This window comes from Pyrus communis, chromosome 11, assembly GCF_963583255.1.
Source record: "Pyrus communis chromosome 11, drPyrComm1.1, whole genome shotgun sequence".
NCBI lineage: Eukaryota > Viridiplantae > Streptophyta > Magnoliopsida > Rosales > Rosaceae > Pyrus > Pyrus communis.
Genome location: NC_084813.1, coordinates 13295699 through 13439877, shown reverse-complemented (window position 1 = coordinate 13439877; position 144179 = coordinate 13295699). Strand labels below are relative to the sequence as shown.

The following is a 144179-nucleotide window of genomic DNA, read 5'->3' as shown; positions in this document are numbered from 1 at the left end:
CACAAAGGGGAGATTCGTACAACTGTAGGGTTAGATTCACATTTTTGGACCCTTCTTCAGCAACCAACACTAATGAACTCATTCTTACTTTTTTTCAACCTCTTTTTTTTTTTTTTCCTTTTCTCAACTTTTTTTTTCAACGTTTTTTCTGCTTCTTTTTTTTTTTCTTTTTTTTTTTCTGTTACTTTTTCTTTTCTTCAAAACATACGCACTACTTCATTGGATTCAAAAGAACAAATTCTTCTCCCACAATTGTTTTTTCTGCAAATCATAGATAAAAAAGAATTCCCAACAAGCTATGCTTCACTATTGTTTAAGAACAAGGGTATGGATATTCCTATACTAGGCTAGGTAGGGATAATGCAAGCTAACAAAGAAAATAGGCTAAATAAGGTTCAAAGGGGTTAAACCTACAATACATATGCAAGGGATAAGGCTTCTTGGCTCAGGTGGTAACTAAACAACATCATCTTGTTATTTGTTATGCAATCAATTTTATGCTTTGAATGAAATAGGCATGAGTTCTAGTATTTGGAACTAAAATGATGAAAAAGCATTCTAAGTAGCAACCAAGAAAAGAATTAATGAGATCATGCAACGACTTTAGAAAACAAGAATATCACAAATTAATGACTCTCCAAACAAAGAATAGGCTCAAGTCTCACAGGATTTAGCGTTAGTTTGAGTTACTTCCTTCAAGCATGTTACAAAAACTGATTTTTTTTCCTTTGTGATTACATGTAAATTCGTAAATGACAACTACAACTAAGTATTAACCAAAGAGCATATCAAACTTCCACACATATTTGTAACTTTCTTTAACAGTCATGCAATTAAAAACCAAATCTTCATCACTGTGTTGGAAGGTACCCTAAGACACAAACAAACAATAAAAACGACTCTTTTTTGGTATTTCTCAAGCTTTTTCGATTTTTTTTTTTCAAATTTTTTTATATGACACAAAATGAAACACTTTAAAATAGTGAATAACAACATTAGCAGTGATAGGTCGTGAAATTCAAAAATAAGTCATAAAAAGCAATCTGTTTACCCCCCCCCAACACTTAAACCTCACATTGTCCTCAATGTTTTACAAATAAACTTAAACAAGAAAGCAATAAAAGATAACTAGCAAACAAGATGATCATGGCAAAGTAAAAACAATAAAAAAAAAGGGTAAAAGAGAGCAAATCTGGTTGTAGGAGCCGGAGGTTCCATCGTCTCTTGATTCGAACACATGGGTCGCCTCCCACGAAGCACTCGCTTTAACGTCTTCCAGTCGGACGATACCTCTATTTAAGCTGCACTAAGACCAACGGCATGGAGTCCTCCACGACATGCTCCTTAAAACTTCCATGTATTGGATCTATGAACGGAAGGGGATAGTGATCCTTCTTGATTGTGGCGTTGAGCTTCCTAAAGTCAATGTAAACTCTCCCACCAGCTTGGATTCGATTGGGCACCTAAACCAAAGAAGGTAATAATCTATTAGTTGAAATGCGAATTGAAATTGAAATAGGTGGCTCACCGATGTACTACGATGAAGACTCAAAAGTAGTAGCACTGTCAACAATTTCAGAGGTGGTACCCTCGGCCTTGGGTGCTTTGAGGACAGTGACTTGTCCCCGTATGATCCACTCTAATTCCCTTTTCAATGATGGTTCTAAATACATCCTTCTTGATAGCTGTTGAACGTTCCTGCCCTATATTTTCAATCACATTAGTGGCAAAGCAAGAATGAACATCATTAGGATACTTAACAAATTCAACATTAAAATTAATCATATCGCCATCAAACTTCATAGTCAATGCTCCCTTGGACACATCAATCTTGGTTTGGGCTGTTTTCATGCATGGTCTTCCAAGTAAGATTAGCAATGGTGTAGAGTAGGCTGAATCCTCCATCTCAAGCACATAAAAATCTGCTGAAAAAATCAAATGGTCTACCTGCACCAAAACATCTTCCAAAACTTCTTTCGGATATGCATTAGATCGATCAGCCAATTGAATAATGACACCACCATTTTTAAGCTCTCCTAGATTCATAGATTTATAAACAGAATATGGCATGACATTAATGAAAGCACCTAAATCTTGCATAGCATGTTTAAACCTTGTATTACCAATAACACAAGGGATAGTGAAACTACCTCGATCTTTGCATTTGGGAGGCAGCTTTCTTTGCAAAATTGCAGAGACATTTTCACTTACATGTACCACCTCCTTCTCTAGAATCCCTTTTTTGTTGTACAAAGCTTCTTCGAAAACTTACCATACTTCGAAACTTGCTTTATTGCATCAAGAAGCGAGATATTGACTTGTACCTTCCTAAAGGTTTCTAAGATGTCTTTTTCATTCTCTTCTTTCTTAGATTGCATAAACCTACAAGGGAAAGGCACATGTGGTGGAATAGGGTTAGAAGGAATTGAATTTGAACCAACCTTACCTAATTTGGGAGGTATAAGAGCCTTAGAAGGATGCGGCAAGGATTGTTCTTCCCTTGCCGTGGCCTTGTCCAAATCTTCTTCTTCATGTAGTAGTTGTTCGTCTTCTTTTGGCTTTGTTTAGACGTTTTTGGATTGGTTCCAATCTCTTTGCCACTTCTCAAGGTAATAGCCTTAGCAGTTTCGAAACCTCCCTTTGGATTTACAATGGTTGAACTAGGAAGCTTGCCTTGTTCTCTAAATTGTCCCATGAATTTTTCCATTTGCCCTATTTGATTCTTCACTTCGCCCATCTCTTTGGCTTGATTTTGTAAACCCTGAGTCAAAAAAGTTAGTGCTTAAAGAATTTTATCATTATCCATTGACGAACCTGAATTTGGTTCGGATTGTTGTGGGGAAGGCTGTTGGCTGCATAGGTCTTAAATAGAACTCCTCATATGGCTACCAATATCCTTCTTGTTGAACTTGTTGAGGTTCCCTCTAGATAAAATTTAAATGATCTCCCCCACCTGGATTGTAAGTGTTGGAAAACAAGTCGTTCCTTGATTGATTATGGCCCTGATAACCCCAAGAATTGACACTCTCCCCACCTCCATTCTCAATTAATTGAGGATGTTGATTAGTTTGATATCCTTGCCTATAGGACACACCAAATGAAGGGACACTTTGCATTCTGGGCCTTTCGATATACTGCGACATAAGAGAAGTAAGATTTGCCATTTGAATTTGAAGATTAGCAATTGCCATGTCTTGCTTCTCTAGTACCTAAAATCAAAGAAATAAAACTAAATCAAATATCAAAAGTAAAATAAACAAAAAAAGAAAAAAACAGAATGATTAGCAATTTTACAATTCCCCAGCAACGGCACCAAAATTTGATGTGTTAGAAACTAACACACAAATTAAACCCTATAAATTATGTAATCGTAGTACGAGTAAGTAGGGATCGTTCTATTTTGGGGATTAGAAGGGATGCTAATCAACACAAACAAAACTTATAAACTGAAAACTAAGTTAAACTAACATTAAAACAATGAGGGGGGAGATTTTGGATGAATTTAATTAAAACAAAAGTAAAGGGCAGCAAGTAAATTAAGTTGTGAATGAAATATAGGTGAAAAGATAGCTAGAGGATTCGTCCTCACACATGAATCATATGCGTACAAATCAATTTCTAGTTATTCTTCCTATAAACCATGAATAACAATGCCCCAAATTAATAGTCAACAACACTAATTAACTCTCAGATTTTCCTAAGTTCATTGCATTGGACTCAGCAATGCAACCAAAATTTTCTTCTCAAGTTCCCTAACTATGAAAAGCATGATAGAGATACATCTCGAAGATCATTAAGTTCTGTGAAAATCATAAGCATTGATAAAGCATTCGTAACTATGAAAAGCATGATACTCCTGCCAAGAATTTACCTAACTCAATCATGACTAGTGACTTTTACTACTTACAAATATAAGTTCATAACGATTAGGTGAAATTCCCTTATATTCTAGCATCAAATCCCTGCATGCAAACTAAGTGTGCACCCTTAATAAACATACAAGAATAAGTTATCTATAAAGCAGATAAGTAAATCGCATTCATGTTTTATGAAACAATAACTGGATGTAATCAACTTATATAAAACATATGATCATGGCTTCGAATTCACCTCTAGCTAAAAAGAAATTTTGTTACACACGTTCATCATAATTGAAAGCAAACTAAAATAAACATTAAAACTAAACAAGGATAGAAAAAACTCTGAAAATCCCAGCAACTTCAATGGATGAATGGTAGGCATGGCACACTCTAAATCTCTGTAGGAATTTCATATATATAGGGGGAATGGTTAAATCCAAGGAGGACAGGGTTTTGGCATTTTTGAGTTATTTTAGGACTCTAAAAATCAGGTAGAAAGTGTTGGAATGTGATTAGGATTCCACCTTGTAGTTGGACATAAGATAAGATAATGTTGGATACAATAGGATAAGATAAGATAAGATAAGATAGGATAGGATAAGATAATGTTCCTTTCCTATTAGGATTCCTCTTTCTTGTGTAATTCCTTGCCTTCCAAGCCTCAACTTTAATTTCTCTAGATTTTAGCACATGTCTAGCACCATTTAAACACTTAAAACGTTCAGCCCATATGCTATCCATGCATGCTATCCAATCCAAGTCCAAAACTGCTCCAAATTGCTCCATTTGACTATTTATTGTCATCTTTACCAACTGGACCTACAATAATACGCAAAATAACATAAACTACCAAAATAAATGGAAATTAATGAAGTAAATGCAAAGAAATAAGATAACAAGGTCGCATAAATATGCTCCTATCACTAACACCTTTTTTGAAACAAAACAACAAACCTTATGGTTCTTGGTATGAACAACAAGAACAAAGCAAGAACATTGAAGAACATCCATGAAAACCCATAAGAGCTCCATGAATGTTTTCACTCAATAAAACTCAAATTTTCACTACACAATAGAGGGTTAACATTAGACCTGGCATTCGTGTCGTGTTTCTCGTGTTCGTGTCGTTTTCGTGTCATACCCGATAGCTTAACGGGTCGTGTCGTGTAATACCTGTTAAAGTAAACGGGTAATATGACCCGACCCGAAATCAACCCGTTAATATTATCAGGTAATATGACCCGACCCGTTACCCGTTAAGAAAATTATATTTTAAAACAATAAAACTGAAAAGAAAAACATAATTTGACCCAAAAAAATGTAAAACATAATATTAAATTAGTATATACATACTAAATTTCGGAGTTGACCCCTTAATGAAAGTTTTTCATTACGTGTGATTACATTTTTCACACTTATTATTATTAATTTTCACTCAAACAAATAACATTGTTCATGAGATTTTTAAAAAATCTACCCTTATTTATACTTTCATCAAGTATAACAAAAGATTTTATGGTATCCACTAGTGTAAATATTTTAAATTGAAGATCGAATTCATTCATTGTATTCATATAGGGTCAATGAGTGTAGCTGTAAAAAATCATCAAAATCAGAGTTAAAATAACCGTTAAATCGTAAATTTTCGTTTATAACCGTCGAAAAGTTTTGTCTCATTACTTGATCTCTGAATGTTTTTTTTTTTTGCAATTTTTGGCATATGCGATCTCGAAGCATATATAAACAAGTTTGACGGTTGGATCGTTGAAATTAGTTTTGTAGGATGCGTATCACATCAAAACGATAGATTCACTAACACTTAAGAGTTTATTTATACTTTCATCAAGTATAACATAAGATTTTGTGGTATCCACTAGTGTAAATATTTTAAATTGAAGATCGAATTCATTCATTGTATTCATTTAGGGTCAAGGAGTGTAACTGTAAAAAATCATCAAAATCAGAGTTACAAAAACCGTTAAATCATGATTTTTCGTTTATAACCATCGAAAAGTTTTGTCTCATTACTTTATCTCTGAATGTTTGTTTTTTGCAATTTTTGGCGTATGCGATCCCGAAACATATATAAACAAGTTTGACGGTTGGATCGTTGAAATTAGTTTCGTAGGATGCGTATCACATCAAAACGATAGATTCACTAACAATTAAAGAGTTTATTTATACATTCATCAAGTATAACATAAGATTTTGTGGTATCCACTAGTGTAAATATTTTAAATTGAAGATCGAATTCATTCATTGTATTTGTTTAGGGTCAAGGAGTGTAGCTGTAAAAAATCATCAAAATCGGAGTTAAAATAACCGTTAAATCGTAATTTTTCGTTTATAACCGTCGAAAAATTTTGTCTCATTATTTGATCTCTGAATGTTTGTTTTTTGCAATTTTTGGCGTATGCGATCTCGAAGCATATATAAACAAGTTTGACGGTTGGATCGTTGAAATTAGTTTCGTAGGATGTGTATCACATCAAAACGATAGATTCACTAACACTTAAGAGTTTATTTATACTTTCATCAAGTATAACATAAGATTTTGTGGTATCCACTTGTGTAAATATTTTAAATTGAAGATCGAATTCATTCATTGTATTCATTTAGGGTCAAGGAGTGTAGCTGTAAAAAATCATCAAAATCGGAGTTACAATAATCGTTAAATCGTGATTTTTCGTTTATAACCATCGAAAAGTTTTGTCTCATTACTTTATCTCTGAATGTTTGTTTTTTGCAATTTTTGGCGTATGCGATCTCGAAGCATATATAAACAAGTTTGACGGTTGGATCGTTGAAATTAGTTTCATAGGATGCGTATCACATCAAAACGATAGATTCACTAACACTTAAGAGTTTATTTATACTTTCATCAAGTATAACATAAGATTTTGTGGTATCCACTAGTGTAAATATTTTAAATTGAAGATCGAATTCATTCATTGTATTCATTTAGGGTCAAGGAGTGTAGCTGTAAAAAATCATCAAAATCGGAGTTACAATAACCGTTAAATCGTGATTTTTCGTTTATAACCGTCGAAAAGTTTTGTCTCATTACTTTATCTCTGAATGTTTGTTTTTTACAATTTTTGGCGTATGCGATCTCGAAGCATATATAAACAAGTTTGACGGTTGGATCGTTGAAATTAGTTTCGTAGGATGCGTATCACATCAAAACAATAGATTCACTAACACTTAAGAGTTTAATTATACTTTCATCAAGTATAACATAAGATTTTGTGGTATCCACTAGTGTAAATATTTTAAATTGAAGATCGAATTCATTCATTGTATTTATATAAGGTCAATGAGTGTAGCTGTAAAAAATCATCAAAATCGGAGTTAAAATAACCGTTAAATCGTGATTTTTTGTTTATAACCGTCGAAAAGTTTTGTCTTATTACTTGATCTCTGAATGTTTGTTTTTTGCAATTTTTGGCGTATGCGATCTTGAAGCATATATAAACAAGTTTGACGGTTGGATCGTTGAAATTAGTTTCTAAGATGCGTATCCCATCAAAACAATAGATTCACTAACACTTAAGAGTTTATTTATACTTTCATCAAGTATAACATAAGATTTTGTGGTATCCACTAGTGTAAATATTTTAAATTAAAGATCGAATTCATTCATTGTATTTATATAAGGTCAAGGAGTGTAGCTGTAAAAAAATCATCAAAATCAAAGTTAAAATAACCGTTAAATCGTGATTTTTCGTTTATAACCGTCGAAAAGTTTTGTCTCGTTACTTGATCTCTGAATGTTTGTTTTTTGCAATTTTTGGTGTATGCGATCTCGAAGCATGTATAAACAAATTTGACGGTTGGATTATTGAAATTAGTTTTGATAGGATGCATATCCCATCAAAACGATACATTTACTAACACTAAGAGTTTATTTATACTTTCATTAAGGATAACATAAGATTTGTGGTATCCACTAGTGTAAATATTTTAAATTAAAGATCGAATTCATTCATTGTATTCATATAAGGTCAAGGAGTGTAGCTGTAAAAAGTCATCAAAATCGGAGCTAAAATAACCGTTAAATAATGATTTTTCGTTTATAACCGTTGAAAAGTTTTGTCTCATTACTTCATCTCTGAATGTTTGTTTTTTGCAATTTTTGGAGTATGCGATCTCGAAGCATGTATAAACAAATTTGACGGTTGGATTGTTGAAATTAGTTTTGTAGGATACGTATCCTGTGAAAACGATAAATTCACTAATACGTAAGAGTTTATTCATACTTTCATCATTTTGATGGGATACGCATTAATGTTATACTTAATTAAAGTATAAATAAACTTTAAGCGTTAGTGAATCTTATCGTTTTGATGGCTTGGAATAAATATATTAATTATTTATATATTTTAAGTGTTAATTAGACTATGTTTCAATTAGTATGTGATGATATTTAATAATAAAATTACATTTATGTTTTTTATTACGTATTTTATTTTTATTCAAGTTAAAATGTTATAAGAGATAAAAAAAAAAAAAAAGCTGGTTATTTTTTTTCTTTGGGTTAAACATTAGGCGGGAAATGGATGGATATAGGTTGCAAAATTTCCCAAACATTAGGTGGGAAATGGATGAAACTCTTGATATATTAGGCGGGAAATTAATTATTATAATTTTTTTATGTTTTTGGTATTTTTAAATTACTTGATATTTTTATTTTTAATGTGTTTTATGATTTTTAATCTCAATCTTTGCCTATAATATACTATAAAAATAAATAAATAAATAAAACTTAAATTTTAAAATTTATATAGAATAATAATAGAATAATAATTAATAAACAATATATACATATTCATTATATCTATTTCATTTTATAGTAAGTTTTTTTTAGTAGTTTAAAAAATTAAAATCATCAAAATAGCATTTTTCTTATCGTGTCGAAATAGGTTACCCGCGTGTCACTCTCGTGTAAACCTGTTAAGGACCCGTTATTAACGGGTTATTATCGTGTGACCCGATAATGACCCGATTAGTTATCGTGTTGACCCGAAACCCGTTATTTTCGTGTCGTTTACGTGTCGTGTTAACGTGTCGTGTAATAAATTGCCAGGTCTAGTTAACATCCTAGGATACTTAGGGGTTCCAAAAGTCACTTTAAAACACTTTAACAATACAAACATGAACCCAAAAATCCACCTTTTGGATTTGGCCGAATTTCCCCATAAACATGGCACCAAAATTTAGCTCCAAAATTCATGCTCATATGAACTACATTAAGCAAAATTTACATTCAAAAAAGCAAGAATAAAGCTTGTAACAATTACAACATCCAAATCAAAGACTATGAACTACAAAACCCAAAAGGATTCACCAATTACTAGACCTAGGCTCGAATACCACTTGAAGGAAAAATTTGTGAAAACTAGTTCATTTGAGCAACATCTATGCATGCAATTAACAATTAAAGGTGGAATTATGCTTGCATGCACTCAAAAATAGAACTTTACCCATGAAATTCAAGGCCTAGTAGTTGTGGTGAACCAAGACTCAACTCAAATCTTAAAGAAAAGAGTTGAGAAACTTTTATACCTTTGCAGCACCTCTTTGCTTAGAAAAGGATATTCACCCATGTGAAGGCCTTCTTTCCTTAGTCTCTTTGCTCCTTGGCTCCATGGATGTGGATGGAGGAACTTTGCTTCTTGGCTCCATGACTTCTTGGATATGGATGAAGGAACGGATTCTCCAAGTTCCCAAGAAAGGGAACCTCTAAGTTTCCACACCAAGGAGAACATTGAGGAAGAGATGAGTGACCTAGGAAGAAATGGATGCTAGTCCATTCTTCTTAGGGTGGCTGGCCTCCTAAGAGAAGAGAGAGCCTTTTTGTGTTTTTCTCTTTTCTCTCTAGAAAACCCCTATGAGGGAACGGGCTATAATTTCCTTTCTATAGCCACTTACATTGAGTGGATAATTGAAATTAAAACCAATTCTCCCTCACACTCTCTATGGCTAGCCATGTAGGTTCATTGGGCTTTCATGCCCTTTGTGTTTTCAAGTTGTCATACAACTTGAGTTATTGGACTTGACATTTGAAGCTCATTGCGCCTTGAGGCCTAAAATTAACCCGAGGTCTAAAACGAACTTATTCATTTGATTAATTAACATATTAATTCATCTTAACCATAAATAATTAAACCATTTAATTATCCTTACTCATCTCCATTGTTTCTGCAATCTCTACCTTACACGGTGTACGATCCATTAGGTTCCTTTTAGCAAGGCAGTGGGCGATTAGAACTCTTCAAACCGATTGTGAATTGAAACTTACTTTTCAATTCTCCCTTTAGTGATTATACACCTTTAGAGCTTCCACAAACCATGAGTTGTAGCAGTCTATCATGGTTACCCAAGCTAATCAGAAGAGGTGAAGAACCTGTTCAGTTTGGGATTACAATGCAATACGATCTTTCTCTAATACAATACTCTTGACCACATTGTTTGATTCGATAGTTTATTCATGTCTACTATCCAATGCGGTTCTCTTATATGATTACCTTGAATGTGATTTGGAACGAATTCCTAAATCTCATTCATACTCTGGCCAGAGATTCTTAATCATATCATAGAGTATTCCCCCTCAAACGGTTTGAAGGTTAGAGATCCCTTGTTGTGCATTCACTTGCCTCCATAGCTAAGTGGCTTAACCTTAACTATGTTGTGGACACCCTTTGACGGAGTGACTTTGACATAGTCAAAGATCAAGGACCTAACCATAAGACAACTATGATGCCTCAGGTCAAATGACTACTTTGCATTATCCCAACCATGAGTTTTCTTATGACATGAGTATGAGAACTCCTTGTTAATCGCGTTCAGTGGACTCATTCTCTATTGAGCACCTACATGCTTATCTTGGTGTCAGTCACACCAGTGACTTAAGACCAGTCACTTTCTCTAAGAGAAGACATAACACATACTAATCTTAACGGACTGTCAATGCCCAATTGGCAATTCTATGATCAGGAACGTTTAGGATATGTATACAAAAGAGAATGGTCTCATGAATCTAACTTCTTTAGATCACATTTTCCCAACTATATATTCCTTGCACTTAAGCATATAACATTTATATGAGACGGCTTTAAAAAATAATCTTTGCCCTTTATATTAAACTAGATTAGTTTAACATGTGAAATTTCCGTAAAGTATCATCATATGATTGGCTTTAGGGCACATTTCCAACATGGTCAACGAAGGTCAACAATCTCACCACTAAGGGAATTTTCATCAATTCGCTCTTTTAAAATTAATAAAATCATAAAATTAGGGATGGGTTGTTACAATCTACCCACCTTAAAAAAAACTTTGTCCCCAAAATTTGAAATAAGCTTCTATATAAAAATAGTGAAAAGATAGCAGAAAAATATAATATGTAAAGAAGATATCAAGTTAGAGCGGTTGCATAAAAGAGAATGTCATTCCGTGTCGATCGAAGTGTAATGATTCCTCTTTCATGCCTCCAAACTCATACTTTCCTTCTCCTTCAATACAAAACTATAATATAAAACCATTGTAAAAACATAAATTCAAAAATAGATATATAATAACATAATGTTTAAAATACCTATATAAAAATGTAAATTTAAAATAATTGTACTGAAATTAAAACTGAAAATAGAAAGTTTTTCACCTACGCATTCGTAGCGTCATGTACTCCGAGAATAAGCATGTAGTATCTTTGGGTCAAGCCCAAATAATAAAATAATAAATAATATACTAACGTAGACAGGCCTAATTGTCCACTTGGTTAACGAATCTAACGAATAAGTTATCGATATTACAGTCTACAGCCCGCAATACCGACAACTCACTGTTTGTCACAATAAGCAAGCAAATAATTCCCGAGGATGCAATATTACCATCTTGCCCCCATTGGGAAATACGCATAAATCAACTGAATAACGCATCGATCGTGCTCACGTACTACCTTCTCGGGTGACAATGTCAATAGTATGCAATTTTCTAAATTGTAATCTTGATCCTTTGAACACCTGTTCACAATTCTCTTCTACCAATCATGTATTATGCATAGAATCTCTATACAACGCCTCAAATGGTGCCATACCCAAAACCAAAATTGTAACCGTAGTTACATGCAACTCAAATAAAGATAAATGTCTATCATAACCATACTAAGTCTGCATAACGAACAAAACGCAACATGTACACTAAGATTTGGATAGTTCATTTAGACTGGTCGTTAGTCTGAGGATGAAATGTGGTACTGAACAAAAACTTAGTACTCATGGCCATCAAGTAGGCTTCCCAAGACTTGGAAGTGAAACGTGCATTACAATGAGATACAGTAGTGACACCCACACCCTGTAACCAAACAATGTAGTTCACAACGCCTAAACGAGCATATTCATATGAATTTCTCTCGAATTTAGCGAAAAACTATGTTGAGAAGTCTAAAAGAGCACTTAAAAATTTGGGGGTCGAAACAAGTCCATCAAATCTAAAATACAAGGTAACTGAAATTAATGCATGATATCTCGCTACAACGGTAGCTTCTGAGAGATTCAATCACCAACAATAAAGATTTATTCAGCAAAGTATTTGTTGGGTGATTGAGGAATTAGTGGTTACAACTAAAATTTCAAGGTCCAAGCGATTCTCCTAAACGGTATGTCTACTTCAAAAAAAATAATACGAAGTGCAATAGGGGAGGCACGTACCCAAGGTTGACTGAAATACTTTCTAGCACTAGGAGGTGAATAGGGAATCACAGTCAAAGTAGATGTTAATTGAAACGTCATGAAATCTAATAAGTTCAAGGATGAGAAATTTTTATAAGTGGTCTAAAATTTAGTCCCTCTGGACCAACAACAAGTGAGCTGACTTGTCAAGTCAGTTGATAATCACCAAAACATCATCACAATCTCTACATCTACAAGATACCTCATATCGGGAGCTTATGGTGATATTTCCCATCTCTATTTAGATACAGGGAGTGATTATAACGACTCAAATGATTTCTTAATGATTCATCAGTAACATCAAATCAATGCTCGTGAATTCTAACTAAAATATGATAGGACATGCAGAAATTGTTCAAGGGTAGATATGTCTTTTGATGCGGTAAACAATAATTACATTTGCACAACCGGGTAAATACACGATAGTGCAATCATAGACGTTGATTTGGTTCCTTTATCGTCATTGTCAGAAATTTATTTCCTTTCAAATGAAGATGTATTTGAGAGATCTAAGATTAGTAAAGATTTTGGACACGTTTCTCCAGAGAAGTGTCACCCAGTTTTTAAGTGAAAATGGTAGAAGTTGAATCTAAGTCAGGAGTAAGGTAATTCACTTCAGGCGGTCCCAATTGCCAGTAGACATATTCAAGACTCCATCGTGCTACATCGGTACGTAGCCAAATCATTCAAAGGAAACATCATCGTGGATTTTGTAATTATCGATGTCATCGAAAGGTGTAAGAATAATGCTTAGAAAGAGACAACAATTCGGTTGTCAGAAATTTTATTCATATACAACATCACAAACTAAACTAACTTTCCTCGATCAACAAATGAGGAAAAAAAACACTATTGCAGAAAAAAATCGCTAACAAACTATCGATTCAATCAACAAGGTGAAGGATATCTCGAATTTCACAACACTTTGTGAATATTCCAACTTTCTTCTGTAATACCTTTTAGGGAAAAGAAAAGAATATCGTCTACTGAGATCATGTCTCCCAAGAAAAGTACCAATCTAAACAAAATTTACATTTGAAGACTTTGGTATAAAGCTGACTGTCGGTATTTAGAGAAATTGATTTCATTGTTGGAGTAGGTAAGGAAGTCGTCGGCAAGACTACTATGAATTCGTTCGGCTACAAAAGAAAACTCAGGCTCCAAAAATTGATCGGAGAAACCATCAACAAGTAGGGGTTAACGGTATCATTACCCGATTAGGTTGCTAAAATCTAAGGACAATCCTAAGGTTCAGTTTTTCGCCTTCGCGGATAGGTTTGGGGTTCCCAAGATAAAGTGTTTGGTTGGGTAAATTCCTAATTGGTAAGTTTTTGTAACTAAGTTTTCTCAATGACATTGGAGTTGTTTAAGAAGATGCAAGGAAAATTGGTGTAATACTAGAAAGTGGATCGATGGTGTATTTCACTTCACAATTTAGTGATATCCCAGGTAAAATTTTGGGAAATGACGCCAAAGATATTCGTCCTTGAAACGTACCATAATACTTCCGTTCCATATGACACATACTAATAGGTCTTCATGGCTTTCTCGATACTCAAATTGCTCTTACAGTGGGAAATTAACTCATGCTTTGGATTCTAATGTTTACCTATGAAAGTGGTCAGAAATGTGGCTAGTCAAAGAGGTTTTGATTACCTAGATGGGCGATAAAGTTCAAACAACTACAAGTTTATTGTTCTCCTACAAGGCTTGCTCCTAAGTTTCCACAATTATAATTTCTTCGGCTAAGATAGTCATTGTTAATCATTCTATCAGTCTCCCCGCTAATTAATGCATTTAAGATATATTGATATTGTTTGTTATCCTAAAATTGTGAACCGACATTCTAGCACAAAGGTATCATTTTCAGATACTAGCATGCGTTCGGTATCAGAAATCATACTGATTACAGGTTAAAGCCCACTCAGGTGGATGGTTCCAAATGATTGGTAAGGAATTGATCCTATAAGTTGGTTTCGTTGATTCTAGGGAAAAATATTTGCTACTCTGTGGATTTCTACTAACCGTAGGCATTAAAACTCGTACTCCCAAGCCTATATTCGTCAAAATGACGAATACAGCATCGAAAGAAATTCTGGGAATTAATGTTGGTTGAAATGTCCAAAGGCCTGAAAAAGGAATTTGCTAATAACCTACCTTAGAATGAACTTAAAGGGATTTAATCTTCCTCCTAAAGATTCGGAAGTATAATTAGTATGCATGAGAAGATTAGTGCTATCGGGGACCAAAAGTGATTGTCCCCCATGTTGGGTTTTACAACTCAAAATTAGGATGATGCAAAGAATTAGGTTTGTGTTACCTATTTGGTTTTGGTGTCCTATTTGGGTTTGGATTTTGACTTCATAGTTGGTTTCTTGGTGGAAAGATTTTGTTAATTACCTATTTGATTAGGATATGTATTTACTTCCTATTAGGATTCTTATTGTAACCTAAGTCCTATGCACTATAAATAGGACCTTACGGTTAGTGTATTTTGTGTGCCTCACCAAGGCTTAGAGAGTTTTCTCTAATTGGGTTTTGGGGTGGAGGTCACCATTTGGAATCGTGAGTGCGTGGAAAACGCGTGGCTCATTCGTGTGGCAATTTAGTGAGAGTCAATTTGTGAGTTTGTGAGTTAGAGAGAAATTTGGGAGAATCTTCTCCGTTTGTTTGGGTTCTCTACTCGTTTGGTTTAAGGTTTGTAATTTGTGGGATTTGGGTTGTGAGAGTTTAAACACTCTGTTTGTTTAGTGAAATTCCTCGCCGTGCTTCACTCGTGGATGTAAGCTTTACGCCGATCCACGTAAATCTCTTGTGTTAGTTTGAGATTGTTTGTTTTAGTTTTCACCTACGACATTGATATTGGTACTTTGTTAAAATTCATTTTCGTTTGCGCATAAAAGTACAACACCCCAGATGTTCGTCCACCGAGTACTACCACTTTAGCACCACATTGTCACTCGAGACATTTGTGGAAATTTCGACGAAAAGAAAAACTTCATAGGAATTCCAAGTGGTGGTATACTAACAAGTGTTGCCAAGAAATCAAAACTATTTCTGATTTCCTATCACGGAAGAGAAGGTAGAAATGACTAGTGGTAGTGGAATTGATTAGTAAAACTCTGGTGGCACATAATTACAGATACATTAGCCCTGCTACAGGGCCAACAACCTATTCCAAGTCAGGATTTTCCTTGGCATGGAGGTTCTTCATTTAAGTCTAGAGGTGATCGCCAAAATGTTCTTCTAGAAGGTCGATAAGTCATCTAAGTAACCCAAAACTTAGGAAAACCTCACATGTTTTTCATATTCAACGAGGTGGCAAGATTCAACAATTAGGCTCAAGAACCGAGAATGCTTACATCACGTGTGTGATGACCGCAATGATGCCCAAACTTATGCTCTGATACCAAGCAGATAATATAAATATAGTCATGCTATAGTAATTCGATAATCCTAGTCAACATAATATTATTCATAACCGTAAATCTAATTAAGGCATCCCATAGGATTTATAATGATTTCCTAATTCTCATCATTATGACATTTCGTATAAATGTTAATTTAATTACAGCATCACCTAGAAAATTCGTTATTAGATGTATATATGGAAACTAATCCAATATAAAAATAAATAAATATATATATATATAAGAAAAGACCCACTCACAAATACTTGCGAAGTCGTAACCGTTCGAACAAGAGAAGTCAAAGTCTCCGATAGTAATCGCACCTAAGCATAATAATGAGACCCATTAGTAAAACTCAACTAAAATGATTAAATTTGGGAAAACGGAATGAGGATTTGAAATTAGGGCGTCGAAATACACTAAGAGGGGTCCCGGACAAATTTTGTAAAAAGTTAATGAAAAAGTCAACCGAGTCGCCTCGGCGGTCAACTAGGTTAAAACTTTACAATTTCGCTAAATGGACTTGGGGAGTCAAAATTAGCCTAAGAGAGTTTCCGAAAAAATTTTGAAAAAGTCGATAGAAGGAATATTCTGAGCCCATTTAAAAAATGGGCGGGGCAGGGTTAACGGGCCAAAGGCTTAGGCTGGCCTATGGATCAGGTTTTTGAGCCTTTCTCTTATTTTTTTATGTATCGGGTTGGGTTTACCCATTGGGCTTGCGGGTTGTACCCGCCGGACCTAAGAGGAAGAAGAAGGCCGAATTCGTAGGATTTGGCCCAGAGACCTCCTAAGCTACAATTTGGGTTTGTTGAAACTTACCCAAAACTAGCATATAATATATGGAACTGAAGCTTGCAACATGAGGGAGATGAATATACCATCAAGAGGTCAAGCCATGATCGGAGAAGACCGGAAAAAAGTCTGCAAAGCTCGGGTTTCTCTCCGAAAAAATTAGGGAGAGGCATCCCCTCGCCGTTCTGCATTCAAACATTGTCATTCATCTCAAAACTACTCCAAAGGTACACCAAAACACAATCTGCTAGATTTTAAAGGGTTTTTGGACATTACCAACACTAAAATCGACAAAATCTTCATTGGGAAACCATAGCTCTATGCCAAAGTTCCTTGGCTCGACGGTAGCAGCTGGGTTCCCAGGGTGGCTACTCAAACAAGGTATTTGCAGTGGTTTTGCGCTCATGGTGGGTTGAAGACGAGAAGGGATGGTGTTCTGGGTAGTTCACTGAAGGAAGGATGCGATGGTGGCAGCCGTTGTTGTTGTTGTTGTTGTCGGGGAGAGATTACAGGAGAGATAAGGGAGACAGAGCTGAGAAAGAAAAAGGAATGAAAGGTAGAGGGGAAGAACAAGTGGCAAGAGAGGAGTGCAGAGCTTGGGTGAGTGTGGGCCCTATGGGTTAGAAATATTAATAAAATATTAAAAATATCTCTTAAAAAATTATTAAAATAATGATATTTTTTATTTTTGGTCAAACAAAAGATTTTGTTGAAGGACATATTTGTGAAAACAAGTTTATTTGAGCAACACCTATGCATGCTATTAACAATTAAAAGGTGGAATCACGCTTGTATGCACTCAAAAACAAAACTTTACCCATGAAATTCAAAGCCTAGTAGTTGGGTGAACCAAGACTCAACTCAAGAACAAAGTGAGTTGAGAAATCTTATACCTTATTGATTCCTCTTTGCATAAGAAAAGGCTAATCACCCAAGGAGAGGGCCTTCATTCCTTGCTTCTTAGCTCCATGGATTTCTTGGAGGAGGATGGTTGAAAGGATTCTCCAAGTTCCCAAAATAGAGAACCTTTAATTTTTCCACACCAAGGAGAGCATTGATGAAGAGATGAGTGACCCAGGAAGAGATAGATGCTAGTAATCTCTTCCAAGGTGGCCGGCCTCCTAAAGAGTCAAGAGAGCTTTTGTTCTCATCTTTTCTCCAAAGAAAACCCCTAAGGATGAAATGGCTATAAAGTTTCCTTTATACCACCTCACAATGTAGTGGCAAACTTGCAATTAAAGCAAGTTTACTACCCTTTCTCTAGACGGCCGGCCTTAAGGGTTTATAGGGCTTTCAAGCCCTTTGTGTTTTCAAGTTGTCATACAACTTGAGTTATTGGACTTGACATTCAAGTCTAATTGGGCCTTGCAGCCCAAAACTAACTTGAGGTCTAAAACGAACTAATTCGTTTGATTAATCATCATATTAATTAAACCTTGCCATAAATAATTAAACCATTTAATTATCCTTCCTCATCTTCCTTCCTCATCTTCATTATTTCTTCAATCTCTAGCTTACACGATGTACGATCCATTAGGTTCCTTTTAGCGAGGCAGTGGGCGATTATAACTCTTCATATCGATTGTGAATTGAAACTTACTTTCAATTCTCCCTTTAGTGATTATACATGTTTAGGGCTTCCATAAACCATGAGTGACACCTAGCAGTATGTCATGGTTACCCAAGCTAATCAGAAGAGGTGGAGAACCTATTCAGTTTAGGATTACAATGCAATACGGTCTTTCTTTAATACAATACTCTTGACCACATTGTTTGGTTTGATAGTTTATTCATGTCTACTATCCAATGTGATTCTTTTACTTATATGATTACCTTGAATGTGATTTGGAACAACTTCCTAAATCTCATTCATACTCTACCCAGAGATTCTTAATCATATCATAGAGTATTCTCCCTTAAACACTTTGAAGGTTAGAGATCCCTTGTTGCACATTCACTTGCCTCCATGGCTAAGTGGCTTAACCCCAACTATGTCGTGGACACCCTCTAATGGAGTGACTTTGACATAGTTAAAGATCAAGGACCTAACCACAAGACAACTATGATGCCTCAGGTCAAATGACTACTTTGCATTATCCCAACCATGAGTTCTCATGTGACATGAGTATGAGAACTCCTCGTTGATCGTGTTCAATGGACTCATTCTTTATTGAGCACCTACATGTTTGTGTTGGTGTCAGTCGCACCAATGACTCAAGACCAGTCATTCTCCCTAAGAGAAGACATAGCACGTACTGATCTTAACGGACTGTCATGCCCAATTGGCAATCCTATGATCAAGAATGTTTAGGATATGTATACGAAAGAGAATGGTCTCATGTATCTAACTTCTTTAGATCACATTCTCCCAATTGCAAATTCCTTGGACTTATTGTTTAAGCATATAACATTTATATGAGACAGCTTAAAACAATAATCTTTTTCCTTTATATTAAAGTAGATTACTTTAGCATGTGAAATGTCCGTAAAGTGTCATCATATGATTGGTTTTAGGGCACATTTCCAACATTTGTTAGATTAGATGTTAGATTAGCCATCGACAGGGTTTGAACCCACACCATTATATAAAGGCTTAACACCCTTCCACCACTGTGGTAAAGGGCCACTTGCAAAATAATGATATATTAATATAAAAATTTTGAATAAATATACAAAATATAAAATAGTAGTTTTCACAAAAGTATTTTCAGATTCGTAGTTCCATAAAATCTTCATCGTAACTCCCATTTTGATTCCGCTGACGTCTACGCGTTCGTAGAGTCGAGTACTTCGAGAATTTAATGAAATAATGTTTCGTACCTCTCACCGTACGCTGGTTAACGAAGGTCAAATAATCTTTTTTTTTAATACTGAGTATTACAATTTTCCTTTTCTTCTGGCTATCATATTATTCGTTGAACACATATGGATTGTGCTTGGGCTAAAGTTATTTGGCAACATTTTATTTCACCTCAACTATCTATTTTGGCTTGGCGGCTTTTTCATGATAAACTTCCTACTAAAGGTGCACTACAACGACATGGAATTTCTTTGGCGTCCATTTGTTGTTTATGTCATAATTCTAAAGAATCTATTATTCATCTTTTCTTCGGTTGTCGGATATCTAAGTAACTTTGGAGGTGGTTAGCATGTCCATTTGGTACCTCTTTGCCTTTTTTAGATTCTTTGGTTGTTTTTTGAGATACTTACGTACTTAAGCCCTTCTCCAAACAATTGCATAAGCTCTGGATTTTTGCAGTCTGTCTACTATTTCGAATATTTGGAAAGCTCAAAATAAGTTAATTTTTTAGGGTCACCCAATATATTTTCATCGCTTTTGCATGTCTATCTACTCTAGGATCGTGCATGGTGGGAAGTTTATTCCTCATTACTCTCAGGGTTTTGACACATGTATCATTTCTTCTTTGGGAATCCAACATATTCCTCGTAAGGCACCGACTGTTCTTCCTATGCTTTGGTCTTCTACTTGGTTTTCTTGGATTAAACTTAATACAGATGGTTTGTGTAAAGGAAATCCTGGTCCTGCTACTAGTAGAAGAGTTTTCAAGGATCATCATGGTCAATTTCTTGGCAGTTTTTGCTAATAGATCAATCATCACAACTCTTTCTTTGCGGAATTATCAGCAATTATTGTTGGTATAGAGTTTCCATATCAGTTGGGTTGGCATTGTATTTAGTTGGAAAGTGACTCTTCTAGTGTTATTTTTGATCTCCAATCAACTGATTTTGTTCCTCCTTGGGCCCTTTGTACACAATGGTCTATTTGTTTGGACCGCATTCAGAAAGATGCTTTCTACACCTCTGACATATATCGTATCACATACTGGCCTGGGCCCCCACCACATCCCGGGCCCGACTCCATCACGATATTGTCCGCTTTGGGCCCCGACCACGCCCTCACAGTTTTGTTTTTGGGAACTCACACGAGAACTTCCCAGTGGGTCACCCATCATGGGATTGCTCTCACGCGCTACTCGCTTAACTTCGAAGTTCTAATGGAACCCGAAACCAGTGAGCTCCCAAAAAGCCTCGCGCTAGGTAGAGATGGGAATATACATACAAGGCATACATTCCCCTGGGCGATGTAGGATGTTACAATCCACCCCACTCAGGGGCCCGACATCCTCGTCGACACACTTCCGGCCAGGGATTGGCTCTGATACCAAATTGTCACATCCTGACCGAGCCCCTACTACATCCCGAGCCCAACTCCACCGTCGCACGATATTATCCGTTTTGGGCCCCAACCACGCCCTCACAGTTTTGTTTTTGGGAACTCACACAAGAACTTCCCAGTGGGTCACCCATCATGGGATTGCTCTCGCTCGCTACTTGCTTAACTTCGAAGTTCCAATGGAACACGAAGCTAGTGAGCTCCCAAAAAGTCTCGTGCTAGGTAGAGATGGGAATATACATATAAGGCTTACACTCTCCTATTCGATGTGGGATGTTACATATCGTGAGGGAAACGTTGTTGTGGACAATTTTGCTAGCATGGGCTTGTCTTCTCCAACTTTGGTATGGCATAATTCCTTTTCGGTGGCGGCTCGTGCTACTTTGTTTTCAGACTATACTGGCTCTCTTGGCTTCCACTTCTCAAATTAATGTGCACCATGGCATACAAGTTTGTGTGACTTTCTAATTTTCTTTTCTTAACCTGTGATGTTGCTTGATCTGTTTTGCAGGTTTAGACCTTTTAGGTTTGGCTTTAGAAGGGTTAGGCTTCATGTCTCCCCTCTTTTCCATGTATCATTATTGTTTTCGTTTCTAGAAAGGTAAGGTTTATGTCCCCCCCCCCTTCTTTTTCATGTATTTTTTACCTTTTTTTCTTTTACTATAAGGGATTAGGTTTATGTCCCCCCAATTAGGTGTAACTTTTTTTTTCATTATTAATAAAATTCTCTCGTACCATCAAGGTTTACCAAAAAAAAAAAAAAAAAAAAATACAGGGCTATAATTCTAAACGGTTTATGTTTAACCGTTTCGGTTGGAGATGACTTGATAGACCTTTTTCAAGCATATATTTTTCCTTTCTCTACTGTACTCTACTTGGAGAATCTCCTCCATTCCTGTCACCCCTTTAAAATGTTATGATTGAGATAGAACAGATCAAAATGGAAAAAATTCTAATATCCCCTTATAGAGTTTTTTGTCATTAGATTTTCTATTAAACATTCAATGATTAAAATTTAAACGGCTAAAATACCTGTGTATGCATAGAATACAACTGGGCATATTAGAAAATCTCTCAAAACTATACCACAAGTAGCATTGTCGAGCTTGGGATTCTCGAGTCCGAAAGCTTAAATTGATATTCTTACATTACATGGTTTCACATGAACATGCTAAAAACAGTACCAGTAGTCGATGTCATAAACAAATTTTTTTTGCTAGACTTGAATCGATTTCATAAAACCAACTATTTTGTGGTCGAAAGCTAAAAAACTAGAATAAGCACAAAATAATTGAATTTTGAAAGTTCTGTGCGAAATTTGAAGATCATTATATCAAAACATATCACAATGAGAATAAAAGTAACTCCAAATTATTATAGTTTTCCCAAACAAAATCCAAAACTAAAACAACCACAACTCCACAAATAAAATATAAAAACATTGATCAAAACAAACCCGAAAGTATGGAATTGGATCCATTCTTAAACATACTATCTAGAGCCTAGGGATAAAAAAATTCTAGACCACACAAATTAAATTTGACAATTCTGATTAACTCATTTCACTGACCTACGTTATACAAACCAACAACTTTAATTTCTTTTCCACACAAATTAAAAGCCCAAATTTTTTTTATTCGTAAACTCAAAACACTAGGTCCGAAATGGACCCAAATTCCAAAGTATGATTCCAAAACTAAAATGAGCCCACATCCAATTAAACCCTCCACAAATAAATAAATAAAAGATTTGATCAAAATATCTGAACCAAACAAATCAAAAGTAACCAATGCTCATCACACGATTCACAAGCCACATACAGTACGTGGGCCTATTCTATGCTCTGTCCAAGAGCCCAGACGACGGTTCTCCTTCAATTCCTTTTGTAAGGATCTAAGAAATCTTGACATTCTAATCGTTCATCGTATATTACGTGGATAATTTTTGTTAGTTATTATTTATATTTAATTTTAAATAGTAAAATTCAAATGATTATTAACCGTACGATGTACGATAAATGATTAAAATGTGAGAATCTTAACCATTTGGATTGCGATCCAAATCCCCTAAATACGACATGTCGTTACATGAAAGAGGGACCGAGCCCAGTGAGTGAGTGGAGCACCAACGAGACTAAACCACACAATCCGGGATGCGATGCGATCAAGCATTGGGAGTACGCCGTTAAGTCTAACAGCCACGTTTCTCCGGCGTCACCGTTTCTCAAATCCGCTGTCGTGTACTCTCTTTCCATCTTCGCCCTTCTCGTCGTCTTCTTCAGCTCCGAGAAGCTCCGCCGACGACTCGGCCAAGGACTCGGCGGGCAGTGAGTTGACTCGGTTGGCGACGGTGGTGGAGGGCTGCGACTACGAGCACTGGCTCGTTGTCACGGAGCCTCCTAAGGGTTACCCACTTCGCGACGAGATCATCAGTGGCTACATCCAAACCCTAGCCACCGCCCTCGGAAGGTAAAACCTGAATACACTTTCCGGGTTCGCGGATTTAGGTTGTAAGGTTCAAACTTGAAGTACATTTTAAACACTTTATACTTTCAGAAATTGGCCGAAATATTTATTTTCCAAATTTTAATTGATTAGTTTTCAGTAGATATTATATCGTCAATATTTGATCGCTATGTGGTTGATATTTGATCGCTGTATTGTCGAAATTTGATTTTAATCAGCTCAACAGCAGTTTTGATGTTTCTGGGACCGATCGTTATTACTATTATATATACACATATATAGAGGCATATCTCATGGATTTGTTTGATAAACTTAGTGTTGGTGATAATTGTAGTGAAGAGGAGGCAAAGAAGTCAATTTACTCTGTTTCGACAAAGTACTACTTTGCATTTGGCTGCAAAGTCCCGGAGGATTTGACTTTAAAGATAAAATGTAACTTCCTGCACAACTATTTCAATTTTCTTTTTGTTTAAGTTTTGAATTTGGTATAAACATGATTGAATTGTTTGCAGCTCTGCCTAATGTGAGATGGGTTCTCCCAGATTCTTACTTATGTCATGGTGAAAATGACTATGGAGGTATTCTTTCTTGCTTTTTTTCTTCACTTCTTCAACTTCTGAGCCTAGGACGTGCTTAGTGTGTGAATACGAAGATTCACTTTAATGCCGTGTTTAGTTACAACTTACAAGCCGACCCTTAAATGAATAGAGAGGATGTTCGAGAACGTTGATTTGAAATATTATGATATTTATACGAGTCATTCCAAATAAATGCAAGGTTACTCATCAAGAAGAACTAGAATGTAAGCTGCCAACTTATAGCATACTGTGTAGACTCATCTAAGTGATGTGAAGCCACAATGCATGATTTATTTCTGTAGGAAAACATCGAAACCCGATTTATCTTTGATTCTTGTTCCCCAAGGAAATTTTTATTCCATGTTTCCGTAGGTAATCAATCTGCATTTCTGAACATGTTCTTGGTTCTGGACAGGAGAACCTTTAGTTGAAGGGGTTGCTGTTCCATATGATGAAAAGTATCACGCAGACTGGGTGCGTGACGAAAAATTCAAGGCTTAATCACACCTATGGCCCCTGGATTAGCACTCTCGGCTACTTAATCCCGATCAGGCTGCTAAAGTTTCACCTCCTGGTGGTGAAAGCGGAATTTTTTTATGAGAATCAACTTGCATCAACCCGAATGTGTGACTTTCGTTTGAAATGGACCGTCTGAGGTCATCTCTGGGGTCATAAGTCTTCAAGCTAAACCTAGTTCTAGCTTAAGCATTCCCACTCAAATCTAGCTAGAAGTTGCAGTGCATTTTTGTAACCCCAACCCAAATCTAACCCTACTTGGTTCAAATTGGGGATGGGATGGATGTACACAATTATTAATATATATAGAACTTTTCTCATTTTTTTAATCATTAGTATGAGTTATCGTATTATTATATTATTAACTTTGTATCGCTTTGCTTGTTCATCAACCTGGTCGCACGACATTAATACAAATGAGTAGACCCGAACACGAGCCGGGACCCTTGCGGGTTGCTTACTGTGGTCATAAGCAATAGCAAATTCAAGTCTTTCCAAGGACCTTCATGGTTGCATCAGCAAAACTCAGCCTCTAAATTAGGCCAACTTGGGATTTCTTGGCCTTAAATCCTCGCTCCAAATAGTTTTGGTGGATTATTCAAACCCTTTACTTGTTGCACTACATTTGAGCTAATTTTGAACACAAGGGATGAATAAATGGTAAATTGACTCGGAATATCGAATACAATATTTTCCACTCCAGAAGCAAATGGAAGGTTACAAAAGTGAGTCCATAAATAATTTAATCAACGTCATCCTTTCAATGACCTCATGCACAAGTCATAATTTCATATTATTATATGAATTCTGAAATAGTTTTTTTTTTTAAATATGTGAAAGCATAGAAATTTAAAGCTGAAAACTGAGTATATGGATTATCTGTATTCCACAAATAAAACAACTATAATGTATTCCAGTATATATATTATTTGTTTAGCGTATTTCTGGTTCTATTTTCGATTAAACGTTTGTAATCAGTTCCATTTGTGTATTATATCACCCTTTTTTCTCTTTTTCTAAGCATGTGCATCCTTCTCCCAACCAGTTTCAAGAACTCTATATAGTGCAGTATCAGAATAAACGGTACTAGACCTAAATGGCTTAATCCGGTTTCTATACCGATGACCTTTTCGGCTCCTGTGGCGGCCCTTCGCTTTATTTTCCACCAATTTTTCTTCACCTGTGCTCTCATTTTTCACCACATCACAGTCAGCTCGCCCCTCTCGTTCATCCCTGTGCACACCGACTATGTTTTCTCCCACAGTCGGAACAATGTACACAAAGGGTCCGATTGGGATGTCATTAGTCAAGTCCATAAGAGGTTCCAAGGACTAGACAACGCTGGTCATTGTTGGTCTACACTTGGGGTTGTGGCTCAGGCATTGGTGAGCCAATGCAGCAGCTTTTCTTGCCCCTATGGTCGAGTACTGACCCTCGAGCCTAGGGTCCATCACGCGGTCAAGTTTATGTGAGTCCTTCAGAAAAGGTTTGAACCGCCCCACTAGGTTCTGTTCTCTACCATGACGGCTATCATCCACGGACCTTCTACCAGTTAGTAGCTCCAAAAGAACTAAGCCGAAGCCATATACATCACTCATCGTTGTTAAATGGCCTGAAAACAAAGAGTGTATATTTAGGTGTGTGATATCCACACACCTCATTTTACTTTTCACACACTTTTTTAATTTTCAGCTATCGGATCAGATGAATTGAAGAAAATCAACGGACAGAAATTATCAGAGGGTGTGTGAAAAGTAAAATAGAGTGTGTGAATGGTAGAGCCGGCTATGAGGGTGTGCAAGAGGTGCCACCGCACAGGACCCAAGATTCGGAAGGGCCCCCAAATTTTCTTTACATGTAAATAGATACCTATTATATACTTAAATGTGCAAGATAATAATAATTATTGTTCCAGCACTAGTGGTGTAGGCTTTCAATCTTCTTGTACATTGCCTGGGTTTGAGTCCTTGTCGAACTATTTTGCTATTTTTAAGTTTTGCAAATTTATTAACTTAAAAAGTTGATTAGTTTTACACAAAACACCATGCAACATATTTCAAACTAAAGACCTTTCAAGACAGGAAACATTCTTGTCCACCCAAATACTACTTATAATTTGGTGCTCTAATTTGTAGTGTTTAAATTTTATAGATACAAATTGAAAAAAAAAAATAACAAAGAAAATACAGTATTAAAAAGATGAAGGACCTCCATCTAAATCTTGCACAGGGCCCCTAAATTCTCAAGGCCAACCTTGGTAGGTAGCACACCCCTATATTTAGTGAAATTCTTAAATTTCATGCTATTATTTGTACCATCTTAACCGAACGCGTATTTTAGGGTTTGTGTGGGTAAATTGGTTCAAAAGATGGTCGGTTGAGATAGTACTAAGAGCACACTACTCAAAATATCAAGTTGCATTACCTGTCATGACATATTCTGGAGCTGCATAGCCATGAGTTCCCATGACACGCGTTGCAATGTGTGTTTCATCTCCTTCTGGGCCATCTATGGCTAGACCAAAATCAGACAGCTTAGCCGTGTAATCCTGCAAGAAAAAGGAATACATCATTCTGTCAGACGATCAATATTTACACTTGTACGAAGAACAAAGGAGAGCTAAGGATAAAAAATTAATTACCAAGTCCAGTAAGATGTTCGAAGTCTTAAAATCGCGGTATATGACTGGCTTTTCTTCCTCATGGAGGCAACTGAGGCCTTTCGCAGCTCCAACTGCTATCTTGATTCTTGTTAGCCAGGGTTCCACCATAACCTGCATTAATGAACGACCAAACAAATTCATAAATTTTCTGATATCCAAAAGTTTTGTGCTCGTTTCAAAAACAGAAAAAGCAAAAAATAAAACTCATGCATGCATGGTCAGAATTGTACGTTTGAATAGCTGGTGATCTAAGTTGCCTCTCTCCATGTACTCATACACCAGAAGCCTGTATTCGTCTTCGCAGCAGTGCCCGATCAAGTTAACAAGATTCGGGTGCTTCAGTTGCCCAAGAAAAATCACTTCAGCCTACAAAATACAGAAGTGTTTGACAATTAGCATTTTTTTACAACTTGGGAAGCATATGAAATGATTAGGAGCAAAGCTCTAAAATGGGGACAAAGAAATATTACCAGCCACTCCCCTAAGTCCTTGTCTTTTTCTTTTTTTTTTTTTTTTTTTTTTTTTTTCGAAATTGGGATTCATTACCAAGGCACAAAGGCCAGCCAAGAACAAAGAAAGCTAGATAAGGCTAACAAACAAGGAAAATAAACAGCATACATCATGAGACCAGGGAGTACAAACGGACGCTGCCACAATTGGCTATCAAGTCGTCCCCAATAGCAAAAAAGAAGAACTAAGTACTCGGGGGGGCAAGGCAGGCCATCTTCATCAATATTCTGACAAGAGAAGATAGGGGCCTGTCAACCCAACCAAAGTTGCACATCTCCAAAGTATGATTCGACGCAACAAAGTCCGCCGCAACATTTGCTGATCTTGGAACCCAAGACCAAGAGCAAGCTTGGAAAGTCTTCCCCACCACGTGAATGCGACTGAGGATAGGGAAGATTTCCCAAGCGCAGCTCAAAGAAACATTGTTCAAACATGATACTACTTGTTTCGAGTCCAATTCAACCACACTCGAGGCAGATTCAGCCTCCGAGCCAAGTAACACCCCTCCAAAACCGCCAATGACTCAGCCAAGACCGCGCAAGAGGCAGGAACCTCAACCCTTTTTACTGCAATGCACCTAGATCCAGAGTCACGAGCCACCATACCCACTCATGCTGAGCAGGCACCATGCTTCCAACTCCCGTCTACAATCTTCACTGAGAGGCTAGATAGAGGAGACCACGGGAGCACCCTACCAGCTATGGGTAGAAGCAGAGGAGTAGTCCCAATACCCGTTGAGTTAGCATCGTCAAAGGCTTTCCACACACTGGTCAGAGTATGGATGGTTTGAGATGGGGAAGGGTCCCGATTATTAAATATCACGTTGCATCTGGCTTTCCATATAAACCAGCAAGAGAAAGCCACTGATGAGAGAAACCGAGATTTTGATTCCTTGGAGCCCAGATCCAACGCAAAAAACATGGAGAGCCACTCATCAACTGAGGTGATTAATGTCCGCTGATTCGAATGTAAAGTGGACCACTGAACGACATTGGTTGAACCCATGAGCACAAAAGGAGGAAGCGTTCAACTGATTCGGTCTGATAATGACAAACAAGGCAGCAAGGATTGATAGCACATCGCCTCCTAAAAAGGTTTTCCTTAGTAGTGATGGCCCCCCTAGTACAACGCCAAACAAAATTTTTAAGTTTTGGAAGGACCTTAAGACTCCAGAATCCTCACCAGAGAGCACTATCAGTGGAGTGGGAGAATGAAGGCGGTCAGGCTGCCTTCTATAATTAGAATTATGCACCTACCTATAACCTGATTTCACCGAATATGCACCCACCTATAACCTGATTTAACCGAATATGCACCATTCTTAACGGCAAGCCAAATGAGACTATCCAAGCGAGTCTCCCACATAGATCTGAGATATCGCATTCTCGTCGGCCTCGGAAAAAGGGCATCAACTGCCTCCGATCTCCACGTCCTTAACTCAGGGTCAGTAATCGTAGCCACCATCTGCAACCGGTCAATAGCAACCCCCACACTAAGGGTTAGGTGCCCATTTGTGATGTCTGGGACCCAATTGTCAAACCACAAATTGATCTAATTCCCACTCAAAGTCTGCTAGCGAGCCCCATGGGTGATAAGATCCCTCCCAACCAATAGGCTTGACCAAACCCACGACGCCCTCTCCCCACGCTTGGCACTCAAAAACGATTCGTGAGGAAAATACCGATCTTTCAACACCCTGACCTAAAAGGACTCAGGTTCATAGATAATACGCCAACATTGTTTGGCGAGGAGTGCAGAGTTGAAGTCTTTTAGGTTACGGAAGCCCATACCACCATCTCCCTTTGCACAGCCCATCTTCTCCCAATTCAGCCAATGTATGCTCTCTTTATTTTTATTCCCTCACCAGAACTTAGCAATTTTTGCATCTATCTCCCTACACAATATGTCTGGAAGTCAGAATACATTCATGGGATACTTTGGCGTAGCCAGAGCGACAGCCTTAATGAAAACTTCACAACCAGCTTGGGATAGGAAGTGCTGCTTCTATCCCATCAATTTAGCCAGCACCCGATCCTTAATGAACGCAAGTGCGTCCCCCTTCGTCCGACCCCACATCGTAGGAAAGCCCAGGTACACCCCCGAGTCCTCCACAGTCAGTATCTCAAGGATAGAACTGAGCTTATGGGCTAAAGTCATTAGGGTATTGGCACCAAAATACACATTGGACTTTTGCAGGCTCACTTGTTGCCCAGACGCCCGACAGTAGGCACTTACTAAATGCGAAAAATTCTAGCAGTTATCCGCAGAGGCCTTGAGGAACACAAGTGAGTCATCAGCAAATAAGAGATGGGTTAGTTTTGGACCGCTCGCACTAAGCTGAATGTCGTCTAAGAACCCAAGGTCAGTAGCTTGCTTGATAAGCCAGGAGAACACTTTGCTAACAATCAAAAACAAGTAGGGAGACAGGGGGTCACCTTGCCGCAACCCCTTAGTCGGCTTAAACTTCTTACCGGGCTAACCATTAAGAAGAACGGAGAACTAAACAGATTACACACATCGCATTACTACGTTCACCCACTCATTACAGAACCCCATCTTCCTCATGAATGCCTCCAAAAAATCCCATTCTACCCGATCATATGCTTTATTCCTAGCAAGCTTGACGCCCAACTCGAACATGTGCTTAGCCTTCCGAAGTTTCAAGAAATGGAAGACTTCATGGGCCAAAATAATGTTGTCGTCGATTTTCCGGCCTTGGATGAAGGCGTTTTGACTAGGGGGAATTAACTCTGGCAAAAATGTTTTCAATCGGTAGGCATGAATTTTAGATAGGACCTTAAAAGAGTAGTTACATAGGCTTATTGGTCTGAATGGATTCATTGACTCTAGGTGTGGGACCTCTGGGATAAGGATAATATTCATTGAATTAATCAGGTTCGGGCTAACTTCACCATTCAAACATTCAGCAGCCATCCCAAAGACCTTCAGAGATATAATCTCCCAAAAGTTTTGGTAGAACACCCCTTGGAACTCGTTAGGACCGGGCGCTTTCAAATTGCCTAATTGGGAAACTGCCACCTTGATCTCAGATTCCTCAACAGCCCTCCGAAGAGCATCATTCATCTCTAAAGTGACAATCGCATCCACACAGTCCAGTAAATCACTCCACTGCTGACTGCATCAAGAACAACTGTATAAAGTGCTAATCCATCATCCGCTTAATACTAGAGAGGTCATCCGTCCAATTCCCACCAAAATTTTGAAGTTTTCCAATTTGATTCGAACACTAGCGTTGTACAGTAGACTGGTGGAAGAATGCGATATTAGCGTCTTACGCTTAAAGCCAATGAACGTAAGACCTTTGCTGCCATAATTGCTCATCCTGTTCTTCGAGCCTATTAATCTTGTTCGATGTTTCCTTAATTTCCTCAACGTAGGCCCCCCCAATTCGTCTGCAACTTTCCCAGGTGGTCATTAAAGGCAGCAATCTCGTTCCTTCAACTTCTGAACGTCTCCCTACTCCATCGACATAAGTTTCTCTTGGTTTCATGGATTTTACTCTACCATTTGTTCAGCCACATTCCTTCAATTTCCAAGTTCCAGTTTCTCTCAATAATCTCATTGACGATAAGGAGTGAGTGATCAGAGGCACAAACCGTTCCATGTGTGACAGATGTGAAGGGTCACCGATCTTACCAGGCACCATTAACTAACCCTCTATCCAACCGCTCCTAAACCAGAGAGTTGTTACAAGTTCACCGCCAAGTGAACTTGGTCCCCGTGAACCCCGAGTCAATGAGCTCCGTTACATCCATGAAATCTCGCAAGAACCGAGGCCATGAGTATGAGCCCTGAGACCTCCCTCCTTTTCCAAGTCCTACAAGATTTCATTGAGATCCCCGCTGCATAACCACGGTCATACCTTGGGCTCCAGAACACTTGTGATCCACATTTAGAACTCCCCCTTCTCAAACCTGTATGGATTATCGTACACCCATGACGACGTGAACCAATCCGTCTCGCCCCTCAGCTTCATCTCAAAGTGGATTAAGTTCTTAGAAAAATAAAGAACATTAACCTCTATCTTGTCATTCCACCAAAGGCTCAGGCCACCCGTCACTCCCAAAAGGGAAACATCAAAACCCTCTAAATAACCCATCCGTCTTCACCTTCAATTCTGTAATTCTTCATTTTAGTCTCCAATAGAAAAACCACAGAGGGTCTATACTTCCTAATCAACCTATGAAGGGCTTGAAACACTGTGTCTGACCCAAGACCACAACAGTTCCACATCAAGAAGATCATGGTGATTTTGCGGCTATTATGGGCCAGCCGCCACCGCTACTACCAGAAGCACCTTCATCATTCATTTGAGACATCCCTCTTTTCCCCTAGTAATATCCTTAATGCAGTTCCAATCACCCTCCTCCTGGATTGGAACATCCAGGAGGTCATCATCCCCGAATAAATTGCTCTGTATCTGGGGACCTCCCTCCTTGATAGTAAGGCCAACAGTCTAGCTTCTTCTACCATACTTCCTTCCAATACCCGGGATGCCTCTCCCTTTTTTAGCCCTCTTTTTAGAGTCCATGGAGTTACCCCTCGATCCCACTATTGCACACTTCATCCCCAGACTTTCGAAGAATTCCCCTAACTATGGTTTATCTATGTTCCCCATGGTACTCCTGGAGAAAATTGCTGGGAAGAGGGTAAACCTGACACCTCTGGGCCAATAACCGGGCTCCAAGTAGCTGAAACCAGGCTTGAATGGGCTGCCCTACTAATCATCAAGTTTGGCCCATCGATTGATACCCATGCGTGACCCATATTACCTACCTCCTCTATTCTCACACCCCTATTTTGGGTGCTATTGTTGAGCCTAAGAAGTTGCCAAGTCTATCTCTGAGCAGCACCCTCAATGAACAAACGATGAGGCCCAGCTGGTTGGGGTCTTGTGATGGTAACTTGGCACGGCCACATATTAGTTCTCTCGTTTCCCGAGGGGGGTTGTATCTTCGAATTGCTTTTCGCGGCCCAAGTTTGGTCTCCGTGATACATTACCATCTTCGCCTTTCTCTCAGCCCCGCATTGAAGAGTTGTCTTCTATAGGAGCGGTTTTCCTTCTCTCCCTACTTTTTCTGATACACCTTCTCTGACCTTAAGGGACCACCTCTGATCTGGTATTTTCATGCATATCACAGACCATCTTTGTTCTTGTCCATTCTCCATACTCGGCGCAACTACTGTTGTTTGATTGAATAGAGCACTCAGAGCTTTCATGGCCAATTCTCTCGCACTTATAACAGAAGTTCTGCAGTCTCTCATAGCAAAACTCAACCCATGAGTCCCAATCTCCTTGTCTAGCCAGCCAACAACTAGCTAGAAGGGGGTTGGAAGTATTAATCATCACCCTTACCCTTAAAAACCCTCGTGCATAGGCCAAGTCTTCCACCTCCAGAACTCCCTATATTTCCCCCGCAAGACGACGCACATTCTCATCAGAACTGAGGTACAATGGGACCATCTGCATCTCAACTTCTTCTAAGGCAAGGTCATTCTGCCATCTCTTAACGAAGAAATTCTACTTCATTACTGCCCAGGGGACTTGGTCAAGAATCTTGGAAGCTATATCCTCATCCCTAGCAGTTATAATAAAAGTATTATCTTTCACCCGGTTGATTTGGACCTCTCCAAACTCCTTCCATGCGCTTCATAAAATGTTTCTTACCCCCCCCCCCCCCCCACCAACTTGTTCAGTTGGTGGTTAACCAATGCGCTTCCCTATGTCCTTGTTTGCCATCTAAATCCAATACCATAACATCAACAGGCTAAGCTTCCAATCCAGGCCTAAGCTTGTCATCAATGAACCCTTTGTAGACCTACCCGAACCCACCCTCACCTAGATAGTTGCTCTTGGAGAAACTTTGTGTAATCTTTTTAAGGTCATTAGGTGAAAAAATATGAAGGTTTGATCCAATAAGTGATTGGACAAATCACTGAGGACTATACACACCGATGAGTTACTCAAATCCGAGACTGATAATCTCCGAGATGAGATTTCTTTCGACGTTTGGGATTTTTTATCTGTGATTGGTTTGTTGGTGTTGAAACAACTAGGAGTGAAGAACTTGAATGCTAGTTTTTTTAGACTAATATTTTACTGAGGCTACAAGTTAATTTAAAAAATAAACATATGGTTGGATTGGATCAAAACTGAGAAACATATGGGGTTAGATATAGGGTTGTAGGGTAATATATTTTACACAACTATAAAAAGAAGTCAAGGACCCAATTATAATATTTTCCCTTTTTGTTGATATTTATGTTTGGTTCAAGAAAATTCTAAATATAATTTTAATTTCAATCATGAGTCTAAAGTGAAAGGACCAAGTCTCGAGGTTAATTTGTCCTGATCATGTTCTAAAACTAATTAATGGAATTTTTTAGTAGGTTCAAGTGTTTGTCTTTGTGAGACCTCAGAGAATTGGAATCTGCTTTTTACGGCAAAGACTTGTTCAAACGGGAAAACCCATGTTCTAACTTCTCATTTCCTAGTATTCTAAAATTCATGCGTGTATCTAATATAAGAAGCAGGATTCGAACGCAGAACCTTGAGTGAACGGGTTTCAAACACAGGATCTCGAGTGTAGAAGTTTTGAGCATTATAAGATCTCAAGTATAGGGGTGAATAGACGTAGCCCTTTGAAGAACTCCTTGCAGGCATGGTTAATTTTGAGAGATATTTAATTATGGACATATGCAGTCCGACTTTAGTGTTAACATTTGTGCTTTGGAAATCCAAATCTCTTCATACCATGGTTGGTTCTGTTGGTTCTAAATGTTTGCTTTTTGGCTGTAAACACAACAATTAGATGACAGATTGGCAGGTTTTTGTAAAACTTTGGAAGACAAACACTAAAACAAATCCCTGTAGTCGTTAAGTGAAAATGTTTCATTTGTTCATAAATTAGACCACTAAAATTGCTTGTGGCGTGACACGTTAATTTGATGACTAACATCCGTATCTGTATGAAACCATGGGCTACTTTTTTAGCCTATCATGTAACATGAGATGATAGACTTGTGTTGGTTACAGTAAACATGATGAGCAAATGTAAACTTCAAATCTGTCACTCGGCACGACCAAAAAGAACGAGATAGAAAAGGGGAGAAAAGGAAGAAAAGATTCATCATTTCATTGCTTTATTGCTTTCCTTAAAGTTGTGTGGGACTGCACTGCAGGCAGGACCTGCTGTAACAACTCAGATAGGCTAACAAAGTTACAGTTATCTGGGGAAGAGGTCAACACATTTTGTTTGTTTAGACAGCCAATGTTCTTGCTTCAAGCTTATAACTAACAAAGTGAAGTAACTATTTACTTCGACCTTCCATGTAATTTCCATTCAAGCATGTGTCTTGTCTTTTTAAGAAAAAGTAAGGATAATATATGTCGATCGATAATTATTTCAGTTTTAAACTTTACTTTTTGCTTTTTCAGTTATTTATGGAGAAAAAACTAAATAATGTATGAAATGGTATACAAAATAAAGGATGGAGGAGGTAGAGAAAGTATGGTAGGAGGGATGTAAAATAACTAAATAATTTATGAAATGGTATACAAAATTAAAATTAAAAATAAAAATTTGGAAACAGCCTATTTTATAACCATTTTGTTTGTAATTTTTAGTTTTTATTTTGTGTTAGAGATGGAGGGAAAAGACATTGAGAGAAATTAGGATATATAGAGTGGATGAAAGATGGTGATAGAGTTGTATGAGAAATGAATAAGGAACAAAATAAAAGCAAAACCAAAAACTATTTTAAGTTGCTTTCAGTTTCAATATTTTATTTTCATTCATCACAGCTCTCCGTCACTCATCTCCTTTATATACTTTCATTGCATCTCAAGCACAAAAAATGTAAACAAAAGGCTAAAATTGAACAGCACGTTTGACTTTTGACTTTTACTTTAGCAATGGAAGGGAAATATATTGGGAAGTGAGGGATGAAGAGGAATAGATGAAGGATGGTGGCGATTTTATGCTGACGAATTTTGATTAGCTCAATCCCACAAGTGACGCACAGATAAGCATTGATCATGTGTGTAATATATTCAATCATTTCGATCAGAGAGCTTGGAATAAGTAGAACAAGAAACTGCTTGGAAGTTCGGATAATACTTTTGCAAATCTGAAAGGACAACAACATATAGTGATGAAAACAAAACACAATCGGTTGTGATATGTGTTGAAATCTTCTTTTAAATCATTCTATCCAACCATAAAGAAATGAAACCATTCTATCCATCGGATGATGGCTCCTAGTTTTTATTTAATTAAAAAAGACGTGCTTCAGATAGTCATCCACACTTCTGTTATTCATGTAGTGAATCCTACAATTGCTTCCACATGCGTGATTGACTTCCAACCATTATGCAGTGTAGTCCACAATTGCGTCAATAGCTGAGAGTTTGCTGTCATATTTTATCGGTGGTGCTATCTACACATCATTTCTCACTTCTCACATACCTTAATTTTACGGCGATTAGATTGAATGAATTAAAAAAGATCAAATGCAAAAATTAGCAAATGGTGTATGAAAAGTAAAAATGGACGTTTGAATAGCACCACCTATTTCATCTAATTCGATATCATAGTATAATAGCAAGCCAATTGTCTAATTCTGAACAATCTGCCAAGAAAAAAATCAATTGTGACAAAAAGCATGAAAACAAAACATAATGCCACGAATTAAGGTTGCTACTTTAAACAAAGTAAAGAAAACATCGCTGCAATCGCCAAAAAGTCAACATTCAACAGCAAAGAATGTTAAACATTAATGCCTTCCATTAAGGTTGACAGAAAACTTGGTATAATCCTCCCACAAACCAACAACAATGTCAATAAACCCTCGATTTAGTCGACAGACAACAAATTATAGTACTAACTAAACAGATCACTTTATGTGTTAGTGTCTTTCGAGTTCTATTTTCGATTAAAAATTTGTAATCAATTCTATTTGTGCATTATATCGCCTTTTTTCTTTTCTTTTCCTAAGCATGTGCATCCTTCTCCCAATTGCATCAATTGCTTATTTAGGAGAGTAAAAATCAGTTCCAAGAACTCCATATACAGCAGTATCACAATAAACGGTACTAGAACTCAATGACTTATTCCGGTTTCTAAACCGATGACCTTCTCGGCTCCTGTGGTGGCCCTTCGCTTTCTTTTCCACCAATTTTTCTTCACCTGTGCTCTCATTTTTCACCACATCAGAGTCAGCTCGCCCCTCTCGTTCAACCCTGTGCTCACCGACTTTGTTTTTTCCCTCATTCGGAACAATGTACACAAAGGGTCCGATTGGGATGTCATTAGTCAAGTCCATAAGAGGTTCCAAGGTCTTGACAACGCTGGTCATTGTTGGTCTACACTTGGGGTTGTGGCTCAGGCATTGGTGAGCCAATGCAGCAGCTTTTCTTGCCCCTATGGTCGAGTACTGACCCTCGAGCCTAGGGTCCATCATGCGGTCAAGTTTATGTGAGTCCTTCAGAAAAGGTTTGAACCGCTCCACTAGGTTCTGTTCTCTACCATGACGGCAATCATCCACGGACCTTCTACCAGTTAGTAGCTCCAAAAGAACTACGCCAAAGCCATATACATCACTCATCGTTGTTAAATGACCTGAAAACAAAGAGTGTTGATTAGTGAAAATTTTAAATTTCGTGCTATTATTTGTACCATCTTAACTGAGGCGTATTTTAGGGTTTGTGGTGGGTAAAAACGGTACAAAAGATGGTCGGTTGAGATAGTGCAAAGAGCACACTACTCAAATTATTGAGTTGCATTACCTGTCTTGACATATTCAGGAGCTGCGTAGCCATGAGTTCCCATGACACGCGTTGTAATGTGTGTTTCATCTCCTTCTGGGCCATCTATGGCTAGACCAAAATCAGACAGCTTAGCCGTGTAATCCTGCAGAAAAAAGGAAGACATAATTTTATCATACGAGCAATATTTACGCTTGTATGAAGAGCAAACGAGAGCTAAGGACAGAAAATTAATTACCGAGTCCAGTAAGATGTTTGAAGTCTTAAAATCGCGGTATATGACTGACTTTTCTTCCTCATGGAGGCAACTGAGGCCTTTTGCAGCTCCAATTGCTATCTTGATTCTTGTTAGCCAAGGTAGGGTTCCACCATAACCTGCATTCATGAACAAACAAACAAATTCATAAACTTTCTGATCCAAAAATTTTTGTGCTCGTTTCAAAAACCAAAAAAAGCAAAAAATAAAATTCATGCATGCATGATCAGAATTGTACGTTTGAATAGCTGGTGATCTAAGTTGCCTCTCTCCATGTACTCATACACCAGAAGCCTGTATTCGTCTTCGCAGCAGTACCCGATCAATTTAACAAGATTCGGGTGCTTCAGTTGCCCAAGAAAAATCACTTCAGCCTACAAAATACATAAGTGTTTGATAATTAGCATGTTTTTTTACAGCTTGGGAAGCATATGAAATGATTAGGAGCAAAGCTTTGAAATAGGGAAAAAGAAATATTACCAGCCACTCCCTATGTCCTTGTTTGCCATCTAAATCCAAGACCTTAACAGCAACAGGCTGAGCTTCCAGTCCAGGCCTAAGCTTGTCATCAATGAACCCCTTGTAGACCTGCCCGAACCCACCCTCACCGAGATAGTTGCTCTTGGAGAAACTTTGTGTAATCTTTTTAAGCTCATTGTGTGAAAAAATATGAAGGTTTGATCCAATAAGTGAATTTGACAGATCACTGAGGACTGTACACACCGATGAGTTACTCAAATCCGACAGTGACAATCTCCGCGATGAGATTTCTTTCGACGTTTGGGATTTTTTGTCTATGATTGGTTTGTTGGCGTTGAAACAACTAGGGGTGAAGAACTTGAATGCTAGTTTTTTGAGACTCATATTTTACTGAAGCTACAAATTAATTTAAAAAGTAAATATAAGGTTGGATTGGATCAAAACTGAGAAACATTTGGGGGGGTAGATATAGGGTTATAGGGTAATTATTTACACAACTGCAAGAAGAAGTCAAGGACCCAATGATAATAATCTTTTCCTTTTATTTTTAATATTCATGTTTGGTACAAGAAAAATATATAATTCTTAATATTCTAAACATTATTTTAAATTCAGTCATGAGTCTAAAGTAGTGTGTGTGTGTATTTTGGTACCTCTAAGACTTGGAAGGTTTACTGCAAAAAAAATAAAAATAAAAATAAAAAACACTTTTGGATGTTTCATATTATGAAGGACCAAGTCCAAGTCTAGAGGTTAATTTGTCCTAATCATGTGCTAAAACTAATTAGTGGAGTTTCTCAGTAGGTTCAAGTGTTTGTCTTTGTGAGACCTCAGAGAAGTGGTGTCACATCCTGGCCCGGGGTGGATCACTTCCCAGGCCCGCTCCACCACCGTAGCATGATATTGTCCGTTTTGAGCTTACCATTCCCTCACGGTTATGTTTTTGGGAACTCACGAGCAACTTCCCAGTGGGTCACCCATCATGGGATTGCTCTAACCCCCTTCTCGCTTAACTTCGGAGTTCCTACGGAACCCGAAGCCAGTGAGCTCCCAAAAGTCCTCGTGCTAGGTAGGGATGGGAATATACATATAAGGATCACTCCCCTGGGCGATGTGGGATGTCACAAGTGGAATCTTCTTTTTGCAGCAAAAAAACTGGTTCAAATGTTCTCACTTCTCATTTCCTAGTACTCTGAAATTCACGTGTGTATCGGTTATAGGAAGCAGGATCTCGAGTGAAGGGATTTCGAGCACAGAATCTCTTGAGTGTAGAGGTTTTGAGCATAATAAGATCTCAAGTGTAGGGGTGAATAGACGTAACCACTGAGCTATAAGAATCCCTTGCAAGCATGTTCAATTTTAATAGTTATATTTAATTATGGAAGTAGGGAGTCTGACTTTAGTGTTAACATTTGTGCTTTGGAATTCCGAATCTCTTCATATCATGGTTGGTTCTGTTGGTTCTAAATGTTTGCTCTTTGGCTTTAAACACTACAATTAGATGATAGATTGGAAGGTTGTTGTAAAACTTTGGAAGACAAACACTAAAACAAATCCATGTAGTCTGTTAAGTGACAATGTTTCATTTGTTCATAAATTCGACTGCCACAATATTGCTTGTGTTGTGTTGTGACACATTATGATGACTAAAATTTAAAACTCGGATACATAGTGGGAAGTACATTCGTTCTAACTCACGCGGCTACACCGGTGTCTATATGAAACCATAACCTACTTTTTTTAGTTATGAAACCACAAGCTTTAAGAAACTCCAACCCCTTTCATGTAACATGAGATGATAGAACTTGTATTGGATACAGCAAACATGATGCCTGATTCACCAGTCTTTCCTCCGGACTCATCAATAGGGTGATGCAAAATAAATGTATCTTTTTATTTTATACTAAGTTAGGTTAGCTACTTCCCTCCCGCCCAAGGAATAGAAATAGATTTGTTTTCGTCAGCTCGTTAGCAAGATCGTGCCGAGAAAGTCGAAAATCCACAGCCACGGGCTCTCGTCCACCATCCTCTCTTTCTATAGAGGAGAGATAAAGAAAAAGAAAAGGTTGGTTAATCCGTCACTCGGCACGACCAAAAAGGAGATAGGAAAGGGGAGAAAGGGAAGAAAAGATTCATCATTTCATTGCTTTATTGCTTTCCTTAAAGTTGTGTGGGACTGCACTGCAGGCAGGACCTAGCAACCGAGATAGACTAACAAAGTTACGGTCATTTGGAAGGAGGTCAACACATTTTGTTTAGACAGTCAATGTTCTTGCTTCAAGCTTATAATTAACAAAGTCAAGAAAGTCAAGTAACTATTTATTTACTCTTACCTTCCATGTAATTTCCTTTCAAACATGTGTCTTTTGTCTTTTTAGGAAAAAGAAGGGATTTGTCCTGTTTTATAACAATTTCGTTTTTAATTTTCAGTTTTTATTTTGTGTTAGTGACATAGAGAAAAGATATGAAAGAAATGGAGAAATATAGACCAGAGGAAGGATGGTGGAAGAGTTGTAAAAGAAATGTACACGAAAAGACACAAAATAAAAGTAGAAAACCAAAAACTACTTTAAGTTTTTTCACTTTCAATATTCTGTTTTAAATCCTCACATTTCTCCATCGCTCACCTTCCTCACATCTCAATCACAAAAGTAAAAAATAAAAAATAAAAAAAACTGAACGGCACGTTTAATAACTGTTTCGGTTGAAGGATGCCAATCCGACAAATAACGCACAGATAAGATAAGCATGATCATTTCGATCAGAAAGTTCCTCGGTACTAAGAGGAATGGGATTATTTAACCTTTGGGATTATTTAACCTTTGAGTTCGATATAATATTATAATAGCATGCCAATTGTCTAACTCTACAAGCTGTCAGGAAAAAAAATATATCAATTGTGTTAAAACAAAGAATGTTTACATTAATGCTTCCAAAAGGTTGAGAGCGAACTTGGTACAATCCTCCCTCCCCCGCCCCCCACACACAAACCAACGACAATGTCAAAAAACCCTCGATTTAGTCGACAGACAACGGATTATACAACTAAATCAACACAAGAGATGTCACTTTGACACCATTCAATACAGTCATGCATTTAACTTTGTGCGATTTAACTTTTTCACATTGTCGATGCCTGATTGACTTAAAATATCACCATAATAACATGCTCAAACGATGGACCAAAAAGTAAAAATACTTCGTACTCTTTATTGTTTTATTAAAAAATACAGTATATTTTCGGAAGTTATGTGACTAAACATAAGAGCAGATTTTCGGAATTAAAAGTACAAGAAACGAATTTCAACATGGACTTGACAATGAAACCATCAGAGGGATTCATCCTTTCTTTTTCCTTCTCTTCTTTTTTTGTGTTAACCGACTTTAAAAGGGTATACAAACAAATCTAAACTTCTTGAGCTTCAAACAGTAAAGTATGACTAAAGAAGCATAAAAACTTGGATGAATCAAAGATTGGAAAAACCATAAAAAGAATACCGAAACACAAGGCACTTGATCTCAGACTAAGCAGCTCCATGAAGTAACTGAACTTCTTATACAATGAGCAGAACTCCCTCCGTAAATATACAACTGCAGCACAACAATCGGACAGGAAAAAAAAAAAAAAAAAAAAAAAAAGGAAGAGAGAACAAATGAGCAGCTTCACAAGTCATTCAGATACATTTAGTTATCATAATCCGTTTAAACTAATACGAAGAATCTATACCTTCTCATAACATAGCCGCACAAAAGCTATATACAGAAAGAACCTGAAATGTTTACCAGAGTAAGTGTGTTATAGAAGACATACATGAAGATACAATATTTCAAACCAAAATATATACAACTAGTCAGCTATACTACCTTGGGTGAACAAAAATGCATTGCCAGAATTGTGACACAACAAAAACAGGGAACATTCTGACACGAGATAATGTCATTCGGTGACTGACGATGCTATCTGACAACAAGGCTCCCATTCTGCTGATGTCTCAAACTTTCAATAAGTGACTGGTAGAATGACTTCAATGCCTTTATATCACTACCCTGAAGAACAAAATGTGCAATGAATTATCAGCACTGCTCTACTAAATATTCAGTTCTGCTTTCTTCTTCAAGCAAATCTAGTTTAAGGAACATTCCGTAAACTATTCCTAAATCCACCAGAATTAACTCCAGCCATTTGGTGATCAAGAGACAAGTCAATTCACCAATTCTTTAGAAGCCTAGACTAATCCTAAGCTAGGAGATTACAACAGTATATAAAGTAGCTCAACCATTGGCAATTCCATACTTATTTGAGGATTGGTATATGCCTTAATTAACTAATTTTGGTTTTCAAGTACACGTAATTTCCATCCATTCATCACCAACGTTGGCTATAGCCCAGTTTTCCTGATCAGAAGAGAGGGAGGGGGGTCTCTTTTCGTTCTCAGATATCTTTTGCACGTCTAGACCTCTTACCCGGTGTTAAAAGTGGGAATACCCAGCCATGCAAAAACAAAATAATAAAAAGAGAACCAAAACTCATGATTCAAAATAATGTACGATGACTTTTTGATACCTGCAGCTGCTGGCAATATTTCTCAGCCAAATCTTGGGGGCAATGTGCTGCTGGAAAACCCTTTGAGACAAAATGAGCTAGAAAATCATTGCCAAACTTTTCAAACATAACCTTCTGAGCCAATACAATTTCTCCAAACAAAACGAGCTGCCACAGATAAAAATAGGAACTTTCAAGGTAAAGTATGAAGACCCATTACAAACATCAATAGAAAATTCCAACACAATTTCTCAAAACAATATAATGCTGCTAGATAGGTAAAATAAGTAAAACAAAACAAAACAAATTCAACATCCGCAACAAACAATAATAGGAAATACAAATTATACGGACCCAAAACACAACACTCCTCCATACAGGAAATTCATTGCGCACTTCAATTGTACTTTATTGAGCAATGTTTATGAGCAATTTCCCTTAACATAGAATGGAAACAAACAAAAAAATTATTTTTTTTCTTGCATGCAAAACTTCCAACTTCTTAGGATACCTAATTGCTTAAATGGCACTTGTTTTAAGAGTTGTAAATAAGGAAGTCATAGACTGATATATATCGGCCAAATACAGATTTCAGCTTCTTCTTATTTCTAAGAATCCTAATACAGTTGCTAAATGGCACTTGTTTTAAAAGATATTAAACCTATGTAAATAAGAAAAGTTAGAGACGGACATTAGAGATCAGCCAAATACAGATTTAACGCAACAGTTATGTAACGGATTTCAGCTTCTTCCTATTTATAAGAACACACACCACAAACCAAGTGCCAACGTACTATCCAGACCTTGGCCCTTGCAGAAGAAAGTGTAAAATAATCCTTTCAATTGTAGCTTAACTCTAGTTAATGGCTCTTATTACCTATTCTACCACACTTTTAACTCAACCTCTCAACAACCACGTAAATGGATTCCAGAACTTTTCCAAAATCAAATCTCCTTTTACCATACATGATGTATGCAATAATCAATCGAATGATAATTTCATTAAGCTATAATTTTTCATTTCAAATAAAGAACTTCTCAGACAAGTAAACACTATTTAAGTAGAAAATCCCTGTCTTCAGATCTGTTTTCTAGTCAGCAACCAAGTCTACTATTTGTTTTATGGTGTATATACTCTATGGTATGAGAAGGTAAACTATCAATAAAAATATCAAAAAGATTAGAAATTCAAATCTTACAGTATTTGCATCACGAAATTCGAAAGAGGTGTCGAGCAGGCTGTACAAACAACAGTTCGTAGCAAAGCTCTCTATTATAAAACTCTGGAAACCAGGTACCTGAAAGCAAGGACACCATTTTAAGATGAGAAGAAATATGTTTCAACATTATCAAATAGAAGGCAAGAATAAAGGCTAGCTCTTACCTTTTCTTCACCATTAGGCATCGCGCACCAATCCTTAATCAGCCTAATAAATATCTGTACGCATGCCTGAGTTAAAAAAATATTATACTAGACATTAATCCTTATGCAGAGTAATTAGAATGAATAAAAACCAAACTTACAAAGGTAAACCAAGTACACATACCTTTCTTACAAGAATATCCTTGTGCTTACAAGATGTGAACAACAGCAACTGCATAATTGGTTGTAAGTAGCTCCTACTCTTGGGGGATAGGAATACAGAAGATAGATCATGTGTAGTTATCACATGAAGAAACGTATATAATGTTCGCTGAAGTTCTTGCAATTCCCGATTTTCCTGCAAGGACAATGAAGAGTATTAAAGTTCCAGACTTGAGATTCAAACTCAAATAAACTTTCAATATTGTTCAAGTAATATTCAAAATGACGCACTAAAGTAGAATTAGATCCACAGAAGCTTTCACAGCAATAAAAATGAAGCACACATAATCAAACCCATTGCTACCAAGATAGGAAAAGAATTAAGAGGAATTGGAGAATATTATAAATATGATCATTTTAAATCAACATTGACATTTAATTCAATGCTAGAGAATTTAAAGTGCCTACGTTGGTGTCTTCTTTTCCCTATTTTTCTCTTCTATCCCCCGTCAAAAAATGAAAACCAAATATTAAGGAAACAAAAACACATAAACACCCACTTGGCTTATAAAAGAGGGAAAGGGGAGGGAAAGACACAAAATACTCATTTGAGTAATAAATTTTTTGTATAATTCATTCATGAAATAAACGGATAAGACTTGCAAAAACATGCATATTCACTGTTATCATAAAACTCAATTTATGAGAGATATACTTGGTACAAGAACAGCTAATTTAATGCTGAAAAAGAATTAAGAGTTAGTCATGAATTACAAACACTAATAAACAGTGAATCATACCTCAGTATTGGATCCAGGTCCTGAAGGGAGTGTGTCTACCGGAATAATATTTAATATCCTACCAGTTATAGCAGGAAATACTTCATCCAGTATGTCACGGAATAATATGTTGAACTTGCATATCAGTTGATTGAGCAATAGAAGCAAACCAACCAATTCCTTTGGCTGCATGAAATTGAATCCATAACCAAATCATGTTAGCGACAAAAAAAGGGGAAAGACAGCTGGTGCAAAATAAATTTTTGTTGAGCAGAACTGCTATTTTCTAATTTTATATCTTGGTGACTAGTAGCTGGCGAATATTCTCTCTATTTATTACCAGAAAAATCATTTTGTCAAAGTTAGATCTGACAAAAAAACTCAAAAGTAAAGAATTCAGTTATACTGCTTTCTACCTCACTATCCACAAGCAAGTGCTCCAGTGCCTTTGGGAGGTAAGGAAAAACAGATGCTCCTAGAGTGTCCACCATGCGGTGTACAAATGATGTTACCTGGACAACACATATGTTAGCATCAGGTTAAAAGTGCAGATAATAAAATACCAAATCAAAGCACATCTGGTATCCCGCACAGTATGCTTTACCTTACTGCGCAAAGTCTCTACATTAGGAAACACCACGAGTACTTGAAGAAGAACATCTAATGTCTGGATAACAAGGGGATAAAACACACATTGTTAAAACATGAAATAGTATAATCACTAATTAGAAGGCTTTACTAAAAGGAGTGTAATATCAAATGTCATAATTTATAAGCTGAATCTGAGTATCAGAAAGCCTAGGATTGCTGATTATAAAGCTCATCAAATAAGGAAAACCCAAGGTCTGGAAACTCTTATTCACAACAAACTCAAAAAGCCCCCAATCCACGATTCTAATCCAGAGGAAAAAAAGCATTCAGAAAAACTAAACTAACCATGTAAGGAAGGTGAACACAAAAAAATGATATAGATGCTAACCTGCATGAACATGAGACCAAGTGCAGGGCGACTAGCAGTCACAAGACGCTCACTGAAGCCCTGGGTGGCACATGAATTTCAGTAGTTAATTTTCTGAAAACATAAAGTGCTTACTAAATTTAAAGATGAAAGACAGGGCGGAAAGGCTGATGAATTTTGTACTTTTATTATAAGCTACAACATATTCAACCAAACAAAAAACTTCGACCAAAAAGAAACCTTTACAACATTAGAACTCCTCTCTTTTAATTTTACCAAACATTGTAAGCGAATTGGTCAAGAGTTTTATAACTTTTTTAGACACATACGCTATTTAATACAAAAAAAAAAATTGGACAAGAAACACATTAGCTAGAGAGTTAGAGGATGTTGAAGAACCTTGCTGAGAGAATTAATCGCCACGATTATCTGCTTAATATTAGCAAATTTTTGAGGTGCCTCTTCTGGAGTCAGTACTTTGGCATTCATGAGCAATGCTTCAACCTAGATGGTAGGAAGACCATGTCAATTGCTTAGTTCACATTTTAACTCCGTTCTTCCTTTTGAGTTATTACAAAATATTTTGAAGGTGTTAAGGACGGGGAGTGACTTCCATGCAATTATGTATTTTATATTATACGTGCAAATTCAACAACCTGTTGACAAAGAGGAGTGAGAAGTGAAGAGAGATAATCAGACTGCTTTGCTTGTGGTACATCTTCCATGCCAATCAATAAACCAATTGCCTGCGAAGAGACCAAATACACATTAGAACGGAACAGAACACCCACAGTTTTTAATTTTTACTGAGTGAGAATACTTCCTTCCATTTCATAAATACTGATGCACACACATAAAGGTTTGACAGACGTCAAAAAAAATATAAAGTCAATACCTCAAAAATGTGACTACCATCTTCAGATCCTGAAAGCTCTTTTGATGTATAATCCATTCTTGTAAACCCAGCAACTGAATCTTGTAAATTCTGATAAGATCCATTTGGATTAATTTATGGTAAATTTAGGGAAGCTATTCAACGGAGATAAAAAGACAAAGTGAACGCAAATTAATCAAGTGTGGAAGAACTGAAATATATGTAAGTGGATATATAGGAAAGCAGTTGGGGTACGATGGTTCGTATCATACCTGCAAAATATTTTCTATGAAAGGAACAAGCTTCACTCTCAGCAATTTCACAACCCTCATAAACAGATAACTCGCCCTTCTACTCACATTGACGTTTGGATGGTGTATACCCCTTTCATCAAGAAAGGCAGCCAAAACCAAGTGAATATATTGGGTATTCTCCTGAACAAACTTCATGTATCTCATTACTGTCTCTAGATACACAAGTGCAACTAGCCTATTTGAATGGCAAAGGAACCTTGTAGATAAAAGCATCGGTACCAATTCACCCAATAGACCACTCCCAGTTCTAATTGCCTCACCATTTATTGACTCACCAAATGCATAGAAAAGAGAAAGTGCAACTTCCACCTCTTCAACATTCCAGTCTAAGGATGATCCAACAGCAGTAGCCAATGAGTTTCTAATAAATATCTGAGTGATATCAGGTGCTACACGACCTACATTACGCAGCAGCATAAACAAATCTTTTCTAAACTCCACCATCCTATCTTCCTCCTCTTTTCCAATTTTATCCAATATATCTAGATTTTCACGATACATAGGATCATAGCGGATCTGTGAACGGATCACTTCCAAAATATGACCTACATGACCCAGCTGTGTTTCCCTCAATGGAGAAAGAGTCTTCATTGTGCCAACATAACCTGAAAGAAATTGCACAATGCTAAATGCCGAGTCCAACTCACAGTTCTGCATAACATAAAATACAGAGGGCAAAACTTCATTCAAGAGCTCCATTGAAATACCCTTGGCATCCTCAGAATTCAACCGTTTAAAGCACTCAAGAACCTCAACCGCATACCCAGTAAGTAATGCAGCTACATTAGATACCAAATCTGAGTCACGATCCTGAGCTACTAGTCCAAAAACTCGATGCATTTGAAGACTTTGCAAAAGCGGTAGTTTTGCCTGTGGATCCATCCTTTTCGATACTACTGCTGACAAACATCCAGCTGCAGCACTACGGAGTTGTTCGGAGAGCCCATCAACCAAAACCAACTCAAACAATAACGGGATAAAGGCATCATTCACAATTAATCCAATATCAATCCAAGAGATAAACCTCCTCATTGATTCTAATACACTAGCACAAAGCTCTTCATCAGACTTCCTATACATAGACACAATCTCGTACCAGGCTCTAACTATTTGTGCTACACACTGCTGCCTCATAGCATCCTTAATCCCCGCTGCCACTGATAGTTCCTCCGGTGTCCGAGGGTAGTCCAAATTAATCACTTCCTCATCCAAAGCATTCAAAATCCGGCAGAACATATCAATCAACACTGCCCCTTTATTCAGTTGTGACAAAAAATCAACAAACACCGACGACCAAATCAATGGGTACTCATGGTAAATCAAAGTCACCAAAACCTGAGCAAGTTTATTCTTTATAAATGCGGGACCTTCTAAAACCCTAACAGTACTCTTATCATCAAACCCACCAAGACATGCAATCGAAAACACCGATTTCCTGATAAAAAACTTCTCATCTACACTCATCGACGAGTACCGGACTCTAATAACCTCATGTAGAGCCTGTAAGCACCAAAACTGAACTTGAACTAAATTCGAAAAGCACAACCTCTCAATACAGACACTACATATCGCCTGTTGTTCCTTAATTTTATCACAGTAATCTTTTGCCTTCTGTTTCAGCTCAGAATCAACGGTGCCCGACTCATCAAACAATATAAGTACTGCTTTTTCGAGATCATCCATGGACCCAAAAACCCTCAGGTCCAAAATCCAATTAATTTTTTTCTCAAAATTTCGAACTTTATGCTCCGAATAGGTGTTTTCTAAGCAAAAATACGGATTTCCTATCCGGGTTTTTTCCAAAGGCAGCTCTGGAATTCCAGAATCCGACGATTATTCAAAAGGGTAGAGATCGAATGAGAGAGAAAGACAGAGAAATTGACAGCTGTCGGAGAGCTTACCTTTGTAAATTTTTTCTTTATTGGATTGGATTGGATGAGATCAATTGGAAGATCAATGTGGTAGAGAGGGAGAGGGAGAGAGAGGGAGCTAGGGTTTTTGTCTGGCTTTTTTGTTTGTGTGTTGGGGAGGAAACCCTAGAGGACTGATTTGGATTGGGTCTAATTTATAGTTGTCTTGTTTAGTCTTCTCAGTCTTCTGTAGGTAGTTAATAGAGTGGGGAGAGGTGAGAGGGAGAGAGCCGAGTGTGACATATGAAGGGAGGGAAAGAAGGGCTTTAGAATTGAAAGTTAAAGCACATCGTGGAATCCAAAGTATGAACGACGTGGGTTACTTGAAATTTTGGAGAAGGAAAATTTACATAAATATAGGTGTGTTGTGAACTATTTTCTGTGAGAGGTGCAGCAAAGAAGAGTGAAACTTTAGGATGTGTATCTTTTTTTGTTTGTGCATTTATTTATAGTAAACTAAGAGGATAGAGAGCTCACTTCTTCATCCCTTTGTGTTGATAGTATCATTCGTTTGAAGAAAAAAAAAATACTACTATAAAGACAAAGAAACTTGGTCTCCGAGTAATACAAATCATAATAGGAAAGAATCATTAGTATAAAGAGTAAACTAAATTTACCAAGTACTATCACACTTGTACTAGAATTTATGTTATAACACTTCTCCTTGAGTGTAAAAATATTCAAGTAGTTGTCGCGTCATTTCTTCATGGATGATGTAAAAACTGTTGATGAAGTGTTCTCGTCTAGTCAGCATAATGAGCCAATAGGAGTCTCAAAACAAACTGGAAGGAAATGCATAAAAGGTAAAATCACAAAACCTCACTGTAGTAAAAATCTAGGGTAGAATAATATTAATAGTTTAAGGAGAAGCGTGAGAACTTGTATCAAGTCAAAACTAAACGTCTTTGGGACACAAGTATAACACACAAATGTATGACTAGTCCAGTATAGGTGTCTCATTAAAACTTAGTCAAGTAACAAAATTCCAAAGGGGAAAGTGCTTCTAATCGCAAGGAAAAAGAAAACATTAAGATCAAGTGAGTATACTTCTGGATACTCTTCCTGAGTTTGACAAACTTCCAAATGAGAACTATAAGCATTGCAAATCAGACAATTTGCGCATGCCGATTCCTTAAACAAGCTTCTGGACGGTAGACTTTAGTAGTGACTTTGTGAAGAGGTTGGCTAGGTTGTCCTAAGAATGGATTTGCTTGATTTCAATCTTTTAATGCTCTTGTTGATGATGTGAGAAGAAGAATTTTTGTGCTTCGAATATGTTCCACAATCTCAGCCAAAAGCATTTACGCGTAGCTTCATATATGGTGAGAATTTCAGCATAGTTCAAAGAAGTCACAATTAAGGTCTGCTTGGTTGACCTCCAAGATATTGTGGTGTCTCAAAAGGTAAAGACATAACCTATTTGAGAACGTGCCTTGTGTGGGTCAAATAAATAACCTACATCAGCATAACCAACAAGGCAAGAATCAACCCCAGGACTAATGGGGGCGAAGGCTCCTCTCAAGGATGTATAGGGATAAAACAAGCCCAAATTGGCAATACCGTTAAGGTAACGAAAGATGTGATTAACACCAGTCCAATGCCTATGTGTAGGCGCGTTGCTATATCTTGTCAAAAGATTAACAACGAAAAGCAATGAAGGAGATGTCTAGTCTAATGCACTAAGCTAAACACCAATTGCACTAAGGTAATGGAACTTCAAGGTCCGAAACCTCTTCCTCATCATCTTTAGGATGGAAATGATCTCATTTTGCATTCAGCATACAAAAGATCATAAGAGTACTCAAAGGCTCACTTTATCCTCATTTTAAATGAACTAGAATACCATATGAACAACGCTCGATCTCCAGGCCGAGACAATATCGAGTTTTCCAAAATCTTGCATCTCAAATTCTGACTTCAAATGCACAACAGTTTTCTCAAGCACTTCAGGAGTCTCAAGATTTATGTCATCAACATAAGTACTATTATCGTAAATACTGAATGTGACTCTTAATAGAGACGTATGGGCATAATTAATTATTCATATATCCCTAACTAATCAAATACTTACTCAAACAGTTATACCATATCTGCCTAGATTGCTTCAATTTAAAGTGAATGCCTTAACCTAATCGAGATGGTGTTCGTGGTTTAGAACTGTTTGACCCAGTCAATATAAGTTCTTCAAGAACTTTGATGTAGATTTCTATATCAAGATCCCAACAAAGATACATAGTTACTACGTTCATAAGCTGTATATTCAATTTTTCAGAAACTACCAAACTGATAAAGTAGTTGAATGTTATAATGTCCATTACTGGCGAATACGTCTTCTTGTAATTAATCCCATGCCGGTGAGAGAAGCCTTGTAGGCACATTTACAGCAGATATGTGTGATCTCATCACTTCGCTAATTCATTAAAAGCATCAGGTATGATTTAAGCAACGCTCTATAGATTTACAATACATTGCACTTCAGTTTCAGACTGGGTAGCGTGGATATTTAGATCAGAGATAGTGGGGCTAATCCACGATTATTCGTGATGTTCTTCAGGAACTTTAATGTTCTTATCTTCCCCTAATGAAGGGAAGATTGTCTCCTTAAAATGCCAATATGCAAAACATGCGGTAAAGAGATCGTCTGTCTTATTTATTTGTGAACAGACCCTTATTTCAAATCTTATTGAACAAAAGTCCTATTTCTTCTTTAACTTTAACCGACATATAGACTCCTTATCAAGGGTCGAAACTAACTCAATGAAATTATGTCAATAACTCTAAGTAGCTAATAATTGATGGCAATTCATAACCTACATAGATATTCCATTTTTATATGAAAATTTAGTTTGGTATGTAGCGGTGACATTATTGGCACATGACCTTTGAAGACCTAGTTTGGTACGTAGTGGCGGCACTATTAGCACATAAGTTGTGCACCCAAACACACGTAAGCGTGAGACATCAAGCTCATACCCAGTAATTAACTGTGACAGTGAATAAGGTTAATGACAATGAGTAGCTGCGTGCAGAATGGTATAGCCCCAAGCAGATTCTGAAAGCTTGGTGCGTATGACCATAGTTTGAACGATCAATTGAAGAAGCTTTATGACCGTTTATACCAAGCCATTTTGGGTGTGAACATGAGGTACATGATGTTCTATTTCAATCCCAATTGACATTCAATAATTATCGAAAGTTTACGACACATTATCCAACCGAATCGACATAATTGGATATTTAGGGTGGTGAGCCATAAGCTTAATAGTTTGCGCCATAAGTTTCGCAAAGGCAGCGTTGCGTGTAGATAATAAGAAAACATTTGACCATCGTGTCGATGCATCAACCAATACCATAAAATAAGGAAAGGCTTGCAAGGTGGTTGAATAGGTCCACAAATATACCCTTGAATCTGCTAAAGGAAGGTTAGAGGAACTGTTCGAACTTTGTTCGAAGATGGACGAGTGATAAACTTACCTACAGGACAAGCTTTGCAATAAGCGCTGTAAAAAAAAATGTGCTTACTTCGGGTAAGCGAATGCCCGTGTGTAGCTTTGAGGATCATCATGGTTCCTAGATGTCACAAACGATCATGCCAAAACATGTTTCCAATACAAGCCCACTCGTAGGGCCGACCACGTAATGGGCTTTAGGGGCATGAATGGTTCTGACGTACAACCCATTTGAAAAACATTTCATCTTTTCATAAATACGCTTCTAGGCATATTCATATGATATGATGCAAAGAAATTCATCTCCAATCTCTTCAGTAATTTCAGCGTGATAATTATTAACCTTAATATCTTTAAAAACAGCGTTCTGCCCGACTGAGGTGACTAAAGTGCCTTTTTAATGGTTAATTCAGTACCATTGAACAATATTATAGGGCAGTACCATACACTTCAATTAGGTTGGATGAGCTTGAAATGGTTGTTCGAGGTGAATTTTTAGGTATGAAGTTAGTAAAATAGTGACGTCTACACAAGATGGTGTGCATGGTTGCACTATTTGTCAGACAACTAACTTGCCCACAACACATACCTAAAAATAAATTAATTGAATTAGTCAAATCAAGGTTTTAACATACGCTAGGTGCTAGTCGGGTGGCGAGCTGGGGTCTAGCGCCTAGGCAACTAGGTAGAGCCTAGGCGAATTTAGGTAAACTTAGTATATGTCATATAAATTAGTATCTGCTTATACTTAAAAATACATAAATTCATTGGGATACATAAACTATAAAATAGAATTCATATAGATTATAAAGTATTGGACATAATGGAAACATGAAGAACAAGCATATAATGTTGTTCATCTAAGTATTTAACAAGTTTCTTACAATTAATTTTTTAAAAAATGCAAAATGAGAGTTATCTATTTTCTATTTCAGTGAGAGTCGCAACCTAGGTAGGTACCTATATGGGTCTGGGGGGACTAGGAGGGCGCCTTGGCCGTCTAAGCAAGCGCCTAAGTAGGTCTAGGCGCTCTTTCTTCATTTTCAAACTCCTAGGGATTAATTGGGGAGGTGGATAGTCACCTAGCACCTAGGCCCCGCACTAGGCAAAGAGTTTTAGAATAATGGGTCAAATATATAAGAAAATTTAAATTTCAAATTTCATTCATTCAATTCATTATTCAAGAAATAATATCCATAAAGTAATTATCCAAAATTTAAAATAGAACACCAACAAATAATCCAATTACATAAAAAAGTGTTGGGAAACTTAAACCAAAAAAATTAAGAGGTGGTTCGCCCACACTTCGGCCCATGTCTAAAATTTCTAATTTTCCATTGGTGCAGATGCCCCTTGAAAATTAAAAATCTCTAAATTGTATCTTCAGGATTATCCACTTGCATAAAGTTAGTCTCTACTGTTGTACGGCGTGAATGATACTTGGCAACAACGTGAGTGGGAGCTCGACAAACAAGGGACCACTGGTCATTTAAACCATAGTGATAACACATATCTACTTCTAAGATGGCAGGAACGTTGCCTTTGTTTATGAAGTTGGAACCTTAGGAGATAGGGAATCACGCTTTAGGGCCGAAATTCCTCCCTTGGGTTGACTTCTGCACTATTGATCTTGAGTGTATGATCGAGGGTTGGAACACTTCTCACAGCCACAACGCTTTTTGTGTCCTTATAAGCCTCGAGATGTGTTAGCATATGCTTCAGGCACAACGCTCAAGTCATTAGGTCTAGCTTGATGATTCTTCATCAAAATCTAGTTTTGCTTCTCAGTAACTAGTAAGACAAATATCAAATCCCAAAACTTGGTAAGCTTCTATGGCTTATATTGTTATTCCAGGAAAATATTGGTGGTATTGAAGGTTGAATAGGTATTCTCTAGGGGATCCTGTTTAGTCAAGTCTTCTATACTGAATTTGAGAAGTGAACGAATTCAACAAACTTCATAGTTGTATTCATTCACAAATTTAAAGTGTTGGAAGCGTAAATGCTGCTAGTCGTGTCTTGCTTCAAGCAAGAAGTTAATCTTTTTGATAATAAAAAAAACTCTTCTAGAGCGAGCCATAAAGCTCTTGGATCATCCTCAATGAAGTACTCGGTTTGTAATGCATCATGCATGTGTCTTTGGATGAAGATCATGGCAGTGACTTTGTCAGCTTCGTCAACCGGGTTATTCGTCTCAGCTTCCTTAACCAGGCTATTCGTCTTAGTTTCGTTAACCTGGTTATTCGTCTCAACTTCAATGGTAGCCCTAAAACTCTTTGCAGTGAGGTGGAGCTTCACATCTTGAACCCATTTCAGGTAGTTTCTTTTAGATACTTCCAAAGCGATAAAGTCAAGTTTGTTAAGATTCAACATATTGCTGCAATGGAGGGTACAAGATCTTGTTCAGTACTATGGGTAAAAAACATCCATAGTAACAAAGTAGAACATTCGGGTTGTATAGACATGTTTGGTTTAAATTTAGCATGAAAAACTTTGAGTTTCATGGTTGTGTGTTTTATGAAAACTTCAAATTTCCATTGAACTATTCGAAACTTCGAGTTCAAATTAAAGGTATGAAATTCGGGTTCATAATTCCTATAAAAAACACATATATACAAGGCAATATATCCCTAAAGCAAGTAAATTAATTAAATTAAATTAAATGGCTTAACATAACCCGTGTCCAAATGTTGGGCTAAGAAAGGAAAAATGAAAGCCAAGTCCAAATAAATATGGTTTCGGGTTTCATATGGGCAAAGTAAATATGCCCAGAAGAAAAAATAATTTTCACATACTCGGATTGGATTGCAAGTTCATTAGGAGAAAATAAGTGGACTGAAAGCCCAAAAATAGCACACAAAGCCAAATTGGGCTTATATGTGTCTTTTTTTTTAAGGTCTGCAAACAAACTTGGCCCTAAATGTGTCTTTTTTTTTCTAAGGTCTGCAAATAGACTTGGCCCTAAATAGGAGGGGCCAAAAGCAGAAAAGCCCAGGCCCAAAATAGTGGGATGGGTGGAGTATGGGCTGAGCACATGGACGCCCAAAGGCCTTGGGTTTGAGTCAAGCACACCCCAGCAAGATTAGGTGTAGGCTTTGTTGAGGAAGATGGTGTGGCCGCCACAAGTGGCCACAATTTCAAGCCAAACACATCGGAACGAGTGTGGGTTGGTCGGAACCCATTGCACATCGACACTGGAAGGATCTCGACGTCGGGCATGTCTAAAGCTTGGTGATTTAACTTTGAATCTTGACAGATTTGATGAAATTTCGACTAAAATCTCATTGGTTGTCATTGAAGACAATTGGGTTCACCGAAAGCTGTGAAAGCACGGCTTTAGGCCACGGCCTAAGCAACTCAACTTGACTCAATGCTAGCTTACAACTTTCAGCCATGGCTCGAGCGCGATTTTTCTAATTTGTTTCTTCCTCTTCATTTCTTATTTACATAGATACAATTCACCATAATTATAACAGTAATAGTAATATAATTGCAAACAATAATTTGCGTAGAGTATATAATTTGGTAATAAAAAAAAATTAAGGTTCATACTCAATGGTGAATGTTTCATGGAATCAAGCTGAAAAAATATCGACAATTAAGACTGTGTTTTAAAAGAACCTAGATTGCGATGATGGATCTTGTGAACTAGCTTGTAGCAAAATTTCCTTAGCGCAACGTTAGGAGCATGCTGATAACGTGTTATGACATATTTTCTCTGAGAGGTGCGACAAAGAAGAGAGAAAGAGAATTGAGAAATCTCATGGATGTGTATTTCCCCTTGCTTGTGCATTTATTTATAGTAAACCATGAGGAGAGTTGTTCTCCAAGTAATAGAAATCCTAACAGGAAAGAATCACTAGTATAAAGAGTAAACCAAATCAACTAAGGATTTACACAATCACACTTGTACCATAATTTATGTCACAACAAGCTAAATTCTTCTTCATGAGAAAATAAAAACATAATGGAAATCAATATTTAGAAAATATATTTTAAGACTCATTATGAAAAAAATATGATATGACTTAATATGGCAGACATATAGAGAAGGGCTCAAAGAATTCTGTGTGTTATTCCTCGTGTCGTGTACTTATAAACAACTTGATTTCATTCGTTTGCGCTTTCAAATTTTTTTTATTATAGCAGTTTCGTTTTCGCTGAGTATTAATCCTATCCCTGGTATCAACTTTTTTTTTTTAATCATTCCTTTTTTGTTATTTATTAGGGTTCATTTTTTATAAAATGCAAGAGGAGATTTCATGCAAGGCATTGCAGGGAGGGAGATAGAAGTTATAGTATTTTCATATTTTTATTTTTCTTATTTTTTTTTTATTTTTTACGCTAGTTTCAAAGTTTGATTATTGGTTTTTTCAATTTTATCCTATTAGATATTAATTTTTAATTTAGATTAGTGTTTTCTTTATTAGTTATAATCCACATCATCATCCAAGTCATTTAATGTTTAAAACTCTCCACATCACTATTAATCTAGACCGTTGAATGTTATAAAATCTAAAGACTACAAGGAATTGTAAAAATATTTGTCCCTTAATCATATCTCATATATATATAAAGCCAACACCCTGGAGTAGTGAAGCTTTTAATATACCAAGAATACCTCTCATTAATTTATATTATATTTATATAAAGCTAGCACCCTAGGGATGAAGAAAGCGATATGGAGGGAGATTTATCATAAAATGAGGAGTAAATGACTTATTATTTTAATTTTTTCCTTTGGTAAGCTATATGTTTCAGTTTGAAGAACAAACATTATTGCCTTTTGTCAAGCAGCGTTTGACGTTTTCTACATTATTTTATATAGTTGTTTCCCTTATTTTTTCAAATTGGATAGATAAGGCTCATCTGTGATAAATAGAAAGGCCTCTCAATGGCGCATGAACGCGTGCAGAGAGACTACTTTTCAAAGACAAGTAGAGAGAAACTTGCTCTATGTTAGGGGTTTTTGTGTCAAATGCTTTAATGGGCTTGTATTATAAAGAGACGATCCAAAACCTTTACATCCCCCATCTCTAAGTTACCAAGGACTATGCCGAAAACATCCCGAAGGAAATGTAAGTCCAAGAGAATGCTTTGTTGTTCTCCTAGCAGCTCTTGGGTGCTTGGTCTGGTGTTATGTTGAGAGCTTTCGACACTGATGAAGTGCTTCTAGCGTTAAGGAAGTACTTCTCGCAACTATGGAAGGTTTTCCTGCAGCTATGAAAGCTCTTCTCGTAGCTATGGAAGCTCTTCCGACAATTGTTAATTCAACCTATGATAGTTAAATGCCCCATCTCTGGCGAAGTGCTTCCCTCGATAATCAAATGTTTCCCTCGCTGATTCTGGCATCTTTGAGGAGTATTTATTAAATTAATAAACACTAGGAACGACTGGTAATCGCAATAAATTATGTCTTGCCCAAATGATGCATGGTGTGGAAGCTAAAAGGCACTAGTTTGGTGTCAAAAAGAGAGTTGGGTTATTCTTGGTTATATGGTTTGAAGTGGCTAATCAAGGATTTCTAATGCTTTGGTAGTTTTTTAGGAACTAGAAAAGCTTATGGGAAAACTTGGAATGAAATGAAAGCTTATCTCTAAAGAACTAGGGTTTTCTAAAATTAGAGAAAGCTTGTTCTGCTTGGTGTGTTCTTGCACTTGTCGTTCTTCTTCCTCCCGCGTTGTTGTCTCTCCATTACACTATACTAATGTCTTTATTTATAGAAGCATGCATCCTTCCAATCTCCAGCTAGGGGAATCCCTTAGTTTCTTCTCATTCTCCAAATCTGCTAAGTCTTTCCTTCTTCTTTTCATAGGTACAATATGGAGTTCCCTTTTGGTATAGCATTGAAAAGTGTCACTAGGTTTGTGAAGCCTGGGCTAGGCACATTGTCCAGAGCTTCTTCTTCCAATGCCAATTTCCATAAACTCTTTTTGGCAATGTTTATCCTTATTTTTCCCTTGTTTTCCAACGTAAGCTTGGAAAGGAAAGACTCATTCTCTCTATTAATGAGGCGCACGGTTCTAGGCTGAATGTGATTTGGTCAGCACAACCTTGGCTTGGTTGGTTCTTGAATATCTTAGTTGGTTTGTAAGGGAAAGGGTAACGATAAAGCTGTTATCTTTCAAGCCTTCCCACGTTAAGGCAAAATCATGGGCTTGGTTTTTGGTGCTCCCAAGCAGCCTAAAGTCTTCCACAATTCTTCAGCATAGGCCCATTAAACTTCTGTATCCATCTACATCACGAACCACTCAGCAAGCCCCATTACGTGGCTTCAACTCATTTAAGCTTGTCGCATGCTTAGCGTGACTCAAAGTGAAATATTAATGCATTAATATTATAATATGACTTGGCACGGTAAATATGCATGATTTGCATGGGCTTGGCGTGATTTTACAAAAATTCAATAAACTATTATTTTATTGGCATGACATGATCATAAATTTGCATACATCTCGTTTTCGCACTTTTGCATGGATTTAAGCTTGGCTAGTGATGCTTTCAAAATGATTGGTCATTAAGTGAAATTTTTGGACCCCAACATTAACCGCCTTGATTGGATTGGGCTAAAGAATCAAATCTTGGCCCAAAACTTCAAAACACATTATGCCTGATAAGACTTTTTCCTTCTTCTCGTGCGAAAACTGACGACATCATGATGATCTTTTTCATAGTTCCTCGTGCTTAGTTCATTATCTTAAGGAAAATCTATGTAACGATATCGGTTGAAGAGAAGCTGGTTAATGCTTTCTCCTTTTCTTAAGACAAATCCACATTCTTTCCCAGCACTCCTTGTTGATTTCTATAAGGGATTTGTGCATGTTTTTTCCTTAGAATTTTTCTCTTGTTGTTTCGTTGAAATTACCTGTTGGATTTCTAGAACTCATTGGAAAAATGCAGATATTAGGATTACCTTTTACTAGCCTTAAAATGAACTGAAATCCAACATGCAATACCTAAATTTATCTCATGGGAGTGAGATGAATTGTTTCCAGTTAATGGTGAGGTCCAATTCATCGGCTATCGACCAGAATTAGGTTGCCAAAAAATCAATGTGAAATCCTAAGTATTGTTTACACCAAAACAGCGACAAAATTGGTGATACTTTGACTAAGAAGAGTGATAGGGATATATTGGTGGTGGTTGGGAGGAGTATAATGGTCACTAGTGCGTCGCATGGAAGCGAGAAAAAAAAAAAGAAAACGTAGGACGAAGAAAAGGCTGAGAATAGGTAATGGAATGAGAAAGACTCCCAGTTGCCAGCTTTTTTTAGATTCCCACGATGACCAACACGTGTATATGAGGGGCAAATTCGTAAATCTAATGTGCAACACAAAAAATGAGTTAGGGATTAAAAGCAGCAGAATGGCATTTTCGTGAAAACATTGTTAATGAACAATGTTTTTTCACCTCAATTTTAGTATAGAGTAATATACAATTACCATTAGTAACGCTCAATCACACATGAATTCATAAATGAATATGGTGTTACTCGTTTGAGCTTTATCGAATGATGAATCAAATATTGCAGATGACACTATCGCATAAGCGAAAATATATCTTATCTATGCACCTAGTACAAATTTGATCTCTATTTTCTTTCCAGCTATTAACTAACTAATTAATTTATAATGTTGTCGTTCTACTAAAAAAGTTATAAATCAAATAATATTTTTATTTTTGACATTATTCTTTTTCTTTATATGTATATGTATATTCATGCCCTTTATGCAAAAGGATCCCCATTTTTTCTAAAAAATAGGGACTAGGTGTGGGGCTCACTGCACATCGAACTTCAATGATTAGAACCATCTAGTTTGTAAATCTCGATTCATAGATCATCCTTCAAAAATTCAATTCAATCCAAAATCATTTGCCTATTTAATTATCAAAATAAAATTTAATTGTTTCTTATATAACAAAGTATTTGTTATTTTTTTTATAACCCAATTAGATGTCTTAAATATTTCCGATTTGGCTAATATTTTGCAAGGATGATCTATGAGGTGCAAGTTGAAATATAGACGATTCAGATTGTTAAAATTCGATGTCGTGTGGACCCCACAACTAATCTCCATTTTTATAAAAAAAATTGGAATCCCATATATATATATATATCATGTTCAAATGCTACCTCATGTTTGTACGAATTTATTCTGTCTAGTGTAATTTTGAGGAAGTCAATCTATGTATTTAAAAAATTTTAGTGAGTTTACTTGACTAAAAATAAATAAATTTATTTATTGTTTTAGTCTAGGATCTTGCAAACGAATTGAGGATCATCATGTTCGAGTTTACTTATAGCGAAGGTAACCGAACGGCGCATCGGTTGCGTTTGTTAAAAAACAATAAGGATTGTTTAGGTGGGATTGTATTGGTCTATAATTTCTTTTCAACACTTTAACTAAAGATGAAAACTTTTCAATTTGCATTTAATAAAATATATCATTCGGTTAAAAAAAGAATTTTGAAATATACTCAACCAAACTTTTGTAACCAATAGCAGTACGATCCAACTTAAACTTTCACCCACTAACCAACCACAGCTACGCTCAAGAAATTGAAAGTAAAAAACCAAAAAAGGGCACATAAAGTTGACCCTTTAGAGGTTTTTTAACCTCTTGTCAGACATTGAGCGCTCATAATTGTAGTCCACAAACAGTTACAGCCTCGTACCTTTTACCGACCGTCGGATGCGAATCATACGATCCTGCGACCCCAAAGCCAGCCCCTCAGTGTCGGAGCTGACTCGGCCTCTACCACGTGCAAGGAGAGTGACTTCACAAACTATGACCAAACGAAGGCTCGCCTAACAGCCGTCATTACGGAACACGTGTAAGTCAACAGGGAGGACCGCGTGGCGGTGTCTGCTGTGTGTGACAGTGCCCACGTGGCCTGCTGCTTGAAGTTCCAAGGGATTGAACTGAATCTAACAAAAAATTACAATATTTCTATGAATTCGAAAATTAGAAATACAAATTAATTAATTAAAGTATTTTGGTGGAGACGTCCTTATCGTGGACTGTAGTGTGCTGGCGCTTATCGAGGACGGCAGAGAATGGAGAATTAACTCTCCCTCTGTAGTGAAATGGCAGTAATATCCCTGTGATTTTCTCGTCTACAAACCCCACACAACAGTTTTTTATTATATTATTTATTTGTGTAATAGCATTAGTAGGTTAAATATTAAAGAAATGAATAGATGAGATCACACCAGCATCATATTGAATAAACATTATTGTTTTCCGTCATCATAATAAAATTTCATCTGCAACCCCACATAATAATTTAGTTATAATAAATTTGTAACTTACTTAGTTTACAATACTTATCAGTATTCTTGATGTTATGTGTTTGATTTCCTCCTCCCTTGATATTGCTCGGCTAGTTCTTGTGATCTACAATTATATCCTGAAGTTAGTCATAAAAATGATCTCCACCGACATTAAACGGACTCATGTCTCGAGAAAAACTTACATCAAATGCTCATTTTGCGTTGTTGAATAACCTATAAATTTTCACTACTTTAAGGGTACGTATTTTGCGTTGTTGAATAACCTATAATTTTTCACTACTTTAAGGGTACGTTTGTTGCATCGGACTGTCTCTGACTGGATTAGCTGCATGGACTAAGTTGGACTAGCTTAGACTAGACTAAGCTGGACTAACTTAGTGAAGCGTTTGGTGCTATGTCAAGACTAAGGAACAGAATAATAACAAATTCCAATATTATATTATTTAATCCATATTTATTAATATTTTATATTATTTAATAAATATTTAGTAATATTTTATTATTACTTCTGTCTATTTTCTCATTCTAGAAACATCATTCCATTCCCAATTGTTTTCCGTTCATCCCATATTTCTTCCTAAATTTTCTCTGCCCTTTTCCCTCTGTTTTCTTCCTAACTTTTCTTTGTCCCTCTCCCTCTTTTTCTTCTTCCCTCTCCCTCTTCATCTCCATCTTCTTCTTCCTTTTGTTCTCCGTTCATCTCCCTCTTTTCTTCCTTTTGTTCTCCATTCATCTGCCTCTTTTATTCCTAATTTTTCTAAGACCCAATTGGTGAATCAGAACCCGATCAGAATCTGGGTCATCTGGGTATTTATGTTTCTGCTTCTCCGGCGTCAATGGCAAAGGTCTGCGATAAAGGAGTCAGGACTTGGTGTATATGTGATTAGAGCGACTGTTATGCATTTCATACTTACAACGATTTTGTAAATTTTTTTTCTTTTTTGTTTAGAATTTTGGATTTGGATATGATTTGGAAAATGGAAAGACTGCAAAATTTTGCCTTTTTTGTTTTGAATTTTGCTGGATATGGTTTGTTACACGCCAAGACGAAGTAGGGAGTTGGTAGATGGGAAGGGCAAAGCGAGGGGGGCGTAGCAGAGAGGAGTGGCTTAGCAGTCCGGCCGATTTCGAGGGGTTTCGCTAAGACCCTTTAGCGAAGAGCTTAGTCCCGTTTAGTTGGGGCGAGTCTCATTAAACTTTGTCCTGGCGTGTAACAAACATGTACTACTCTGCCAGTTAATCCGGTCCAATCCAGTGAATGCTAGTGAGTGCAAACAAACGCACCCTGATTGGCATAACTTGGCTTAAATTGGTGTAGTATCAGTATGCATCTGCCTTATAACAACATCTTTAATGGAAAAGAAAATTGTAGCAATGGTCTCTCAACTATAACCCAATTAGAGCAATAATCCCTTAACTAAAAATTCATGACCAATGGTTCTTAACTCCTCAAAATGTGCAGCTATGCTCTTTTTCGTCAACTCTGTCAGAACTTCGTTAAAAAGAGTCATGTAGCAATAATCATTGCTACAATTTGGTTAAGTTGAGGGACCATTGCTCCAATTGGGTGAAAGTTGAGGGACCATTTCTCCAATTGGGTTAAAGTTGATGGATCATTTGTACAATTTTTCATTTAGTGTCCCATATTTTCTTCTTGATTCTGATCTCACTTGCATGGCACGTCACTCCTTTTGGTGGAAGTTTTAACAGAGTTGATGAAAATGACCATAGCTACACATTTTGATGAGATAAGGAACCAATGGTCATGAATTTTTAATTGAATGACCATTGCTCCAATTGAGTTAAAATTGATGGACCATTGCTACAATTTTCTCTTAATGAAAATGTATTAATTTGATGGTGGATATGGCAAATATTATATTTTCTCTAACGGATATGAAATTTTTGTTCTAATAATATTTGTATGCCTCACTTAAAAATAAATCAATTAAAACCAGTTTTCATGATGAACTATTAGTGTATCACTGGAATCTACACAACAAAACTATTAATAAAATGAATAGGCAATAATTTCTCTTATGTTAAAGTTGGCAACAAAAAATTCCTATTCTAATCCACATTTTGGTTTGAGCTTTTTTATACCTTTAAATTTAGTTTTGTGGTATTTTGCTTTAGATTTAACTCATCCGCAGATGATGCTCTAATAACATGCATGGAGAAAATTTGAAATTTTAGAATAACGCTGATACTGTCACATAATATTAGTAGTATGTGTTATTAACTTGAGGAGCAACATGTTTATAGTGTGAGTTGTATACTAGCACAAACGCAACATGGATAGACCTAATAACACCACATTAGAAGGTGATGGTTATAACGAAAAATTTACCAACAAAAAAAAAAAATGTAAGCGCGACTACATAGTACTACAGTCTATTGGTATTCCTCTTCACTTGTACGTGAGAGGTCTTAGGTTCGATTCTCACTAAAGACGAATTTGAACCACATTATTGCTAGTCTATTGTGAGGCTAAACTCAATCCATTTCTCTTAATGTAAATAATTTGTTTAAAAAAAAAAAAAAAAAAAAAAAAAGCGTGTGATGTTTCTCTAGCACAACATGTTTGGGTTAATACCTTTGGCATGTCCTTTATCTACCGTGCCCAAAATCATACCTAATAACATGAATATTGATGTTGACAAAAAAGGACATGACTATCTGATATTGTGCATATCATCATACATGTTTTATAATCATCTTGTTTGTTAAATGATGATCAAGTTTTCCTACAATTAGTGGAATTTAACTTTAGACGAAAAGCTTGATTGCAACATATGATATGAGCACACTACTGTGACATTTATAATTGGCTTTTCTAATCAATCCTATATTCTCTTACCATTTCAATATTTGATAATTATTCGAGTGGATAAGCACAAAATATAAAAACAATAGATAAAGGAATAACTCTACAAACTTAGCCACTAAACTAACTATTTTATACGTTGCTTAATTAGTGCATGCTTGGTCCCATTTGGTATAACTTTTTTATTACCAAAAACTGTTTTACTTTAAGCAATATTTTTTTTTTTGGGTAAAAGTAAAACTAAGATATTATGTTTATTTTAAAAGCAATGGACTCTTGATAGTAGCTCTTAAGAGCATCTTCAAAAGAGATGTCAAAAGATAAATGTCAAATATTAATTTGATGACTGACGTGGCAATAACCAATTTTCTCTTTTTACAACCAATATATATATTTTTTGTTTTAAATGATATTTATAGGACCCATTTTAAAAAGAAATCAATTAAAATAAATTTTCAAGATCTATAATTAATGCATTAATGAGATCTACACAATAAAATAATTAAAAACTATTTGACATCACATTTTCTTTCAGACCATCTCCAAAGGAGATGTCAAATATGCCAAATAGGATTAAAAGACATTTAGGTGCTCTCTAATGGATATGTCATATATGATGTGACATGTAAGTCATTTGACTCATTACTTTCTAGCTGCCTTTTTTTACAGCAAACAAAGAAGGAGTCAAATATTTTTAATTGAATTTTTTAATACATGGGTCCCATTAACAACCAATAGAATAAAAACTACATTTAAATTGATTATTTTTTAATAGTTAATGTAACTCTAGGCCCAATAAAATAATAAAATAAATATTTGACACATCCATTGAAAAAAAATAAATAAAAAGAGAATTTAGAGCATCTTCAAAGAAGATGTCAAAATGTTCAAACCAGCAATAACAGTAACAAAAGACAGCAACAATGATTTCCAACTGAAAAGCCAAATCTGATGTGGCATGACATGAATTGACATATCTCCCCCTTGCTGCCAAATTTGATAGCAGCGCCAAATGCTTTTTAATTAATTATTAAATACTTTTTTTTATTGTTTTCTTCTTCAACTCCTTCTTTTTCTCTGAGCTTAACTCCTTCGGTGAGGTCTCTAACGCTAGGGTATCGTCCAACGCCTCCCCCTTCTTCTTTGCCTTATCCGAAACCTTATGAACCAAAAAACTACAATAACTCTTCAAAATCCCATCCAATTCCTTTGCCAATCCCTCCTGCCCTTTTGATGCAATCATCAATCCGTAGTTCAAAAAATTGTCCAGATAGTTAATCTTCGCTTTTGGGTCCGATCTGGGCCCAGAGTCAGAATCTGGCGGGGCATAGAGGGAGAAAAAGTAATGCAAGTGGTCAAGCTTAACGATGCCTTCGTCCTTAGCCAGAGGCCACTGGATCTCGTCGCCGACTCGGGTGGAGCCGATGTCGCAGGCGGAGCAGAGGGGTGGTATTGGTAGGTAGGGTTAGGGTTTTTGAGGAATAGATTTTCGTAGAGGTCTTTCATGTCGAGGGAAGGGTAGAGATTTGGGGCTGAGGAGTTTCTGGGTTCGATGATCTCCGGGTATGGGTCATATGAATTTCTTGGACTAGTACTGTCGTATGAATTTATATTATCAAATTATTTATATATGTAAAAATATAAAATATATAATAGCAATTATGAAAAAAAAATAGAGTAATAAAATAATAATTTAATTTGACATATCGGGTGTCATATTCCTGCCCAGGCCCCTACCACATCCTGAGCTCGACTCCATCATAACACGATATTGTCTGCTTTGGGCCCCTACCACACCTTCACGGTTTTGTTTTTGGAAACTCACAAGAGAACTTCCTAGTGGGTCACCCATCCTGGGATTGCTCTCAAGCAAACTCACTTAACTTCAGAGTTCCGATGGAACCTGAAGCCAGTGAGCTCCCAAAAGGCCTCGTGCTAGGTAGAGATGAGAATATACATATAAGGCTTACAGAATCCTCACCCCTAGGCGATGTGGGATGTAACAATCCACCACCCTTAGGGGCCCGATGTTCTCGTCGACACACATCCGGGCAGAGATTGGCTCTGATTCCAAATTGTCACATCCCGACCCGGGCCCCCACCACATCTCTGGCTCGACTCCACCGTAGCACGATATTGTCCGCTTTGGGCCCTTACCACACCCTCACGGTTTTGTTTTTGGGAACTCACACGAGAACTTCTCAGTGGGTCACCCATCCTAGGATTGTTCTCGTGCGAACTCGCTTAACTTCAGAGTTCCGATGGAACCCGAAGCCAGTGAGCTCCCAAAAGGACTCGTGCTAGGTAGAGATGAGAATATACATATAAGGCTGATATGATCCTTACTCCTGGGCGATGTGGGATGTAATATCGGGTGGAGAGTAAAATTTTAAAAAATGTCAAAATGACACATAAGCTGTCAAATTCAAATTTTAGGTTTAAAATTTGACATCTCCTTTAGAGATGGTCTTAGCATTTGTATTCAATTGTCACATCAGCCATCAAATAAAATTTTGACATATTATATTTGACATCTCCTTTGGAGATGCTCTCATATATCAAATTTGACATATGAAAACTTATACGTCAATCCATATCGATTAGAGTTTGCTCCTACCTTCAAATTTGATTACAAGGCATTCCAACTAGGATTTGACATCTTATTTGGAGATGGTCTAAAAGCAGCATATATGTTATTTTTAAAAGCTACTTTCATACAAAATGAATCGAGCCTTTAATGATATTTTCAATTTCTGTAATACTCTTTATTTATTCTTCTACACACATTTTATTCCTTGTAGAATAAAAATAATTGTCAACAACTTCAACTATAAACACCCTTACTACCACTGCTATTGCTGACCCCACCAGCACCATACCTTTACCATTGTCGCTACCATCACCCCCATGACCATCATCACCACATCGTCACCACTACCTCCACTACCATGTCCATTTTTGCCTTTGTATAGAAATACATTACCTATGCATTAAAATTTACAATACACTTTACACTGCTTTTAGTACTCACAACACTTTTAAAAATACAATTTACTAAACACTCACCTATTTTATTTTACAACTAATTATCATTAAAAGACAATAAAAACAGTTTTTTTTAAAAACAACACAATCTCAAACGGACCCTTATTATTCCCTTGACCAACTTGCACTCCCAAATTTGGTTTTTGCTGTTTTTGGGTTTCCACAAAGGATAATTGGAAGGGAATGTAAGAGAGAAAATGCAGATTACAATTGAAAATCTATTGCAAAATTTGTGTATTTTATTCAAGTTTCGAGTTCGATTTCCTTATTTAATTTGTGCATTTGATATATGTACAGTACATATGTGGCCTTTTACCAAAAAAGAAAAAACATTCTGTACTTTTCTAATAACATTCTGTACTTTTCTAATTATGGTTGTTTTCTTTTCGTATCCAATTAAAGCACAAAACATTGCCAGATCCATATACACAGCACCAACCTTTTTGCTTCTGGAACATTTGAAATTTATAATTAGATTATATGTGATTAAATTAATATAATAATACATCATTTGGTATTACGGTCTACTGATATTCCTTTTTATTGTGATTAAAGTAATCTAATAATCAGCATTATTGTTAGCCCAAAGACGAATTTGAACCGTATTATTGCTAACCCATTATGAGACAAAATCCATCATCTCTCTTAATACAAATAATATCGTTTATTAAAAAAAATATCCAATAATCCAGATTGTCTAATTTTAAAAAATAAAAAATAGAATCCAGTTGGTCTAAAACCAAATTCACATATCACCAGGACTTTTAGGTAATTTCACAATTCCATTGCCTGGCCTGTAAGCAATAACCACTTGATGGAAAACAACAAAACGGAGAGAGAGAGGAGGCAGATTCTCGAAAAAGAAAAAAATAAAACCCGAAGAAAGAAGCTTCTTTTTTTCTTCACATTCCTCCTCTCTCCTGTGCGTTTCTTAAGCGTCCTTGACTCACTTTCCTCGAAATTTAGGTCTAGATTTTTTCTGTTTCTGTTGAGTCAATTTCTATAAATTTCTACATTTTTTCACAATCTTTGATTTATTTAGAATTTTAGATACGGAATCATTCTACCCATTGGGTTTTTTTTTTTTTTTTTTTTTTTTTTTCAAAAATTAACTTACTGGGTCTCTGAGAAATCCATTTGGGTGTGTGGAGTTGTTTGTTTCCCGGGAAAGTTAGTTGCTTTTGCCAAGAAAATTAGTGGGTCGTCGAGAAAATTCGATTTGAGCTAAAGTTGTATCTGGGTTTTCTCGATTTGTGAGTTGGGGTCCAAAATCGTCGCAAAAAGGAAGCTATGACGGTCCCGACAATAGCTCTGTACGCGGCGCACCCGTGCCAGATCAACGCGCACACCTCACACGATTTCGAATTGGGCTCTCGATCTTCTTCGTCAACGGCGTCGACCCCCTCCAATTCGCAGAAGCCGGTGACTGGCGGGCTCTCGTGCCTATTCTCCTCGCCGACGGTGAAGCATGCGTCTTCCTCGTCGAGTTTTTCGGGCGGAGGAGAGGAATTGGGCTCTCTATGGCACGATAGAGGCGAGGAATTGAGCAGCTCGTTTCGGTATTCTGGGAGCAAGTTCAATGGGGCTTCGATGAACCGGGACCAGAGCCCGGTTTCAGTGTTTCAGGGTCCGGTTTCGTCTTCCAGTAGCGGTGTTTCAGGGTCGGCGAGGAGCCCACCAATGAGAATTACAAGGGAAAGGTTTGGCAATGGAGATATTAGCTTGAATTCGATTCGGTGTAGAAGTAATGGGTTGTTTAATGGGTTTGTGAGGGGTGCTTTGGGCTCTTCCTGCATAGATTACGACTCGCCGAGCTTCGAGGTTCAGACTGATGGTTTGGATGTGGGTTCATCAGCTGTGCTTGTTGATGAATTGACTTTCAACATGGAAGATGGGTTTTTGGAGGGAATTGCTGAGCCTTATGCTAAGGAGTTGCTTGTGGGTGCGCAGCTGAGGCACAAGATTTTCTATGAAGATTTTATTATCAAGGCCTTTTACGAGGCTGAGAAAGCGCATAGAGGGCAGGTAAATTTTGTTTGGGTTTGAAATTTGTGTGCATTTTGTGTTTTGGGATTTTGGCGAATTGGGTTGAGAAGTTTTGTTGTATTGTTTTGTTGCAGATGCGAGCAAGTGGCGGTCCTTATTTGCAGCATTGTGTGGAGACAGCGGTGTTGCTCGCATTGATCGGTTCTAATTCGACAGTTGTTGCTGCAGGGCTTTTGCATGACACGCTTGATGATTCTTTTATGTGTTATGACTACATATTTGGGAAATTTGGAGCCGGGGTTGCTGATTTAGTAGAAGGGGTATGTGTTCGATAATTTTCATCAGTTTATTGTATTACTGAATGGTAGTAATTAAACAAGTATCAATATTTGTTTGTTTTCGTATGTTGAACACTAAATTCAAGTATTTTTTTTGGTCTAATGAGATATACATTGTTCATGGTATGTCAATTGTTTCATGGATTCTGCTTAGCTTTCTACAACATCTGCATTGGAACTTTACAGATGGTATAATAGATGTCATATTGAATAAAAGTTAACTGTTGTCCTCTTATCTGAACGAATGCTTGTGTTATCAATTAATTCCATAGTTGAGCTCATGTTAACACGAGTTACGTGATTCTCATGGCCAAATGTTGCAGCTGTATGAAGTTAAAAATTGTGTTGCACGGTGTTCTAATTGTAAATTAGAATAGAAAAAGCAGCTGTTGAGATTTACGTAATGATACTCTATTTACAAAAGTGAAACCTAGTGAGGATTCTATAAATAGTATTGTTGCTTCTATAAATATATGGATATGAAATTGACCTTAAGTAGTTCTAATCTAGTTCTTTATGGAATTTATTAGGTGTCTAAGCTCAGTCATTTGAGCAAGCTTGCCCGTGATAATAATACTGCGTGCAAAACAGTTGAGGCAGATCGCCTGCATACCATGTTCCTAGCCATGGCAGATGCCCGTGCTGTCCTCATTAAATTGGCAGACCGATTGCATAATATGATGACACTAGATGCATTACCCTTGGCTAAACAACAGAGGTTTGCAAAGGAGACTTTAGAGATTTTTGTGCCCTTGGCCAACAGACTTGGAATCTCTAGCTGGAAGGTGCAGCTGGAAAATTTATGTTTTAAGCATCTCAACCCGGATCAGCACAATGAACTGTCCTCTAAGCTTGTAGATACGTTTGACGAGGCAATGATTACTTCTGCCACGGAGATATTAGAGCGCGCTCTCAAGGATAAAGCCATTTCCTACCATGTTCTTTGTGGGCGGCATAAGAGTTTGTATAGCATCTACTCCAAAATGTTAAAGTATGTTCTCTCTCCCTCTCTCTCTACTGCATCATAAAAGTTGACCGTAATTTTTTTTATAATAAACATAGTTCTTAATGCATCACTAGATTAATGAATTATAGTTGTATGCTTTGACATCCATGCGCTAGCACATTATTCTCCATGCCTGGATTGAAGTGAACATGCTTATGGCTTATTTTCCACAGGAAGAAGCTAAACATGGATGAAATACATGATATTCATGGGCTACGTTTGATTGTCGAAAATGAGGAAGATTGTTACGAGGCACTTAAAGTTGTTCACCAACTATGGTCTGAGGTCCCAGGAAAGTTCAAGGACTACATAACTCAACCCAAGTTTAATGGGTATGCCATACCTCTAAAGTTCTTTGGTTTCTTTATCAACATACCTCAAAAAAGTTCTAGTCATCTAGTGAATCCTTTTTCCACATTCTCATCCTAATATTCATCTAATAAATATAGGTATCAGTCATTGCACACTGTGGTGATGGGTGAAGGCATGATTCCACTGGAAGTGCAAATTCGAACGAAGGAGATGCATTTGCAAGCTGAGTTTGGATTTGCAGCTCATTGGAGATACAAGGAAGGTGACTGTAAGCACCCCTCGTTTGTGCTTCAGATGGTTGAGTGGGCCAGATGGGTGGTCACTTGGCAGTGTGAGGCAATGAACAGAGACCGCTCCTCTATTGGCCGTGACGATTTAATCAAGCCACCCTGCACATTTCCTTCGCATTCTGATGACTGTCCATATTCTTACAAGCCCCACTGTGGTCAAGATGGGCCGGTGTTTGTCATCATGATTGAGAATGATAAGGTTCGTTTCAGAAAACTTCCTGTTAATTTTGTATGAATATTTTTAATTGGTTTATAGCTGGATTTAATATAATTAACCGTATATGAGGTGGGTCTTTATGGGACTTTCTAACTTTCATATGGCAATGACTTTAAATTTTTGTATATGGATGATACTGTTGAACTGATGTCTACACCATTGTAGTTTCATATTTGCAATTATGCATTAAGCATGGTGTCTTTAGTTGATAGACGCATATTATGCACCTTGTTGAGTTTCCACATTGCAAACAAAGTTGGGACAAGCAAAATAATACGGCACGCATTTAGCAATCGGGTAGGCACAAGTCTTGACGTGAATAAGTTTGTGTTGGGGTTTTGTAGATTTAATTGTAAGAAATGGCCGTATTTTCCGTTTATATCACAGAGACAATTTGTTCGTATTGTATGCTTTTCATTAATCTTTATTCGAAAATATACAGAAAAACAAGGAGATACTTATTTACAACGAGTCTGACCATGTACGTTCTATTATTCCAGATGTCTGTGCAAGAGTTTCCTGCAAACTCCACTGTTATGGATCTGCTGGAAAGAGCTGGGCAAGGGAGCTTGAGGAGGACACCGTACGGGTTCCCACTGAAGGAAGAACTGAGGCCCAGGCTGAACCATGCGCCAGTGAACGATCCTACATGCGAGCTGCAGATGGGGGATGTGGTGGAACTGACTCCAGCTATTCCGGACAAGTCTTTGACAGAGTACAGAGAAGAGATTCAGCGCATGTATGACCGGGGCTTGAGTGTATCGAGTGCAGGGCCTGCTGCTAATAGTATGGCAGGTTGGAGAAGTTGACCGGCACGCGGATTGTCCTGTTTATGGTTGGTTGTATCTAGTGACACCAAAGTCATTCTTGTGTATAAATGAAAAGCATTTGTACAGAACAGGTACGTGGTTCTGTTATTCAATGACTAACTGAATTCAACAAGGTGTTAAAATTGTTTCATCTTGAAGAGTTTTCACTTTGTATGCACTATTGTCTCCCGGCATTTATGTTTTTACAAGTTTCTGTATCGGATGACTAAACTTGCAACGCGCTTTGTTATTTCGACTTCCTTTTGCTTCTCTGTTGACATGTTGGCGAATTCTCGTATCCCCTCACCGCATCGGCCAATTGTTATTTTGATTTATACAAGCAATATTAGGAGAGGGAGAAGGATAGGGGACTAGTGTCGATGGAGATTAGCTAATGTCTTGCATACGATGAAGAGTTTATGGAGATTTTCCAGAGTAACAGATAGTTTGGAACTTTTAATCGTTAAAACTTTACTTTAAAATACAAATTAAATCTAACAATTAAAAAGCCCGGAATATCATATACTCCATAGTATCATAGAACTTTTGGAGTTTTTTATCACAATGGGTAAGAATAAAGGCAAAACTGGTTCATGTTTTTTCAGTACAAGCGATATTACTACACTTAATTACAAACTACGGGGCCGGGGAGGGGGAGGGTTTGACCACGAGACGCACTAAGTTGAAGAAAATGCCTAACCACCAAGGCAATCCACCACTTGCACTTCTCGTTTAGTAACCATCTTACGTTATAAGCATTCAAACTTAACTGTAAACCAACAGGACTGCAGAAGTAAACAGCATATCTGTTTCTTCCCATCGGCCAGATCCTCACTTTGTGCGTTTAGTGAGGGGGAAGGATACCCTTTGGGGCGTGTTCTGGGGCACCCCAGAGGGCTTTGGTTCTTCATCCCCCACCATTTCTTCCGTTGCTTGCGTTGGTTGTTTCTTCGCGATTGCAAGTTGATAGTTCGGGCTGATCAACGTGTTCAGGTGGCAATGCCACTCCAGGCCCTGCAATTGATTTTGGTAACGGGATTTTGTTTCTGTTTCTAGCCAACTCCGGTAAAACCTGATAATGAGTGTCAGTCCCTTAAGATAATGCTCGATGAAAAAAGACGCACGCACATACACAAGCTGATGAAAGCGTATTATCTTTGACAACTTTGCTTAATGTTATAAAATGACATAAGAAAGTTTTGATGCATCTTCTCGAACAATTTTATTACAGGAACTCAGATTTAGCAGATGAAAAAAAAAATAAAGCGGCTTTACCAGCATGTTCTGAGTAGACCTGTGCATCACTTAGAACATCAACAACATATCGATACCATAGCTCCAAGAACTGGTGAACAACACGAGGTTCATATTCCTCCAGACCCATTGATTTCAACAGTGTTTTCACGATCTTAGCGTCTCTGGGCAAGTCCTCATCTTCCCCTGCCATTTTCTGGTTCCGGGTACTTATGTTAGGCTGGCCGGCACGGTTGGGATGGGATAAACCTCTAAACTAGTGAACCTTCCTGTGAAATTATCAGTTACGAGTCACTTTGTTGCACCAGAAATAAGCATTCAGAACTTTGGAGGCAGTGATTGATGAACATACAAAATTTGGGGAACAATTAACACAATAAGCATAGCAAACTAGCAGAAATTCGAGGCAGTGATTGATGAATGTACAGATTTCTTGGCAAATTAACACAACTAGGATAGAAACCTATCACAAACTTGAGGCGATAATTGATGAATATACAAATTTGGGCGAAGATAAGCAGTGAGCAGAAAACACAACGAACGACGGAGGCTGCTATTAGCGCAAATTAAAACTGGTAGAGACCAACAATTAAAAAGGAAACACAATCAGATCCAATTATATCAAATACTGAAAGGAAAAAACACATGATATTCTGATTCACGCCCCCTTCAATCTCCCCTGCTTACCGGAAATTTGCATGGAAAGGTCGACTTTTATATCCGAATTGTGTCCCCTGCTTCTTGAATTCTTCGATCTTCATCTGCTAAGAGTTGTTGGAGTTATCATGGTATCAAGAGCCAGCGATCGCGCGTGGGTCTGTGCTTGTCAGAATCAGTGATGGAAGCGTGATGGTTTGCAGATCTGTCTGGTGATTTGGAGTATTTTTCTTGGCGATTTGGGGTTTTCTATATGCAATCAAGGTGAAGCAGGAATTTCAGGTTCTGTGTTTACAGTGCTTCAATATATTGTTTTTTTTTTTTCTCTTGAAATGCTTTTGGGCGATTCTGGTATCTTTGAGTAGTTTGTGTTCAGTAATTTTGTTTGATTTGCGAAGATGAAGTTCTGAAGGCCAAAGCCATTATTAGATAGTTGTTGAGCACTGGGTAGTTGACAAGGAGCACAATTACACCAAATGGTCATTTCAATTCAAGTCTGTGTTAAAAGGGTACAAACTGTTCGATCATTTTGATGGTTCAGCTCCTTGTCCATCGAAATTTGTGGTTAGTACAGAAATTGGGGTTACCAAAGAACTGACTGCTGCCTTTCAAGATTGGGAGACCACAGATTTGTCACTATTAAGTTTGTTGATAGCAACGTTGACTGATGATGCTATAGAATATGTTATAGGGTGTAAGACTGCTGCTGAAGCTTGGACAAATCTTGAGGAAAGGTTTGCATTTGTGTCTAGGACATGTGTTAATCACTTGAAAACGGAATTACATACAGTTCAGAAACGTGGGGATTCAATGGATAAACATCCGTTAAGGATCAAGTCAATCAGGGATCAATTGATGGCTGCTGGGGAATATGTATCAGATAATGATGTGATGATTGCCGCTCTTGCTGGGTTACCCAAAGAATATGCAACTATTAGGACTGTTATACTTGCGAGAGACTCTAATGTCACTATGAAGGAATTTAGGGCATTATTAATTGGAGCTGAAAGGGAATATGATGTGGTGATGAATTCATTGACTCATAATATGGCTACTTTGTATGTGCAAGGAAATAGTGGTGGTTCAAGTTCTTCTCTGTATACTAATGGTGCATCCAGTTCCAATTCTTCTGCAAATGAACCATCTAGTACAGGAGGTGTTCTTACTGCTACTCTGCTACCACAACAAATGTCATTCTTTCCACAATCTCAAATGGTGCAACCTGCTTATTTTCTTAATCAAAGTTCTTACGGCTCAGGTGGTGGTTATGTTGGTAACTTGGAGTAGCATCCACAAGACAACTCAAGGCAACATCAATCTTCAGCACCGTTTAATGGAAATCAACAAAGGTTTTACAATGGAGGACAATCAAGGGGACATAGTACTTATCGATTAGGATTCAAAGGTAAATGGTCTAATTACAGGAACAATAGTGGTTGGAATGGAAATATTGAGTCCAGAACTACGTTACATCCAGAATGTCAAATCTATCAGAGAAGAGGGCACACTGCTCCGAACTGTTTTTATAGAACTGCTCAGAGTACTTCACCACATTTTAATACTGAATGTCAGATTTGTGGTAAGAGGGGACATAATGCTTTGAAATGCTATCATAGGGGAAATTACTCCTACCAACCCTCTGGGCCTCCTGCTTCTCTTCCACCTACATTTCCTGGTCAATCTTCAGTGATCCTTCCATCACAGGGTTTTGTTCAACAGCCTCCGAATTTTGCTGCTCATTATGCATATTAGGTGCATCCACCTGTCATGCAAGGGATGAATACTCAGCAGAACATACATGAACCTGATCTTTCATATCAAGTACAACCTGCAATGCAAGGGATGAGTGTTCAAGGTTCACCATCATATTCCAATGCTGCAAATTGGATTGTGCACACAGGAGCATCACACCACATGACATCTGACCTTGCTAGCTTACACCAAGTTTCTCCTTTTGAAGGTTCCAAGAAAATTAAAATTGGCAATGGTCAAGGTTTACCAATTCAGAATACTGGTTCTGCAATTATTAAAACACCTTCTCATTCTATTATAATGAAAAATGTGCTACATGTTCCATCTCTTGCTGTGAATCTAATGTCTGTAAAGCAACTGTGTAAAGATAACAGATGCTGGTTTATCTGTGATGATGTCAATTTCTTTGTGCAGGACAAGGTGACAAGGGATATCTTGTACAAAGGAAGGAGTAGACCTCAAGAGTTGTTTCAGATTCCTATATCATCATGGACAGTTCCAAGGGCTTTTATTGGACAGTTAATAAAGTCTTCTCTCTGGCACCAACGGCTAGGGCATCCTACAAATGAAGTCATGGCAGTTATGTTAGCTAAGTCTCATATTCTAGTCTCTATGGATAATAAGCATACCATGTGCACAGATTGTATTCATGGGAAGATTACTCGAAAACCTTTTGATAATGAGTCTTCTAGATGTATCTTACCTTTTGCTAGAATCCATTTAGATGTTTGGGGACCCTCTTCAGTTAAGTCTATAGAAGGGTATAGATTCTATGTTGTATTTGTTGATGATTGTACAAGATACATGTGGATTTTTCCACTATATAGTAAATCAGAAGTGTTTTCGATATTTGTCAAGTTTTACAAGTATATTGAGGTTCAATTTGGAGCCCAAATAAAGTGCTTACAATCAGATGGGGGTGGTGAGTTTGTCAGTAATTCATTCAAAGAATTTATGCAATCAAAAGGAATGGTTCATAGAATTTCATGTCCATACACTCCACAACAAAATGGATTGGTTGAAAGAAGACATAGGCATGTAGTTGAAACAGCAATAACTTTGATGAATGCTGCTGGGTTATCACAGGAGTTTGGGTATCTGTCTTGTGCACATGTTGTGTATTTAATAAACAGAATGGCCTCTAAGTCATTACAAATGAATTCACCTTATTTCTGTTTATATGATAAGCATCCATCCTTGAAAGATTTGAAAATATATGGCTCAGCTGTGTTTCCATACTTGAGACATTATAATGACAGTAAATTTCAACCTAGAACCTCAATGTGTATATTCTTAGGATATATTTCGGGTTATAATGGGGCTATCTGCTACAACTTGCAGACGCAGAAATTGATCTTATCTAGACATGTTATACATGATGAGTCTGTGTTTCCTACAAAGTGTAAACCCTCAGTGATGTCGAGTAGTAGATATGTACCACTCTCGGTCAACTCTACTCCAATTATAGTTCCATTAAGAGCTTCAAGTGAACATGACAGTATATCTACATAGCAAGTTCAGTCTATGTCTGATACTCCTTCACAGTTTACACCACAAAGGCAGGAATTTGGAACACAGGAATCTGAGTCATTAAGCTCACATCAGTTTACTCCTATACAAGATCTCAATCAACCCTTGTCACCTGTCTTAGATCCAGCACATCTCTAGGTATTACTTCCTATCTCTGTGAGTGATTGGAATCAATCCTCTAGTTCTATTCCTGCTAATAGTTCTAGAACATACTCTATGACAACGAGACTTCAAATTGGAGTAATTGAGAGAAGAGATTATGCTGCTTTTTATGCTAGCTTACCTGAATTACAGCCTTTGGAAGTTGATGATGGTTCTATGTGCTATGATGGATTCTCTTATCTGGTCGAAAATGTTGATTATGAAGAACCAAAGAATTTTAAAGTCGTAGCTACAAATTCAAATTGGCAGCAAGCTATGCAAGATTAGTTTGATGCTCTTAAAGGGCAAGGGACTTGGGTTCTTGTACCTCCTCCTCATAACAGAACTATTATTGGGAGCAAATGGGTATACAAATTGAAGAAGAATCCTGATGGTAGTATATCTAGATACAAGGCACGTTTGGTGGCTCAAGGTTATACACAAGAACATGGTCTGGATTACTCCGAGACATTTAGTCCAGTGGTACAACAACTACAGTGCGGTTAATCCTTGCACTTGCTACAAGTTACAAATGGGATCTTCGACAACTTGACATCAAGAATGCATTCCTACATGGTGAGTTGCAGGAAGAAATATACATGAAGCAACCACAGGGTTTTGTCGATTCCAAAGCACCAAATCATGTTTGCAAACTTGTTAAATCATTGTATGGCCTTAAACAGGCTCCACGAGCCTGGAATGCTAAGTTCACAGGTGTGTTACCATCTATGGGGTTCACAGTTTCTCAGTCTGACACAAGCCTCTTTATTAAGACAGATGGCGAAGATATTATCATTCTACTCCTGTATGTAGATGATATAATACTTACAGGTTCGAATATCACCAAAGTCCAGGTTGTGATTACTGCTCTCAGTGAGATATTTGATTTAAAGGACATGGGAAGGCTCACATACTTCTTAGGGCTATATATTCAGTATAAAATCAATGGAGATATGTTTATTAGTCAGACCAAATATGCACAAGAGCGTATAAAAAAAGCAGGAATGGAGAATTGTAGGCCTGCACCAACACCTTCAAAGCCTCATACTCAGTTACTCATATCTGAGGGCCAACCTTTGTCTGATCCAAGTGTCTACCGGAGTATTGTTGGAGCACTTCAATATTTGACCTTCACTAGGCCTGATATTGCTTATTCTGTCAATGTTGTGTGTCAATATATGACAAATCCAACTGATGCACACATGTTCCTAGTAAAACGGATACTAAGATATCTTCAAGGGACTCTATAGTGTGGAATTACATATCATTCAGGTGCTGATATTCACATTTCCGCATATTCAGATGCTGATTGGGCTTCTGATATCAACACCAGGAGGTCAGTCACCGGATATGTAGTCTTTCTTGGTTCTAATCCTATTTCGTGGCAATCCAAGAAGCAATCATCTGTGTCTCGAAGCTCAACAGAAGTTGAGTATAAAGCTCTAGCTAATTGTGCAGCTGATGTGTGTTGGATACGGTCCCTAATGAAAGATCTCAATCAGTTCTTACATGCTCCTCCTAATTTGCACTATGATAATATCTCAGCATTGTCCCTTAGCACAAATCTTGTCTTCCATTCCAGAATTAAACATCTTGATATTGATTATCATTTCGTTCGTGAATGGGTGCAGAAGAAAGATATCATGGTTCACTATATCTCCATAGATAATCAAGTTGCAGACATTCTTACTAAAAGACTTCACAATCCTGTGTTTGTTAAGCACTGCATCAATCTCAGCCTTGGTGTTCCTAGCTGCGATTGATCGGGGGGGGGGGGGGGGTAATAACTAAAGTACAGGTGTTGAATATTGATTGGTTAGAATGTAATAAGGAGAGGTGTAGAGGATTGCCACATAGGCAAATTAGTTAGGAATGTAGTGTTATAAAAGCTACTGTACAAACATTTACAATTCATTCAATTCAGTTGGTTCTCTTTTCCGCTGCTTATCCTTTTTCTCTCTTTAACCTTTCTTTCTCAAGCTTCTTGAATTCTTCGATCTTCATCTGCTAAGAGTTCTTGGAGTTATCACCTTGGACCTCTTATATCATTTGACCATTCCCATAATAAAAGAACCATTCTGCTCGTTAAAGTTTAAAATCAAAGAATTTAACTACTGATATCGTAGATTTCATGTGGGTTTTCGTATTTAGTGGAAGATCTGAGTCCTAAACCCTATATCAAACCTGCCCATATCTTAATAAAGGACCTAAATCAAACAAATTGAAGCTTACCCAGTTTCTTTCATGATAAATCAAACAAAATTAAGATGACGAAAAAGAGAAATCGTCAGCAGTGAAGGAAAGTAGCTAGCTTACCTCGTCTTGGTATCGAAGAGATGAGGCCTTTGTGAGTTGGGATTTGCTGATGGATGACAGAGGTGATAGGTTGAATTACAGTAGCAAGGGCTTTGTTGATGCTTGATGGATGAGCTGGAGAAGAAAAGGAAATATGGAGAGAGAGAGAGAGAGAGAGAGAGAGAGAGAGAGAGAGAGAGAGAGAGAGAGAGAGAGTTCCATTCTATTTGGACGAAGAGATTTAAGAATATAAGAAATTTTAAAATGACAGAAATTGAAATGATGAAATTTTATTTTTTATAAATTGTGAATTTTCTTGTTTGGTTAACCTAAAAGAACAATAGGATTTGAAACGAAATTTGTTATTTTTAAACTATCACTTATTTAAATTCAGAAATGATATCTATTTACATGAAATTTAAACTTGAGATTGGAGATCCCAAAATCCATGTTTTTTTTCCTACGTAGAAATTCTAAATTTCTATGTTTATAAATCTAAAGAAGAAAATTTGTGCATGTCAATTTATAATTTCTTTTTTATCAAAATTCCATGTTTATTTCCTTCATCCAAACATAGTAGGGAAAGAATTCAACCTAGCTACCTTTTCATTCAAAATTTCTCGGCTCTCTCTTATTTTTTTAAATTTGATGCGATGATCAAAATTGTTTACTTTTTTTATTTAACTTCTAAATATTAATTTTGGCAAAAATCAATCAAATCAGAAATTGTTTTCCGTTCGATGAATTGTCAAAATTATAGTGTTTAGCTTAACAATATAGTTCGTTTATATATTAAATAATCGTTACATGATTAAACGATTTCGGATTTGGTTGGCTTTTAGTGGAGACTTGTCATTTAAAGAGTGAACTAAAAAATAGGCAGTCCAAATTAGTGTGTTGCATTAAAGGATAAAAAGAGGATCAAGAAGGTTGCTAGCATCCTCTAAAGATTTATTTGGAAGTTACTTTATGTTTATTAGAGTATCTCCACCAATTGGTGTGAGGCAAGAGCAAAGACAACAATGTTTCCCTCGATCCCAAAAAACACCTCTAGCAGTCCAAATAAGCAAGGGCAAGTGGTGGACCAACCATTGCCGGCCCAAGTGCCCAACTATCTTAAGCCCAGCCTACTGTTTTCGGACAAGTTGACGTCAGCGCCCTTTTTTATTTTTTTAATTTGATGTGTGTCTCTGGGTTGAAATATGTCACAAACAATTCAAAGCTTTAACCATGAAAAAACTTACATATCTCAACGTTTTATACACAGTATCCTCTCTTTCGCATTCACATAGATAGAGAGGCATACATTGGGAGTTTCTTTAGACACCAAAGAGCTTTAATTTAATCTTGTTTTACAGTTGACAATAATTTCATCTTATAGCTTGTGGTTGTACTAGTATTTAAAAAGTATTCAGTTTGTGAACTTGTTTCACATAGAACTGCATGGCACCCACGTTTTGGTTCAAGAATCTCCATTTACTAACACAACTTACATTATTCGATCTAACAATTTCTAGTACAACCCATTAAAATGAATTACAATAACAAATACATGTGTTACTCTTTATCTCCACAAGAATTCATGAACAGAACCTTGCCAAGAAACCACAAGCATTAGCATCACCAAAACCACACCAAGACCCTAACATGAGCTCCCAATCCTCAGTACCCATGAAGGCTCAGAAGATGGAATCAAAGAATCTCCTTGAGTCGATGATGATGTAGATGATGAACTCAATGATGATGAAGAAGTGGTTTTAATGACAATGATAAGTACAGCAAGAACCATGGGAAGAACATACCCCTGAGAGCTCCATTTTGTCTCATAGTATCTTGCCTCACTGCTTTTTCTAGAGATTGTGTGGAGTGGTGAAAGCACAATTGCAGATACAAGTGCCATCACCATGGCCATTAATCTCTTGAGATGATGAGTTTTGGCTTGTGTATGGATAGCTTGTAGTAGTAGTAGTTTGGTTTTTCTTTTTCTTGAAGAAAAAGGAAAAACCAACTTGATGAGTTTGAGTGGGAGAGTTGTGAATTTATAGAGCAAAGAAGGTGGAAATGGTGAAGGAATCTAGGTGGAAAGCTTGGGATTGGATGGCAAAAGTGATGGACAGTCCAAAAGTGGGAAAAAGAATAAAGTTAGGGACTAAATTATAAAATAATTGTGGGATGTGGGTAAAAGTAATGGTAAATGTTAAAGTGGATTGGAAGCTTTGGAAGCAAGGTATTTGTGATGGAGGAGGATTCTCTCTCTTCTCCTAATCTCTTTGCTCTTCTCTTCCCTCTTATTTGAACAGTTACGAATAAACCACGTTAACATTTTATATTGATTTTTTTTTTTTTATAAAGACAATAAGACAAAAAACAAAATTTAAGAGGAAGCAAAGGAAGAAGGTGGGAATAGAAGAGGAGATAATCCTACTCCATTTGGGATGTGCTTTTTTTTGGTGTGTTCATACTTGAAAACAAGCAAGTGCTAGCTGTAGCCGTTATTTGAGGTGCCCCCATCTGCAAGAAATCTTTTGCCAATGGTCTCAGTTGGGCCGTTTTGAAATGTAAAAAGGCCTTCAATACGAGAGATACTTTCTTGTTTCGGTGTGGCCTGCTCTTTCTATATATATGTCTCCAATAAGTCACATGACGTGGAAAGAAACACAAGGGGTGCCCCCTTGATGCTTTGTGGTTTAAACCTTAATAACCAAAAAGATTTAACAGATATTGGGCTTTTTGATACAAGCATATTCTAGGTACAAAAATGGAGTTAGAACCTCAATTTGGAATTTGTTTGGTTTGTTTTGATTTGAAACTAATTGCATATAATGATTCGACATTATATCAAGTGAAGCTACAGCACTCTACTACTTAGAGCCCTTAGGTCCAATCCAACGGTTGTTAAAGAAAATTGGACAATTGTTTAAACTGGTTCTAAAGACTCAAAGTGACGGAGTATTGGGCTAATTTGACCTTAAATAATTGTTATCGACTTGCCCACTTGGCATCCAAGTTTATGGCCACGTGTACATTGGATTTTCAGTGTTATTCCCTTCCATTCCCCAGATTCATAAATTTTAGAAGTCAATGCCCATCTTGAAGACAAAGTGATGCTTGGAGAAGATTTCGTCATCGTGATCGTTCATCGTACATCGTGCGATTAGTTTTTGTTAGGTACTATTTATATTTAATTTTAAATTTTAAATTTTAAAATGATTTATAACCGTACGATGTACGATGAACGGTCATGATTACAAAATTCTTAAGATTTCTAGGAAAGTGATCCGGCGATGATCCTTTTCCGTGATGCTTTCCCATGCCCTGATTCTATAGATTCCTGCTGAACCTTACCGCTTTCCTATGCCCCAGATGCCAATGCCCTTATACATGCATGCATTTAAATATGTGTAGAAAAGTACCAACTTTTGCTTAAATTATGAACAAGTAGTTAGCTTAGTATTTGTATTGGTATCTTTATTTCACACTGGTTGCCCTTTGTCCTTGACATAATGTTAGAACTTTACTCTACGTCTTCCACAATTGCACAGAGATGGGATAACAAAACAACAATACAAACAATCAATATTTCATTAACTACCTTTCTTCTCTTACAATGTACTATTTATGCTAATACTCAACTCTAGCTGTCACCACAAGATGATGCCATCTGGCATCCTAACAATACCCCCCCTTAAAACCAATCTTACAAGTAAGATTTACAATTTCGAACTAAGTATAATCGAAAACCAGCAATAAAACCAGAAACAACAAAATCGCAAAAATGTATTAAAGGCTCACAATTTCTGGAATTTAAGCTTCAGTTCATGGAATAGTTCTCATGTAGCATCATCTTTAGAGTTGTTTCGCCATTCACCTGAGGCTTGAACTTGACCTAATTACGATTCCAATATCTGCCTCCAGCAGACAGGGTAAATCACCCACCGAGTCTCCACAATAAATGGTCAAGATCTTTTTGTCATTGCTGCAATTTTTCAAACTTTCTTTGAAAGATTGAACCTTGTCAATAGGAGACTCCACCTTCTTAACAATATCACCTATGGAGATGGATTCCTTAAAAGTAAACTCATTTACATGCACATCCAGCTTGGGTAAACCTCCTGGTGAAAAGGCTGACCTTATGAGATCACCACACCAACAATATGAGAGAACATGAACATTTGCATTCAAGTTTTCACTCTTGACAATTTTCTGGAAGAAATTAATACAACCATCTTGAAGAATGAGACGTTCACCAACTCTTTTTACACCCTCCCAAAATGATGAGCAATGGTATTGACCATAGAGATAACTTAATTGCTTTGCTTCCCCACATTCTGAGTCAACCTCCCCATGAATTTTCAAATAGCATGTTTCCTTACAATCATTAATGCGACCCTTATTTCCCATAATCCAATTTTCACATATGGAGAGTAGTATCAAACAACCCTTCTCATGACCATCGGAAGCTTGTGCAAGTAAAAGTTGGAGTCTCCAACTTGTATGATCAAATCATTTGCCACTGAAACACTACACTCATTTTCCAGCTTAAGCATGTGCTTTGCACCAATGAAAGCTACACCCAACTTCCTCTACTCAGCATCGTTTTTACTGAATTTGGAGCCTCCACCCTTATCCTAAATGCCCTTCCAGTAGTGCATGTTGCGATTGAGAACAATACAGCAACTTGAGAACCACATTTTATCATACAGATTGAAAGCAAGAAAAGTCATCTCAACATGTACTATCAAGGGGTCAGCTTCCTCCCAAAAACTCCTCTTTTTCACATCAAGAACAAAACCCAACTCACAAATTGCCAGAAAATCCATTGAGTTGAATTCATAGAGAATAGCATCCAATGTTGTTTCTAAGCTACGGTAAACTCTCAATTCATCCCTTGAAATTATCTCCACCACACAACTAAATGTTGCAGGGCCTTTCTTTTCCTGCACTCTCAATTCATAATATGTATAATCATTTTATGCTCTACTTCTTCATCGAACGAATGAAAAATGAAAACACGACCCACTATCTAGTATCTATAAAACCCAATGAGTGAAATTTGAAGATTGCATTGCAAACTTTGGCCTCACCGTTTTGAGTCGCAGTTATTTCAGTAGCAACAGAGTTCGCACCTTCTTTCGTTAGTCTGGTCCGTTTTTACTTTAATTCTTCTATCCATTCACTGTTTGTTTCGTTAAAAAATCTCACGGAAAATATCTCAGGAATTGAGTTTTCCATTGTATGACAGTTTTTGGATTCAATTTTGAATAGTAGATGAGTGAGAAAGAGATGGACTAGAGGTATATTTTCATGCTTTTCGTGGAGGTGCAAAGTGTTCTCTGGGTTCAATCATATGTAGTAGGGTGATGTCGAACGCTAGCTATCCGGGACGAGTTCACCGCTGCCAAAGTTGATACCTTATTTCGATTTCAAAAATTGGTGGTACACCACATGTTTTTATATAAGTGGTGGGAAATTGTACTTTTTAAGTTATTAACTTTTTAGCACACATATTTTATCATTAATATACTGACACGTGGTGTACCACTATGTGTTCTAATTACAATGAAAAATCTTTCCTCACGAGCAGCCAAAGCTTCCACATGTAGAGGGAAGGAAGCAAAATCAAACCTCATTGCGCGGGCAGCCACAAAATGGCCCAGCTCATTTTGAATTATGATTTCCACTCCCCCTAGGTTTTATTTAAAATCTCATTATTAGAAATAGTTATAAATTTCAATTTTTAATTTAAAAATATAGCAACCTACATGAAAATACATTTTTTACATTAATATCAGGGAACTTCGATAAAAAACTGAAAATCAACAAGGGTCCAGTAAAAAAAAATTGATAACTAGGGACCGCATCCAAAATCTCCCTAAATTTCTATCTTTTGAGGACCTAAATATAAGAATAGAGGTCTAGAATTTAAGTCCTTGCATTGGAGAGATGCTTTAAGAAAAATCCTTCTTGGACTTAAAATAACGGGCCAAATAGACATAACTTGATACAAACTAAATGGCCTAAAGTTTGTGATTTTAGGCCCAGAATTAAATTAAATTCCTAGCAGTCCTCTCTTCGACAACCAGCTCAGCCTGATAATGCTGAAGGGTGTACTAATTGTGTGATTATTAGCACTAATTTACAGACCCTACTTAAACTAATTGTGAGATTACTTAGCACTATTTAAGTAAAAACATTAATTACATTATAATTTAATTAAGCAGTACCAGATTATCTCTTGAAGCAAAGGAGGAAGAAGAGCACTAACTCGGATCGATCATTTAAATAGGAAAATGCAGCATTTAATCATCCATATATGATCAAAGCAAACAGAGAGTGAGAGTTACTGTTATTATAGCATCCATACTATCAAATAAAAAAATGAAAACTTAGCAAATTCAGTGATCAAGTACGAAACACAAACATCAACAACTCCTTAAGATATAATTACATTACAAACCCAGTTTTATTGAAGGAAATTTGAACATGTTCATAAGAGTTGATCACCCCGCGTTGCAACTCAACATGGACTAGGTAAACCACTGATGAGTGTCACTCGAACTAGAACATGGTTTCTATGTAGAAAACAAGCATCATTACACAGTACTTATGCACATATACACAGTAATTTTTGAAGAGGCTAAAAGACCAAACATACCCGATTACAGGAGAGTCTGCATGGACTACCAGCTATCAGTAATGACTGCTGGCGAGTGAGCTATGTCATCCCAAATTTGCGCCTTAGTTATCGCAATGGTTGCAGAAAATTCTTCCGGCATATTAGTTAACTTCAGCAGAGTCAGATTCTTCAAGTGCCTTAACCCACTTGGGACCTTCAAATTTGTGCATGCTCTTATCTCCAACTCCCTCAGATTTTGCATTGCCTTTTCCTCTACAGTCCAATCTGTTAGGTCTTGGAGCTTCCATAACTTTAAAACCACAAGCTTTGGAAACCCTGTGGTGGAGCAAACCATACCGATACCTGTATAAGAGTTGGAGTAAAAATTGAGGAATTTCAGGTTGGAGAGCTTCTCTAACATGGGCATTGGATCATCTGACAGAAAAGCGCCTGATAACGTGAGATCAGTGAGATTTTTGGGGAATTGAGCTATCATGGAAGTATCTAGCTTTCCGAACAAATTTAGGCTGGAGAGACTCTCAAGGTTTGATAAGTTCTCGCAGATTAGATCACAGGGTTCGCCCATTTCATCTATTGATCTAATTCTCAAAGACTGAAGGTTCTTCAGGTTACCAATCTTGGCTTCTAATGGTTGTTGCTCTAGTAGGCTTAACTGGAATGCCAATCCCAATTTTCTGAGGTTGATCAGCTTGTCAATCCAGTGGATCAAGGGACTATCTTTATCCAGAAACACACCCCATAATGTCCGCAGATTCTTCAGGGAACTTCCACCTTGTTGATGCATAAATTTACTCTGATAACTCTGGTTCAAGTACAAGTGTCGAAGTTTCTGCAGTTTCCATATTGAACTAGGGAGAGTTTGTACATCTGTATGTTTCACATCCAAGGTTTGGAGGTTCAGCAACTCACCAATGGATGCTGGAACTGATCCCAGGAAAGTCCACCTCAAACCGAGATACCTCAACTTTTTTAGCTTTCCTATGGTGTTGGGCAATTCAGGTCTAAATACACGTTCGAGATCAAGAACCTGTAGCCGATGGAAGAAACCGCCTGCGATGCCTCTTCGTAGAAAGTTACCTATTTCTTCTCCAGGTTTATTTCCTTCTCGAGTATCAAAGGAGATGATGGAAACGAGACGTCTGTACTCATTTGGTAAGTTTGCGCTGTCACCATGAATATGAGCAAACGACTCATTGCTTTTGCTATAATGATCAATAAGTCTGTCTTTGCTCATATCTTGCAACTCAACTTTCTGTAGAGCATATGGCAACCGACATGTCTTGACTTCTCCATTGTGCTTTCTTTTGACTACTTGAATCATGTCCCGATGAATCAACTCTGACAAATACTTATGTGCAACATCTTCGTCAGTTTCTTCTGGCTTGCACTCTCCTACCAAGCCTTCTGCAATCCACAATGTGGTTAATCTCCTTGCCGGAATTTCAAAGTCGTTTGGGAAGAGTTTGAAGTAAGAAAGACACTCGATCAGTTGGTGAGGCAAGTTCATGGACGTTATAGTTAAGGTTGCTAACAATGGTGTATCATTCTGTTTGATGTATGTAAGCACCCTTTTCGTCTCCTCAGCCATGCTCGCATCTTTCCCTAACATCAGATATCCAACATGGAAGATTGCTTGTGGTAAACCCCCACATTTACGAAAAATATCTTTTGCTAGTAATTCCTCTGTTGGCGGAAAGTGCACCATCTGGGTGAACAACTGCCAGCTTTCTTCTTTGGTTCGCAGTCGAAGTTTGCGGGGAGAAATGTCTTCTCGTAAAGCCACTTTGTTGTCACGTGTAGTGAGCAGAATTTTGCATCCAGTCGATGTTACTGGAAATCCTGCTTTCAGGGTATCAAATTCTTCTTCTGTCGAGATGTTGTCCAGAACTAAAAGGTACCTTTTGTCTTTCAAGACATCATGCGCCTTCTGAATCCAGGATCCATTGCGACTTTCTTCCTCTAGTAGTTGAAGAGACCTCAATACCTGTTTTGCCACATCTTCCAAAAGTGCACTGTTATCAGACATCCGAGGTACAGAAACCCATGCACGGCAAGGAAAATGGTCTACAACAACTCCATGGTCATAAATCTTCTTTGCCAGTGTTGTCTTTCCTATGCCCCCAATCCCCACAATGGAAATCACCGAGGGGTGTTCGTCGTTGGTTGTCAGTTTTGAGACCACTGCTTCAATGTCTTCTTCTAAACCAACCACTGAGTTTGGCTCTTCCCTTACTTCAACGTCATATGCTCTGATGTATTTCAAGAAAAGATCAATAGTATGATTTATGCGGTAGACGTCACGGGACAATTCCCTCCCAGCTCTTGTTTTAAATAGAAGGTTTTGCCACATATTGTGTGAATTCCTCAGAAAGGTTGTCAAAGATTTCTCTGCACTTTCAGAAATTTTCCGGGCTTGCTCCAACCAAGACATTCTGGAATTATATCCTCCTCCTGTTACTGATGCGTCACGTACGAGTTTATGCATTTCTTCCAATTGATTGTACAACGAGGTGACTTCATACAATACTTCACCCAATAGATGCGAATTCTCATTGAGGAACTCGTGCATCCTGCTTAATATAGTTGAAACAATAGAGTCGTCTTGGGTCTGCTGTGGGGATTGATAGACGAATTTTGATGAATCTCTTCTTACAAACTTGAAGCCATAACTATCTTTCCATTCTAAGAGTTGTGTGAACCCAACGTCTAAGCACCTTATGTCCCCCTTGAGCTTTCTCCCGGCGTTCCAATTGTTGATAAATGATAGCCGCCCAATTGTCTGCCAGTACTTGTTAACGGCATCATCTGCTTCCTTAATCATCTCGTGCACTTCATTCACCCAGGCCTCTTCAATTTCACTTTCAAATCGAATTCCTTCTATATCTTTCAAAAAATGATGCAGTTGCTGCAGTTGCAGTTCTATTGAACTTATTTGGTCTCCGGTATCTTTACACGTTAAATCTGGCTTTTGAATGGTCAGACTTGTTATGTTCTCTAAGACGGTGGAAGCCAAAGCAGCTGCTGAGGAAACTTGTTCTTTGGACTTCACCCATTTTTGTTGATCATGTCCATGCACGGGTCTGTCCAGCAGGCTTACAATACTGGACCTTGATCTCTCCAGAGATTCGCCAATGCCAATCCCGTATACCTTATTCTCCACAACGATATCCTTCATTTCCTGCTTAACAGTCTTAGTTTCTGTGAACAGCTCTGTTACCTGCTGGAAATTTTCAGTGATCATATCGAAACATAATCTTTGGGTGTGGGAGTCTCTTCTGATCCTCTGTTTCTCAAAGGTCTCAACTAAATTTTCTGCTTGTAAAACTATGGACTTGGCTTTTTTCAACCATGCAACCTCAGTTTCATCAACTCCTTTCAAAGTTGCTCCATCAGGGTTAGAATCCCAGATTTTGCATGCTCTTTTGCCTATAAGATCCCTATATTCCATGATTTTCTTTGCATCCTCAACGATGGCATGCAGTAACCTCCACTCTCTTCGAATCCACTTGATGTCTTCCTCTAAGAACAGAAACGGCGCATAGTTGATGTAGAAATAGAGAAACAATGGGGTAAGCCCGACACAAACAAGTGCTTGATACAGTGATACGTGATTTACATAACGGCAAATAAGATACACGGCAAACAAGACAAAGAGGTGAGCATTGTGGAGAATGGAATCAATGAATGGCGAGGAACTGGTTGCTCTCTCCTTATTGTATGCAAAACTAACCGTAGACAGAACTTTATCAACATCTTTCGAACCTCGATCTCCAGCAGGGTTCAAATCCATGACTTCTCCGGCAGCCGCGAATTGATGTAGCATCAGCTTTGTTTTAAAGAAAACGGATTGCTCAATTTGCAGTGAGTGCAAGGAGAAACAAATGGAAATATTCAAGGAGAAGAAAGAGTAGAGGAATTTGCTTTTATGGACACTGATCAGGTTACATTATTCTTTGAACTTTTTTGCTTTCACAGACCATTGAAGTAGTCTCTCTCCCTCTCTCTCTCTCTCTCTCTCTCTCTCTAGGGTATGCAGCTCCATGATTGATCATGGAGGCTGGTGCAGGAGTGGTTACCGCATAAATTATTGGGAAGATATATATTTATTTTTGTGGTTGTCGTGAGATTAAGGATATATGTACAATGAGATATAAAATAAATAAGATACAATATTTACGAGACTCGTTAAGTGGGCCTACGTTCTAGGGGCAGTAACAGCAGTCTTATTATCAAATAAAAATTACAAAGCAATGGAAATAAGGAGATTATATGTTTTCTTCTCTATACTGCTGTTACTACGGGCGTGTAGTCAAATTAGGATTTGAGAGGATTTTAACTTTAAAATCCTAGTGTAGTCAATTAAATATTTTAAAGAATTTTGAAATACATTCAAATTTAGGTGTAGTCAATTAAAGGATTTTAGAATCCTTTAAAATTTAGGTGTAGTCAATTAAAAGATTTTAAAATCTATCCAAATTCAAGTGTATTAAAAAAATTAAGATTTTAGAGGATTTCAATAAGTTGTGGATTTTGTGAGATTTGAGAGCCAAAAATATATATAACCAAGACTAAAAAGAATCCAACCTCAGTCCCTAGGATTTCAAATCCTTCCACCACAATCCATTCAAATTCTTTACAAATCCATATGAATTTTGTAAGAGTCCTTAATCCTCTTAAATCCTATCAAATCTATCACTTTTTAAATCCTTTAAAATCCTTTAAAATCTTAGTTTGACTACATCTCTAACGTTTGTGAACTAATATAGGTCCTTATATAGAACTTGTGAGATGTGATGTTTAGGAGGATTCGGTGGAGATACTTGAAATTGTGGAAGATGATGCTCGTCGAATCTTTTTCTTGGGAATCTTGAGAATTCCGTGATCATGATCGTTTATAGTACATCGTACAGTTAGTTTTTATTAAGTATTATTTATATTTAATTTTAAATTTTAAATTATTTATAATCGCACAATGTACGATAAACAATCATGATGATCATACGATCTCTACAATCTAATGTGCATCTCCATCCACTTTTCTTAATTTTGTTTATGCATAAACGTTTATAATGCCATCCATCTGTCATCCACCTTTATCTTCACCCACTTTTCTTGATTTTGTTTAGAGCAACTCCAGCCCGTGGTAAATGGCCCAGCACCAAGTGAAGAAAATGGCCTAGCACTGAGTGAATCAGCTCCAGCCCGGAAAACAAGCTGGCACCCAGCCCGTGCCAGTCAACAGCCCAGCCCAAAATGGACAGACCCAGAGGCCGGTCCGTTTCCCTGGCGCGTGCACAACACGTGCGAGTCTAGGCGAGTCACCAACATCAATTGCAGGCGGTGGGGCCCACGTGCAGGGCAAGTTGCAACCGACTGTCAAAGGGCTACGTGGCCCTCCTCAGAGCCGTTGGATTTCCAACGACTAGTTTTTGTAGGCCGTTGGATTTCCAACGATAAAAAAAATTTAAATTTCACTTTTAAATTGGACCGTCCGATCACATATCAACGGTCCACGTTTTTTTCACCAAAAATTAAAAAAAAAAAAGGCCCAACGATCAGAAATTTGACCGTTGGCCACGTGGCAGCGTGTTGGCTGTTGGATTTGATTATTTTTCAAATCCAACAGTCCAGATTAATTACAACATTAAAATTTATTAAAAATTAATTAAAAAATGTCAAAATTTTTTTAAAAAATACAGAAAAATTTTTAAAATTTATTTATTTATTTCTATAAATACCTAACCCTCATCTTCCACCTTACACCACATTTCAATATTTTCTACACTTTCTACACTTTCTACATTTGAATATTTTGTACACTTTGAGAGAAAAAAATGACTTCGTGGAAGCTCAGTGAAGATGTTACGTTGTGTGAATGTTGGGTTCGCACTACTCATGACCCGATTACGGGTAATGAGATGGATAAGCGAGAAATGTGGAGTAAAATTACGAAATCGTTTTGCGATGTACATGGAAAAGATGTCAGATCTAGTCAAGGTCGTTGGAAAAAACTCAACGCATCCTTTACTTGTTGGAAAAACGCCCTCTCTCATACTTCTAGTAATCTGCGTAGTGGGACAAGTTTAGCGGATGAGGTAACAATATTTTTATTTATTTATATGCATTCCACCCACATCAATATTTTAATTTATTTAATTTCTTATGTAATTTTTATGTAATATGCATTCCATGCCCATCAATATTTTATGTAATTTCTATGTAATTTCTTATGTAATTTATATGCATTCCACGTCCATCAATATTTTAATTTATTTATTTGTGTCTCTCCCGTATTTTTTAATACTATCTTATCCCACATTTTTATAGACACTACAAGCACAAGCATTCTACAATGCAAAGAATCATAACAAATCATTCAACAAATGGGAATGTTGGCAAATTGTCAAAGATTGCCCTAGATACAAAATTGTGGCAACCGGTACAGAAGTTGTCATGCACGGTATGGGTCTACACAGTTCGCCAGAAGTAGACACAGCCGAACAAGAAGCCAACACATTTGAAGACACGGAAGGGACGCCTGAACAAGTGCCAGAGACCCAACCGACTCGTCAGTCCCTCAGGCCTCAAGGTAAAAAGGCATCAAAGAAAAAAGGTAGTTCTTCCAAAAATGACTATACTAAATATATGGAGGAACTTACTCGTCAAGGTGAACTGAACATGGCATGGGAAAAGGCTAGAGATGAGGAAAAAGCTGCTGCTATGGCAGCAATTATTGCAGCTACTGAGGCTCGTGACGCGGCGGCTGAGAGACAAAGAGAAATAGTTAATCGAGAGAACGAGATGATTAGAGAAGCACTTCATCGAGAGAATGAGATGCTTAGAGAAGAAAGGATGGCTCAAACAGATCGTGACACTATGAACAAGTCTCTAGTAGGACTGTCTCCGAATTCAAAATATTTTTGGACATCAGAAAAAAGAGATGTCGTGCGAATGAGGCGTGCAAGAGATGCCGAAACAAGTCAAGGGGGTTCCAGCTACAGAAATCCTAGCAACCAAGATCCTAGCACCACATATCCTAACTCCACAGACTTTGTATAATTTCGCATTTATTTGTACTACTTTATTTAATTTCTTATGTAATTTCTTATTTATTTTTAGAACTTTATTTAATTTCTTATGTAATTTCTTATTTATTTTTAGAACTTTATTTAATTTCTTATGTAAACTTAAAACACCAAATAAAATTACATAAAACACCATTTAAACTTAAAACACCATTTAAACTTAAAATTACATAACCTCACCATTTAAACTTAAAACACCAAATAAAATTACAAAACCTCACCATTTAAACTTAAAAAAAAAAAAAGCAAACACACTAAATAAGATTACTTAAAAAACAATACACTTTATTCTTCAACCACAAGCCTTATTTTAATTATCTTCGCCTTCGTGCAATCTCCACTGATGGTCAATCATGTCATTCTAGCGGGCTATGTGCCAGTATGGCTCTTGCAATGAAGTGTATCGTTGAACGATCAATTCATTGTAACGTCCATTGCGTTCCAACGGCTCGTGTTGCACGCGATCTTCGGTCCGGTCATGAGCATAGTAGATTTGTGTTCTTGAGTTGTTCATCGGATCCGGCTCGTATTCATCGACGACATCATAATCATACTCGTCTTCAACAATCATGTTGTGGAGAATAATACACGTCATCATGATGGATCGAAGAGCCTCGACATCAAATATTCTAGCTACAGCCCTGACAATGGCCCAACGAGCTTGCAGGATACCAAAACAACGCTCGACATCCTTCCTACACCCTTCTTGACACTTTGCGAAGTGTTTCTCCTTTTCACTCTGCGGGTGTGGCACTGTTTTGACAAATGTTGACCACCTTGGGTAAATACCATCTGCAAGGTAGTATGGTCCCTCGTATTTATTACCATTAACCCAATATGTGCATCTCGGGCCACGCCCTTGTAGCAGTTCGTCAAACACTAGAGATTGGGCAATGACGTTTAGGTCATTCTGAGCTCCTGGAACACCAAAAAGCATGCCAAATCCATGTATCAAAAGAAGTCGCCGCTTCCAGAATGATGCTTTTGGCTCCTTTTCTGTCACCATAAGCTCCTTGCCATGCACTTAAACAGTTTTTCCATGTCCAGTGCATGCAGTCGATGCTTCCAATCATGTCAGGGAAGCCTCGCATCTCACCCTTCCTCAGAAGCCTTTGCATGTCCCTTGTCATGGGTTGCCGAAGGTACTCATTGGTGTAGAGGGCTTCAATTGCAGAGCAAAACCGCATCAGGGACTCCAGAACTGTTGTTTTTCCCATCCTTGCGATCTCATCCACTTGATCTGCAGATGCTCCATATGCAAGCATTCGCAAGGCAGCCGTAATTTTTTGTTCAGGAAGAAGACCTAGAACATGAAAAGCACCCTCTTTTTGCACAAAATATGGATCATGGTTGCAAACATCACTCATGATTTTAGCGAACAAACTTCGTTGCATTCTAAAACGACGTCTAAAAACATGATCAGGGTAAACGCTGTTGGGAATAAAATAATATTCCAAGAGATCTTTACCTCGTCTTTCCCTTCTTCTATCGATGTTTGCCGCACGTCCGGGTTTGGCTCTGTTTATACGCTCTCCTTGAAGAATACATTGTAAGAACTTAAGATTTGAAAACGATAAAGAAGAATTCTGAGCTAAAAAAAAGGATTGAGTTTAGTGTGAGGATGGATGTAGGGATGTAGGGTTTATATGGACAAAAAAGAAGAAGATGAGGTTCTGGACAATGCCACGTGGCACTACGTGATTGGTTGAAAATCTTAGAGGAAATCTATTCAAAAAATAGTACATTCGGATAATGACACGTGACGTGACGAGATTGGTTAAAAATCTTATCGAAATCTTGCCTAAATTATTGTAAACAGGAAGTGACACGTGGGTTGTCGGGATTGGTTGAAAATCTTAGCGGAAATCTATTAAAAAAATAGTACGTTCGGATAATGACACGTGGCGTGACGAGATTGGTTAAAAATCCTATCCGAAATTAAAACTATTTTTTTTTTTATTATTTTATAAAAAAATTATTTAATATTTTAAATGGACTGGGTGCCAGCGCATTTTGTAGGGGTGGAGATCGTTTGTGCCAGCGTATTTTTAGACTAGGTGCCAACACATTTTTTTTTGGGTGGAGATGCTTTGGCCTATTACTGTTCATTGAGTCTATTACTGTTCAATTAAGTGGATAAATGGGCTGGATGCTGGCGCAAAGTGGATAGGGGTGGAGTTGCTCTAAGAGGCAGATTGTCTGCTCTTTTGTTTGGATACCCTTTCCATCCTTTTTTATTTTGTGTGACGATTAAGCCACGTCAATATTTTATATTAATTTTTTTTATAGAGATAATAAGACAAAAAATAATAGAAAATGCTAACTTAGCTTAATCATGAGCGCACAAATAAGAGGGGATATGAATAACACTCAAACAAGAGAGCAGGCAATATGCCTCCAAACGTCTACAGTGCTATCCATCTGTCATCCACCTTTACAACATGGTTATGCTTTTCTTTGTTTATGCATTTAACATTGTCTGGAAATTTTCAGCGACCTTTGTGGCACAATTAGGGAGGGATGGGAAAACGATCATCGTCTGATCTTTTTTCTAAGGATCTTGAGAATTCTGTGGTTATGATCGTTCATCGTATATTTTACGGTCAGTTTTCGTTAATTATTATTTATATTTAATTTTAAATTTTAAATTATTTCTAACGCATAATCTACAATGAACGATCATGATTATAGGATCTTCACAATCCAACGTGCATCTCCACCACTTTGTTTATGCATAAACGTTTATAGTGCCATCCATCTGTCATCCACCTTTCACTTTTCTTAACTTTATTTATGCACACTTTTCTTTGTTTATGCATTTAACATTGTTCGTAAATTTTCAGCTACCATTTTGGTGCCATCCATCTGTCATTCACCACTTTTCTTGACTTTGTTTACACACTTTTCTTGATTTTGTTTATGTATTAAACATTGTCTATAAATTTTCAGCTATCATTTTGGTGCCATCCATCTGTCATCCACCACTTTTCTTGCCTCTTTTTATGCACACTTTTCTTTGTTTATGCATTTAACATTGTAAATTTTCAGCAACCTTTTTGGTTCTATCCCTCTCTGGTACTTATTGCCATTCTTCGTTGAATTCGAACCCAGGAATGAGTAACCTCAAGTTTGCGGTGGAGGTTGTGAGTGCCCATAACCTTATGCCGAGACATGGACAAGGCACAACCAGTGCTTATGTGGAGTTCCTGTTCGATGGTCAGAGAGACCGAACCAGCACAAAAGTAAGAGATGTCAATCCTGTTTGGAATGAAACTTAATTATTATTTATATTTAATTTTAAATTTTAAATTATTTTTAACACACAAGGTACAATCATCATCATAGGATTTCCATAATCCAATGTGCATCTCCACTCTTGATTTTGTTTATGCATAAACGTTTATAGTGCCATCCATCTATCATCCACCTTTATCTTCACTCACTTTTCTTAACTTTGTTTATGCACACTTTTCTTTGCCATCCTGTTTATGCATTTAACATTGTCTGTAAATTTTCAGCTACCCTATTGGTGCCATCCATCCGTCATCCACCACTACTTTGTTTATGCACACTTTTCTTTGTTTATGCATTTAACATTGTCTGTAAATTTTCAGCTACCATTTTGGTGCCATCCATCTGTCATCCACCACTTTTCTTGACTTTGATTATGCACACTTTTCTTTGTCTATGCATTTAACATTGTCTGTAAATTTTCAGCTACCGTGCCATCCTGTTTATGCATTTAACATTGTCTGTAAATTTTCAGCTGCCATTTTGGTGCCATCCATCTGTCATCCACCGCTTTTCTTGACTTTGTTTATGCACTTATGCATTTAACATTGTCTGTAAATTTTCAGCGACCTTTTTGGTTCTATCCCTCTCTGGTACTTATTGCTATTCTTCGTTGAATTCGAACCCAGGAATGAGTAACCTCAAGTTAGCGGTGGAGGTTGTGAGTGCCCATAACCTTATGCCGAGACATGGACAAGGCACAACCAGTGCTTATGTGGAGTTCCTGTTCGATGGTCACAGAGCCCAAACCTCAGAAGTAAGAGATGTCAATCCTGTTTGGAACGAAACCATCTTCTTTGATGTCTCCGATGCAAACCGCCTGCGTGACCTCGTTGTTGAGGCCAATGTTTTCCACAATGGAAATGCCAACTCCACAACTTTCCTTGGAAAGGTTTGTTTGCCTGGGACATTATTCGTTCCATGCTCTGATGCTGTTGTTTCGCGCCACCCTCTTAAAAAAAGAGGTATTTTCTGTTTCTCCCGCGTGAAAAGAGAGCTTGTTCTAAAAGCTTTTCTCACTGGTAATCATTACCTTGCAAACCCAAATCAATCGCAGCCATCGGTGAACCATGAGGCGCAGTCTGAATCCCATGAGCCTCCTAAAGTAATGCGTTTACCTCGACCGTCTGATTATCTGCCTAAAGAGACAAGTCCTTACTTGGGAGGGGGGCACGTTGTTCGTGGGCGATTTGTGCGTGGAGACAGTCCAGTCATCAGCACCCATGAGCTTGTCGAAACAATGCATTACCTGTTTGTACGCGTTGTGAAGGCCCTCGACCTTTCTTGCCGTGACACATATGTGGAAGTGAAAGTTGGCAACTACAAAGAAATTACAAGAAATTTGGAGAGAAAGCAGAACCCTGAATGGAATGAGGTGTTTGCGTTTCCAAAGGAAAATCTGCAGTCATCTGTATTGGATGTTGTGGTCAAAGACAAGGAACTTGTAGATGGTGACTTTGTTGGGTCTGTGCAGTTTGCTCTCAATGAAGTTCCGAACCGAGTTCCACCTGATAGTCCAGTGCCTCCGGAAAGGCATCAGGTAGTAGACAAGGATGGGAAGAAGAAGAAGAAAGGGGAACTCATGCTTGCTGTATGGTATGGCACTCAAGCTGATGAAGCTTTTCCAAATGCCTGGTATTCTGATGTAATTCTTCCTGCTGATACGTCTTCAGCTGCTTATACACATGTCCGCTCAAAAGTTTACCCTTCACCAAGATTATGGTATGCACGGGTAAACGTGATTGAGGCACGGGACTTGGTTGTACCTGACACATCTCGAATCCCAGTTGCATACGCAAGTATACAAATCGGTCATCAGTGTTTAAAGACAAAAGAAGTTCAATCTTTGAACCCAATGTGGAACGAGGAACTTATGCTTGTCACTGCCGAACCCTTTGATGATCAACATCTGATCGTTTCTGTTGAAGATCATGTATGTCCAGAGGAGACATTAGGAAGAATTTCCATAGCATTGAACTCCGTTGAGAGGTGCGGTGAATCTGCCGATGATGATGCCGATGATGATCAAATTATCTGTGGGCAGTGGTTTAACCTTGACATGTCTCTGTCAAATGTCATGGAGAGAGATATTGATCATAAGTTTTCCAGGAGAATCCATCTCCATGTTTGTCTAGATGGAGGGTACCATTTACTTGATGATTCTTCTAACTATTGCAACGACCTGCAGCAGCCTGTTGGTGTCTTAAAGCTCGGAGTTCTAAATGCCAAAGACCTAATGCCAATGAAAACAGAGACTGGGAAGGCTACAACTGACTCGTATTGTGTAGCGAAGTATGGCGACAAATGGGTTCGTACTCGAACCATAACTAACAGCACAAGTCCAAAATACAATGAGCCGTACACTTGGGAGGTATATGATCCTGTCTCATTTCTCACAGTGGGGGTTTTTCATAACGGGCAGATTGGCAATTCAAGTGGGAAAAAAGATAAAGAAATTGGCAAGGTCCGGATTCGAATCTCTACCCTCGAATCAGACCGCTTGTACACACACTCTTATCCGTTGCTATCCGTTTCTTCTTCTGGTGTCAAGAAGACGGGAGAATTACATCTTGCAATAAGATATTCATGCATATCATTTGTGAATCTAATGTTGATTTACTCTCAACCTATTTCGGTAAAGATACAGCCAGGCACATTGTGGGACCAAGCTGTATTGGTGGTGGCAGATAGGCTTGCTCAGGTAGAACCACCTCTTGGGAAGGAAGTAGTTGAATACATGTACTCTGATGCTGCAGATGTTCATGCTTGGAGCTTGAGGCGCGGCAAGGCAAACTTTTTCAGAATGATGTCTTTTTCACCACCGTTCATTTCTGTTCTGAAATGGTTTGAAGAAGTATGTGCATGGAGAAGTCTCATTATAACAGTGCTAGTACATGTCCTGTTTGTGATGCTGGTGTGCACTCCGGAACTTACTTTGTCAACTGTTTTCCTATACACGTTCGTAATAGGGATTTGGAACTTCCGGGACCGCCCAAGACACCCTCCCCATGTGGACACAAGGCTCTCCCATGCAGACTATCCGCACCCTGATGAGCTTGATGAAGAATTTGACACATTTCCAACTTCACAAAAAAATGATATACTTAGGATGAGGTACGACCGCTTGAGGAGTATTGCGGGAAGGATTCAAACGGTGATGGGGGATGTTGCAATGATAGGGGAGAAGATTCAGGAACTTTGCAGTTGGCGGGATCCTCGCGCCACTTTTATATTCATCACATTCTGTCTTTTTGTTGCTATTGTGTTGTTTGTGACACCTTTGAAGGCTGTAGTTATTGTTGCTGGGTTTTACTTAATGAGGCACCCAAGGTTCCGGCGTAGGCAACAAATGCCATCAGTCCTGGCTAACTTCTACAGAAGGTTGCCCACGAAGGAGGGCTATATTTCATAAATGCCCCATTATTCACTTATTTAGATTTGTTAAAGTGAGTACCTTTGAATTTTCATGGCACTACTTCTTGAACTTTCGCTGTATGCATGCCGCTTGAAAAATTCAAGCATACGGCTATCGTAGCCCTCGCACAGGGCAGACTTCAAAAGTGAGTGCTGCCGTATGCGACAGCCCGTATACAAGAAGTTTTGCTACTAGTTTTGTATTCTGCATTTGGTTTTGTGGCCTATTTGATTCCAATGCCCAAATTATTGGTTTGGAAAACCATCATCTTGGACATTTCATGTCTGTCTCTGACTAACAAGAGTAAAATCCAAATCTAGTGGAATCTAATTGGGGTAGAGATTAATAATTGCATCTGCACATTTTAATAATGTAGCATTTGGTTCTATGAACCAGATAAGGTGGGACAGTGAAAATGATGGAGGAGGAGCGTTATCCTGTGAAAACAAGAATTCAAAACCAAAGTGAATGCTTTTAGGTGGAATAGTTTTGTGAATGCTTTTAGGTGGAATAGTCGTATGGTTGATCAAATAGTAAGTCTTGTTTTTATATTACAATTCTTATTAGGGTTCGTCTCATATTCTTGTGTCTTATTTACTTTATATGCTACTACATATATATATCGTCTATTTTACAACACATTAATATTATTTACACGTGAGCTTGGGTCGGTTTGGTACTGCCCCACTTTCAAATTGTTAATCAAATCGAATTACATATATATATCGTCTATTTTACAACACATTAATATTATTTACACGTGAGCTTGGGTCGGTTTGGTACTGCCCCACTTTCAAATTGTTAATCAAATCGAGTAACGTTATGTGGTTCAATAAAATAGACTGGAACTGAACCATTCAATGTTGGCTTTGTCCGCTTCAAAAAAGCACATTTTTTTATAAAAACCAAACCAAATCGAAAGATTTACTATGATCTAATGGCTTTTTCGTTGGCCGGCTTTTATGCCCACCCCTAGACAAGTAATTTGAGTCAGCAACTTGGAGTTTGATGTTGTAGTTGTAGGGTAAGCCATGATCTTGCAAGAACTACAAGGACAAATGTTTTCGCATAACTGCAAACTGTCTATTTACCAAGTAATGTATACCTGGCGAGTCCTCTTGCTTTTAGTCACAATCCAATTATGAATCGTTACTACATAAGTGAAGTCCGATATGATTTATAAGAAATTCTCAATGTAGAACGTTTGTTATTTATCAATATGTTTAGGGGCAATAATGATATCAGCACATTAACAAAGCAATAATAAAAATCCGTTCTATAGTCGGACTATAAGATTTACCATCTGAAAAGCATAACATTGTTAGAACATCTTGAAAATGGATCATTCTTTGTAGTGAGTAACACTTAAATTCACTCCACAATCAACTTTGCCCTAACATGGCCCTCTGAAATTTGAAACTGTTCAGTTAAACCAAGATGTGCCATAAGAAGCCAGATATGAGTGAGCAGCTCTCCTCCTCGCCTGAGCTGCTGAGCATGATCGCTCCACCTGCACTGATTGGCCGCGAAAGCGAGCATTTCCACCCACACATGACTTATAAACTCCCATTTTTTCTCATTGTTCTCCCAATGTCCCTTGGACTCAAGGGACTGCAGATCTTTAGCGAGCCTGCAGGCATCAAATAGAACCGACTTGCTTCTATCTCCCTTCACTTTCGATGGAAGGATGTCTGTGCTCACTTTGAGCAGCATTGTGCAGGCTTTTTTTGCATCCGTTATGGATTTTCTTTCAGCGATAAACTCCTTAGCCTCGGCACAGGTGTCTCTAAACCTAATCTGTCCAATCCCATTTGGCAGCATGAAGGGGCACATCACTAAAAGATACAACATATAGTTTGATAACACCCTGCTGGCTTCAAAATTTAGACTCTGATCAAGGTCGCGGTTTCTGTTCAGATCAGAATAGTAACATAGATCAGTCGCAATATGCCAAAGAATGATGCTTTGATCAAATTCGGCCCCATTAATTGTCCAGCCAAGGTCATCTAGACATTTTGCTTTCTCAAGCACCCTGTTGCCCCTTTGAGCACATAGTTCTTTTAGTCTGCTGGCCTCGAAATTAGAAGCAGTCCCCAACTTGTCTAGCAGCTGCCCAAATATCAAATTCTTCAACTCTTTGGAAACATCCATCAAGTCTGTGTATCGATACTTCTCTAGCAACCGATTTATAAACAAGTCCTCGTTGATGAAAATGCACTTTGCTGGCCTTTCTTTGAGACAAAATGTTACGAGGTTGTATTGTGCCAAGGTATTAGACCACCTCTTGTCTTTTATCAAAGGGATTGATGAAGCCGCTCTGCGCAAGAGACCTACAGCCGTGTTTTTGTGCTTGCTCAGCCACAACCTGGTCCAGTCCGAAGAAAGTATTACGACAACTGCATAAAATTCTAAGACAATAGCTCCAACCAACAATATGTATGTGATAATTACATCCACTTTCATGTATTCTTGCTTCTCTGTGATCAACACGAAGGCTAGAAACACACAAACTGTGAAAGAAAGAGTAATGCAACGGAGAATTCCACCAACACCAGAATAAACCAGAAGTGATTTAGTATAAAACAGATCATACATGAACCCTAGCTCGAACTCAATAACCTCGAGAGCTTCCTCAGAGGTTTTATGTTTGAAGAACGATTGGCTGTTTTCTATGTCGTGGAAGGTGAGGATGAGATCGGCACACAGCCGCTTGAAAGTTTCAAACAAAACATAAGCTTTGCTTAAAACTGCAGCATCTTGGGCGCTACTAGATTCATCAGCTTGAACAGCATAGGAATGATCTGGGGGAGCTTCAATGAATGTTTTCGGTTCAACCCTAAACCCCTCCGCTTTCTTTGAGCTGTATTCTTCCATGTATCTAGCATAATTCGGACCTGCGTCCGGAGGAGGGAGCATAGACTCTCGAAAATGCTCACTACTTGCAGACCTCAAAACCCAAGTCCTCTCTCCAAATTTTATAATCCCAACTACGAAAACGGGAATTGCCAAAAAATTCAACACTTCACTAGACCATGCTCTTATAAACACATACAAAGCTACAATCACCTGGACAACTAACCCAAGCAAGTGCCTATGCCACAACTCATTATCCTCCAACGAGTAAGCAGTAATCGTATCTGGACCGCCCAGATGCAATAGAAGAAATGGTGCCCAGAATGCTGTTATAACAAAGTTAGGGTTTACAGAATCACCTTCGGAGTCTTCCTGGTTGCTGGAGAGAATCCCAAGTGAGACGGTTGCAACAGAGTCAGCTGACAAGTAAGCGAGCCAGAGGACAATTCGGAGTATGTTGCTGGTTGAATGCTTTCTCCAGTTGCCGATCAGGATGAGGATGGCTTGCAAGGCAAGGCTGATTAGAACCATGGCTCGAAGCTCCCACTCGTTCCAGATTTCTCTCACGCTTTCAGGGAAAATTTGCATTGCCTTCCTGTTCTGTGTGAAGATCAAACTGCTTACAACTGCAGGAATGGATATTTTTATTTTATTTTTGGAAAACATCAAATTGTATCAGTATATGTTTCATACTTGCATAATTCATTGTACATAAAAGGAAGAACTGAACTGGTAATCTCACCTGTGAGTAACATGATTGATCTGTTTTCTTTTTTTTGTTTGGAGAACGATTGATCTGTTTTCTTAAGGACTTGATCCTTGGGTTTATTTAAAGTTTCCAGTACTGCTAGCCTATAGGTAGTAGGTGCCTAGAAACAGAGTGAGTAAAAGAGTTAAAACAAAATGCCACTTGGTACTACAGTCTACTGGTATTCTTCTTCACTTGTAAGTGAGAGGTCTTATGTTTGATTCTCACCAAAAGAGAATTTGAACCACATTGTTGCTAGTCCATTGTGAGGCTGAACCTATCCTTCCCATTTAATTTAATGTAGATAATATTGATTGTTCAAAAAAAAAAAAAAAAAAACTCAATTCAAACTAAAAATTTGAGCCCATAATTTTGTGCTAATGCAGTGGAGGAGCAATTTTTTTTTTTTGCATCTAGAAGCACTTAGTGCCAACGCATATTTTACCAATAGAGAACTGTTGGATCGGCATTGAGTGCTTGTAGGTAGTCTAGAAAGATCAGTATAGAACAATTTTACCTACTTTGTAATTGGAGAAGATGCATGTAGGTACTCAAGAAAAATCAACGGAGGAGGGAGGGTGTTCTCTTCTTTTTGTTATAAAAAGTTAAAGAGTGAGAATAACAAAACAGCCAAACCGAGGATCCAGTACTCATGATATTTTAATCATTAAATTTTGATCGTGGTATTGTTAAATAAAAATCTAAATGATTAAAACACTTAAACTTAAAAATAAAAATCTAAACGATTAAAACACTCAAACTTAAAAATAAAAATCTAAACGATTAAAACACTCAAACTATTCTGGAGCACCTAAGAAAATCTTCAGCCATACCAGTCAGTCAGTCCAAAATCATCCAACATAATGCGCTCAAAAGTCATACGCTCGGGCAGTGTCCTACCATTTTTGGCATAATTTGAACCATTTTTTTTGGGGAAAAAAAAAGAAGAGAGAAGACATGTATAAATTATTCTCTTTAATCATCTAGTTATTTGGGTGTAAAAACATGTGAAAGGAATGGAGAGTGTGCGCTAAAAGCCCACTATATGGAGAGAAGTTTAGGTGCCTATATACTGCGTCGCATCTCCTACATTTTTTTCATTTTGACTTCACTTAAATATGAGCACAAACGCTCAATGTCGCCGAACTAGGGGAAAGAGGATTCGAAATTAGGTGTAGAATGTTAGGAGGAGGGGTATTGATAGGGATCGAACTTGCATTAAAGTATATAGGTATTATTGCATTTTGTCATTGTGGTACAGTGCCATTTGCATTTTGCCCTGGATGTTATGTTCATATAGTTATGAATAAACCTGATAATTTTTTACACGATTTGTTAATACGACACAATAACGACACAAAAATAACAGGTTTTAGGTCAACACGATAACTAATCAGGTCACACGTTAAGAACCCGTTAATATTGGGTTCTTAACAGGTTTACAAGCAAGTAACCGTGGGTAACCCGTTTCGACACGTTAAGAAAAAAGTTATTTTAATTAGGGTTCTTTAGATATAGATCTTTGCAACTCTTATTTCCTAGGTAAAAAAACCCACCTAATTCTAAACATCCAAATAAAATCCAAATTTGAAAAAACTGCCAAATAGAAAAGTAATTGACATATTATTACAAAATATTTACAACTTGTGCCACAATATTCAAATAAAATCAATAAATATTAAGAAGTTTTAACGAAAAGCCCACGGTACTGTTCACTTTAACGAAAATCCACATTTTTACACTAAAAAGTCAATCTTGGTGTTATTCACTTTACTCTTTATTTTGTCCTTATCATTAAAACTCAAAGTTTTCAAGCCTTTTTCATTAGTTTTCCTTAAATATTATTACTTACCTTAATTATAAGGAACAAATAATTATTGCACATACTATTACCCCTAACATATATAAATTACACACACACACACACACACACATACACACACACATAAATACATTCAAAAGTATATCATATTACTAAAAGTTCAATATACATATAATTTACCTATATGTATATAGTACTACTATAAGTTCAAATATATATATATATATATATATATATATATATATATATATATATATGCGTAGTACTAACATGTAACATCCCACATCGTCCAGGGGAGTAGATCATATAAGCTTTATATGTATATTCTCATCTTTACCTAGCACGAGGCCTTTTGGGAGCTCACTGGCTTTGGGTTTCGTAGGAACTCCGAAGCTAAGCAAGTTCGCGCGAGAGCAATCCTAGAATGGGTGATCCCTTGGGAAGTTGCTCGTGAGTTCCTAGAAACAAAACCGTGAGGGTGTGGTCGGGGTCCAAAGCGGATAATATAGTGCTATGATGGAGTCGAGCCCAGGATGTGGTGGGGGCCCGGATTGGGATGTGACATAACATATACGTTAAAAAATTATTATATGTAATTAATTTACCTATTTGTAAATTTATGATTAGCAAATAATATATTTTGTAGGTAAATTAGTATTAAATAAAATAATATTGCTTTATTATGTCGGTAAATTATTTTGCATATATTGCGTGTGTTTATTATGTAGGTAAATTATTTTTCATGTATTTTACATAGATAGGCTAAATTATTTTGAGCAATCTAACATTTTAAAATTTTAATAGTAGGTGCACTATTTGAATCAAATAACATTTTTTAAGGTAAATTATTTTGCATGAAATTTTACATATATTAGTCATTTTTTTTATATATGTGTGTGAAATAATCTACCTACATTAATATGTAAAATATAATTTGAGTGACTTAATTAAGCATGTCAATATATTAGACATGTTTTATTGATATTATATATTAGGCATCCAGAAAATTTAAAATGTGTTAAGTCAAACATAATTAATGAATTTGCTTATATGTAGTAAATGAGTTTTATTCGAGTAAAAAACTTGTGTTGAGTTTTATGTGGAGAAAATTAAGTTTTAGGGACTAAAGTTATATTTTCAATTTTAATAATTGTAAACTACTAAAATACTTACAATAAAATACAATAGTCATAGAGTATGTTGTATGTTAAATATGTATTATTATTTTATATAAGTTACAAAAAATTAAATTTATATATTTATTTTTATCATGATAGTTTCTTATTACAATTAGTGGAATAGATTTTACTTGACATGTTGTTGTTTGGGCCCAAAATAATATTGTTGGGCCGAGCAGCAGGATGTGCTCGGCCCAAGGTTATGTCAAATACTATGGGCCGAATGATAAATCCCGGGCCAGTTGGCAGGGTCAGTCAAGTCCTATCCTAAGTAGTCCGGATAAATAGAAAAGGTCGAGGAAATACCAGGATTCCCGACCGGCAAAGAATAAAGCCTCGAAAAGAAGGAAAATTCAGAATCCCAGTAGGAGTAGGTTTGTTCGAGTTAGAGTTGAAACGGGACAAGGACTCCCAATCCAGATCAGGATGCAAATCGGTCTCAAGGAATGGGGTGCTATAAATACAAGAAATCATGCAACAAAAAGGCCCCTTCAAATCAGCATACAATCGCCCTGCACAAAACCTCTCAAATACCTTGAGATTTTTCCTTTTCTTTTTCTGTCGACACACCTTCAGTTTGGATAAACAGCACTGTGAAGGCATCCGGCGAACACCTTCAGTTTGGATAAACAGCACTGCTGCCGCAGAATCAGCCGACCGAGAAGCACCTTCAGTTTGGATAAACAGCACTGCGTCGAGGCCGACCGGTTACCTATCTAAGTCTCGGGCGAGAAGGGTTTTCGAACCCTTGTTGGTAGAGGTCATCTTGCTAGCCTTCTCAGCATAGTTAGGTGTTACGAATTGCATTGCTCGGCGTACTGGACGCCGAGTGATTTTATGATTGGATACTCGTAAGTAAGTTTCAGGGTTCGGCATTCCGACGGCCGAACTACGTTTACCATCAAGACATACATCATATTTGAGTACCTGTGCCCATATAGTTTGGTCTCGATTCGGCGTGCTTATACTCTTACGAATATAATCACAGTGAACGAATCGGGCTCTGACGATTTGTGAACTCCACAGAATAAGTAGCCTTGCCTTCAGGCTATAGAACCCAGAGACCGAGAGTGTTCCTTCCTCGGTCGCAATCGCAAGATAGAGAAGTCAACGACGCGCTCGACGCGACATCAACAAATTTTACTCCTCGGCCAAGTTCGGTCGACGAGTTGGCACGCCCCGCATTCAACCGAAGGACGTAGTTAGCTTGTTAGTTACTCGGCCTGCGCGCCACGTAGGTTTTGTAATTTTTAGAGTCAACATTTTGGCACGTCCAGTGGGACATTTGTGCTAAACCTTCGGAGTTCATGACCGTTGAGACACGGTCTGTAAAGAAGAAAACAACCATGGGAAAGTCAACAGCTGACTTACCAGTGCAAGGCCTTGGGCAGGATTTGCACCTTGCAAAAAATCTGATCATTATTGTGCCGCCCGAGGCCACAAGTGTGACACGCCGAGAAAATGAAATCTATCTCGGCGGACAACCTCACAACTCAGCGGTCCCGAATCAAACGACGGGCATGTTTGTGGAAGGGATAGTGGAAGATTGCGACGACGATGGTGGGGAAGGTTCCGATCCACCAACTAGGTCATTTCTTTGGAGACGACTTGATGAACAGTATCGACAGGTCGAGCAGTCGATTGGTCAAAAGATGAATGATTTACTAGAAGCAATACGAAGTAACAACGATACACAGACCAGGATGCTTGAACTGTTGGTTAGTAAAGCCTTCGAAGATGGTCAGGTCGGCCAACCTCGACAGCTTTCTACGAATGTTCCAATACAAGTCGAGAGAGGGTCCGCCCGGCCACAACCAATCGCCTTAGAAAAAAGAGGTGGACTGGGAAATAGATTCGAGGGACCAAGCCAGGGGGAAGAAGCCGCTTCCGTAAACATGACCGAAGTCCAGAGAATGATTGACTCGGCCCTAAAGAAGGGGTCGAAGTTTCCAAAATTCATCCATCCCTACCCGGCTTATGTAGAAAGGTTTGAATACCCACGAGGTTTTAAGATCCCTGATTTCAGTCTCTTCGCCGGGGAATCATCTTTATCCTCATTAGAACATGTGGCTCGTTTCACAGCGCAGTGTGGAGACGTCAATAACGACTTCTATAAATTACGGCTGTTTAACTTTTCACTGACAGGCTCAGCTTTCGCCTGGTACATTAATCTCCCGCCCAACTCTGTGCAAAGTTGGGAAGAGTTAGTCGAGAAGTTTCATGAACAATTCTATCGGCCAGGGATGGAGATGTCCGTATCATCGTTGGCCAGGATGGCTCAAGCATTCGACGAATCTCCAATGGAATACCTAACGAGGTTTAAGTCGGCTAGGAATTGGTGCCGAGTACCACTCCCCGAAGTGGAATTCGTCAGGATCGCCCTCAACGGATTGGACGTGGAATACAAAAAGAAGTTTATGGGGGCAAATATTCGAGATATGTACGAACTTGCTCAACACGTTGAACAGTATGATTATCTGCTCCGAGAAGAAAAGATATCGAAGTCACCATCCCGGGGGACGTTGTATAAGAATCCCACGGTTAGCTATGCATTGGCCGAAAGTGAGGATCCCCAGTATGCTAGTGTGGATGCGGCCGAGATAGTAATAGATAAACCCTACGTCTGCAAGGCTTTGGCTCAAGTGAGTTCCAAAGACACCAAAACCCGTTCGGCCGCCGAGGAAATGAGTAAGTCATCGAAAGTATACACTTTCGATATCACCAAAGCTGATGCAATTTTCGATCAATTATTGGCAGCAAAAATCATCAAGCTTCGGCCGGGACATACTGTCCCTAAGGCCGATGAATTAAAGGGAAAGATATACTGCAAGTATCATAATTCTAATAAGCATGCAACCAATAATTGTGTTGTATTCCGGGACATAATTTAAAGTTGGATCGAGAAAGGAAAGTTGAAATTTCCGGAAAAGCAGATGGCGGTCGACGTCAATCCCTTCCCTTCAACAACAATTGGTATGGTGGATGCTCATCTTCCTAAAAACAAAGGGAAGGCCGAATACGTCCCGATGCAGCATATCCGTAGACGGAATGGTCAAACAAGACTAAAGCTTGATTTATTTTCAAATGCACCAACTACGGAACAATCGGGGCCACCCACCGATGAGCCTATGACGGGGTCGAGTTCCGACAAAACTCATGAATCAAAGGTTTTATGTGACCATTGTAAAACACCAGTTGAACCTGAGAAGAAGACATCTTCAACACCCCCCACGGCCCCTACAACATCACCGAAGGGACTTGGTAAAGGTCCACGACGCCAAGCGTTTAATAGACTCGGCCCACAAGTACGGCCGAAAGACCAGGCCCCGGTCAGGCGGCGTCTTGACTTCGACATACCTTTCTATAATGAGGATTATTACTCGCGCAATACCAACAGTTCGGGCTCACCAGCCGATCGCAAAACTTTCAAACCACCCAGGACATCGGATCAACGCTGGTACAGTTACAATTCTCCGACTGGCTTATATACGGCGCTGTCTAAATCTCAAAAACGTCGCCGCCAACGGATAGATTGCATGGCTCGACGACGAAAAGCGTAGGCCAGCCCTGCCAACCAGTGGCAACCAAAAAAGGCCGTGGAAAACATTAGTGAACGGCCAACCCCGACTATCATGACTGAGTTAGTCGAAGGGAGGAAAGTAGCGGCTCCCGGCTTCGAAACCACTATTGAAGAGTCTGAGAAACGTATCAAGCTCATTCTTCAGCCTGGGGAGACGAGAGCTCGTCTCGAGCTCTATAGACAAGAGGCCGAAAGGAAACTTTCTCCGTTACCACCGCGCGAGCCGTTTATCAAAATACGACGCAACTTACACCCTCCATTCCTCGGTGAATCCCTGGAGTACATGCGAGAGTTTCATAAGAAATATTCCGCCAATGACTTGTATGGACTACCCAAGGCGTGTCAGGAAGCCCTCGACCTAGCTCTAACTTGCCCTGATGCCGAACAAATTATTCAGAAAAATTCAGACCCAGCGATCAAAGCTAGGTTCCAACATATACAGGAGGCTCGGGTCCTTGGTTTTGAGGTCGATCTATACATAGATATTGACGCCGCCAAATTACCCTTTTCACTCGAAGACCTTCAGCATTTGCGCTATCATTTCGAGGTTTTCTCGTCTGTATCTCTCTTCGGCCTCACGGCCGACGAGGAAAAACGAATAGCACGGTTGGATACATATCTAGACACGAGGAACGCCCGTATCGCCTATGAAGAACGAGCTCGTGTAACGAAGGACCAACATAAATCTTCGGCAGTAAACATAGTCGAGGAAAATAGCCAAAACAGACTCGACTTGGTCAACACGCCTAAGATGCCGGTTCATACCGAGGCACTCAAAAGTTCGATCGAGGATGTTCCGCCGACTACTACTATGGTTAGTTCTGTAGAAGACGACGACCACGATCCGATGGGTCCCTCGGTCCTCGAACATATGGAGATCAGTATGGTCCACGTCCTACCAGCTGAATTCCAACCAAGTACCCACTAGTCAAATTTCTTGGATGGGGACGTGGTTGCCGAGAAAGCAACACAAGTAGATTTCGTCGCAAACGACGATGACAGGGAAGCCCGAAACGGGGACAACCTTAAGGCGGCTTTGGCTGAACTATTTCCTCGTTCCCCCTCGGTTAATCTCTAACACCTGAAGCCATTGTACGTCACGACTCACATCGAAGGATTTCCCATTTCTAAAGTGTTTGTCGACTGTGGAGCCACAGTCAACATTATGCCGATGTCCGTCATGAAGGCTTTACGCCGTTCTGATAATGAACTCATTCCGTCAGGTATCACTATGAGCAGTTTCGTTGGTGACAAGTCTCAGACCAAAGGAGTGCTCCCATTGGAAGTTAGCATTGCCGGTCGTCAACACATGACGGCATTCTTTATAATTGATTCCAAGACCGACTATAACGCATTACTTGGCCGCGACTGGATCCACCAAACCAGTTGCATTCCTTCATCACTATACCAAGTCCTCATCTTTTGGGATGGCAAATCGGTCGTAGTCCACCCAGCCGATAACTAACCATTTGAAACCAACATGATTCAGGCTCGTTATTATGATGATCACGTCGGCTACATCACCCTCCAAGGCCTTAACGAGGATGGGCGGCCGACGAGAATTTCGGTACAGAAAGTGATTGAGGTCGGCGCCGAGACTGTCTAACAGGATTCGGCGAGACTTGGCTTGGCAGATTTAGTCACCAATGTCGATGATTGATAACACCAAGCAAGAACGGCGTCAGGCCGCGGTTTCATCTACAATGGAACGTCTGCTGGCCCATTGGTACGCTATTACCAAGCAACCAAATTCCGGCATCAATTTAATCGAATTTTTGGCCGAAGCGGATAACGGCCCCGTTCTTTCTTTCGATAAAGTTCAGGCCGCACCGGCCGAACTCGAAGACCATCGGCCCCAGGTCAAGGACTCATTAGAAGAAGTTAATGTAGGCACGGCCGATGATCCTCGAACATTGTTTATCAGCGCGTTACTCCCACCGTCCATGAAGGTCGAACTCCGTAAGTTACTCCAGGAATTTAAAGATTGCTTCGCGTGGAGCTACCATGAAATGCCAGGCCTCGATCGAAACCTTGTAGAGCATGAGCTACGCATCAAGGACGGGTGTAAGCTTTTTCGACAACCCCTTCGCCGATTTTCGACTGAGGTACAACTCGGCATTAAAGAAGAATTAGTTCGGCTTCTAAAAGCTGGGTTTATTAGGACCGCTCGGTACGTCGAATGGTTGGCCAATATCGTCCCAGTGTTGAAGAAAAACGGTGCCCTTCGCATTTGCATCGATTTTCGTAATCTAAATCTGGCTACTCCCGAGGACGAATATACAATGCCAATCTCAGATTTGCTAATTGATGCCGCAGCTAATCATGAACTGCTATCTTTTATGGACAGCCATGCGGGTTACAACCAGATTTTCATCGCCGAAGCCGACATCCACAAGACGGCTTTCCGTTGCCCTGGGGCACTTGGTACTTACGAATGGGTAGTCATGCCATTCGGCCTCAAGAATGCCGGCGCCACATACCAACGAGCCATGAATATGATATTCCACGACTTAATCGGTACAATCGTCGAAGTTTATATCGATGATGTGGTGGTAAAGTCTAAACTCTGTCAAACGCACCTGGATGATTTGCGGCAAGCGTTCCTTCGCATGTGCAAGAATAATCTCAAAATGAACCTGGCCAAGTGTGCTTTCGGTGTTTCAGCCTGTAATTTCCTAGGATTTTTGGTGCACCATCGCGTCATCGAAGTCGACGAAAATAAAGCCCGCGCCATCATTAGCGCCCCACCTCCGACAACAAAGAAACAGCTCCAGTCGTTACTCGGGCAGATAAACTTCCTCCGCCGCTTCATCGCTAATTCGGCCGGTAAGATGAAGGCATTCTCTATGCTCCTTAAACTTAAGGATACCGACAAATTTGAATGGCGCGAAGAGCATCAAACTGCATTTACGCAAATCAAGGTGGCCCTTTCCACCCCACCCGTGCTAGTTCCACCTTGTCGCAACAAACCCCTTAAATTATACATTTCGGCAGCCGCTGAATCCATTGGTTGTCTCATCGCGCAAGATAACAATGTAGGGCGCGAACAAGCTATCTTTTATCTTAGTCGAAATCTGAATTCACCAGAGCTCAATTATTCACCTGTCGAAAAACTTTGCTTAGCTTTGTTTTTTGCCGCATCCAAGCTTCGGCATTACATGCTCCTATCAGTTACGCAGGTCATCGCCCAAACAGACGTAATTCGTTACATGCTCACTCGGCCCATTGTCAAAGGTCGAATCGGGAAATGGACGCTCGCCTTATCCAAGTTCAGCCTTCAGTATGTACCCCAAAAGGCCGTCAAGGGGCAAGCTTTCGCCGACTTCTTGGCCCAACACCCTTCCCCTTATGGTTTTAAGGGAGGCGACGTCGACATCGGTTTAGTCACCACACGCGATAACCATTGGACTATGCATTTTGATGGTTCCAGTACTTCGACCTCGGCGGGTGTCGGTATTGCAATTCAGTCGCCTGACCACTGCCGATGGCATTTTTCTCTCAAGTTGGATTTTAGCTGCACAAATAATCAGGCCGAATATGAAGCCTTCATTATCGGCCTCCACGTTTTACACGATCTACGGGCCTCCCGCGTTCTCGTCCTCGGTGATTCCGAACTTGTGATTAACCAACTGAACGGCATGTTTCGTTGCATGAGTTGTACTTTAGCGCCCTATCACATGGTCGCCACCTACCTGGCCGAGTCGTTCGAACGGATCACATTGAAGATATTTCACGTATCCATAACACAGACGCCGACGAACTCGCCCAGATCACCTCTGGAGCACAACTCACGGGGGGCAAGCTAGGCTGAATTGCAGCCACAAGTTTGCGCTCGTACCCAGCCTTGATCAATCGGCAAACTCTCCAGCGCGCACACGTAATACGCACAAGGGTAATGTCACTCCCATCCCTACTAGAACAAGGAGACCCCATAGAAGTATGTGCCGTCGAGGTAGAACCAGATGATTGGAGAAAGACGATGTTACGGTACCTCGATAACCCCAATGGGAAACACGACCGGAGAATGAAGGTCCTCGCCACGAATTACGTGTTGTACCAAAATGAATTATACCGCAAGGGTGAGGACGGGTTACTACTATTGTGCCTCGGCCCACACGAGGCTGCCTAAGCAATGGCTGAGGTACATGAACGAATTTGTGGGGCACACCAATCTGGACGAAAGATGCGCTGGTTGCTTCGACGACACGGTTATTTTTGGCCCAATATATTAAAGGATTGCATCGAATATGCACGAAGATGCGTACCATGCCAAATTCATGGACCCGTGCAGAGAGCCCCGGCCGAATTACTCCACTTGGTTACTAAACCATGGCCGTTCAGGGGATGGGCAATGGACGTAATTGGCAAAATCATGCCATCTTCGGGGGCGGCGAAACACGCGTGGATAATTGTAGCAACTGACTATTTCACTAAATGAGTCGAGGCAAGATCATACGCCAAATTAACGGCCAAAGAGGTATGCAATTTCGTATAGGAGAATATTGTGACCAGATTCGGCGTGCCAGAAACGATCATAACTGACAATGGCACCATATTCATGGCCGATAGGTTTAAGGAATACGTGGCAAGTTTGAATATCCGACTTGAGCAATCTACACCATACTACCCTCAGGCAAACGGACAGGCCGAGGCAAGCAATAAAGTGTTGATCGGTATCCTCGAAAAAATGGTAAGAGAGAAACCTGGGTTGTGGCATTTGAAGTTAAATGAAGCATTATGGGCATACCGAACTTCACCCCGGTCGGCCACTGGAACCACTCCTTACGCGTTAACTTATGGACACGACGCTATGTTATCGGTCGACTTGAGTATAAGCTCATTACGAGTAATCGAGCAGAGTAGTTTGTTCAGTGTCGAATATAGTCAAGCGATGCGACAAGAATTAGAAGACTTAGAAGAAAATCGAATCGACGCGGGTAATTTATTGATAACACAGAAGAAAATTACCGAGTGAGCGTATAACCAGCGTGTAAGACAAAAAACGTTCGGCGAAGGAGAATTGGTTTGGCAAACTGTGTTGCCTGTTGGGATTAAAGACTCCCGATTTGGTAAATGGTCGCTGAATTGGGAAGGGCCATTCATCGTTCACAAAGTCCTTGGCAAAGGGGCATATCATCTCAGAGATCGGGCGGGTTCAGTTCATAAATTGCCGATTAATGGAAAGTTTTTAAAAAAGTACTATCCAATTACATGGGAAATGCAAGAGTAAAAGATCATTGTGTAAATAAGAACCATTGTATTGATAATAAGAGAACAAATACAATGATAAATTCCTAGGGGGTCGAGGGGAGGAAAGTCTCGATGACAGCTTTTAGTTCCAACCATTTCGCTTCGCCCAATATTATCTCATCCTGCCTCGTCTTTTTATTGAACTGCAGGTGCTGGATATGCCGTGCGCCGGCAGCGAAGGCCGTCAGCCGAGCCCTGTTGGCCTCGAAGTCCTTCTCAAGCTCGGAAGCGGCAGCAGACCTTTGCCGTTGAAGGTCAGAAATTTGACGCTGGAGGTCAGAGATCTGGCGATCAAACTCGGTCAGCTTCGCTTTCTTGGCTTTGATTGCCTCCATCTCAGCTCGGCTAGCCTCTTGCGCGACCTTGGCCGCCTTCAAGTCATCCTCGGCTTGTAGGGTTCGTTCAAAAATATGGAAGTGTTGCCGAGTCCGCTCCAAGAGGTCGGTGAGGAAGGAGATATTCTTCGTGCTCAGGTAACTGCCGCTGGCGAGGTCATTAAGACACTCCCCAACGGAGTCAAGACCCTTGCATCGGAGGGCTTGGGAGGCAGAGAGAGACAGGACTTCGTGCAGTTTCACGAAGGCTTGGGCCTCGGGCATGGCTCCCGCTGGTTTGGCAGGAGCAGCAGAGGAGCCGGCCTCACCAGTCGTGCTCTGAAGAAGAGCGTCGAGCTCCACTTCCCACGATGGCTGCACATAAAAGGAAAACTTTGTAAGAAAAAAATAAGACGTCGTACTATAGTGCATAACAAAGGGATTGTTTTAGACCTGCCGAGAGGAGACTTCGGCCATGCCCTCTGGGTCATTGCTCAAACCCAGGGAACTTAATGGCCGAGCCCAGTACCTTAGACCGCTTCTCAATTCACGCGGCCGATGGAGGTCATCTACATTTGATGGCCACGACGGTGGCCAGGAAATATAGACAACGCCTGTCGGCGCATAAAATTGTCGGTGAAATGAACGTTTGGGCACCTGACATTTAATAGTCCTTTAATAACATGTGTCATGATAAAACCAACACAAAAGAAACAAGACTTACAAAGGCCGAAGAAACTTCCTGAGGAGGAATGGGAAGGTCTTCATCCTGCGGATGGATCGGCGTTTCGGCAGTTGCCTCAGGATCGGCTATGGGTCTCTTGCCGCGATCCGCCGTAGGGGGACACGGTTGAGCGGCCGCCTCGACCACCGGTGGAAGATGGACGGCAGGAGAGTTGGCTGGTCGAGAACGGCGCTCCAACAGGACCTCGTCACTCTTACTCTCGACGTCCTGAGAAAATTTTTGTTACGACTGGAAGCCTAAAGAAACAAAGGAGAGAAGTAGAATTATACCTCTTCCAGAAAGATCGTCGGTCGCTGAGTGGAGGGTGCCTCGACAGGTGCAGCCGACTCCCCCACGACAGACGCCATGATCGGCTCCGAAGCTGGAGCTGATACGACGACTGGATCGGCCGTGGTCCCAGGCAGAGAGACGGCTGGAGGAGTCAGGTTTGGAGAAGCTGGGGCAGCCGGGACAGGAGGAGAGCCGGCATGAGCAGTTGTCCCTGTGGTGTCACTGGGAACAACATGAATCTCCCGGTCGCCCTTCTTCGCCAATTTCTTGACGCGTTTAGAAGGACGAGGAGCGTCATCCTCCAGCTCGGCTTCTTGATGGAGGCGTTTGGCGGGGACTGTCCGCTCGGTGGCGATGATCCTCTTCGTGGGAACCAATTTCTTCGCCCTCGCCACCGCGGCGACCACTTCCACCTTCCACGACATGCGACCCTCTGAAATAGCAAAGTTATTAATAATAAGGACAAGTGATTAAAAAAAAAAAAAAAAAGAAAAAAAAAAAACAAAGAGCGAAAAGACAATATACCTTGGGTCGACTCCTTAGGTTGGGCCGAGGGCGCTGGTTTGGGCCGGTCGCCGAAGACGTTGTTCACCACGTCTTCGGCCGGGACGCTGAAGAAGTCGCTGGTATACTCCTCCCACCAGTCCCCGAAGGTGTCGGTTCCCAAGGATTCAGGAACCGTCGGCCGGAGCCAGAATTTCTTGCACTTCTCCTGAAACTCCTGCTCCGACGTCTTACATTCCCTCTCAGAGGAACCAGAAAGACGCCATCGACTCAGGAGAGACCGAGAAGCAAGCAGGGGAACAGGGCAGCCTTGAAGGTAGCCGAGCTGCCGGGCGACAAAATGGGGGTGGTATACCTCCCAGCTGGCTCGGCGGGCATCGCAACCAAGAGGAAGATCGCGAACCAGAACGAAAGACCCCCAGCGTTGACGGATGTCCGCATCCTCGGACTCGGCCCACGCTGCCGTGGGGAGCCTGATCGAGGTAGGGTACTCCTGGCGTCGGCATACCAGGAACTCGTCATCCGAAAGGACGTCGAGGCTGAGGAAGTGTTTAAGGACCTCGTCGGCTCGGTGAGGAGGCGCCTGTCGAGAGGCCAGTTGAAGGCCGAGGGCAGCCGATCGTTGGAAGGCAGGAACCTCGGGCCGAAGGGTGGAAAAGTAAACCTGCAAACCTGCAACCAGAGTTGGAACACCCAGAGGGGTCCGTTCTGGTGCGGGTCAATCTTGCTAATAGTCGCCTCAGCCAAGCAACGGTAGAGGTTGGCGAGTATAGCCGGGCTGAGCGCCCAAGGAGCGACCATTAGCCAGTGCCTGGGCCACCGGCATGTTCTCGACCAGGCATTTGTTTGATCTGGTACAACAAATGAATTTGTTGTACCAGTAGAAGAGGAAGACCTCGTGTTCTCCCTTCCTAAGGTTTTCCTCGCCTCGGCTGGCGAAGTGAAGGATGAGAGTGTTGTAGTTGAAGAAGTTCTTGTGGAGCTTCTGAACTTCTTCCCTTGAGGGCTCCCGATCGCCTCGACTAAGCGTCTCGACGGCCCTTTCGTCGAATAATGCCTTCAGGTCGAGAGGAGAAGGGCATCCGGAAAGGGTGGCATCAATGGGAAGGCCGGTTGAAGAAGTCCCAAGGATGGCCGAAATGTCAAGGACTGTGGGGTCGAGAGGGCCAAAAGGCAGGATCATGGTGTTGGTGGCCGAACACCATAAACTCAAGGCCGCCATGAGCAGCTCCTTATCCATGGCAATCTCCATGGTCGAAAGAATGATGGCATTATAGATACTAAGAGCTTTCCACTCCTTGCCAAAGAATGTGCTCATTCGGTCAACCCAGGCGGCCCAGGCTGTGGTGGTCGAGGGCCAGGCTCCTTAAGGCCGCGCCAGAGTCCATTTCGACCAGTCGAACCCCTGCAGTAGGGGTATTAAACACTGCTCCTTGAGAAGGGTAGTGATGGACGACGGCACTGCGTCTTTGAAAAGGGGACCCAAAATCTGGTGGGTGGTGGCCATGTCGTTTTCAAATCGCAACGTCTTGATGGCGCTCTGATCAATGAAATCCTTGCATTTGCTGCACTCGTCAGAAAGCTTTGAGATAAAGGAGGCCATTGATGGAAGAAAGGATTTGGAGTTAAAAGAGGAGGTTGCAGGAAGAAGGGCTTGAAGGCTTTGCTTGAACAAACAGAAATGATAAAATAGAGATTTCAAAATTTCTGAAGGCGTGAGATGTGAATGACAGAAGTTTGGGTATTTATAGGCTTTTCAGAATGAAGATCAAACGTTTGGTATTCGAAAAACACTGGTTCAAATTGGGGGGAAATTTAACCAAGAAAAGGTCCCAATCATTTCGGATATTTTGGGAACCTGCGAAGATAGGATCGAGGGTTCGAAGATCCAGGACGCACGATTGCGTGCGGCGACGTTTTTAATGCATTAATGAGGAAAAGACGCTTCGGTAGGCGCACGATTTCGAGGGCCATGATTGAAAGCTTTTAAGATTGGCGGAAAATCGACACGTGGCTGTACGTTGGGGGTAACGAGGAGAGTGCAATCATGTCTCATAAATGTGCATAAGTAATGGTCATCAAGGGAAGTAAAGTCCGAAAAGCAATAGGCGTTTCCGCTTCTTCAAGGCCGAGGCCCGACCAAAAGTTAACAGTCGGCGACCTCAGAAGCGAGGGGGCAATGTTTGGGCCCAAAATAATATTGTTGGGCCGAGCAGCAGGATGTGCTCGGCCCAAGGTTATGTCAAATACTATGGGCCGAATGATAAATCCTGTGCCAGTTGGCAGGGTTGGTCAAGTCCTATCCTAAGTAGTCCGGATAAATAGAGAAGGTCGAGGAAGTCCTGGTGCGACCAGGATTCCCGACAGGCAAAGAATAAAGCCTCGAAAAGAAGGAAAATTCAGAATCCCAGTAGGAGTAGGTTTGTTCGAGTTAGAGTTGAAACGGGACAAAGACTCCCAATCTAGATCAGGATGCAAATCGGTCTCAAGGAATGGGGTGCTATAAATACAAGAAATCATGCAACAGAAAAGGCCCCTTCAAATCAGCATACAATCGCCCTGCGCAAAACCTCTCAAATACCTTGAGATTTTTCCTTTTCTTTTTCTGCCGACACACCTTCAGGTTGGATAAACAGCACTGTGAAGGCACCTGGTGAGCACCTTCAGTTTGGATAAACAGCATTGCTGCCGCAAAATCAGTCGACCGAGAAGCACCTTTAGTTTGGATAAACAGCACTGCGTCATGGCCGACCGGTTATCTATCTAAGTCTCAGCCGAGAAGGGTTTTCGAACCCTTGTTGGTAGAGGTCATCTTGCTAGCCTTCTCGGCATAGTCAGGTGTTACGAATTGCATTGCTCGACGTACTAGACGCCGAGTGATTTTATGATTGGATACTCGCAAGTAAGTTTTAGGGTTCGGCATTCCGACAACCGAACTACGTTTAGCATCAAGACATACATCATATTTGAGTACCTGTGCCCATATAGTTTGGTCTCGATTCGGCGTGCTTATACTCTTACGAATATAATCACAGTGACCGAATCGGGCTCCGATGATTTGTGAACTCCGCAGAATTAGTAGCCTTGTCTTCAGGCTATAGAAGCCAGAGACCAAGAGTGTTCCTTCCTCGGTCGCAATCGCAAGATAGAGAAGTCAACGACGCGCTCGACGCGACATCAACAAATTTTACTCCTCGGCCAAGTTCGGCCGACGAGTTGGCACGCCCCGCATTCAACCGAAGGACGTAGTTAGCTTGTTAGTTACTCGGCCTGCGTGCCACGTAGGTTTTGTAATTTTTAGAGTCAACAGTTGTCCAAAATTCAAACAAGTAATATAGTATAGGCAAAAAGACATAATATAGTATAGGCAAAAAGACAGACTTTCAATTTTATAGTTAACGACCTAGCAAAGTTTTTCACTCCCTCTCATTCAGTCATACTCATAAATTTGTTATCCTCTTAAAAGTGAGATTAAAAAAATTATAAAACACATTTAAAAACTATTAAGTAATTTAAAAATACCAAACACATTAAAAAAATTATAATAATTAATTTATAAGTGCGAAAAATGTGAAAAAAAAAATGCAAACACTCGTGATAGCGTCGTCTACATTTTGAGTATGGGTACATCTAGAGATGGGTTCAGTATATCCAAAAAAAGGGACTGAACACTGAATCAAAACCGAAAAATCAAAAACCGAAAAAAAAATAAAAAACTGAACCGAAAAAGAAAAAATCAAACCAAACCAAACCGAATCCATTTACACTCTATTAATGTATGCCCATGATGCTTCTTTTGTGAAACTTTGTTACCAAGTTTGAAATTGACCTAGGGCTTTTGTTACGAGCATACTTGGTTCAATTAGGGAATATATTTCATTAGTTATAGAGGAAGGTTTTGGAAGGCTTTGGAACTTGGAAGAGCTCCTCTATTTGTTTGCTTTTTGAATGGATACATTGATCATTTTTTCTTTGCAATTGAGGTTGTTGATAAAATATGATTGGTTTATATGATTGACACGCCCCGACCCCGATATCCCTAAATACCAGGATGGGCACGTGCTGGCCGACACCCGAGGGTGACGAAGCCATTTTGAACATGCTTACCAATAAAAATATGTAATTAGAACGGATTAAAACAAAGCAAAATCATGTTCTGAGAATACAACTACTCAAGAATAATAGGAAATAATTATTATGAAAAGGTACGAACAAAGAAATGATACCTATAATGAGAAGACTTGAGAATACCTATACTGTAGAGTCCTGATACCGGGATCATGTGCCTTGATCCTGACTCCTGCGGGGGCGCAAAAACAGAAAAGATGAATGGACCAAAGTTTATAACAATAATATTAATAATAGAAAAACCGTTTCCTTTATGAACATAGTAACCCCTTGTTTTGAAAACAGATATAATACTACATATAGGTTTTATAAAAATCCTAGCATGGCGTGTAAAACATTTGTAAAACATCTATAAATCGTATCTGTGAAGTCCACAACTAGAGGTATCATACTTGCCCAAAGGCAGTACCTGTCCATCACCCGAAGGTGAAGTTGAATAACCTGTCCATCACCTGTAGGTGAAGCTGAATCAAATAGCATAACATCCACACCAACACTAGCCGTGACTAGTGAAGTTGTCCGACACTGCTTTCGGTAATGAAGTTAGGGGTATACAATATATCATCTCTCACTCCTCATCATCTGTGTCCTATGGCCATAGACATCTATACCCGTGGTGTGTAGATGTGTTGTATGATAACCCACTAGATAAGTATTAAAAACATGTCTCAAAAAATCATATTAAATCCCGGAGTTCAAATGCTCAGCCTCGTGTCATAAATCCATGGCAATCATATTCATAAATCCAAGATATATCACATTCCTAAAATCATAAAATAAATCATACTTGAAAACCATATAAAATCATATGCTCAAATCCCATAATTTATAACTCATATTCAAAAACCATAATATAAGTCATATTCAAAATTCATAAGGTTTCATATAGGAAAATCTAATAATTCATAACCTTTCGTAAAATGTAAATGCGATAAAGTGATGCGAAATATATAAGCACACAAATTAAACCCTCTTTTCGACAATTGTAGTATAGATATAAGTAGGGATCGTTCTAGGCCGGGGATTAGGAGGGATTGCTAATCTAATGAAAATTGACTCAAAGATGTGAAAATATGTTTTAAAACACTTTAAATAGACTCACAAGACTCTTACTAACTTATATGACTCAAAACAAACTTTAAAGACTCAAAACAACCAAAAACAACCAAAAAGACTCAATTTAGACTCTATGACTTAATTTGGACGAAAATACACTTGGTTTTGACTCTAAAGACTCAAAAAGACTCTTTTGGACAGATTTGGAACAAATAAGAAAGGGGGTTTTGATTTTGGACGAATTTAAAAGAAAACAAGTGACTTAAAACTTTAAAACAGATTTTGGACGAAAATAAGAAAAACTAATGGATGATGGGATAGCCAAGGGATACTTCTCCACACATGATACTTTCTAACATAAATTGATTTCCAGTTGCTTTTCCGATAAACCATGAACCTCAACACCCCAGATTAACCGTGACATCACTAATTAACCCTCAGATTTCCCTTAAGTTAGTGGATTGGATGACATCATACGACAACCCAAAGCATTCTTCAAAAAGTCCCCTACATGACATCATAATAGAGATACGGTTAAAGATCATTACGTTCAATGGAAACCATAAGTATTGACAAAGCACTTGTAACTATGACATCATGATACGCATGCTAGGAATTTATGAAATCACAACTGGAATTAATCAAATCATATTATAATTGTAATCATGGTTTCAAAGCATCCCTAGGCTAAAACGAGTTTAGCCTCTCATGTTCATGACAAAACAAAGCAATGTAGATTTAAACATTGAAAATAAAAGATAGATTACACCTAGACACGTCCAACACTCCAACTTGAATGTACAAACGCCCAAGGCTTGGTCTTCCTTCTCCTCCTCCTTGCTAGGTCACGGCACAAGGGTCTATGGTGAGTTTGTGGACGATTTTATGGATTTTGGATGGTTTTAGGTAGGTGGGGTGGTGCGGCAAGGGTTGATGGTGGTGTGTGGATGTTGGGATGGAGGTGTGGAAGTAGGGGAATGGTGTAAAGTGGTTGTAAGGTCACGGCAAAGGGTGGATTTCTGAATGAATGTATGAATGTTGTGTGAAGGGGTGGTGATGATTAAATGGCACGGCAAGGCTGTTTATATAGGCTATAGTTTGGCACACTTAGTGTAGGAAAAGGATTGCCTAATCCTATTGAAAAAGGGGTATCTTAAGGCAGAAACCAAAGGGGATTGGAAATAGGGAATTCGGCTAGGATTTAGGGATTCTAGAAGGTTTTTGGTGCGGCACATGTATAGGGCTGAGATAAGGCTTCTAGAAGGGAAGGTTTAGGGCAGATTCCTAAACCTAAAGGGCCAAGGATACATGATATTTGTGTAGGAAAAGGATTGTAATTCCTAAACCTACAAGGAATGGAGTTCTTGCGGCAATTTAGTGGATAAGGCTTCTAGAAACTGAATTATGTGCTTAAATGTGTAATTGATTCTCCCTAAGTAGCTAGGTTTAGGTCCCAATCTGATTTGGATAGGAGAGAAAAGGATAATGTTAGAGATAGGATAGGATAAGGTTTCTAGGATAGGATAAGATAAGGTTTGGATAAGGTGGGATAAGGTTGGATAAGGTTCCTTGTTTCTTGCTTCTTCCTTATCTTCATTGGAGTAGAACTTCTTCCACCAGATTTGTAGCCTTTCCTAGCTCTTCTAGTCTTCAATTTCGTCCATCCTCTTTGCTCCATTGTTAAGCTATCCAATCCATGCCCAAAAATGCTCCAAATAGCCTCAAAATGCACTTTCTTGCTCCTTTTGCCATTAGGACCTAAAAACACACGAAAATACTTTAAAAGACTGAAATACATAATAATTAACTCACTAAGTGTAAGGAAACAACACAACTAAGTAGCATAAATATGCTCCTATCATAAAGCATAAATATCTCGTAAGCCGGAAATATAGAAATTCGTAAAGCATAATATAAAACATACTCAAATCATGAAATATGCAATGCATGCTAGGCTAATATTTTATAAAAATAATATAAGTTTAGAAGGGGTCGATCCAATCACAAGTTTTCCATTGCCCGGAAGCCACTCGAACTATCGAGGATGATGTTTCTTTTCGGCCAACACGCCTAAACACAATTAGGGACCTTTTAATAAAACTCCACTAAAACATTATAATTTGGGAAAACGGATGAAGGATTTGGATTCGGCACGTCGAGAAACTTTAGAAGGACTTCAGGTTTTTCCCCACTCACTGCTGTGCCTTGCTGCTGGCCGCCCGGACTTGCCGGAAAATCGAACAACTCCAAAAATTCCCAAAGTTTACAAGAATGAAGATCTAAATGAGAGGAACAACTTTCATACTTGTGACTAAGGCTAATTTGGCTGGGAAAAGCCCCAATTTCCCTCAAACCCGCCGGAATCCTAGATTTGGGTGTGCTTTGATTCGACCTCCATACTTGCTTTGACGCCTCAAAAAACCCTTGGGCTTTGTTCTTGGAATCTAGAGAAGGCTAACGGTGGTGTGATAGGAGCATATTTATGCGACTTTGTTAGCTTATTTCCTTGCATTTAGTGAGTTAGTTTCTATTTATTATAGTGATTTAAGCTAGTTTCGTGTGTTTGTATGTTCAATTCGCTAAAGTGGCAAGAAAAGGAAATTTGGAGCATTTTAGAGCAGTTTTGGGCTTGGAATGGATAGCACATGCATGGAGTAGGGTGGATGGATGGATGAATTTGAAGTTCAAGAAGGTCTAAGACTATGCTAAAGAGATGGAAGAATTAATTCAAGACAAAGAAGATTTGGAGCATTTTAGAGCAGTTTTGGGCTTGGAATGGATAGCACATGCATGGAGTAGGGTGGATGGATGAATTTGAAGTTCAAGAAGGGCTAAGACTATGCTAAAGAGATGGAAGAATTAATTCAAGACAAAGAAGATTTGGAGCTTAACAAAGAAAGAAGGAAACATGAACCAAACTACCTTATTTTGTCTTAGCCAATCTTAATCCTACACTACTTAAGTTCCAGCTGCTAGAGGGATCCCTAATTATATTAGGACACCTAAATATATGATTCTAGAAGGCCTAATCCTAATTCTACAAGGGTGCCGCACCTATCCCTTCTAGAAGACCATTCCTTGCCGTATCTCCTTTCCCTTTCTCTTTAGGATCCTGCCGCATCTCCTTTCCCTTTCCCTCTTGGATTCTAATTTTAATTAGCCTTTTTCCTTGAAGATTTGGAGTGCAAATCTTTCCCAAAATTAATTGAATAATGTCATGCCTTTCTTCCTTTATTTTGAGGTTTCTGCCGCATAAAAGGACACAATCACTCATCTATATCTGACAACAATTCATATAACCAATCCATCACACACCATAACCTAATTTCAGAGAAAAACCTCTTTGTGCCGCAGCCTTGCAGGGAGAAAGGAGAGGAGACCCTTGGAGCCGTGCCCTGCCATTTAAAGTTGGATTGTTGGAACGTTTTTAGGTGTATTCTATCTTTTGTTTTCAATGTTTAATTTAAGTTATCTTTGTTTAAGTGTGAACATGAGGAGCTAAACTCATTTTGGCTAGAGGAGAATTCAAAGCCATGAACATATATGTGATATGAATTGATTTCATCCAATTATTGTTTCGTAAAACATGAATGTGATTTACTTATCTGTTTGATTGATAATTTATTCTTGTATGTTGATTAAGGATGCATACTTAGTTTGCAAGCATGAATTTGATGCTAAAATATAAGGGAATTTCACCTAATCGTTATGAACTTATATTTATAAGTAGTGGAAGTCACTAGTCATGATTGTGTTAAGTAAATCCATGGCCGGAGTATCATGCTTTTCATAGTTATGAATGCCTTGTCAATGCTTATGATTTTCATAGAACTTAATGATCTTTGATATGTATCTCTATCATGTTGTTCATATAGAGAACTTGATAAGAATAATTTGATTGCGTCGCTGAGTCCAATTCAATGAAATTAGGAAAATCTGAGAGTTAATTTGTGCAGTTCACAATTAATTTGGGGCATTGTTGTTCATGGTTTGTTGGAATAATAATTGGAAATCGATTTGTATGCATATGTGTCATGTGTAGACAAGGACCCTCTAGCTAGCCTATCACCCATCAATTCACCCAAATTCGTATGAATTTACTTTGTTTCTGTAACTTGTTTGTTTAAGTTTTAAATTAGTCAAAACCAATCCCCCTCTTTATATTTCGTGTTTACTTGGTTATAACCTGTTTAAATTTGTTTCTTTTAGTGTTTTGAGTCAAAGTTAAGTTAGAATTCGTCCAAAATCATTCTTAGTGTTTGTTTTGAGTCAATTTGCTTGTTTTGTGCTGTTTTGAGTCATTCTAGTTTGTTTTGAGTTATTAGAGTCTAGTTTTCTGTTTTTGAGTCTAGTTTAGTGTTTTAGAGTTTAAAATTGAGAGATTAGCATCCCTTCTAATCCCCGGCCTATAACGATCTCTACTTATTCATACTACAACTACATAAAAAGGGTTTAAGTTTGTGTGTTATTTTATATCACATCAAATTTTTGGCGCCGTTGCCAGGGATTAGCAAAATTGCTAATCCCCCTTTGTTTCTGTTTGTATCTTTTAGTTTTGGTTTCTGATTTTTGCTTTGTTTTGTTGATTTTAGGTACTAGTTTATGACTCGAAGTTCTCAACCTGTTCGTGCACATCTCTTGGAGTTTGACGACGATTTTGAGTGAACTTTGAGAAGAAAAAGGAAGGAGCCAAAACTTAATCCACCTAGTTCTAGCTCTGAATCTGAGTTTGACGAAGAAGAGGAAGAAGAACTCATGGATGTGGATAATCGAACAATCAAGGAACTTTCGGCCTCGGGATTGGACAATGCCGTACCCTTATGCATTCAATATTCTAGGGTAGCTCAAGGCAAAACCGAGAAGTTTGAATTGAAGTCTAGTTTGTTGCATCATATTCCCAAATACCATGGGCTGTCCATGGAAGATCCAAACAAGCACTTAAAGGAATTGGAAGTGGTGTGTTCAAGCATGACCCCAATCATCGTAGATAGGAACATTTTGAAGATGAAAGTTTTTCCATTCTCTCTTTTGGAAAAGGCTAAGGATTGGTTATACGAATTGGCACCTGGAACAGTCACCTCTTGGGAAAGCATGAAGAGAGCATTCTTAGAAAAAAATTTCCAAACTTCGAGAGTCATTCTTTTGAGGAAGAAGATTAATGGAATTCAACAAAACCAAGGAGAATCATTTCCAGCATATTATAAGCGGTTAAAGACTCTAGTTGGATCATGCCCTCAACATCAAATGAAAGAAGACCTTCTAATTCAATATTTCTACGAATGACTTCTTCCAATTAAGAGACAAATGTTAGATGCCTCAGTAGGAGGTGCTTTGGTTGACAAAACACCAATTGATGCCAAGACCTTGATAGCCAATCGAGCCTTGAATGCGCAACAATACGAAGGAGTTGGACAAAGGGACACCCCACGGCAACAACAAGTGAATGAGGTAAGTGCAATTTCTGAAATTCAATCTCAATTGGCTAGCCTCATTGTTCTTGTGTCACAGGTTGTTTGATAGGAGCATATTTATGCTACTTAGTTAGCTTGTTTTCTTGCATTTACATAGCTAATTTCTACTTATTAGAGTTTTTTAGCTATTTTCGTGTGCTTTCAGGTTCAAATGACAAAGTTGGCAAGAAAGTGCAATTTAGAGCAATTTTGGGCTTGGAATGGATAGCATATGCATAGTAAAGGGAAATCTATGAGATTCATGTGGGATTTCTAGTGACTAGCATGCATATACAATTCAAAATTTATATACGAAAGCAACGGAAGCATGTCATACATTTTATCAAAGCTATAGTCATGCAAATCCCCTTCAAGATGCATAGGTTTATATAAGATGCATCAAAACAAAATTTAGAAGAAGAACAAACTAGAGGTTTAGTTTTATACCTTTTGATCTAGATCTTAGACCAAGGATGGACCACCTTCAAGATCTTTGCTCCTCAAACTCCTTGAGCCTAGCCTCCCTCCTTGCTTCCTCCACTTTGTAAAGTAAGTGCTCCTAGGTTCTCTTCAAGTTTCCAAAGATACGAAAACCTCTAAAGATCCTCACCCACTTTGTAATGAGAAAGATGAAGGAATAACCAAAAGGGTGTATAGATGATTAGTTAAATCACCCCTTGGTGGCCGGCCCTTTGTGTTCAAGATAGAGAGCTTTTCTTTTCTCTTTTGTTGTTTTTAGAACACATAAAACCCTAACGAACTTTGTGTTATAAAGTTCCTTTTATAGACAAAAGAAACAAGTCAACATTTTAACCTATCTCTCCCTTGGTGGCCGGCCATATGTGTTTGGTTTGGGCTTTGGGCTTTTAATTATTTCAAGTCATCCAATGCTTGAATAAAAGCCCAATGGGCCTAATTAAACCCGAACGTTTCTTTAAGCCCAAAACGATCTTTATCGCTTTTATGATTTCTTTAGACTTTCTAAATTAATCAAAACACTTAATTAATCCAATTAATTATTTCCTTCATCCATTAGTTACTCACTACAAGAGTGTATTGGTGAACAATCTTTTAGGTTCTAATTAGCAAGGCAGTGAGGTGATTGGCACCAATCCAATTGATTATCCAATCACTTAGTGAATTAAAACTTACTTTTAATTCACCTTCCTTTTGATGACTACATTTAATCATCTAGAAGAACTCACAAGCCATGAGTGACATCTAACCATATATCATGGCTACCCAAGCTAATGTAGAAGTTATTCGGAGAACCTATTCAGTTGGAATTACAATGTAATTCGATCCTTCTCTAAAACAATACTCTCAATCACATTACTAGGGTATGGATTTATAATGTCAAACCCCTAATGTGATTATTCCTTCTTATATGATTCATTTGAGACGTATAGGAACGCTTTCCTTTATTACGCTCGATACTTCGGCCGAAGATTCCCGAATCATATCTTAGAGTATTCATCCTCTCTTATCGAGGATTAAAGATTCCTTGTTGCGCATTCACTTGCCTTCATGGCTAAGTGGCTTAACCCCAACGATGCCTTGGACACTCGCGAACGGAATGACTTTGACATAATCAAAGATTAAGTACTTAACCACAAGACAACGACGATGCCTCAGGTCAAAGGATTACTTACATTATTCCAACCATTAGAGTTACTTGCTTGACATGTGAGTAGACCTCCATGCAAGTACTCTCGTTCGATTGTGTTCAGTGAACTCATTCCCTTAATGAGCACCTACATACTTGTCTTAGTGTCACTACACGAATGGGATGAGACTTTCCATCCTTCCAATTGAAGTGGACATAGTATGTACCGGTCTATGGATTGTCAGTATCCCTCCGACAATCCTATGACCAGGAACCTTTTTGGACATGATGGTTATGAGAAGAAGGTCTCTGTAATCTAACATCATTACGTTACTTCTTCCATCGATCCATTGTCCATGGGTTCACTATTTAGGACATATTTCGTTTATTGAGATAGTCCTAATTAGTATCTTTGCCTTCCGATGTATAAGAATCATCTATACATCAATTCATTGTCCTGAAAGGTTTCTTCCAAAGATTGACTTTCAGGGCATATTTCCAACACATAGAGTAAGGTGGATGGACGAATTTGAAGTTCAAGAGAGGCTAGGAATGTGATTAACATCTAGAAGAATTAAATTGAACGCTTGGTGAAAATTAACTTGACACACAAATTAAACCCTATTGTTGACAATTGTAGTATATATGTAAGTATGGATCGCTCTAGACCGAGGATTAACTAGGAATGCTAATCAACACAAATAAGACTTAAAAACACTAAACTAGACTTTATAGGCCCAAAACTAACTCAAAACACTCAAAGTAGCAACAAACAATCAAGAAGACTCAATTCTAGACCTAACAAGTGATTTTGATGAAAATAAGACTTAACTTGACTCAAAAGACTAAAAGAAAATAATTTTTGGCTCAAATAACAAGACTAAATGAAAGGGGGATTGTTTTTGACGAATTTAAAACTTAAAACAGAAACTTTGCATAAAACACTTTGTAAAAACGAATTTGGTGAATTAAAAGAGTGAAAGGCTAGTTAGAGGGTCCTTCTCCACAGATAATGTATGCATACAAACCAATTTCCAGTTATTATTCCTTTAGACTATGAATGACAATGACTCAAATTAATTGCATCGCACAACTAACCATCAAATTTCCCTTATTTCATTGAATTGAATGAATACGCATTACAATCAAATTATCTTTCTCAAGTTCTCTATATGAAACGCATACTAAAGATAAATATCAAATGTCATTAAGTTCCATGAAAATCATAAGCATTGACAAGACATTCATCACTATGAAACGCATGAGACTTATGCCAAGGATTGACTTAACACAATTGTGACTAGCAACCTCCACTACTTAAATATAAGCAAATAACTATTATGTGAAACTCCCTTATATTCTAGCATCAAATTCATGCATGCAAATTCAGTGTCGACCTTCCACCAACATACATAAACAAGTTTTGATAACTTAGATAAGCAAATCACATTTAAGACTCAAGAAACAATAACTGGATGTAATCAATTCATATAAAACATATAATCATGGCTTCGAATTCACCTCTAACTAAAAAGAAATTAGTTCCACATGTTCATCATAATTGAAAACCAAATTAAAATAAACATTGAACTAAAACTAAGGATAGAAAGAACCAAGAACGTCCCACTCCAATGGGAGCCATTTGAACCAGTTGTTCATCAACTAAAGTAACTCCTACCATCATCACTTGCATGGAATCTAGGCATAGGCGCGCTTTTAAGCCAACGCTAGATATATGCAATGGTGATTGTTTAGCTGAATTCTTCGACTTTGGCGAGCATCTTTCATCACTTTGAGAGACGAGCTTCTTTGCCCCTTGTGAAATAGAGGAGATGATCGACTTGTGCATTTGATGAACTTCACGTGACTTAGACGAATGTGCGATGGTAGCAGTAACCTTTGACTCGCTTCAGGTGACGAGGCTAATAGCTAGTTGATTCCCACGATGACCTTCGTGTGATTTTGGTAGAATCATCACCATAGTGGTGTGCCTAGTTGTATTCATCTTGCCTTGCTAGATGGTGTCAGCCAAGTCGTGCTTCGTTGTGAAAAAAAGTCATGTTCTTGTCTACATGCATGGGTGCAACTTGAGGCTTCATTGAAGCCATCGCTTGGATTGAAGATGAGTCACAACATAACGAAAAAGTCTCCCGGCGATGGCTAATAGTTGGTGATCCATGGTACAACCCTGTGCTTGAGTTTACGTCTGAATTCTTTGAAGGTTAAGAATGTCGCTTATCGCTTTGGGAAGTCCTTTCACGTGTTGCAGAAGCATGCTTCGGTGCCATGAGCGAGGCTAGGCTGATGACGTGCTCGTGCCTTTGACACTCCTTTTGCTCCCTTAGCAGCACTAACTTAGAAGTGGCATGAAGCATGCCCACCATCTTTTCCTTGCTTCGTGTCGTGATGCCAACAGATTCTTTACTTGCAACGGAAGTGCTGACGTTCCTTCCCTTGGTTACAAGACCAGCTTGTTCCTTCTTTGAAGCCATAGGTTTCGACGATGTGTGGATTTGAACGAAGAAAGAGATGAGAGGCAGAGATTGTCCTATTGGGCGTGCCAAATTTGTAAACACAAAAATATTGTGACAAATGAAATAAGAAGACATGTACAAAATAAATGATTTGTATTAATTTGAATGTATGGTTACAATCTCTGTTTACAAAGTTTCCTCTAATTCGATCTCCAAAGCTGTGTAGATGTGTGTTGGTGATCTGAGGGTCACGATGACTTGATCTCCAATGAATGAACGCCTCAAGGTTTTGGCTTGCGACGATGGAAGAATCGGCATGTGTAGTGGTGCTTGATGATTCTTCTCAAGAACAATGAAGAACACATAGTGTTTTCTGAGTCATTTGAGTGCCTGAGAGTTTGAGAATTTGGGAGTTTGAACAGGCTTTAGAGCTTTAGCGCGTAGGTGTGAGAATGATCTCTAGCCCCCTTTTCTTTGTGTTGGAGCCTCCTATTTAGAAACTCTCAAAGCTTTGCCTACGAAAAAAACCAAGACTTGATTTGTGTCTTGGTCCGTGATTTGACTCCATTAATTAATTTAAATCAATCAAATTGTTTGATATAAATTAAAACTAATTAAAGAATTAATAAAGATAATACTTTAATTCTTTTTTGGCCAAACGTCACCACTTGTTCACTTGATAACTCATCTGGTTTTGATGAGTCACATGTCATGTGTACAATTTGTGAGGCACATGATATATGTCACATAAGCCCTTGCATGTCAAAATTAATGCGTTGGTGAACATTTATTTTCACCGAAATTTGCATGTCTACAATTTCATAATAGGCCACAACTTTTGCATGCCGAGCGATGATTGTTGGTTACGATTTAATAAAGTGGTGCTGTTACAAGTCCTACACATCTTGTCATAAAGCTGTGAAGAAGATATCCGAAACGTGTGAGTGCGTTGAGCATGGTTTCCTAAAAACATTACCTGATCCATGGAAATTTCCTTTTACATTTATTTTACGTCGTTTATGACGTTTCACAATGAATACACTGTTTGCTGCACGATATATAGAACTAAACACTTGATATATTCCTCTTCCTTAGGTTCAAAGTCTATCTTATTGTGGAAGATAGCACAAATCAGCTGAACTTCTTGATGATTGGAAGACATGCTAAAAAAACTGCTGGGTGTGTCTTGCCACTCTCTGGTCATAGATGGAGGCCACGACAATTCTTTTGCGCTTCCACCACAGCTAAAAATTGGTCAATGAGACAAAAACATTTCAGGTTTGTTTTAGAAATCAAAACAATGACTTCTGGAAGACCAATTTTGTTGTTTATGGATTGCTTCAAGGCTAGCCGCCATTAGAGCCAAAAATTGGGCCAGTTGAATCGTGCATGCCTGCTGCCACTGCTAGGAAACAAGTACTGATGCAGCGACCGCCGTCCCTTATACGGCTTTGCAAACACAGAATCAACAAGGCCAGGCAGTTCCGGCTAACAAGGGTGTCAAAAGAGGATTGTTCCTTGATGAACCTCAAAGATCTGGCGGGTAAAATTTGTGTTTCGATTGACAATCTTATGCGTGAATCTTCAAAAAATGGTCTGTTGCCCCAGGTGTAACAAATATATTTTGCCGTTAATAAAAAACGTTCAGACAGTCTTTTAACATAACTGCTTGGAACTATTACCCACGTTTATACTGTTGTTGTTTTCTAACTCTTACATTGCACTTCAATCGATGGCAAGAAGACACCTCTCTCCAATCCTCGACCGCCGAAACCCTTTGTCATTCCAATTGAATGATTTAAACCCATTGAGTTTCATCCTGAAATTGATTTTTATCACAAAATAGATAAATTTTTGTGGAAAGGAAGAATGAAGAACTATGATTATGCACACATAATCATTAAACTGATTTTTAATAACTGAGATTAAATGAATTGGCTTAATTAGATGATATCTCTTAATTGATATATCATTATGGTCTTGAAGTATTGCTTATATAAAACACTATGATGAGATTTGGGTCTTTGATTGTGGGTGGTATGGGAGGTTCAAGTGGCGTGGCTGGGTGGTTGGTGAGGGGGTAACATTGGGTGTTTTGGGTTTGGAGAGGTAGGGTTGGATGTTGGAGGTAATTTTGGAGAGAGGATCCCGGGGATTCTTCAATCACATCCTGTCATCATTGAAGGAAGATTTGTGAAAAACAAGTTCATTTGAGCAACATCAACAACATGCAATTAACAATTAAAAGGCGGAATCATGTTTATATGCACTCAAAAACAAAACTTAACCCATGAACTTCAAAGCCTAGTAAGTAGGTGAACCAAGACTCAACTCAAAACAAAGTGAGTTGAGAAATCAATACCTTTGTAGATTCCTCTTTGCATAAGCAAAGGCTAATCACCCAAAGAGAGGGCCTTCATTCCTTGCATCTTAGATCCATGGATTTGGATGGATGAAAAGGTTTCTCCAAGTTCCCAAAATTGAGAACCTCTAAGTCTCCACACCAAGGTAAGATTGGAGAAGAAATGAGTGACTTTGAGGAAGTAAGATTGCTAGATGTTTTCCTCAAGGGTGGCCGGCCATTTCTAGAGAGAAATGAGAGTTTGTTCTCATCTTTACTCCTTAGAAAACCCTAAGGATGAAATGGCTATAAAGATGTCTTTATACCACCTCACAATGGAGTGGCAAACTTGCAATTAGGCCAAGTTCACTACCTTCCTCTAAATGGCCGAATTTAAGGGGATTTATTGGGCTATTTGGGCCTTTGTGAATCATTATTCATTAAGTTGTCATACAACTTAAGTCAATGGACTTGACGTTCGAAGCCCATTGGGCCTTAAGGTCCAAAACTATCCCGAGGTCTTTAACGAACTTATTCGTTTGATTAATTAACATATTAATTAATCCTTGCCATAAATAATTAAACCATTTAATTATTCTTACTCATCTCCGTTGAATCTTCAATCTTTACCTTACACGGTGTACAATCCATTAGGTTCCTTTTAGCGAGGCAGTGGGCGATTCAAACTCTTTCAAATCGATTGTGAATTGAAACTTACTTTCAATTCTCCCGTTAGTGATAATACACTTTTAAGGCTTCCACAAACCATGGTTGACGCCTAGCAGCATGTCATGGTTACCCAAGCTAATCAGAAGAGGTGGAAAACCTATTCAGTTTTAGGATTACAAATGCAATACGGTCTTTCTTTAATACAATACTCTTGACCACATTGTTTGGTTTGATAGTTTATTCATGTCTACTATCCAATGTGAATCTTGTGCTTATATGATTACCTTGAATGTGATCTGGAACGCATTCTAACATCACATTCATACTCTGGCCAGAGATTCTAAATCATATCATAGAGTATTCTCCCTCAAACAGTTTGAAGGTTAGAGATCCCTTATTGCGCATTCACTTGCCTCCATGGCTAAGTGGCTTAACCCCAACGATGCAGTGGACACCCTCCTGATGGAGTGACTTTGACATAATCAAAGATTAAGGACCTAACCACAAGACAACTGTGATGCCTCAGGTCAAAAGACTAATTTGCATTATCCCAACCATGAATTCTCATGTGACATGAATATGAGAACTCTTCGTTGATCGTGTTCAGTGAACTCATTCTCTATTGAGCACCTATGTACTTGTCTTGATGTCACACACACCAATGACTCGAGACTAGTCACTCTCCCTGAGAGAAGACATAGCACGTACTGATCTTAACGGACTGTCAATGCCCAATTGACAATCCTATGATCAGGAACGTTTAGGATGTGTCAACGAAAGAATGGTCTCATGAATCTAACTTCTTTAGATCGCATTCTTCCAATCACATATTCCTTGGACTTATCGTTTAAGCATATAACATTTATATGAGACGGCTCAAACAATAATCTTTGCCCTTTACATTAAACTAGATTAGTTTAACATGTGAAATGTCCATAAAGTATCATCATATGATTGGTTTTAGGGCACATTTCCAACAATCTCCCACTTGCACTAGAGCCAATCAGCTTAGTCATCAGTGATGATACCTCTTCTGTAGTCATTTCATAAATGGCTGAGTAGTAGGCCTAGACAATGGATATCTATATGTTATCCATAGAAGCAACCTTGAGAATAACGACGTCACCATTATACATGATTCTCAATCATGTGGTTCAGTCTCTCATTTGAGTTCGGACCTTGATGAGACCTTGATTCCCTGGCTTGAGCTATCGCCCCATTAGTGTCATACACTTTCTGGTTGGAACCGAATGGAGAGTTCATAAATGAACTTTCCCATCAAAACAACAATTTTGTAAGCTTCTATATGGCAATATATTTTGCATACATGATGGAACACATTAAAGTCATTACTTTTAACGTTTCCACCCAAATATCTCTTTAGTCATAATAAAGAGATATCTCATTATCACTTCATTCATAATGAAGAGATATTCTATGATGGATTAGATTCATAATCTAATACATTTACGCTTCCATTACGTTACTCTAATTCTTCCTCATTCTTGAGGAATCCATCCTTAGTATTTCTTAAATACCTAAGGATTCACTTGACAGTTGTCATGGATCTGATCCTGGCTTGCACTGATATCATCTTGTACCGTTCTAGGTACAACTTATATCAATGTTTTCATACAATATGAAATACATAAATCACCTTTCTGCGTATGCATAAAGGATTCTATTTATTTCTTTGGGAGTCAAAGGGTACATTCCCTTTGAGAAGAACAACTTCCTAGTCTCACTAGAATTGTCATTCTAATTGAAGTTTATCATCATATGAGAAACTTCCTAGCATCTCTTGTCTATTTTAGGGATTGATATAATCCAATTATATCTTGAAATCTATCATTATAGATTTCCATCCCATGTATGTAGACTATGTCTCCCATATACATTCTATCATTATAGAATGTTTAAAGTCATAACTTTAACGATGAAGAATTCCTTTCATTTTCAAAATTAATATATATCATGTATATATATATATATTCAAATTTAGGAATATGATTAACTCCCACTAATCTTTTGTAAACCTAGTAAACAAAAGATTCATTTACATCTTTATGAAAAATCAAACGATTTGATCCTTTTTCTCATAAGATGCTTATAGCTCCCACAAAGTGTAGTCATAAGGATTTTCATTCTTATTTCTTTCGAATTAAGAGGTGTAACTCTATGACATAGTCATAAAGTTCAAACCATTCAACTGAGACGATTTATAAATCCTTCTCGACTACCTTGGAGCTTGTGGTGTAGGAACTAGGTTGTTATATTTGTTGATCATATCAAACAAATATTGCTTATTAGCACACAACCCCAAATCTTAACATGTTTAAGATTTGTCTTTCTTTCCAACTACATCTTATGGAGTTATGAAAATTTTGGAAGATCTTCTAATTGACAATCATATTGTTTTAGAAGTATATATATATATATATATATATATATATATATATATCCTATATATGGGTTATAGATAACATCCAACGAACTAAATTTTATTCAAGTTCGTTCTTCTCCTAATGGAGAAATTCATTATCTTTTGATGCTATTTTCCTTGATATCTTTCAAGGAAACTCATCTAAAGTGTTATCTTTTCCTTGGATCAAATCTAAGGAGGTAAATTCTTTAGACGTCTTACTCATCTACTTACATTTCTTGAATTCTTTGAAACCTTTTGCAAAGTATTCGGACTTGTGTTTATTCAAAATAAACTATAGTCCAACCGAGAGTGATCTTCGGTGAATGTCATACAACATGAGTATTATTATGTTGTGGACAAATGCCACTAATATCTAAGTGAATTAACCTCAACAACTTTGTGATTCTTTCTTCTTTCCAAAAGAATAAAGATTCGAACATTTCGCCTCTATACAATTTTAACAAGAAGGTATTGGATCCGGATCTAACGATCCAAAGCATCCATCTATGACCAACTCGTAACTTATGTTTTAGAGGTATCACAACTCAGTTGGGATTAGTCACTACCTTGCAACCTTTTGGGTTTTAAGCATCATCGTATTCTAAACAGTTAAACTACCACATCATCTCTACTATAGAGACAACCAATTAAATTACAATAATCTAATTATTGATTAATAAAGAACAATGTTTTGTCAAACAAAACATTTATCCATCTCTACTATAGTGACGGATTTAAGTTCCTTAAAATTGGAATGTAAAGACAATCTTTAGTATTTTCCAATTTCTTTGGTAGTTCATATGCGGAAGTAAGTACAATCCGCTTTCGCAGAGATCTTCACTTTCCGAATGTGAAGTACTTTCTCTTCTCTCATTAATCTTCTACTTTTTATTAGCACACTTTTACAACAATTGTAAAACATAGTTGCTAATACAGAATCATGTATTCAAGTAGAAGAACCAACTGTTTTGAATTATTCAAGAACATTTTACAACACCTTCGAAAGGTGTGTTCTTGACACTTGCAAGACATTTCTTGCAAATACCCCTTCCAATGTCCATACTTTCATAAAGAAAGTTTGTTCCCTTGGAGTTATTTTTGCTTTCTTCATTTGACTTCCCTTTTGACTACAATAGTCATGGTCCCTAAACTCCCACTATCTCTCTTGAAACTTATTTCAAATGTGTTATACACATCAAACGATTTGGAGAGCGTGCGGTTATTGTTCACTACATAGTTTACAATAAACTTAGTGAACCATTAGGATAGGGACACAAAGGTGAAGTCCTTGCCTAGTTTCCGTCTCGTTAAGTGTTTTGACACTTCAACATTCAATGATTCAAAATCATCATAAGTCCATGTTGATGGACTATTTTTGTCAACCAACCATTATGTTCTAAACATAATAACAAACTTTCAAGAGTTGTTCACGGCAACTCTCATTTCTTCATACAACAATTTGTAAGTGAAGAATCATGGCACATAAAGTGTCCATGCCCTTGTGCTTACTTCTCAGGTTCCTTGTTCATGTAACAAAGAGACAAGCACTAGAGTTTGCATTGTCCTCTTCATGGTAGACTTATCTAACATGTTCTTCCATTGATACATTATCAATAGGAAGATTGTGAGGATGAGACTACTTAGGTACTTTTACAATCCATTCAAGACAATCTATGGGATTGTGGTACCAAGTTCGGAAACTAAAGCGTTCGGTTTTTCTTTGTCAAGTTTTGGATAGCGTTTGCAAATATATTGGTAAACAAATACATAACGAATATAAATTGATTGATTTTAAGCTATTTGATCCGGGTCTTTAAATCAAAATAGCACCACCCACTATTTTTAGCAAATTCCATATCCCTCATCGGAATTCGAGAGTTTTGTTGAACTCTTAGTGGGGTATGGGAGACTCACCATTACCAAGCCCACCTCACGATGATACGATATCGGTTAGCAAAAATAATGATGAGAGAATAACACTTTACTCATTTACAACTCTTGTAATTACCCATCTAGTTTGGCCTCTAGAGAATGTGGCCTCACGATGATACGATATCGGCACCATTGCACTTAGTTAAGTTATTCCCACCATGCTTAGTTCATGAAGGGGTTCAAGAATAGCCTCACAATGATATGATATCGGCCATCCTCGTTGCCTACACTTACCTCATCATATGTTTATGGACTCCTCCTGAGTGTAAGCATGCACTTTGTACTCCCCCATGATAGGGTGAAGCCGGTGTACAAGTCACAAACGATTGGAGCCCACCACGGTGGAAGGCCACGAAGAGATATTCAAAGCATCTCTCGCTTATCAACTTAATAATGGTTTGTTGAGGGTTTTAGGTCTCATCACATATAAACATACATTTTAATCCAATTAAAACATTTTGGTCCTATTACAACTATTGGTCCATATGATTGATTTAGTAGTATATAATACTCCCACTATGCTTTTAAAACGGTTTTTAAAGCAAGACTATATGGTACTACTAACATAAGATTTGCATTCATTGATGAACTATATAGTTGCCTTAGGGCCTTAGGATGACTATGAACCTTTGATTCGATTCAACACGAGCCTAGTGTTGAATCTCGGTCTAGGGATGGTGATTGATTTTAGTTACGCGTTTAATCACATTAAGGCGTGTTGTCTTATTGGGCGTTGGACCCAACTACTTCATTTCATGCATATCAAATAAAGCAAGAAAGAAGTACTTCAAAGTAAATATGAGCTTATGCTCTTTACAACAATTGAATATAACTAATTACTTTAAAGTAAAGAAGAGCTTATGCCCTTTTACAACATTTGATCAAACCAAATTACAACCAAAATCTAATCTACTCATTCCCATGGTTCAAACAAATTTGAAACGGCCTTTCACATAGCTCAATTATCGTAGGCTAAGGTTCATAATTACCCTTTCTTTAATTAATTAACGCTTTAACTAATTAAACTTGAATGCAACCTTTTCATTTGGTTTTTGTATCCATAGAATTGATTTAAATGGAGCTAAATGAAATGAAAATCCAATTCTCATTTAAAGAGACAAAACAATTTTGTTCTCTACCTAATTTGGGCCAAAAACAATGACCACAACAATTTGGGTCACTTTGTTAAAACAAAAACTTTTGGGGTCAAAATGAAAATACACAAAAGTATCAAAACTTTATATAATTTCACAAAAGTCCCTCCATCACCTTTTACCAAAGGTGGCCGGCCATAGTGTTGAAAAATTGAAAAAATCTAAAGTTTTGTAAGTGGTTTTTGGTAGGTGAGACAAAGGTGACTTTGATGATTTGTAAGAAAATGTTTTTTATAAAACTTTAAAATTCTTTTAGTCACATCTCACCAATAACTATCACCCACCATTTGAAAAACAAAACTTTATGAAAAACATAAAACTTTTGAATCAAAACTTCAAAACTTTTTGTTCTTGGTAAGAACTTCAAGAAATATGAAGAACATACATGAAAACTCATAATAGCTCTATGGATGTTTTCTTTCACCAAAAACTCAAATTTTCACAACTCAAAAGAGGGTTAATATCCTAGGGTACTTAGGGGTTCCAAAAGTCACTTTAAAACACTTTTAACAAGTCAAACAAGAACCCAAAAATCCACCCTTTGGATTTGGCCGAATTTCCCCAAAAACATGGCACCAAATTTTAGCTCCAAAATTCATGCTCATATGAACTACATCTACAACATTTGAGATGGCAAATTTTCTAACAAAATTTACATTCAAAAAAGCAAGAATAAAGCTTGTAACAATTACAACATTCAAATCACAAACTATGAACTACAAAACCCAAAAGGATCCACCAACTACTAGACTTAGGCTCTGATACCACTTGAAGGAAGATTTGTGGAAAACAAGTTCATTTGAGCAACATCAACAACATGCAATTAACAATTAAAAGGCGGAATCATGTTTATATGCACTCAAAAACAAAACTTAACCCATGAACTTCAAAGCCTAGTAAGTAGGTGAACCAAGACTCAACTCAAAACAAAGTGAGTTGAGAAATCAATACCTTTGTAGATTCCTCTTTGCATAAGCAAAGGCTAATCACCCAAAGAGAGGGCCTTCATTCCTTGCATCTTAGATCCATGGATTTGGATGGATGAAAAGGTTTCTCCAAGTTCCCAAAATTGAGAACCTCTAAGTCTCCACACCAAGGTAAGATTGGAGAAGAAATGAGTGACCTTGAGGAAGTAAGATTGCTAGATGTTTTCCTCAAGGGTGGCCGGCCATTTCTAGAGAGAAAGGAGAGTTTGTTCTCATCTTTACTCCTTAGAAAACCCTAAGGATGAAATGGCTATAAAGATGTCTTTATACCACCTCACAATGGAGTGGCAAACTTGCAATTAGGCCAAGTTCACTACCCTCCTCTAAATGGCCGAATTTAAGGGGATTTATTGGGCTATTTGGGCCTTTGTGAATCATTATTCATTAAGTTGTCATACAACTTAAGTCAATGGACTTGACGTTCGAAGCCCATTGGGCCTTAAGGTCCAAAACTATCCCGAGGTCTTTAACGAACTTATTCGTTTGATTAATTAACATATTAATTAATCCTTGCCATAAATAATTAAACCATTTAATTATTCTTACTCATCTCCGTTGAATCTTCAATCTTTACCTTACACGGTGTACGATCCATTAGGTTCCTTTTAGCGAGGCAGTGGGCGATTCAAACTCTTTCAAATCGATTGTGAATTGAAACTTACTTTCAATTCTCCCGTTAGTGATAATACACTTTTAAGGCTTCCACAAACCATGGTTGACGCCTAGCAGCATGTCATGGTTACCCAAGCTAATCAGAAGAGGTGGAAAACCTATTCAGTTTTAGGATTACAAATGCAATACGGTCTTTCTCTAATACAATACTCTTAACCACATTGTTTGGTTTGATAGTTTATTCATGTCTACTATCCAATGTGAATCTTGTGCTTATATGATTACCTTGAATGTGATCTGGAATGCATTCCAACATCACATTCATACTCTGGCCAGAGATTCTAAATCATATCATAGAGTATTCTCCCTCAAACAGTTTGAAGGTTAGAGATCCCTTGTTGCGCATTCACTTGCCTCCATGGCTAAGTGGCTTAACCCCAACAATGCTGGGACACCCTCCTGATGGAGTGACTTTGACATAATCAAAGATTAAGGACCTAACCACAAGACAAGTGTGATGCCTCAGTGAACTCATTCTCTATTGAGCACCTATGTACTTGTCTTGATGTCACACACACCAATGACTCGAGACTAGTCACTCTCCCTGAGAGAAGACATAGCACGTACTGATCTTAACGGACTGTCAATGCCCAATTGACAATCCTATGATCAGGAACGTTTAGGATGTGTCAACGAAAGAATGGTCTCATGAATCTAACTTCTTTAGATCGCATTCTTCCAATCACATATTCCTTGGACTTATCGTTTAAGCATATAACATTTATATGAGACGGCTCAAACAATAATCTTTGCCCTTTACATTAAACTAGATTAGTTTAACATGTGAAATGTCCATAAAGTATCATCATATGATTGGTTTTAGGGCACATTTCCAACAATCATACATTGTGCAACCAGTTTTCGTCAGGTACTATTTATATTCAATTTTAAATAAAAAAATTTACAATGATTTTTGACCGCACGATGTATGATAAATGAATGTGATTTGAGGATCCCCAAGATCCTCACTCCTTTCTAGGCTTCTTTTTTGTTTTTTTTTTTTTCTTTCTAAACCCATTTTGTATGTGGGATAAAACATAGATTTTCAAGTAAAAGAATTATAAGTTAACTCTAGAAAGAGAAATTTTGAGTCTGAATAAAATTTCTCTTATGATTTTTCATGCAAACAAGAGTGCAGTGGTAAAATTCTTTGTCCAGTGTTCCCTTCATGAACACATCATTTACAGAGGTAATTTTTCGGAAAGATGCCTCGATAGCGTTGGAGCTGTGCTAGTGATGAGTGTT

The 144179-nt window shown here is 38.3% G+C and overlaps 10 protein-coding genes and 1 pseudogene across 10 annotated transcripts; 4 read left to right on the top strand and 7 right to left on the bottom strand.

The window, feature by feature from the left end:
• Positions 1-23100: 23100 nt before the first annotated feature.
• Positions 23101-24868, top strand: LOC137708265 (multiple organellar RNA editing factor 7, mitochondrial). The gene is made up of 4 exons (XM_068447307.1): positions 23101-23457; positions 23789-23886; positions 23967-24032; positions 24448-24868. The coding sequence occupies exons 1-4, from the start codon at positions 23147-23149 to the stop codon at positions 24531-24533; spliced, it is 561 nt and encodes a 186-aa protein (XP_068303408.1). The 5' UTR covers positions 23101-23146; the 3' UTR covers positions 24534-24868.
• An 865-nt stretch (positions 24869-25733) lies between these two features.
• LOC137708264 (serine/threonine-protein kinase RIPK-like) lies at positions 25734-33497 on the bottom strand. Its single transcript, XM_068447306.1, has 6 exons — positions 33459-33497; positions 27681-27686; positions 27423-27576; positions 27190-27308; positions 26973-27096; positions 25734-26160 (listed from the first exon to the last, which is right to left on the bottom strand). Exons 1-6 carry the CDS (start codon positions 33495-33497, stop codon positions 25880-25882), a joined length of 723 nt encoding a protein of 240 aa, XP_068303407.1. The 3' UTR covers positions 25734-25879.
• A 2832-nt stretch (positions 33498-36329) lies between these two features.
• Positions 36330-38651, bottom strand: LOC137708380 (putative receptor-like protein kinase At1g72540). The gene is made up of 5 exons (XM_068447437.1): positions 38244-38651; positions 38002-38137; positions 37746-37882; positions 37529-37652; positions 36330-37361 (listed from the first exon to the last, which is right to left on the bottom strand). The coding sequence occupies exons 1-5, from the start codon at positions 38625-38627 to the stop codon at positions 36772-36774; spliced, it is 1371 nt and encodes a 456-aa protein (XP_068303538.1). The 5' UTR covers positions 38628-38651; the 3' UTR covers positions 36330-36771.
• A 2809-nt stretch (positions 38652-41460) lies between these two features.
• On the bottom strand, positions 41461-49370 carry LOC137708379 (exportin-T-like). The gene is made up of 15 exons (XM_068447436.1): positions 47195-49370; positions 46944-47033; positions 46705-46794; positions 46448-46552; positions 46070-46129; positions 45695-45757; positions 45507-45602; positions 45112-45276; positions 44334-44507; positions 44171-44236; positions 43986-44084; positions 42808-42954; positions 42108-42290; positions 41971-42013; positions 41461-41834 (listed from the first exon to the last, which is right to left on the bottom strand). The coding sequence occupies exons 1-13, from the start codon at positions 48917-48919 to the stop codon at positions 42201-42203; spliced, it is 2970 nt and encodes a 989-aa protein (XP_068303537.1). The 5' UTR covers positions 48920-49370; the 3' UTR covers positions 41461-41834; positions 41971-42013; positions 42108-42200.
• A 19250-nt stretch (positions 49371-68620) lies between these two features.
• On the top strand, positions 68621-72898 carry LOC137708237 (probable GTP diphosphokinase RSH2, chloroplastic). Its single transcript, XM_068447272.1, has 6 exons — positions 68621-69787; positions 69883-70068; positions 70617-71077; positions 71266-71424; positions 71542-71893; positions 72412-72898. Exons 1-6 carry the CDS (start codon positions 69053-69055, stop codon positions 72718-72720), a joined length of 2202 nt encoding a protein of 733 aa, XP_068303373.1. The 5' UTR covers positions 68621-69052; the 3' UTR covers positions 72721-72898.
• A 323-nt stretch (positions 72899-73221) lies between these two features.
• LOC137709034 (transcription initiation factor TFIID subunit 9-like) lies at positions 73222-80506 on the bottom strand (annotated as a pseudogene).
• A 6501-nt stretch (positions 80507-87007) lies between these two features.
• Positions 87008-91034, bottom strand: LOC137708508 (probable disease resistance RPP8-like protein 2). Its single transcript, XM_068447604.1, has one exon. It carries the CDS (start codon positions 90807-90809, stop codon positions 87030-87032), a length of 3780 nt encoding a protein of 1259 aa, XP_068303705.1. The 5' UTR covers positions 90810-91034; the 3' UTR covers positions 87008-87029.
• Positions 91035-94356: 3322 nt separating this feature from the next.
• On the bottom strand, positions 94357-95339 carry LOC137709033 (uncharacterized; the record flags this gene model as incomplete). Its single annotated transcript, XM_068448180.1, has 3 exons — positions 94357-94411; positions 94626-94986; positions 95075-95339. Coding segments are annotated over 3 exons (681 nt in total), but the record flags the coding sequence as incomplete, so codon positions are not given.
• A 2572-nt stretch (positions 95340-97911) lies between these two features.
• LOC137708618 (FT-interacting protein 7-like) lies at positions 97912-100808 on the top strand. The gene has a single exon (XM_068447737.1). It carries the CDS (start codon positions 97994-97996, stop codon positions 100772-100774), a length of 2781 nt encoding a protein of 926 aa, XP_068303838.1. The 5' UTR covers positions 97912-97993; the 3' UTR covers positions 100775-100808.
• A 1230-nt stretch (positions 100809-102038) lies between these two features.
• On the bottom strand, positions 102039-104396 carry LOC137708591 (uncharacterized). The gene is made up of 2 exons (XM_068447704.1): positions 104373-104396; positions 102039-104256 (listed from the first exon to the last, which is right to left on the bottom strand). The coding sequence occupies exons 1-2, from the start codon at positions 104383-104385 to the stop codon at positions 102149-102151; spliced, it is 2121 nt and encodes a 706-aa protein (XP_068303805.1). The 5' UTR covers positions 104386-104396; the 3' UTR covers positions 102039-102148.
• A 9393-nt stretch (positions 104397-113789) lies between these two features.
• Positions 113790-114764, top strand: LOC137709032 (uncharacterized). The gene has a single exon (XM_068448178.1). The coding sequence runs from the start codon at positions 113790-113792 to the stop codon at positions 114762-114764; it is 975 nt and encodes a 324-aa protein (XP_068304279.1).
• The last annotated feature ends 29415 nt before the right edge of the window (positions 114765-144179 follow it).

What these genes read in the sequence shown, in the direction of transcription:
- LOC137708380 (XM_068447437.1), bottom strand. Translation starts at nt 38,627, where the DNA reads ATGAGTCTCAAAAAACTAGCATTCAAGTTCTTCACCCCTAGTTGTTTC. An exon ending in AAGGACATAGGGAGTGGCTG is followed by an intron (nt 38,138 to 38,243) that starts GTAATATTTCTT and finishes TGTATTTTGTAG; the next exon opens with GCTGAAGTGATTTTTCTTGG. An exon ending in AGATCACCAGCTATTCAAAC is followed by an intron (nt 37,883 to 38,001) that starts GTACAATTCTGA and finishes TCATGAATGCAG; the next exon opens with GTTATGGTGGAACCCTACCT.
- LOC137708618 (XM_068447737.1), top strand. Translation starts at nt 97,994, where the DNA reads ATGAGTAACCTCAAGTTAGCGGTGGAGGTTGTGAGTGCCCATAACCTT.
- LOC137708379 (XM_068447436.1), bottom strand. Translation starts at nt 48,919, where the DNA reads ATGGATGATCTCGAAAAAGCAGTACTTATATTGTTTGATGAGTCGGGC. An exon ending in GACCTGGATCCAATACTGAG is followed by an intron (nt 44,508 to 45,111) that starts GTATGATTCACT and finishes TTGTCCTTGCAG; the next exon opens with GAAAATCGGGAATTGCAAGA. An exon ending in AATATTGCCAGCAGCTGCAG is followed by an intron (nt 42,291 to 42,807) that starts GTATCAAAAAGT and finishes TTTGTTCTTCAG; the next exon opens with GGTAGTGATATAAAGGCATT.
- LOC137708265 (XM_068447307.1), top strand. Translation starts at nt 23,147, where the DNA reads ATGCGATCAAGCATTGGGAGTACGCCGTTAAGTCTAACAGCCACGTTT. An exon ending in CTAGCCACCGCCCTCGGAAG is followed by an intron (nt 23,458 to 23,788) that starts GTAAAACCTGAA and finishes TGATAATTGTAG; the next exon opens with TGAAGAGGAGGCAAAGAAGT. An exon ending in TGGTGAAAATGACTATGGAG is followed by an intron (nt 24,033 to 24,447) that starts GTATTCTTTCTT and finishes GGTTCTGGACAG; the next exon opens with GAGAACCTTTAGTTGAAGGG.
- LOC137709032 (XM_068448178.1), top strand. Translation starts at nt 113,790, where the DNA reads ATGAAGGCATTCTCTATGCTCCTTAAACTTAAGGATACCGACAAATTT.
- LOC137708264 (XM_068447306.1), bottom strand. Translation starts at nt 33,497, where the DNA reads ATGGTATTGGATTTAGATGGCAAACAAGGACATAGGGAA. An exon ending in ACGTACAATTCTGACCATGC is followed by an intron (nt 27,309 to 27,422) that starts ATGCATGAGTTT and finishes TTATGGTGGAAC; the next exon opens with CCTGGCTAACAAGAATCAAG. An exon ending in TCCAGAATATGTCATGACAG is followed by an intron (nt 26,161 to 26,972) that starts GTAATGCAACTT and finishes CTTTGTTTTCAG; the next exon opens with GCCATTTAACAACGATGAGT.
- LOC137708237 (XM_068447272.1), top strand. Translation starts at nt 69,053, where the DNA reads ATGACGGTCCCGACAATAGCTCTGTACGCGGCGCACCCGTGCCAGATC. An exon ending in TTGCTGATTTAGTAGAAGGG is followed by an intron (nt 70,069 to 70,616) that starts GTATGTGTTCGA and finishes GGAATTTATTAG; the next exon opens with GTGTCTAAGCTCAGTCATTT. An exon ending in ACTCAACCCAAGTTTAATGG is followed by an intron (nt 71,425 to 71,541) that starts GTATGCCATACC and finishes TAATAAATATAG; the next exon opens with GTATCAGTCATTGCACACTG.
- LOC137708508 (XM_068447604.1), bottom strand. Translation starts at nt 90,809, where the DNA reads ATGCTACATCAATTCGCGGCTGCCGGAGAAGTCATGGATTTGAACCCT.